At 42.2% G+C, this 144179-nt stretch overlaps 1 protein-coding gene, 1 long non-coding RNA gene and 1 pseudogene across 2 annotated transcripts; all 3 read left to right on the top strand.

Annotated features, from left to right (window-relative positions):
* Positions 1–53039: 53039 nt before the first annotated feature.
* Positions 53040–120056, top strand: LOC121538192 (annotated as a pseudogene).
* An 11120-nt stretch (positions 120057–131176) lies between these two features.
* On the top strand, positions 131177–132369 carry LOC121538182. Its single transcript, XM_041845997.1, has 3 exons — positions 131177–131237; positions 131422–131784; positions 131939–132369. Exons 1-3 carry the CDS (start codon positions 131195–131197, stop codon positions 132367–132369), a joined length of 837 nt encoding a protein of 278 aa, XP_041701931.1. The 5' UTR covers positions 131177–131194.
* Positions 132370–132765: 396 nt separating this feature from the next.
* On the top strand, positions 132766–133804 carry LOC121546207. Its single transcript, XR_005996344.2, has 3 exons — positions 132766–132880; positions 133257–133306; positions 133563–133804. It is a non-coding gene; the product is annotated as an uncharacterized LOC121546207 (long non-coding RNA).
* The last annotated feature ends 10375 nt before the right edge of the window (positions 133805–144179 follow it).

The following is a 144179-nucleotide window of genomic DNA, read 5'->3' as shown; positions in this document are numbered from 1 at the left end:
CCCGGCCCATTCCTGCTCCCCGCACCAAGCCAGTGGTGCGTGTTCCCAGTCCGGCCCGGCCCGTTCCTGCTCCCTGCACCAAGCCAGTGGTGCGTGTTCCCAGTCCGGACCGGCCCGTTCCTGCTCCCCGCACCAATCCAGTGGTGCGTGTTCCCTGTCCGGCCCGGCCCGTTCCTGCTCCCCGCACCAATCCAGTGGTGCGTGTTCCCTGTCCGGCCCGGCCCGTTCCTGCTCACCGCACCAAGCCAGTGGTGCGTGTTCCCAGTCTGGCCCGGCCCGTCCCTGCTCCCCGCACCAAGCCAGTGGTGCGTGTTCCCAGTCCGGCTCGGCCCGGACCGTACCTGCTCCCCGCACTCAGCCAGTTGTGCGTGTTCCCAGTCTGGCCCTGCCCGTTCATGCTCACCGATCCAAGCCAATGGTGCGTGTTCCCAGTCCGGCCCGGCCCGTACCTACTCCTCGCACCAAGCCAGTGGTGCATGTTCCCAGTCCGGCCCGGCCCGTTCCTGCTCCCCGCACCAAGCCAGTGGTGCTTGTCGCCAGCCCGGTACGACCCGTACCTGCTCCCCGCACCAAGCCAGTGGTGCGTGTTCCCAATCTGGCCCGGCCCATTCCTGCTCCCCGCACCAAGCCAGTGGTGCGTGTTCCCAGTCCGGCCCGGCCCGTGCCTGCTCCCCGCACCAAGCCAGTGGTGCGTGTTCCCAGTCTGGCCCGGCCCGTTCCTGCTCCCCGCACCAAGCCAGTGGTGTGTGTCCCCAGTCCGGCCCGGCCCATTCCTGCTCCCCGCAACAAGCCAGTGGTGCGTGTTCCCAGTCCGGCCCGGCCCGTTCCTGCTCCCCGCACCAAGCTAGTGGTGCTTGTTCCCAGTCCGGACCGGCCCGTTCCTGCTCCCTGCACCAATCCAGTGGTGCGTGTCGCCAGCCGGTACGACCCGTTCCTGCTCCCCGCACCAAGCCAGTGGTGCGTGTTCCCAGTCCGGCCCGGCCCGTTCCTGCTCACCGCACCAAGCCAGTACCCACCCGGACCCTTCCCTGTTATGTCAGGTTGGTGCGGTCGGAGTCCGCACCTTTGGGTGGGGGGGTACTGTCACGCCCTGACTCATGGGACTCTTGTATGTTGAGTCACGGTGTGGATATTCTATGTTAGTATTTCTATGTTGCATTCTAGGTTGTGTAGTTCTATGTTTGGCCGGGTGTGATTCCCAATCATAGGCAGCTGTCGCTCGTTGTCTCTGATTGGGGATCATACTTATTGGCATTCATTAGTTGTGGGATCTTGTTCCATGTTAGAGGCTTGTTTTGTGTTCAGCCTTAGGGCTTCACGTTTCGTTGGTTTGTTGTTTTGTTCGTGTGTTTATCAGTGAAATAAACATGTATGCCTTTCACGCTGCGTCTTGGTCTGACCCGTCCTTAAACAAACGTGACAGAAGATCCCACCAAAAATGGACCAAGCAGCGTGCCCAGGAGCAGACATCCTGGACATGAGAGGAGATCCTGGACGGAAAGGGATCCTGGACATGGGAGGAGATTCAGGCTGGAATGGATCGCCGTCCTTGGGAGGAGACAGTGGAGGCCCGGTTTAGAGAGGAGCAACGGCAACACCGAAGGCGCCGGCTGAGGAGGAAGCTCGAGAGACAGCCCCAATACATTTTTTTGGGGAAGCTAAAAGGGTGGTCGGGGATCGATGGAGAAGAGCCCCGACCACTGCACTCGTGAGGGCTCAGGGAGGAGTCCTCACGGGAGGAGGACTGGGCATGGAGAGTGAAAGACTGGTACAGTCGGAGATCTCTAACGTCAGTTCCCAGTCCGGTACATCTCGTGCCTGCGTCTCGCACCAAGACAGTGGTGCGTGTTCCCAGTCCGGCCTGGCCCGTGCCTGCTCCCCGCACCAAGCCAGTGGTGTGTGTCCCCAGTCCGACCCGGCCCATTCCTGCTCCCCGCACTAAGCCAGTGGTGCGTGTTCCTAGTCCGGCCCGGCCCGTTCCTGCTCCCCACACCAAGCCAGTGGTGCGTGTTCCTCGCACCAGACCAGTGGTGCGTGTTCCCAGTACGGTACGGCCCGTGCCTACTCCCCGCACCAAGCAAGTGGTGCGTGTCGCCATTCCGGTCCGGCCCGTTCCTGCTCCCCGCACCAAGCCAGTGGTGCGTGTTCCCAGTCCGGTCCAGCCCGTTCCTGCTCCTCGCACCAGACCAGGGGTGCGTATTCCCAGTCTGGTATGGCCCGTGCCTGACCCCCGCACCAAGCCAGTGGTGCGTGTCGCCAGTCCGGCCCGCCAGTCCGGCCCGGCCCGTACCTGCTCCCCGCACCAAGCCAGTGGTGCGTGTTCCCAGTCCGGCTCGGCCCGTACCTACTCCTCGCACCAGACCAGTGGTGCGTGTGTCCAGTCCGGCACAGCCCGTGCCCGTGCCACCGGTGCCTGGTCCGGCACCGGTCAGCAGCTCCAGTCCGGAGCCAGAGCAGTCCGCTCCACCGGTGCCTGATCCAGCTCCGGTCAGCTGCTCCAGTCAGGAGCCAGAGCAGTCCGCTCCACCGGTGCCCTGTCCAGCTCCGTTCAGCGGCTCCAGTCCAGACCCAGACGTCAGCCCCTCTCCAGGTTCGGGGTCTCCCACACCAGGGTCCAGACAGGGCTTGGTACATCGTGGGAGGAAGGAGAGGGGAAGCAGTGCGCCGAGGTCCAGACCAGACCAGGGGCGTAACGGGGAGGCTGAGAGAATGTGGTCGTCACGCCCGGAGCCAGATCCGCCTCCGAGGCAGAATGCCCACCCGGACCCTTCCCTGTCATGTCAGGTTGGTTCGGTCGGATTCCGCACCTTTGGGGGGGGTACTGTCACGCCCTGACTCATGAGACTCTTGTATGTTGAGTCACGGTGTGGATATTCTATGTTAGTATTTCTATGTTGCATTCTAGGTTATGTAGTTCTATGTTTGGCCGGGTGTGATTCCCAATCAGAGGCAGCTGTCGCTCGTTGTCTCTGATTGGGGATCATACTTAGGCAGCCTATTGGCATTCATTAGTTGTGGGATCTTGTTCCGTGTTAGAGGCTTGTTTTGTGTTTAGCCTTAGGACTTTACGTTTCGTTGGTTTGTTGTTTTGTTTGTTTGAGTTTTTAAACATTGTTTCCATTGAACATGCCATACAAATAAAGGCATTTAAATGAATGATATGAAGAATGTCTTGGGCCTCCTGTCTTTATGAAGGCCTACACCTGTTGTATTCAGCACATGTGACAAATAAAATGTGATTTGATTACTGTCAGGTTAACAGTAGTCATTGTAAAGCAACGTATGTTTGTTGTACACGTAGGACACCACCAGAGGCTCAGTAATGACTAGAGGGATGTGATCTTCACTGCTCTGTCCACATAGATCAAAGACAGAGACAAATGTCTTTACCCCCATCTCATCACCTCCCATCCCATTGATTCCAGTAGTATTCTCGTAAGGGTTGTTGCAGGAAAAATAAATCTGTAACCTTATTACGGAGAATCCCCATGCCACCCAAGGGGCTCAACACACACATAGGGTGCCATTTGGGATGCAGCCTATTTCCTACATAGAGCACTACTTTTGACCAGAGCCCTGTGGTCATACTACATAGATAATAGGGTACCATTTAGGACACAGTATACTCTATTCATTTTCTGGATTAATTACCTCTTTGTTTAGTTGTACATTAATCTCAGGCCCAGTCCCAGACATGCTCCACGGTTGGATGGTGGATATAAATAAATATGTATTTCCCATAAATATGTTCTAGCCTTGGAATGCTTGATTTGTCGGATCTGCTGATTTAAGGAGATTTAGGCCTATACCAGCTGACTGCCTAGTCTGGCTAGTCAGCAGAGCGGCTCACTTCAAGCTTTCATGTCACATACACGACAACTAACATTGATGACATATCTTGGAATGAAGTCCCCCCACCCTCCACCGCCCATGCACACACAAACAGGCACACAATGAAAGACACAATTTCTTTATCTGTTTGAACCCTGAAGTGGGGGGTCCCATATGAGGAGAGCAGTCGTGTGTGTGTGATATGAGTAGGAACTCCATTGTTTGCTCCTCACTTCACCGAGAATGGATGCGATACATTTCTCTCTGCCATTCATTTACTGGGCATCTGTCAAGACTTTCCTAACCGTTTGAAAAACACAGCTGTTTGTATCTCATTCCCAACGGTTGTGTATCAGTTTGAGAACAACATGCTATGTCGACTTGACATGCCATTTTACAACACTATGGTAGCTTTATTAAAGAGACCACAACACAATGCCTCAGCATATTTACCTCTAACCCTACACTCTAAAAAACACCTGAAAAACAGGTGCTGTCGCTGAGGTAATATTTACACTACATCCAAGTGTGAATGCACGCCACCTGAGATCATGTAAACTCAAACTAAGGGTTGAACAGTATGGAAAAAGGATCCGTGCAATTGCATTTCCCGATGTCATGACATCATTAAAATCAACTTGCATGTGTAATTAAAGGAACCATATGTAAGATAGGGCTATGCATTTCAGAAATTAACCAGGGCATGTTATTTAAGGCATGGCGGGCAAAGTGGTGGCGACGGCCGTGATGAATTCTCCCCCTGCCTCCTTATCCCCTCACCTCCCAACTTTTTGTTGTGACATACAGCGGGCTGAGAGTGGAATGTAATTAGTTCCCCTCTTCAGTTTCTCTCTGTCAGGTTCCACTGGAAGGTTGTTGTCAGGAAGGCCATACAGCCGAGGCCACTGTTTCAGAGGCTCTTCGCTTAAACATTTTGTGGATTAATTAAACTTTAATATTAAGTATCTGGAGGGAATAAGCTGTTCGGAGCTGGACTTGAGACCAGATGGTTGCAGATATGAAGCCTTGTAGGGTGACTGCTTTGTTGCCTTCAGCTGAGGAAATGAGAAATACTTTATAATTAAAGGAGCTGCCACTTGGCTTTATGGTGCAGTACCACTTTCAACTATGTATCTTGGTTACACTTTACAATATGGATGATTACTTAAAGCTGGAATCCTTAGTTGCTACATCAATTTTTGGACTTATAAATTAATGATACATACCCATTGATTCTTGAAGAATATAACTAATAAATGCCTCATAAATTAATTAGATTGTCGTAACCCATCAGAACACAAAATATATAGTTGTTATATTCCGGCCCAGATTAGCCCTCAGAAAGAAAAAAGCAATGGAAGTTAAATTAAGGCTGATATTTCAGTAATCAAAAACTGTACCCACTCAGATTTGCATGTAACACAAAATGTCTCACCCTGTATCAAACACGGTTGCTCCTGCGGCTTTGCCACAGACCTTTTTTGACAATGTTTGATCAGTGATACATTGTAACCACTGCATGAAAAACAGCATAGGCAGCAAACTGAGATGACTAGATGGGCTGAGATTAAGACAGATGTGGAGGGGTAATCCATGTCTGTGTTATAATTAATACAAGTATTTGAAAGGACTGTATACAAAATAAAGTTAAATATAGTTCCATGCCACTGCATTTTTTTTTTTTTTTCTCAGCGACAAAACATTTCCCTGATTTTCATTTCCAAAATCTGGTCACCTTACCCTAAAAGTGACTTAAAGGGATATATTCCCGAGATTTCAACAATGTCTTAACCTTCTTCTTACCTCAAAATATGTCCTTGAATGATTAATCATGTCAATCAAATCGTTCAGTTCAGTTCCAACTCTGAGAAATAGTTCACCCAACTACTTACACCGTAAGGAGTCTATGGACAAGGTAATCAATGCTTTGGTTTTGTATACCTGGCCACTGATACCAAATGCTTACTTTTGAGCATTTTTGTCCAAAAACCAATGCAAGTCAATATCCCCAATATTAGCATTTTACACGTTTCATGTCCAAATCATCTTAAAGCAATGTTATTGAGCTACACCAGCATAACCCTACTCCTGGAGATCTACCATCCTGTAGGTTCTCCCCAGCCGCTATTTAGCACATCTGTGAGGTGGGACTACAGTGCCTTCAGAAAGTATTCCAACCCCTTGACTTGTTCCACATTTTGTTTCTACAGCCTGAATTTTAAATTGATTACATTTAGATTTTGTGTCACTGGCGTACAACCAATACCCTATAATTTCAAAGTGGAATTATGTTTTTAGAAATGTTTACAAATTAATTGAAAATGAAAAGCTGAAATGTCTTGAGTCAATAATTATTCAAAGCAGACATTAAATATCCATTTGAAAATGGTGAAGTTAGGAAAAAAGTTTTTGATGCATGCAAGCAAAGCCACTACACAACACAACACAACACTAAACAATACATTAATTGCACTATAACGGTGACAAACGGTGCCCACAAACTGTTATGGCTTACATAAAGCTGTCCTAACAGCAGAGTCTCAACAGCAGTCCCAACACCTTACCACTGCTACACCTGGCTATCAGCGGAGCCTTGTCTGGCAGCGAAACAGTTAATTCAGCCTCATTTAAAGGCACATATGCACTCAATAACTGTAAGTCGCTCTGGATAAGAGCGTCTGCTAAATGACTAAAATGTAAAAATGTACTGCCTTTTAAAAAAACAATAGCTGATATGGCTGATTTACTTAAACAAATGTGGTTTCTACTGACAACTGAGATGTACAGACAATGGCATAAGGAGACGACGAGTGGATAAGAGGCAATCCGTAATTTCGGTTAAGACATTAATGAGCGAGCTAGGACGGACATAGTCAATATACAGTGGGGAAAAAAGGATTTAGTCAGCCACCAATTGTGCAAGTTCTCCCACTTAAAAAGATGAGAGAGGCCTGTATTTTTCATCATAGGTACACGTCAACTATGACAGACAAAATGAGAAAAAAAATTCCAGAAAATCACATTGTAGGATTTTTAATGAATTTATTTGCAAATTATGGTGGAAAATAAGTATTTGGTCAATAACAAAAGTTTTTCAATACTTTGTTATATACCCTTTGTTGGCAATGACACAGGTCAAACGTTTTCTGTAAGTCTTCACAAGGTTTTCACACACTGTTGCTGGTATTTTGGCCCATTCCTCCATGCAGATCTCCTCTAGAGCAGTGATGTTTTGGGGCTGTCGCTGGGCAACACGGACTTTCAACTCCCCTCCAAAGATTTTCTATGGGGTTGAGATCTGGAGACTGGCTAGGCCACTCCAGGACCTTGAAATGCTTCTTACGAAGCCACTCCTTCGTTGCCCGGGCGGTGTGTTTGGGATCATTGTCATGCTGAAAGACCCAGCCACGTTTCATCTTCAATGCCCTTGCTGATGGAAGGAGGTTTTCACTCAAAAATCTCACGATACATGGCCCCATTCATTCTTTCCTTTACACGGATCAGTCGTCCTGGTCCCCTTTGCAGAAAAACAGCCCCAAAGCATGATGTTTCCACCCCCATGCTTCACATTAGGTATGGTGTTCTTTGGATGCAACTCAGCATTCTTTGTCCTCCAAACATGACGAGTTGAGTTTTTACCAAAAAGTTATATTTTGATTTCATCTGACCAAATGACATTCTCCCAATCCTCTTCTGGATCATCCAAATGCACTCTAGCAAACTTCAGACGGGCCTGGACATGTACTGGCTTAAGCAGGGGGACACGTCTGGCACTGCAGGATTTGAGTCCCTGGCGGCGTAGTGTGTTACTGATGGTAGGCTTTGTTACTTTGGTCCCAGCTCTCTGCAGGTCATTCACTAGGTCCCCCGTGTGGTTCTGGGATTTTTGCTCACCGTTCTTGTGATCATTTTGACCCCACGGGGTGAGATCTTGCGTGGAGCCCCAGATCGAGGGGAGATTATCAGTGGTCTTGTATGTCTTCCATTTCCTAATAATTGCTCCCACAGTAGATTTCTTCAAACCAAGCTGCTTACCTATTGCAGATTCAGTCTTCCCAGCCTGGTGCAGGTCTACAATTTTTGTTTCTGGTGTCCTTTGACAGCTCTTTGGTCTTGGCCATAGTGGAGTTTGGAGTGTGACTGTTTGAGGTTGTGGACAGGTGTCTTTTATACTGATAACAAGTTCAAACAGGTGCCATTAATACAGGTAACGAGTGGAGGACAGAGGAGCCTCTTAAAGAAGAAGTTACAGGTCTGTGAGAGCCAGAAATCTTGCTTGTTTGTAGGTGACCAAATACTTATTTTCCACCATAATTTGCATATAAATTCATTAAAAATCCTACAATGTGATTTTCTGGAATTTTGTTTCTCAATTTGTCTGTCATAGCTGACGTGTACCTATGATGAAAATTACAGGCCTCTCTCATCTTTTTAAGTGGGAGAACTTGCACAATTGGTGGCTGACTAAATACTTTTTTTCCCCACTGTAACTACAGCGACAGAATTCAGAACATGGGCCGTTCTTACAGTATTCTCCCTTTACACCAAGTCAGAACCGTAGGATAAATAAAGGGGGCATATATATAGACAATGAAAGCTCTTACAATATTCAATGATGACATTTCTCTTAAACAGGTTATAGGCTACATGTGCACCACCAAGTCAAAACAGTAGGTTAAGTTATGAGGCGAAAAGGGACTAAATTATTAGGATGAGGCACATGGGCTACTAACAGCTTACTACACAACACACACTTAGTAGTACTTTCTTAGCTACAGCATACATATCTCCCTGTCATATTACATCATTTATGCAGCAGCATACAATACATTTTTTGACTCACATTGTTGTGCTGTGCTCACTTGAACAGGAAGGTGGCGCGGTGGTCCTTCATGGTCAAATTTTGTCATCAATGTCTGGCATTCTCTGGATTTATGGTGCTTTCAAGACAACTAGGAACTCGGAAAAAAGCAAGGTCAAATCATGACGTCAGTGATCTTCAGGTCGGAGCACTAGAAAGAGGCCCGAGTTCCCAGCTTGGAATTCCGAGATGGATGACCGTTCAAAACGTATTTTCCCAGTCGGAGCTCGTTTTTTTCCGAGTTACGAGTTGTTTTAAACTCACTTAAACTCGCGGCAGAAGTCATGCTGGATTGACAGCATGGCCAATGTTGAATGTTTATCCTTTTAAGCTTGGAAAAGAGACCCTTAAACCCAGACTTGGGCCACACACCCACTCCACTGAATAGCAGGCTAGTGATTGCTTTGCAATGCTTGCAGTTAGCCACTGATTCCTTCCAAACCAATCATTGTTGGATTTGCGATTTCCAACTTGTTGTGTAATGTTTGTGTCCAATGGCCGATGAGCACGATACGTTTTAGCTGTCATTTCTCTTCATAATTTCTCTTCATATGACAGGATTGAAAAGGATTTGCCAGTAGATTGTTGACGTGATTCATAATGATGACTGCTAGCTTGCTAGCTAAGATTTTGAATGTATGATGTTGACATGTTCAGTCCAATCAAAGCTACGGTAGATATAACGTGATCTGACGTCATTTTATCTGTGGCCAATGACCTTGAGCCTTCTTGGATGGGCACTTCTAATGTAACTCTATGGCAGCACCCAAGGTGCTTGAATTTTCGAGCTCTCCCCGTAGATTTTGCGGTGACGTAGTGTCCCCATGAGTGACAGAACACTGAGCCAACCCCTACGCTCCATATATTCCTCTGGCTGCACCACCACCACAGAAAGCACTGAGCTAGGCTGAAACACCTGCAGTTTGGTGCTGCCTTACTCAAGAAAGTAAAAAAGAGACCATGTTTGTATGCGGCTTTATTAACTCAATGATTTTCATTTTATTTTACATAGTATGCAAACTGATATATGATACGTATTAATGCAGTTAATAGCTAAGAAAGTAACATGCAAAACAGGCAAAAATTATAAAAATATATTATTATTATTATTATTATTTATTCTTTTTTAGCTAAACAGATGGAGCTCATAACAGCTCCACCTGCCCTGAAAGACGGGTCGCCACTGATCCTATTTGCAATAAGGCACTAAAGTAAAACTGCTAAAAATGTGGCAAAGAAATTAACTTTATGTCCTGAATATAAAGCGTTATGTTTGAGGCAAATCCAACATAACACATCACTCTTCATATTTTCAATGGTGGTGGCAGCATCATGTTATGGGTATGCTGGTTAATGGCAATAGTGATTTTTGGGGGGATAAAAAAAAAATGGACTACAGCTAAGCACAAGTCCTAGAGGAAAACCTGGTTCAGTCTGCTTTCAAACAGACACTGGGAGACAAAATCACCTTTCAGCAGGACAATAACATAAAAAGCTAAGACCAAATATACACTGGAGTTGCTTACCAAGACGACAGTGAATGTTCCTGAGTGGTCTAGTTACAGATTTGACTTAAATTGGCATGAAAATCTATTGCAAGACTTGAAAATGGCTGTCTAGCAATGATCAACAACCAACTTGACAAAGCTTGACGAATTGTAAAAAGAATAATGTGCAAATATTGTACAATCAAGGTGTGCAAAGCACTTAGATACTTACCCAGACAGACTCACAACTGTAATCACTGCCAAAAGGTGATTCTGACATGTATTGACTCAAGGGTGTGAATATTTCTGTATTTAATTTTCAATACATTTACAAAAATTCCTAAAAACATGTTTTCACCTTGTAATTTGGGGGGTATTGTGTGTAATCAATGTAATCAATTGAATCAATTTTGAATTCAGACTGTAACACAACAAGGTCAAGGGGTATGGATACTTTCTGAAGACACTGTATTTTGAGTCTTTTTTTTGTGAGAGCCAGGAACACCCATCTGTTGTTGACATACAAGAAGATGGCATCATTCTCATCACTGTGCTTTAGAATATAGCATGATGAGTTTGCTCTTTCAAGAGTTTGAGAAGGAAGCATCACACAGAATATCAAATAACCCAGCTTTGCTTAAATCGAGGGCCATTGTATAAATATTGTATAAAAATCTAAGAAGGAGAGAACTCTCTCCCTGGCTCTCTAGTATTGAGAATATAATTCCTTTGTCTAGAGAGAGAGTTTTGCCGCCAAAACCTTTTTCCCTAAAAAGTTAACATTGAAACATTTATTTCTATCATCTGAATGTAAAGAATGGTCACTACCATAGAAGCTCTACAAAGAAGAAGGACATTGTGACCTCTGGAGGACAATCAGAGCCTTACAAGTGAGCTGAGCGAAGACCCAACCAAAACCTCCTTTCCAAGAGGGCTTGTGTCTACAGAGATAGACGAGCGGCAAACACGTAAATACATTCATTGGTTTCTTACTCCGAACGGGCGGTGGTTAGGGTGCTAAGTATTCTGATTACCGTGAGTTTCCAAATGTATGTACGATAAGTTTGACTCTCTTTGTCCCTCTATCCCTCCTTCTATTGACCCTTCCCTTTTTGATAACCAAGCAGTCATGCTGTTTTTAGTCCGCTAGGGACTTTTCTCATGTATTAAGTATGTATGTATTCTGTATTATTATTTAGTTAGCTAGTAAATAAATGATTACGCCAATTTGTGTATTGGTGACTCATAAGTAAGGTTAGGGTTCTTGCAGATTCAAGGATTATGCAACGTTCAGAATGAGACGGATATGAGGTAATGATTAATAAGTAACTGTTATCGATATATAACATATATATATATATATATATATATATATATATATTCTAAGAGTTTAATTCGGGAGATGGTAACTCGTTAAACAACTTCTCCCGTGGTGCCCCAAAATCCTAATGATTTAATTGTTACATGGTTAATTTAATCGAGTGACAATTAAACATAGTTAGTTGATACGATAAATAACATTCATCAGATTAATGAAAGTCACGTCACGACAATGTTTTTGTTTTAAGTTTCATATTAACTTTTAGGATCTGACTACAGCACAAAAAAGTTCTCATGGAGGACATCAAAAATATGTTATGCACCATTATATGTAATGTTGTCTTTCTTTCTCAAAAATACACAAAAATACACATATTTTGTGTAGGTCTGTTTATTTTATGTGGCAGACTTTTATGAATAAAAGCCGTTGAGTTACCCAACTCATTTGAGTTATTTTCAGGTGTCCAGCTCCTACTTAATCAACAAAATAGAAGTACAGAGAGAGAGAGAGAGAAAGAGAGACAGAGACAGAGACAGAGACAGAGAGAGAGAGAGAGAGAGAGAGAGAGAGAGAGAGAGAGAGAGAGAGAGAGACAGAGTGAGAGAGAGAGAGACAGAGACAGAGAGAGACAGAGAGAGACAGAGAGAGACAGAGAGAGACAGAGAGACAGAGCGATAAATAGATGATATATTTGTATTCAGTCCTTGGGCGAGTTGGAATTTAACCACAACATATTTACAACATTTTCAACCAAGTCTATCCATGCTGTATTTAACATCTATGGGACGGTTGAGCTAACGTGCGCTAATGTGATTAGCATGACTGTTGTAAGTAACAGCAAACTTTCCAAGACATAGACATGTCTTTATGGGCAGAAAGCTTAAATTGTTGTTAATCTAACTGCACTGTCCAATTTACAGTAGATATTACAGTGAAAAAATACCTTGCTATTGTTTGAGGAGTGGACAACAACAAAAAACATATCACGGCAACTGGTTTGATACATTCACCTCTGAAGGTAAATAATGTACTTTGTCATCCTGAGGGTCCCAGAGATAAAATGTAGCATAGTTTTGTTTGATAAAATCAATTTTTATATTCAAATGTAGGAACTGGGTTTTACAGTTTGAACCCTTGCTGTCTCTGGCTCCACACCCACCACGCCCGGCCATGTATGACATTCCTGGGAGTGTGTAAACTTAAATTTTCCATATCATTTTTGTATGTTCTCTGTAGTTATGTACTTGAAAATGTATCAATTGACCAATTCGCCACATTTGGGCTGACTTGATACAAAATAGTCCAGTATTGCAATGCTTCACTGGATCAATCTGAAACTTTGCACACACACTGCTTCCATCTACTGGCCAAAATCTAAATGCGCCTATATTGCAATATTATTTTGTGGCCTTTCTCTTGCATTTCTAAGATGCATTATCTTTTACCAGATCTAATGTGTTATATTGCCCTACATTAATTTCACATTTCCACAAACTTCAAAGTGTTTCCTTTCAAATGGTATCAATAATATACATATCCTTGCTTCAGGTCCTGAGCTACAGGCAGTTAGATTTGGGTATGTCATTTTAGGCGAAAATTGAAAAAAGGATCCTTAAGAGGTTAATGGTCGTCATCCATTGCTTGTCAAATAGTGGCCTAAGGTGTACCTTCAGTGTGTGGCCTATGTACATCAAAGTATAGCCATGAAGAAGGGACATCAATTTGTGCATGGGAGGAAAGATTACCTTCATATAGATCTGACATTAAATTACTGTATTTCACATACCATTATGTTTCCCTCTTTAAAAAATAATTGGCATGAGAGAGATGCCCTTGAGATACATCTATGCCCTTACTTCAAAATACATGTTTTATACTACTGACATTGCATGCATCTACTATGTGGCCATGAGGGGTCAGTGGCTATAGAGAGAATGCCCCCTAATGTGTTACATTTGTAGGATCACAGTCGACCACCAGGCAAGATAGGGGTTCAATCATTAAGGCCTGTAGGTCTTCACGGTGCACTAGTATGTATTTCATTAAAGAGCTATGGAAGCATGGTGCAATCTTTAATGTCCATTTAATTGGGCTGCTATAAGCAGGGTCTCTCAGGTGACAGATCTTTCTTGTAGTGTTGGGGGGGGCAATGATGCGAGCCAAGCATTTAGTTCACTCAATAGCAGTCATGTTCCAAACTGGTCTGTGAAGATACTGTAGGTGGTCCGCAAATTATACTTTTTAAAGCCCTTAGATCGCAATATCTACTAAGCTAACATTTGGAATTGTTTTAAGATGGTCATAAAATGTATAATTTAGCCATTTGATTTAGAATTTTAGTACCCTTGTAGGTATTTAAAAATGTACATACTTTTTTTTATGAAACATTGAATTTGGCCTTTACTGCTATAGCCCATAGAAACGCATTGAATAACACATTCATAAATGACAAAACAGAAAGACAAAAAAAAAAATCATAAGGAGCACGGTTTTGAAGTGTCTGTCCTATAACCGAGAGATATAAAAAAAAACTTAGGAAAAACATATTTTTTTAGACCCATGTTTGGTCACGTTTTGTCATTTTTACAGCCTGGTAGTGGGTTACCTTCAGATGACTCCCCTTAAGCTTGTGTGCAGAACAACTGACACGTGTTCGTGAGAGTCTCCCCTTTCGATATTGGTGACATATTCGTTTGTAGCTCCAACAGTTCGGTCTGGACAGTCAGTTTTGTGAGAAGACCTCTTCGAAATGAGTACGTCCGCGACAGAGTTCAGACGACTGCCATAAAGCTTGTGGATATCGTAGAGCCAGGTTCGTGAGCGTGTCCCCTTTTGATATTGGTGACATGTTCGTTTGTTGCTCACACGTTTCGGGTTTTACAGATGATTTCGTGACGATTTTCTTGTCCGGATCCTCTCATGTGTAGAAAATAGCCGCTTTCACAAGCCCCATGTTATGGCAAGCTTTATATCAGTGGAAAGAGGTGATTGGGCTGCAGTCACTACAAGAGACGGTACGTCTCTAGCATAAACACACGGCGAGCTATTCAATGTTCAATATTCAAAATGATGTCATTGTGTGACGCCCGTGCGACTACAATTAATGCAATTACTTCTGCACAGTTTTATAACAAATTTTTGGAGAGTTGCCTTTCCACAAAAGAACAAAGGTGCATTATTTCACATTGCGTTTTCAACATTATAACTACTGTACTTTGATACAATCTTGTAACACATTCATCTTAATGTTTGTGAAAAGCTCCATAGCAAACATGTAAGTAAGAAAACAAAAAACATTAATCAGTATGTGAAGAAAAACATATTCTATCATTGAAAAAAATCCAGAGGCAGCCTTTAAGGAGAAAGCAAAAGGTCTCCATCTGTCTCTGAGTTGAAATACCCCTGTCACTATAATGTATGGCTGTTTGTTTGGGGGAGATTTGAAACTACTCCAAACTGTCAAATGACCCACATCAGTAAAAATGAAAACAAACGACGAGGTAAATAACTTCAAATATGAAATACTCTGGCCATATATCTTGGGAGTGGGAGCCACATAGCTCAGGTGTGACATTCCGTGGATGCCATGCATGAATAACAGCAAATAGAGGAGAATGTACCCTTGATGTATTTGCAGCTCCGCCTGGTGCAGCCCAGTGCTTTATTGCTTTCACATTTCTGCAGCTTTTGCAGAAAGAGATTTCTGGTGGCAACACAGTCGTGGTGGGGGAACCACAGCTGGGACCTAGGACTGGGGGGAAGGGTGCAGATACACACATAATGATCACACGTATACGATCGGGGGCACACGCACACACACACACACACACACAGGATCACGTGCACACACACTCGCACACCCACGCACCAGTAAACGAGAGAATGCGAGACACACCAACAGGGACACAAAACTCAAGGGACAACATTTACCACACAAGCTGGATAGGCTTACACTCGCACTCCACCCATCCCTATGTCAATGTAACATAGGGAAAGAGAGGCCTGTTCCAAGGTGTGCCTGGTTTATCTGCAAAATCATCTGGCTTTAATAGTTTTTTAATGAGTTTGCGGAATGCACTCTGGCGACAATCTAATAAAGGACGAGCTCTGTTCAGAGACTCTTAAGCTGAATAATGCATAAGGGCAGAGGTACCTTTAATGAAAAGATGATGAGAGGCATTCCTGCGAGAGAGACAGACAGAAAAGAAAGGAGCTCTGAACGTTGAAAGAGGGGTCCAATTAATCTTCATGTGCTTACAGAAGAAATTAAACAAAGGAGCAAAAGAGAGTGAGGGAGAATGCCAGTCAGACTAAATGCAAGGGGACCCTGGAAAGTGGGAGAGGGTCAGGGAATAGGAACCATATTAATTATTCTGTGTGGAGACTGGGTCGGGAAGGAGTGAGGTACAGTAAATCTATTTTTCACTAAAATATTGTTTTCCCTTACACTTTCATCTCTGTGTTCCAAATGAACACCTCCTTAGCATATATTCCAGCTAATACTCCCACATTAACACAAAAAGTGCATCATATCACCAAACATTAATTCAATTCACATGGCTGCACATTCCAGCATCAGACACAATTATGTTATGCCTTTAATTCTATGTGTTCGACACGTCTCAAAGGACTTATCGCTTAACGGGAGCAACACGTATCTAAACATCATCATCTTTGTGTGCTTTTACACATGACAAACCGTGTCTTTCAAAACACAGAGGGGCTGCACCTGAGCACTGTGCACCGTTGAATAATGAAAGCCATTTTGCGATTTGAATATGTGCCGATGTAAAAGACATTTAGGGAATTTGTATTACCGTTGGTCGAGCATCACGCCGCCCCATGTAAATGAAGCCCGGATTGGCCAGTCAGTCAGAAGTAACCTGAACAAACAGACAGAGGCCTCATTAACAGACGAGAGATCAAGGAAATGAAGCAGAGTAGCGGGGGAAATGACTTGGTCCCAGATATGAGGTGGATGGTTTAATTCTCTGCGGATTCCAGTATAAGCAGATTTAGAGCTCTATTCAATCCACATCGTGGAAGTTCAGCTTTACACCGTGATTGAAATTTAAAGGCAGTGTTCCCGCTTTAGTAGAGACTGCATTCATGGTAAACGCTGCATATGTCGGCTCAATCGGAAATTAACTTAAAATGTATAACGCGGAATTGAATAGAGCCTTACTATTTTGTCTTTGCCCTTTGAGCTTTTTGGGATTCAGCTGCTATGGTTTTATAATGTATCACTGGGCAGTTAACCTTACTGGAGTAGTGGCGACTTCATCTGTGGGCTGGAAAACCTGGGTTTGAGACCAACGCTGTTGAGGTTCGCTAAAGTATTTAATAATAAAGCATAACTATTTAATTAATGTGTTGTTAGGAGGCTGAAGAAATTAGGCTTGGCCCCTAAGACCCTCACAAACTTCTACAGATGCACCATTGAGAGCATCCTATTGGGCTGTATCACCGCCTGGTCCGGCAATTGCACCGCCCCGTAACCGCAGGGGTCTCCAGTGGGTGGTGCGGTCAGCCCAATGCATCACACAGCACAAACTGCCTGCCGTCCAGGACATCTACAGCACCCGGTGTCACAGGAAGGCCAAGAAAATCATCAAGGACCTCAGCCACCCGAGCCACAGCCTGTTCACCCTGTTTTCTAGAGACAGAACAGGTGCAGCAAAGCTGGGACCGAGAGACTGAGAAACATCTCCAGGCCATCAGACTGTTAAACAGTCACCACTAGTTGGCCTCCGCCCAGTACCCTGCCCTGAACCTTAGTCACTGTTACTAGCCGGCTACCACCCAATACTCTACCCTGCACCTTACAGACTGCTGCCCTATGTACATAGTCATGGAACACTGGTCACTTTAATAATGTTTACATACTGTTTCACCCACTTTATATGTATATACTGTATTCTAGTCAAGACTCATCCTATATAACTACTGCTGTACAGACCTTTTCTATTCATATACTGCCCATACTGTCTTTACACAACATTATATGTGTATATTTATATTTCGGTCTCTGACATTGCTTGTTCTGATATTTTTTAAGTTCTTTATATTTTTATTTTTCTGGTTTATGTGTGTATAGTTTTTATTGTTAGGTATTACTGCACTGTTGGAGCTAGAAACACAAGCAATTTGCTGTACCTGTGATAAAATCAGCAAATCTTTGTACGTGACCGATAAACTTTGATTTGATTTGCATACTAAATATTTTGATTGTTTTGTTTTGAGATATTGTTTTATAGACATGATAAGAATCTTGTTATATAAATAATATATGGAAACAAAAGCATACCAATCACTATTTCATATAAAGACCTGGCTCTACGTGGAATTAAAGGGATAGTTCACCTAAATTACAAAATGACTATTAGTTGGCATTTGGATACAGTGGCCAGGTAAACAAAGCCAAGGATTACTGTCTTACCTTGTCCATAGACTGCTTAAAAGGTAAGGAAACCAATATGTCATTTTGTAATTTAGGTGAACTATCCCTTTAAGCATAAGGTCACATTAGTCAGAGGCAAGTTATGACCAGGTCAGTCAATAATATACGTACCTAGACACAGTGTTATCAAAACCACCAGGCCTACCATTGTCATCGTAAGTGCCTTTTTATATAATGTATGGTTGTCCGAGCAAGAGAGGCTCCTAATTACAGGTTTCCTGAGATTAAAGTAAAATGAAATTGTGTAATGTAAGGTGAGGGAGGGAGGGAGGGAGGGAGGGAGGGAGGATTAGCACTGAGGTGCACAAAGTGAGGAGGAGAGTGTACTTTTAATTTCCATAAAACAGCATTCTTCCTGCATTGAAGAATGGCTGTTTGGGATATTGTTTGGCTCGTTTACCTTGTGATAAATGAACTGTTCTATATATTGATGTCTAAATTTTACAGTGACCTTATGTTTATTGCATGTCATTGGCTTATCAATTGTGATCCTAATAACAAAAAGCACTTAATGTAATCTAAACTGAAATGTAGTACATCAAGAATCTACCATCAAAAACCCACCTGCATTACACTGAATGTACAAAACATTAAGAACACCTTCCTAATATTTTGCACTCAGAACAGCCTCAATTCCTCGGGGCATGGACTCTACAAGGTGTCGAAAGCATTCCATAGGGAGGCTGGCCAATGTTAACTCCAATGCTTCCCACAGTTGGCTGGATGTCCTTGGCTGGATGTCCTTTGGGTGGTTGACCATTCTTTATACACACGGGGAACTGTTGAGCATGAAAAACCCAGCAGCGCTGCAGTTCTTGACACACTCAAACCGGTGCACCTGGCACCTACTACTGTCTTTTGTCTTGCCCATTCACTCTCTTAATGGCACACATACACAATCCATGTCTCAATTGTCTCAAGGCTTAAAAATCAATCTTTAACCTGTCTCCTCCCCTTCATCTACACTGATGGAAGTGGATTTGATAAGTGACATCAATAAAAGATCATAGCTTTCACCTGGATTCACCTGGTCAGTCAGCTGTCATGGAAAGAGCAGGTGTTCTTAATGTTTTGTAGACTCAGTGATCAATTTCAATGTTTTTAACATAGATCCCAGCCCTTACTGGAAATGCAGATACATTTGGTCTGCTCATCCTCATAGTTATCTTTAAAAACACACAGAATTAGCTGCATCTGCAGAGAGATAACGCTCATGCTAATTTGCTACTTAGCGGGATGTTGTGACCTCCTTCCCACTCCCTGGATTCTGCGAGCTGAGAGAGCTGCAGTTTAGCGTGCATACATTAATAAGGTCAAAGGTCAGAACGGTGCGCTGTGGCTTCCTCAGGTGGGAGGGGGCGTAAATTAATCCACTGGGGGTTATATTGTTATTGTTAATATGGAACTTACTCTCTCCACATCCTGGTTTTGTCTTACTGTCTCCTCATTGGCTGAGGAGGATACAGTGACCCCATAGCCCAGGGGCCTCAGCATGTTTTATTTATGATTCTGATTAAACACGACTCAGGGTCCAGGCGGGATAGAGATCTATAAAAGGCCCTAAAAGAAAAGGGAGAGGGATGTAATTCTAGTTTATTATCTCTGGCTGTACTAAATAAGAATCATCCCATATGCATAATTGAGAATTAAAGCTTGCACAATGCTCCTTGAAATTCCCTGCTTGGCTCAATCAATCAAACTTTTAGGAACCCTTAACGCAGGGCACTGTGTGGCAATGTGTTAGGGGTATAGATCAACACCGTCGGGTGCCTGCAGAAAAGATGTGCAGATCTTGTGCCTTTAGTTACTGACTAATTCAAGGGATAACACATACAGGCTGCATGAGAGCCAACATGAGAGCCTTGCAGAGTACATTAAGACTCCATTAACATGAACCATTGTCAATCTGTGTACTGTAGAAATGCTTCCTCTTTAAACTACCATATGTTTATTTTGTTTATACTTAAGTATGATACAATTAAGAAATTATAATTACATATAACATATCACCCTAATTTGAGCAAAATGTGCTCTGCTCTGCTTAGTGCAGTATTTACCCTTCCCTCTGATTCAAATGCATTACTATAGTCTTTTACATTCCATTACTGTAGTCTAGTCTGTTACATTCCATTACTGGAGTCTAGTCTGTTACATTCCATTACTGGAGTCTTTTACATTCCATTACTGGAGTCTAGTCTGTTACATTCCATTACTGGAGTCTAGTCTGTTACATTCCATTAATGGAGTCTAGTCTTTACATTCCATTACTGGAGTCTAGTCTGTTACATTCCATTACTGGAGTCTTTTACATTCCATTACTGGAGTCTAGTCTGTTACATTCCATTACTGGAGTCTAGTCTGTTACATTCCATTACTGGAGTCTAGTCTGTTACATTCCATTACTGGAGTCTAGTCTGTTACATTCCATTACTGGAGTCTAGTCTGTTACATTCCATTACTGGAGTCTAGTCTGTTACATTCCATTACTGGAGTCTAGTCTGTTACATTCCATTACTGGAGTCTAGTCTGTTACATTCCATTACTGGAGTCTAGTCTGTTACATTCCATTAATGGAGTCTAGTCTGTTACATTCCATTACTGGAGTCTAGTCTGTTACATTCCATTACTGGAGTCTAGTCTGTTACATTCCATTACTGGAGTCTTGTCTGTTACATTTCCAAACACTAAATGTGTACTAGACAGGTTATTTTGTTGTAATTTTCAACCAATTTGTACTGTACATCTGGTGACGATGCGCTCCCAAGCAACAGTGAGGCGGATTGTGGAAATGTTGTGCTAGGTAGTTGGTTGGGCGTAACGTGCAGGTTGGAATTCAGGCATTTGTTTTCTAACCTTACCGTACATTAGAATTAACCTTAACCTTACCTCTCGGTTGCATGATTAAACCTTACTCTAACCCTAACAACCTGCTAACGTGTCACAATAGCGCTCAAAAACTCTAGGCGGCATTCTGCCTTCTCCCTACAGTTTTCAGCCATTACCATTGCCCACGACTACCTCATGTGAACTACAATCCCAACGCTGTGTTTTAACGTTTAGAAATGTCAATCATCGCTTGAGATACAGCTTTCAAAATATATGTTTTTTGTCTTCTTCGGTGAGAAAGAATCCTTCAAATAAAAAAAAACACACTTACTGTAGCAGTTACAGATCCATACAGCTATGGGTGCCTCCATCAGACGAAACTACACTTCCTGAGTTACACTTAGACACAGGTGTTAGGAGCACGCTAGATAACTAACTAGCACAGGTGGCCGCCTCTGCCTTCCATAAACAAGCGATGTAACATGGAGATTTGGCCGTGTGGGAACACTAACCCTAACCCTATCAAGGTGTGTATCATTTTAACCTTTTTTAATTATTATATCTCTCTGATATGAAAGATAAGGTCCAAAAACATACCACAAGCGATCTGTTAATCTGTTAATGTTCAGATTGAGCGCCGGGGCTCTTAACAAAACTTCCTTGTACAGAAGACGCATTCGTCCAATGACTTTCGCCCAACTGAGAGTCATGATCAAGGACTAGTGTCACAAGTGACTGACTCTTACTAAACTACAGACTGACATTCTCTTTATGCCTATCAGCATCTTATTATCTGATATCATGAATATTTATGAGCGCCTTTTTATCACGTGTGCTGTGTGTTTACAATAATTGTCTTCCACTTAATTCCTTACATTCACACGTGTGAAATCGAATTGAATCGCATGGACTATTTTGCTTGCTTGCATGGTGTGCTGTGATTTCACAGATTGGCATGGATTAAAATGACATTGAGACAGCTGTTGCCAATTCCCTGTCACCTCCTCCCTCCCCAAACTACATGCTAAACACAACCCCAGAACTAGAGTTAAAAGGAACTGGAAATTCAGGCGCCATTCGGATCGGGGACCTCTCAACCGGCGGACGTCCACCTAGTTGCTGCTGCTCACTGTTCGCCTGCTGTGGGAAAAATAAAAAATAAATACAATGCTGTCTATAGCACTACCAAAGACGCTACCAGGCAGTCGGGCCGGAGCAGAACGAGGGACAGCAGGCGACCAGCCATCGACTACCGGACCAGCCATCGACTAACGACCCCTGCTCTGGAGGAAGACCTGAACCTTGCTCGGGTAGAGCCGAACTAACGAACGCTGCTCGGAAAGAGCCGAACGAACTAACATTGACCACCGCTCCATGAGGGAATCAACTGTTGTGTTAGTTTGCCCCGGTACTCATAGTTGGCCTATAGCCCTAAATTCCAGCCTTTTAATAAGTTTCTAATCGGGCCTTAGTGTTACTGTGTATTGTCATTTTTGTAAAAGCTGAGTTTATAATAAACAACCTTGGATTGTACTTTGGCCTGTCTCTGTGGTTGTTTGCTGTGCGATTTTACAACTCTGCTTTTGACACATGTATCAGCCATTTTGCGATTCAGAGAATCTGAGCATATCTCAGGCTGTTGGATTTTTTGCCAAATTCAAGCGTTTGTTGTGAGATCAAGTTGGGATAAAACACATACAGTGATATGGAGAAGAAGGAACAGTAACTGATCATGTGTAGATATATCAGCCATCCATACCCTAAGGTAGCATAAAACCCTACGACCTCTTCAGAGGCTGTACATTTGTCTCCACTAGCTCATAGGAAGGGATGTGCATCTGCTGTCATACTTTGGCTTGAAGGAGAAGTTTAACCATGCTGCCACAGAGTGACCATCAATCCCCAAAATGACACTTAAGGGCCCTTCACAAATAACGGTGCATAGTGGGGACACTGACAGCTGTGACAGAGGAATATGGCAATAATGATTTTTATCTACAGCAGTGAAAATAAACCTGTCAAACCTATTAGAATTGAAGAGAGAGAATGCAAAGGGAGAGAGAAACTTTGATGAGAGGGAGGTTATGGTAAGGTAGCAATGGAACTGTATGAAGGTAAACAAAAATGATGAATGTGTGATTGTTTGAGGACGGATGACATTGTACATTTGTGTCCAGGTAAAACATGCGTCATCGCAGACTGTTGTGTTTTTATTCCTGCTGCTCCTTTAGTGTTCATTTAACATCATTTGAATTCAACATACATTTGTGCTTATCCCTTTCCTCACAAAAACGGACTCATTCCACTAGGATAAAATGTTTCAATTAATTTCTCGAAAATCTCCTTACATTACAGGCAATAGCTTTCTAATATACTTTTAATGGTAAACTAATATTTGCTTACTATACCGCAAAATGCATATTTACATGTTTACGTGATTAAAGTTTACACACGCACAATCACACACAACCACACATTTTCTAACACTGAGGCTCACATGTACCTCCAAAACAAATCAGAGCTGAAAATGTATCTTTAAAATGTCTAAATGTGCCCAGAGAGAGGAATGTAGGTGTATGTGTAGGCATGTTCATACTGTATTGAATATATGGAAGTAAGAGGTACACTTTCATTAATACGGTGGTGGATGCTATATGTTTTTAGCTTTTGATGCTTGATGCCGATAACTAATTTACATGTTGGATTGCGAGCAACGGTTATGGGTTGTGGCAGTGTTCAATAAACTGTCTTTAATCTTTATATAAGGGAAATATACTGCTCCTCAGACATTTTAATCAGACCCCATTCTCACTCTTCCTCCCTCTCTCGTCCTCTCTCCCCCCTCACTCGTCATCTCTCCCCCTCTCGCTCGTCCTCTCTCCCCCTCTCTCACCCCCCCTCTCTCCCCCTCTCCCCCTCTCTCTCCTCCTCTATCTCATCCTCTCCCCTCTCTCTCTCGTCCTCTCTCCCCCTCTCTCCCCCCTCTCTCATCCTCTCTCCCCCTCTCTCTTGTCCACTCTTCCCCTCTCCTTCTCTCTCGTCATCTCCCCCCCTCTCTCTCGTCCTCTCTCGCCCTCTCTCTCCCCCTCTCTCGTCCTCTCCCCCTCTCTCCCCCTCTCTCCCCCCTCTCACCCCCATCTCTCTCGCCCTCTCTTCCCCTCTCCTTCTCTCTCGTCATCTCCCCCCTCTCTCTCGTCCTCTCTCGCCCTCTCTCGCCCTCTCTTCCCCTCTCCTTCTCTCTCGTAATCTCCCCCCCCTCTCTCCCCCTCTCTCCCCCTCTCTCTTGTCCTCTCCCCCCTCGTCCTTTCCCCCCTCTCTCTCCCCCTCTCTCTCCCTCTCTCTCGTCCTCTCTTTCCCTCTCCTTCTCTCTCGTCATCTCCCCCTCTCTCCCCATCTCTCTCGCCCTCTCTTCCCCTCCCCCTCTCTCTCGTCCCTCTCCCCCTCGTCCTTTCCCCCCTCTCTCTCCCCCTCTCTCTCCCTCTCTCTCATCCTCTCTTCGCCTCTCTCCCCCTCATTCTCCCCCTCTCTCCCCCTCTCTCTCGTCCTCTCTCCCCTATCTCTCCCCCTCTCTCGTCCTATCTTCCGCTCTCTCTCGTCCTCTCTCCCCCTCTCTTGTCATCTCTCTCCCTCTCTCTCGTTCTCTCTTCCCCTCTCTCCCCCTCTCTCTCGTCCTCTCTCCCCCTCTCTCACCCCCCCTCTATCTCATCCTCTCCCCTCTCTCTCTCGTCCTCTCTCCCCCTCTCTCCCCCCTCTCTCATCCTCTCTCCCCCTCTCTCTTGTCCACTCTTCCCCTCTCCTTCTCTCTCGTCATCTCCCCCCCTCTCTCTCGTCCTCTCTCGCCCTCTCTCTCCCCCTCTCTTGTCCTCTCCCCCTCTCTCCCCCTCTCTCCCCCTCTCACCCCATCTCTCTCGCCCTCTCTTCCCCCTCTCCTTCTCTCTCGTCATCTCCCCCTCTCTCTCGTCCTCTCTCGCCCTCTCTCGCCCTCTCTTCCCCTTCTCCTTCTCTCTCGTAATCTCCCCCCTCTCTCCCCCCTCTCTCCCCCTCTCTCTTGTCCTCTCCCCCTCGTCCTTTCCCCCCTCTCTCCCCCCCTCTCTCTCCCTCTCTCTCGTCCTCTCTTTCCCTCTCCTTCTCTCTCGTCATCTCCCCCCCTCTCTCCCCATCTCTCTCGCCCTCTCTTCCCCTCCCCCTCTCTCTCGTCCTCTCCCCCCTCGTCCTTTCCCCCTCATTCTCCCCCTCTCTCCCCCTCTCTCTCGTCCTCTCTCCCCTATCTCTCCCCCTCTCTCGTCCTATCTTCCGCTCTCTCTCGTCCTCTCTCCCCCTCTCTTGTCATCTCTCTCCCTCTCTCTCGTCCTCTCTTCCCCTCTCTCCCCCTCTCTCTCGTCCTCTCTCCCCCTCTCTCTCCCCCTCTCTCGTCATCTCTCTCCCTCTCTCTCGTCCTCTCTTCCCTTCTCTCTGCCCTCCTGGGAATCTCTCTTTTTGCAATTTGTAATTTGTCGTAAGAGTTGAACACAGGCCGTGATCAGAAGGAAACAATTTAAGATAAGACAAATGCAGAATACAATAATGGGGCGAATGGAAGGTGAACACCATTCCTCTGAAGAAGGCTTGAAGTTTGATTTATCTCTATAAGGGCACGCTGGTGTCATCTGTTGGGTCCTTAAGAAGGGTGGAGAGATAATCTGGGATTGGTCAGGTGTGGGTTGTTGTGTAGCTGAAGCTTTCACTGAGGAGATTCCTATGTCTTATGAAATGGAGGAACTTATCTTGACATGAAATGCTGTTCCTATACCATGATTCATAATGCAGGAAGAAGCAGAGGTAATGAATGTCTGGTATGGCTGTCAAATAAGAGGATTACCTAGTTTACAGCTTTCCAAAAGATAAGTGGTTATTTGACTGGGTGTCTGTGACTTGACCTTACACAAATGGATGATAGTGTAGTCATTGTATCGTACCCCAGCCTCATTCTCAGCCTTATTCTTAAGCAATGCTGGACTTTTCAATGTCCATAGAGATTATACATCAGGAGACCTGATATTTTATCCATGGTCCAGACTCCACACTTCTGAGATGGACACAGAATTCAGAAAACAATACATTGTCATAACCCGTGCTGAAATTCATTCATATGCAAAAAGACACTAATACAACCTTTGCTTTATCAAATCAGCCTGACCGAGATTATCTTTTGAAATCACCTTAACCCTTTTACATTTGTGCAGTGTTTCAATAGAACCAGCTGCCTGGATCTATCTAATCTGTCTAAATGAAATAAAATCCTGCTAGGATGTTGATAATAGGCCCTGAAGATTGTGTGCAAAAATCTGCATTAATAATTAAAATAAGGCTTTCACTATTTATGAGTGGGATTGCGCAGTTTGAGTGTGCAGGAACTCAGATGGTAATGTGGAAGAACAGTTTCTCAGTGCAGATTCATGCAACAATTTATGGCATATTTATAGCATTGTTTTGGTTTAGTTTGTTAAAATGTGTAGTTGTTAGGAAAGCGGTATTCACCTGATTTTATCATCTCTTTTTCAGTCTAGTTCATCCTTGGTTATATGATAGAAAACCTAAATTCAAGGACATACCAACCAGGGTTGGGGTAATTTCTAGTTCAATTCCCATGTTGACTCCTAGAGAAAATTGGAAATGGAAATTCAGTTTACTTCCTGAATTTACTGGATTAAAAAGGAATTGACCCCAACCCTAACAAATCTAAAGAATCAAAATCAATCAATCAATGCTTGACCCCTGTGTGATAACAGACTACCAAATTACTCTCCTTTCATTAAGCTTGTGATTACACACTACAGGCTTATCTGCTATTGTATTATATGAAATTCAGCCCAAACTCCAGAGGATTATGCACTGTCCAGGCATGAGAATGGTGAAGTTATGGAATGGAGTGATTAAAATGATCAAGTTATTGGATTGCTTGGTGTGATTAGAATGGTGAAGTTATGGCTTGGCGTGATTAGAATGGTAAAGTTTTGCGATGGCGTGATTAGAATGGTAAAGTTATGCGATGTTGTGATTAGAATGGTGAAGTTATGGCTTACATGGTTAGAATGATGACGTTATGGGATGGTTTAGCGTGTTTAGAATGGTGAAGTTATGGGATGGCTTGGCGTGATTAGAATTGTGAAGTTATGGGCTTGGCGTTTTATTCCCATGGCAATATCCAAACGTCCTTTTACCATCTAGTAGGTTCTGAGCACCGCGGGTTCAGTCCCAGTGCTAGGAACTCATTTAGTCATTTAACTCTTTCAGTTTGAACAGGGTACCCTAACCTTAACTAGTTGGAATTAATGCCTCAATTTAACCCTAAAGCCTAAACGTAACCAAAGTTTTGAAATAAATGCCTAAAGTTAACGCTGAGGTTAGCCTCGGTTTAACTTTTGCGCAGTTTGACTGACGGCTAACAACCGGCAAAGCCCTCAGAAAATCTACAGACGGCACCACAATCCAATATTATTCGGGCACCACACTCCGTAATCTCTGTTGCCTGCAGTTACGAGTACGACAACTTGCCTAAGAGGTTGGGTAATCATTTTGGTTTCTTAGCAATTCATTGAAACCACCTCCACTATACCAGGTAGGTGCTACTACCACTATACCAGGTAGGTGCCACCACCACTATACCAGGTAGAAACATGACTGTAAAATAAAGTTTTCTGCTGACATAATAACAAAAAGTCCATGGTTTTAAGATTTAAACATACATTCAGACTTCTTGCTTGGTTCAGGTTTTTAAGATTTTACTTTTGAAATTCCATTGGAGACAGATGAATGTGTATGGCTGGTGCCACACAGATTATAAAATAAGGTATTTAAGAGGTTTTAAAAGGAGGCTGTGAGGTGTAATGGTTTAATACATTTCCAGATAACTGTCCATCTATGAAAGTGTACTATCTCATTAAGAGGCCTTTCAACTGAAAGCCACACATTCCATATTCATCCACCAGCAGCCAGGCTCTGAACGTTACAGGGATAACTTTTAATGAGCTTAAACTTGAATTACTCCTCAAGCTGTAGAAAAATAATTTATGTTAAAGAAAACAAAAGCAATACGATAAAAATAAATGTAGCTAAATGGTCAGAAGTAATAATAACTAAATACATGTAATATCTTCTACTAGACAAGCCAAACACACTTTTACTCAACTAGCAGAATAATGTCATTGGTACATTTTTGATGAATCTCCACACACAATTTCATACATGGGTGATACATAAACACATGTCAACATCTCAGTGGCGGTTGGTGCAATTTAAGATTAGGGAGGATGCATATTTTTTTTAATGAGCATGGCCTTATTTCTATTACAGCAAACTGGATGACTCTCAATCATATTCCATTCACCCAGCTCAATGTAACACCGATAGGTTTAGGCTACTACTCTAATTTTCCCTATACCCATCATGAGGTTGCTACAACCTAGCCTATGAATGAAAGTTTACAACGTAGGTGCACAGGTCGAGATAAATATTTGAGTAATCAAGGTGACAGACAGTGCACACTCTTGCCTGAATCTAGCTGATCTAGGGAGTAGATTGTTTATCCCTGTTTTGTTCTGTTTGCTTCCATTCAAGAAATGTTTTTCAACAGAATACACCCCTGATCACATGCAAACACAGTTCACTTTCATAGCAGCCACATACAAACAGCATGATCACTTTGCTCGTTGTATAATTCCTTCTCGCGTCTACGCTCTCTCCTCTTCTTACCTTTTCCCTTCACTTGTGGACTTCAGCACAACACATCAGCTGTCTGTGACTGTAAAATTCATATGTGTCAACATACTTGGTTGCATTCTACCGTCATATCATATTGCGCTATGATTGGTTAAGACCACCCAGGTCGTGAGGTCATTTCAGTTGATCATGGCCGGAGACACATCAACATGCCTGTTATAGCTAGCTAATAAAGAGCTACATTTTATAAAGATCCTGTCGTACTGCATTTTATTATTTTGTACAAAGCATGCAAAACAAGACAGTAACCAGACGAAAAAACCTTTCCAAGCCAAACCTTCATATCATTACTGCTAACCGCTACACACAGCCTACATCGTTGTCATCATATTAGCTAACGCCATAGTCAACATAGCTACTAGAACTAACGCATTAGTAAAGCCGATACAATCATGCAGTACAGTGTACAGTCAGCAAGCAGATTAGCAGTTACACCAGCGGGCCCCAGTGGAAATAAATTAATAAAACCAAAAGCTTACCTTGACTTGGAAGAGTTCATAGCCAGCTAGCTAATATAGCATCCCTCTCTGTTTGAGCTTGGGGTTGAGTAGGCTAAATTAGGTAGCTGCATTCACTAGCTAAGTGATTTTTTAAGAAATGTATTTGTTCAAAACTGTTCAACTATTGTCTTTCTCTCTCTCAGTCAACTACTCACCACATTTCATGCAGTGCCATGCTAGCTATCTGTGACTGTCACGATCGTCGTTAAGAGAGGAGGACCAAGGCGCAGCGTGATGAACGAACATGTTTCTTTATCTATAGTGATAAATACTGACAATGAACAAAACAACAAACGACTCGTAACGTCCTAGGTAACATAGACCAACACGGAACAAGAACCCACAAACACAAAGGGAAAAACAGACAGTTTAAATATGGCTCCCAATCAGAGACAACCAGCCACAGCTGACACTCGTTGCCTCTGATTGGGAGTCACTCCAGCCAACATAGAAATAAACACAACTAGAACTCCCAACATAAAATACAACACATAGAATGAACACACCCTGGCTCAACATATAGAGTCCCAGAGCCAGGGTGTGACAGTACCCCCCCCCCTAAAGGCGCGGACTGCGACCGCACCTCAACTAGAACAAAACAGGGGAGGGCTGGGTGGGCATTCCTCTTCGGCGGCGGTTCTGGCTCCGGGCTAGCCCACCACCCTCCAATAATCCCCCCATAACGCCCCTGGTCCGGTCTGGCCCCGCTGGCTGGAGCTGAACTGGACGTAGTAGGAGCGGATAGCTTCAGCTCCGTTGTGGAGCAGTTGAGCGGTACCTGATTAGGCACCGATGACCCAGGCACGGGTTGTGCCGGACTGACGACGCGCACCCCTGGCTTGGTGCGTGAGGCAGGAACGGACCGGACCGGGCTGACGATGCGCACCCCTGTCTTGGTGCGTGGAGCAGCAACGGGCCGGACCGGGCTGACGATGCGCACCCCTGGCTTGGTGCGTGGAGCCGGAACGGGCTTTACCGGGCTGACGACTCGCACCCCTGGCTTGGTGCATGGAGCAGCAACGGGCTTTACCAGGCTGACGACTCGCACCCCTGGCTTGGTGCGAGTAGCAGGAACGGGCTGGACCAGGCTGACGACTCGCACCCCTGGCTTGGTGCGAGTGGCAGGAACAGGCTGGACCAGGCTGACGACTCGCACCCCTGGCTTGGTGCGAGTGGCAGGAACAGGCCGGGCCGGGCTGGCGACGCAGACCGTAGCTTTGGTGCGAGTGGCAGGAACAGGCCGGGCCGGGCTGGCGACGCACATCGTAGGTTTGGTGCGAGGAGCAGGAACAGGCCGGGCCGGGCTGGCTACGCGCACCGTAGGCTTGGTGCGAGTGGCAAGAACAGGCCGGGCCGGGCTGGCGACGCGCACCGTAGACTTGGTGCGAGTGGCAGGAACAGGCCGGGCCGGGCTGGCGACGCGCACCGTAGACTTGGTGCGAGTGGCAGGAACAGGCCGGGCCGGGCTGGCGACGCACATCGTAGGTTTGGTGCGAGGAGCAGGAACAGGCCGGGCCGGGCTGGCGACGCGCACCGTAGGCTTGGTGCGAGGGGCAGGAACAGGCCGGGCCGGGCTGTGGAGACGGATAGGAGACCTGGAGTGAAGAGCAGCCACAACCCGTCCTGGCTGAATGCCTACCTTCACACACTCTGTGTGAGGCATCCGCACAGGACGTACAGGGCTGTGTACCCGTACTGGCATAACAGCACGTGACACTGGAGCAGGATATCCGGGACCGCGGAGAGGCATTGGAGACCACGAGCGTTGAGCCGGCACACTCCGTCCTGGCTGCATACCCACCTTCGCACGACACGTGCGGGGTGCTCGCACAGGACGTACCGGACTATGGCGGACCACTCGTGGCACAGTACGCCGCTCCGCATACCGCAGAACCTGCCCCGTCCCATGCTGCCATGCCTGAGTACGGGAAGTTGGTTCCGCTCTCCATCCAGGCTCCGCCAACCTGCCTTCTGGCCCCCCAAACCCGGTGGCCTCCTCTCCAAATCGCCCTGTGGCAGCCTCCTGCTGCCCAGTCGCCCATGCCGTGTGCCCCCCCCTAAAAATTTTTTGGGGTTGCCTCTCGTCCGTCCGACGATGACACTGCTGACGCCGCTGCTCCTCTCTCGCCAGGGCCTTAATCCTAGCCCATGGTCCTTTTCCCCCGAGCATGTCCTCCCAGGACCACACTTTGCCCACCTGGGCCATCGCCAACCTCTCCATCTCCTTTCCCGGCGCTTCCTCCCATGTCCAGTCTGCCTGCTCCTGGACACGCTGCTTGGTCCTTGTATGGTGGGTTCTTCTGTCACGATCGTCGTTAAGAGAGGAGGACCAAGGCGCAGCGTGATGAACGAACATGTTTATTTATCTATAGTGATAAATACTGACAATGAACAAAACAACAAACGACTCGTAACGTCCTAGGTAACATAGACCAACACGGAACAAGAACCCACAAACACAAAGGGAAAAACAGACAGTTTAAATATGGCTCCCAATCAGAGACAACCAGCCACAGCTGACACTCGTTGCCTCTGATTGGGAGTCACTCCAGCCAACATAGAAATAAACACAACTAGAACTCCCAACATAAAATACAACACATAGAATGAACACACCCTGGCTCAACATATAGAGTCCCAGAGCCAGGGTGTGACAGTGACTTATGCTTTCAGTACTAGATTCATTCTCTGATCCTTTGATTGGGTGGACAAATGGAAGTTCATGCTGCAAAAGCTCTGATAGGTTGGAGGACATCCTCCGGAAGTTGTCATAATTACTGTGTAAGTCTATGGAAGGGGGTGAGAACCATGAGCCTCCTAGGTTTTGTATTGAAGTCAGTGTACCCAGAGGAGGACAGAAGCTAGCTGTCCTCTGGCTACACCATGTTGCTACCCTACAGAGTGCTGTTGAGGCTACTGTAGACCTTCATTGTAAAACAGTGTGTTTTAATCAATTATTTGGTGACGTGAATATATTTAGTATAGTTTTATCTAAAAAGGATTTCATGTTTAACTGTTTTTATTTTTACGAAATTCACTGAGGAGCATGGTCCTCCCCTTCCTCCTTTGAGGATCCTCCACTGCAACACATATACAGTACATGCCAAACTTATATGGTAAGTTCCATTATGGTAGCCTCATTAGTTTGATTCTAACTGCATTGCAATTGGAACTTTTCTACAAAGTGAAACAGTGCCACAGTGTCCTTGGGTGAGTTTGAAACAACTTCCCAATGCCATAACCCACTTAATGAGCTTGTGTGTTCTTTTTCACCCCTCATTAACAAAAATTGGTAGCATAATATAGGTCCTCACCACTCCTCTGCTTGCTTTTGGCTAGCCCAATGCTGCTTTTAACTTCCAAAGGACACAAATCATCCTGGAGTAGGGAAAATGAAGTAATCTATATGCTAGTTATCTCTTTGTGTGCTGCCTTGAATAAAATGGACAATTTTGGTTCCTTGCTCACATCTCCATTAAATGAGTGTGAATTCAGAGTGTTAAGAACTGCCGTTTGTGTTTATTCACTAACTTAGTGTTATCAACAGGTTTGGATCTAAGGGTCAGTGTTTGTGGTAGGGATTGTTCTCTTCGGGGCACCATGCTAACTGGTCTCTAATCAGATTAAATATTTTTTCTGTGTATATTATTACTGAACGTATCGGTGTTTAACAGGTTCCATACAATTGTTTAAGTGGTGGGGATACTGTGAGATAATATACTGTTTGTGATATACTTTGTGAACCATTCATCTTTTTCATCTTCAAATGCCATTTTGATTACCTAAAATGTGCCCTTCATTCCTTTTGAAGACATGCTGTATTTGGGGCCACAGTCTCTAAAGATGCCAGTCCATAATCCCCAGCTGTGAGTGTCAAATCTGGAGCGGGATAAATAAATAAAATGATGCTGAAATATTTAGGAGATTCAGGGGACTCAGTAGCTTTGTGAACTGCCGTCCAGTGAGCCAGGTATGAGCGACGGGGGATGCGATGTGGAAAGAGAGAAAGGGATCGAGGTGTGAGTTGAAATTCCCTTCAGATTCATTTTGGTTCCTTGGGGAGACAATCCAACTGGAAAAACACTTCAAAGCTCATTCAATGCCTATTCCCTAAACCTAACCCTATTCCGCAGTGATCTCAAAGAAGAGCAATCTCCAACTGTATCTCGGTGTAAACAAACATTTACTGACGTGATAGGTCGTTGGTTTAATCTTGTTTGTCCTTCGTCACGAATATATGATGTTGGGATGATGTACATTATGTTTATCCAAGAGGTAAAGAAAATACTGAAATAAGTAAAAAATTCAAATAAATGTCTGAAATTGGTTAAATTAATTAAATTAATATGCCATTTAGCAGACACTTTTATCCAAAGCGACTTACAGTCATGCGTGCATACATTTTTTGTGTATGGGTGGTCCCGGGGATCGAACCCACTACCTTGGCGTTACAAGCGCCGTGCTCTACCAGCTGAGCTACAGAGGAAATGTGCACAATACCTATACATAACCTATATGTCCTTGGTGCATATCTTTCATGTTCAATGCCGTACCACCATGCCAATCAGATCATAAGGGCTGTAAGATATTCATGGCGTTGGATATAACATTTTCTAGCACAAACTCCATGCTCACACAAGCAGCATGTTGGGCATTTCTAAACCTAAGATCATAAAAACATGAGCAAAATAGAGTACCTGTTTCCTAGCTTTCAGCCAGTGATGAAAGAATAATATCGACAAGACCGCTGTCACTTCTCACAAGACGAGAGGCTTATCTGGAACCAGTACACAGAGAATGGAAGCTTTGATCCCTCTGGTCCTGAAGAATTGTTGACCTCCCGGTCGAGGCTGAGGAAAGGAGCGGATGGAATCAGACATGGGCTAGGAGGAAGGAGAAAATAAGAAGTGAGGATTACTGGATGGCATTGAATGGCTTTGGACAAGGAGTGAGGAATTAAAGATAACAATGGACTGGGTTATTTGGTGTTATCAGCGGGTGAGTGGCGGGTAGACTCACACACTGTACAAAAGAGGCAGCCCCTGTCACTCAGAGAAAGAGAGAGAGCGAGAGAGAGAGAGAGAGAGAGAGAGAGAGAGAGAGAGAGAGAGAGAGAGAGAGAGAGAGAGAGAGAGAGAGAGAGAGAGAGAGAGAGAGAGAGAGAGAGAGAGAGAGAGAGAGAGAGACAGAGACAGAGACAGAGACAGACAGACAGACACACAGAGAGAGAGAGACTGAGAGAGAGAGAGCGAGCGCGCTCTGGGAACACGCTTCCCACAACACCCTTTCATACAATTCCCCTGCAATTTGTTTTGTCTCTGAGGAAGGGTTCCGCCTCAGGAGTGATGCCTGTAGAAAGCAGGCATTCTCAGGAGTGATACCTGTAGAAAGCAGGCATCCTCAGGAGTGATACCTGTAGAAAGCACGCAGTCTCAGGAGTGATACCTGCAGAAAGCAGGCAGAGTGCGTCATTTAAAATGCTATCAGTATGTAGCCAACTACAATGTAATTGTGTTGGACTAAGGATTTGCACAACATTTATCATTCATGAATTTGTTATGAATCATGTATTTGCAGAGACATTCACTAATACTTTTTATAGAACCGTTTAGCTACCATTATTTACTGGCGTCATGCCAAACTGCATCTCTGTCCGTTATGGAAATGAGTACATGAATATGCATTTCCGAGATGAACGTTCTAAAACGGGAGATTTAGTGAATGAGATTAAGTATTAGAACATTTGGCAGATATTGTAAGCTATCCTTTACAAGTAGCAAGCACCACTTACTAGCATCTTGTAATCTTCAAACAGCATACCCACTGGGCAAAAACTGGTTGATTCAATGCTGTTTATGCGTCATTTCAACAAAAATAATCAATGTGATGACGTTGAATCAACATGGAAAACGGATTGGATTTGCAAAAAAATTGATTTCATGTTGAATTCACATTAGTTGAAAACTCAACCAAATGTCAATCAAAACTAGACGTTGAACTGACATCTGTGCCCAGTGGGTAATAAATAATATAACTAAATAATGTGCCATTTAGCAGACGCTTTTATCCAAAGCGACTTACAGTCATGCGTGCATACATTTTTGTGTATGGGTGGTCCCGGGGATCGAACCCACTACCTTGGCGTTACAAGCGCCGTGCTCTACCAGCTGAATGACTGAGATAAATGCAGGCATATGCGTTGTGCTCTGTGGTAGTCTAGTGACAACTCTTTGCACGCTCCATGCTTATAATGGCACTGTATGGCGACCATATTAGGACAGCATCAGACAACATAGCACTATATTGTATCTGACATTAATAAGTACCCTCACCTGACACGCTATATGGAAACACAGTTATACCTTGTAGCATCTATAGGTTGTCTTCGCATATTTTCCCCACTAAAATGCATTTGCAAATGTTATGAATAGATATTCAAAGCAAATGTTTAACATTCATGATGCGCTCCTGCTCATGGTTTAATATTTCCCAGCCGACACAAACATCAGAGGAGGCCATTGTAGTCATCACAGCATGCCTCTGCTTCAGAAGCGGCCATTGTAGTCATCACGGAATGCCTCTGCTTCAGAAGAGGCCATTGTAGTCATCACAGCATGCCTCTGCTTCAGAAGCGGCCATTGTAGTCATCACGGAATGCCTCTGCTTCAGAAGAGGCCATTGTAGTCATCACGGCATGCCTCTGCTTCAGAAGAGGCCATTGTAGTCATCACGGCATGCCTCTGCTTCAGAAGAGGCCATTGTAGTCATCACGGCATGCCTCTGTTTCAGAAGAGGCCATTGTAGTCATCACGGCATGCGTCTGCTTCAGAACTGTAGTGGATCCACTGATACATGTGCATTCCCATTTAGTATTCTTATGCTTCACTGATTTCTGATGAAATGAGAGAAAATCCAAATCGTAGTTCAGATCCCAATGCTCTCAGATTCCTCTGCTTGTACTAATTCACCATGCTACTCTTTAGACTACTCTTTACAGCCCTACAGAATCAGATATCAGTACTAGTATTCAAGGGTCTAAAAAGTTGGACCCGTTACGAAATGGACCAGGGGCTTTCCCATCCGGACCCGATATGCATAAATGCATTTTTTTTATATAGAGACCGGTTTCAAATGGACCCGAGGACAACTAGACCCGTTCCGTATAGACCTGGTGGGATCCAAGTGAGGGAAGCATCAGATAAGTACATTTTAAAGGTATTTTATTAACTGGAGCTGATAAAGTGCGAGGGAGAGGAGGTAGAAAGAGGTGACGCTCTAGCAGGGGCCGTGCTGTGTGTGAAAGCTACTGTGAGTGTGAGCGAGTGACAAGGAACAGGGAGGAGGGAGGGAGAGACGAGAGACAGCAGCCAACCAAGCCAACTCGTGCAATAGTAGACGAATAGCCATAGCTAGGTTATTTATCAATCAATATGATTACATAGTACCTGTCTTGACTGCATCAAACCGGGAGAAGCTAGTTAAGCTAGCTAGCTAGACTAATTGAGGCTGCATGTGCTTTTTCGTCCTAGACAGTTACAAACAACAACAACTCCATTCAGAATAATATGTAGCAGCCTACCTGTCTTTCCTTCTCCTTTAACTTTTAATTCCATCATTTTAATCTTCCATTGATTAGATATCTCCTAGCCTCTGCCCCACACGGAGGCTCTATGACTGTAGCCTATTGCCACTTTGATGACTTATGATTGGCCAAGAACAACAAGCTGCACCCGCCACTCTCTTGAAAAGCAGAGAAGCAGCATAAATTATACAATTTCTCTCTCCTTCTCGCTCTCTCTCTCTCTCCTTCTCGCGCTCTCTCTCTCTCTCCCTACCTCTCTCTCTCTCTCTCTCTCTCTCTCTCTCTCTCTCTCTCTCTCTCTCTCTCTCTCTCTCTCTCTCTCTCTCTCTCTCTCTCTCTCTCTCTCTCTCTACTGCAGCAATCTCTACTGCAGCAGTCACGTTCGGATCTATATGGGTGCTTCCGGACAAGTCAGTTAAAAGTACACAACCCCGAGACCTGTGACAATCATATCATATCCAACCCAGACCCGTAATATTATTTAGCATTCCTGCTCGAGTCCCAGATCGTGTCTCGGGTATTCGGGTACAGGTGGATCCATGAAGATCTCTAATCAGTACTTCTTTGGCTGCACATTGATATTGCTGCCTAGTCCCACGTTTTACTAGAGTTCATATGAGCACATTATGTAGAGAAGCCCAGGTTAAAGCCAAGGTATCATATGCTGGATATTTACGATAGCTATCTGCTCTTTATGATTGTGGAGGGAGGTGAAATTAACCAAAGCATCCCACAGCCCACAGCCCAAGCCTGTGTGCTTTTTCTGGAAGCCTAGACACCCTCAATTGTCTCCCGTCGAGGCCGTAGCACTCTCCACCACCACCACCGCAGCAAATTATTGTGACCAGAGAGCCAGGGAGATGTGAGAGACGGGGGAGAGCTATCGCTCAGTCCCCCAAATCGACGTCACTTCCCAGGAAGGATAATGAGAAGATGAAGGGGTCTGCACGGTGGGAGATGACTACATGAACTGGATCTCGTCTCACAGGGTGGGCACACAACTTCATTCAAGGGCCGCTGGCAGAGTGAGAGGGTATGCAGGGAGATATCAGAGGAAGTCCAGCGTGGGTGAAATAGATGAGATATAACATACATAACACAACTGTGGATAGATGAAGATAAGATACAACCAAGGAGCTGCTCCTACAGTTTTGCTTCGGTGCTGCAGTTTAACTGACGCCCGGACCAGAAAGACAATTTCGATAGACGGTCACATAAAGAAGTCAGATTTGAAAATTCCTAATAAGACCTTTGTGCGCAAAATATCCATTGAGGTTTTCAAATAATTGTCGCTGAGGCCGTTTTTTTTCCCCCATCACTCACAGCCGAAGATATTAACATTTTATATTCATCCAATGTCTACCATGTTTTTGGAAGACGTGATGACGTCGTCGCTGTTCGCGATGCTCCCTGTGCACACTGAGTGCTAGTGCGCATGTGATGTTGGTCCATATAAACCGGATGCAACCCGGATCAAGATGGTCCATGAATCAGTGTATGCGAACGTGAGCAGATTACCTTGAAAACAACTGTCGGACATCTTGGGCGCAGTCTCCAGTTCTTATTATACCTCAGTGGATACAACACATAACCCAACTGTGGATAGATTAAGTGCATGAGATAATATAATACACTGACCGAGCTGAAATAGTTTTTCTGATTTACAATGGAGGATTCCTTTAACAGTAAGTCAGATTTCAGATTTCCCTTGACTAGCTGTAGAGAAGAGAGAGCAATCAGTTGAAAATGCTTTAAGGGTTGTGGTGTAAGGATGCTGACCCTGAGGTAAAGGTAAAACTACAAGCAGCTTCCAAATAAGGGGATGAAAATCTCCCGTAGACACGGGGGTAGCAGGTACACGTCGTGCTACAAATCAGCTCAACAGAGTGATAAAAAAAAGAGGGAGAAATATGCTAAACTCTTCCCATCCATATTCCCACTAAGCCCCATTGTAAGATAAGCTCATCCTTCTCTAAAATGAGTGGAAAGCCACTGTCTTTTTGAAGTCCTGGGTAGTGGAAAGCCACTGTCTTTTTGAAGTCCTGGGTAGTGGAAAGCCACTGTCTTTTTGAAGTCCTGGGTAGTGGAAAGCCACTGTCTTTTTGAAGTCCTTGGTAGTGGAAAGCCACTGTCTTTTTGAAGTCCTGGGTAGTAGAAAGCAATTGTCTTTTCGAAGTCCTTGGTAGTGAAAATGTATAAAGAAGAAGGGGGGGAAAAAATGTAAGAGTTGTTTACGTCATCCATGTGAAAATAAGAGAATAATGGTGGATGAAAAAACCTAATTATGTATTATGCAAAACCAGATCAGGCATTGTTGCTCTTAAGAGAAAGCATTTGGAGGTAAAGAGGATGCCTGGAACAATTAGGATTAGTTGGGAGAGACGAGGTCATAGACATTTTCTAACGAAGGGAGATGAATACTATTGTACATATCCACTGTGTTCAGTTATATCAAGTACAATATTCACACCTTGAGAAGAAAGCTCTTTGGCCTTGTGTTGTCCTCCCGTCATTATTACTATCATAACCTCCTGCAGATAAGTGTCTTTATACTCTGTTATCTCAGCAGAGAGCATGCTAAAGGTCTGACTGATCACATACATTATGGTCCCTCACCCACTCCTTCCTCTCTGTGTTTGTCCGTTTTTTTATGGAAAAAGCAGCAGGGATCCATTTCATTTCTTCCACGTTCGGCTCCAAGTGTTGTGCTTGGCTGCCACCATGTGGATGTCACTTGTCATAATCAATGGATTCCTTTCTCAAACTGTGATAGTAATGGAGGGAGGACGAGTGTGATATGTTGTTGGTCCAATCCATCTATTTACCTTCTGACCTTCGTCTGGACTTCTCCTATCCCTACCTTGACCCAAGCAATAACCTAAGCCAAACGGTATCCCCTCAGTAAGCCTTACAACATAAAGGGTGCTTGAATGGATTCTATCAGTCCCCCAAGCGCTTTCCCCACGTTGCGAGGAACATTAGAATAAGATTCCGGGCTACTTCATTTGTTTTCCCTCCTGCTGTAAACATAAATCACTTTGAGCCTAGCTCAGTCTCATATAAATGTCAAGATAGCCAGGGAAACTCATAAACCCATAATTTGATCTTTATTCATCTGGGACAGCCAATGAATAAAGGCCCACCTAGTAAATCATCATTTCCCCCTTTATGTCAACAGCGTACTGAGAGAGAGAGCGTTCTTCACCGCACGCCCCTGCTTTTTTATCATGAAGCCTCAGCGGTTTTAATGACAGTCATTTAGCATCTCTGCATTTTATCTGCAACATGTCTGTGTTTGGCATTACAGCATTTATTTCTCATTTAGGACATTTACAAATGGCTGTGTTTATACGTGGAGAGAGTGTACATGTATATGTGAAGGAATAAAACAGACAAAATGGGAACCACGGTTTCCATACACATGAGAGGATTGTGGTAATGGAGGATCCAATGCTAATTAAAGATGACTAGAAAGCCATCTCCCAAACTCGATAATGTGTTATTGGAAAGTAGAAACACACAGGATCAAGACATTTAGTGTCCCTAAGTCCAGAGCTGTGGCTTGTGTGTAAAACCGGTCTCTCTCTCTCTCTTCTCGCTCTCTCTCTCTCTCTCTCTCCCTACCTCCTTCTCTCTCTCTCTCTCTCTCTCTCTCTCTCTCTCTCTCTCTCTCGCTCTCTCTCACTCCTTCTCTCTCCTCCTTTTTCTTCTCTCTCTCTCTCTCTCTCTCTCTCTCTCTCACTCCTCTCTCTCTCTCTCTCTCGCTCTCTCTCTCTGGCTCACTATCTCTCTCTCGAACCCCCCTTCCCCCCTGTTCATCCCCTCCTCCAGACTGCATCTACAGACAGTTCTGCTTTTGGGTGTTTTAGAATACCACATTATCATGGATCCCAGAGTGTTTCACCTCTCTGGCAGAACAGACTGGCATTTCCCTTTGGCATTTTTCTGCCCTTCTTGCCAAGCGCTCAAAGGCAATATGATCTGGCCTTAAGGCGGCTTCTCTGAAATGGGGGGGGGGGGGCGAAGCATTCAAACATCAGCAAGTATTTCAGAGCACGGAAATAACAGGATTGTAATGTATACAGGGTACGAAACAGATGTCATAACCAAGATAGAACTCAATTTGCATCTAAAAAGGAAATCATTTTTTGCTTGGGTGGTGGTGGGGGACATTTCTCCTCTCCATGTTAAAACATCCTGTGAATAAGACCCAAATGGAGAGATTTTTTCCCTCCCATTTTTCCAGCTGGAGACCCTAAAGAGATCGCTCATGAATAAGGAGTGGATCTGTGCTCCTCTGCAAAGTGGCATACTTGTAAACAGATGCACCACTTTAGCTGCCTTAGCCGAGGAACAGCCAAGCAAGAAGTAATGTCTCCCCAGGCTTTGAGCCTCTCTCTCTCTATACCCGCCCAACACGGATTCCCAGAATAATACTGAACAGTATGTTTGGGCTGGACTGTTTCCTCAGAGACCCAAAGTTACATCGTTATACTGCCACCTTGCGTCACTAAGAGAACTGTCATAGAAATGGCAGACACAATGTATTTGATGGTGGACTGTATGTTGAAAGGTCATCTTGCTTTCCAGCCATTGTAGAATGTTTTTAATCCTGTTTGAGGTGGAAGTCAATCCTTTAGAAATGCTTTAAGTGTAAATTAGCTCCTAACTGTCCTTCATAATTGTCCTTAAGACTGGTGTGCTCTGTCCACATAAAATACACCCCCAAAACTCTAACAATTAGGATTCTCTACAAGAAAGCATGTCTCTGTTATCCGCCTTATTTTTGCCAGTGAGCATGCAGGCATCCTGGGTGACAGAAATATGGTTCTGACCCCAGTATTTTCTCTGTGCATTTTTTTGTTTTTGAATTACTGCGTATATTGTAGGCATGTCAAAATGACTGTGGGGGTGGAGACTGGTCTTGGATAAAACGTTGTTGTTTTTGAGTAAACAACCTTTCATTGGAAAGCGGTTCCAACCCTCCCTGAGCGTTGCATTTTAATGTCAATTTATTTGCAAATTACTCCAGCTGTGTCAGTGTTTTGCGAACTTAGCACGCATTTTACAAACATTTAAACTGCATTATTTACTGTGGTGTGTGAATTACAGAACACACTATAGCAAAAGTACAAGTCTCTTGGGTTTGTCAGTGCTGGAAGGAAGAAATACTTTTATTCTGGCTGCCTTGTTCATTGTTTTGTATGCAGAGAAAAGGGCTTGTGTAATTGTTGCATGGACAATGTCAGTTGTCAAGAATACTGTGATTTAAGCAGAGCATGAACAAAGAACAAATAATGAAAATAGTGAAATATTTTTTTGGGCACTGTGTATATAAATTGGCTGTTGTTACTCCTGACTTTGCCTGTAAAAAAAGAAAACTGTCTCTAGAGTCTACTTTGATTAACTTGTTGCTACAGTACTTCTAATATAATGTATTGCACATTTACTGTACAACCACTAACTATGTTTTGTTCAGTGTTAATGGAATTTAGACTGATGTAATTAGAAGGCTATAAATGTTGTTGTGTACTTGTATGTGTGAGGTTATGTGTTAATTGCGTGTTTGTGTTATGAGGACTGACTGTCTCTATGGAGGAGCGGTTGTCTCTATGAATGATTGGTTGTCTCCATGGAGGAATGGTTGTCTCTATGGAGGAGTGGTTGTCTCTATGGAGGAGTGGCTGTCTCTATGGAGGAGTGGTTTTCTCTATGGAGAAGTGGTTGTCTTTATGGAGGAGTGGTTGTCTCTATGGAGGAGTGGTTGTCTCTATGGAGGAGTGGTTGTCTCTATGGAGGAGTGGCTGTCTCTATGGAGGAGTGGTTGTCTCTATGGAGGAGTGGTTGTCTCTATGGAGGAGTGGTTGTCTCTATGGAGGAGTGGTTGTCTCTATGGAGGAGTGGTTGTCTCTATGGAGGAGTGGTTGTCTCTATGGAGGAGTGGTTGTCTCTATGGAGGAGTGGCTGTCTCTATGGAGGAGTGGTTGTCTCTATGGAGGAGTGGCTGTCTCTATGGAGGAGTGGTTGATTACTATACTGGATATTTCAAGAGGAAAAAAGAGAACTGCCATCCACCATAGACTTAGCCTACCTCGTCTCACCATTTCCATGGCTAAAAAGACATGAATGTTAAGTTACTATAATGTTCTCTCTTACCAGAGGTATGACAATAGAGTGAATGTTTTATGGTGATTGTCAACCAATCTGTAGGCCTGGTGATGCTGTGGCCTCAAGAGGTGGTGAGGTGAATTTCAAAAGAGGAAATGGTGTTGCTAGGAGGGGTTGCGGACGGATAGGTATAATTTTATTCCATGAGTGGCAGTGGTTAGAATATAATCACCGTTTTGGTTTTAACATGTTGTTTTCCAACATTACCCTAACCCTAACCCTTAACCACTCACAAGCATGCATGCCTGAACTGAACATTACCCAACCACTTAGCCTACTTGATTGTAAATATTGGACGTTTTGTGATTCAGAGCATATGAGAGTTGCTCAGGCTGTTGGAATTCGGCCAATGTGAGCATTTGTGGTGAAATAGTTGTCTAATTTCGCCCGCAGCTGTCTTGAAAAAATATATAACTCTGATATGGATGTAAAGGCAATATACCCATTTCACATTTTGTCTCTCCGGACCACGCCCGGTGTAAAGCCTAAATGTGAGCCATGAGGGCAGATACAAAAGGTGTACATTAAATCTGTCTTGTAGTAAGGCATGAGAATCTGTGGTATATTGTGAGTAAGACATTGCTAAGGGATGGTCTTTATACCCTGTATGTCCCTATAGAGTCAATTAATGATGGCTAAGATAATCTATTTCTTTGTTGATCTACTGGAACAGATGTTTCTCTGGCATCAAGGATGTCTGAAATTTCGAGGTGCACGAGCGAAAAGCAAAGTGTGTCTTTTCCCTGAATGTACATACTGTATGTCATTCAATGTGAAGGACAAGCTGGCAACAAGGAAAGCAGGCAGGGTTGAATTCCATCGCTGCCTCTCTGAGTGTGTCTCTGTGGATTTGGTGTTATGGGTCTCAATCCATCTGCGTTACCGTTTCACCGGGCCCAAATCCCACCGCTGCCACTCCTCATCACAGCACCGAGCTGGGATCAAACAGGACTCATCAGGGTGACACGACCGGCAGACCACAGGGTTACATTCACAAATGCTTTTAAGTGAATGAGGAAAATCAAATGTGAGGTCTGGGGTAGAAGAGAAAGAAGGGAAATTGTTATTTTCTCAGCTCAGCAGTTATAGCAAGGTGTAATGGAAGGATTATAACGGGTAAGAAAGCTTATACTCGTTGTGTCTTCTCCTCTACAATTATATTAGACTCTCTCTGCCGTTTGCTGTGAGGTGCCAACTCTGACACATTGTCCGAGACACAGGATCTATGTAAAGAATGAGGCAGAGGGCTCTGAGGAATGTCCTAAAATGGACACCGTATTATTGCTTACAGTTTAACAAAAAGCACTGAAGTAGTATCTCTAACCTAGCATGTCAGACAGGTCAAAATAATTCCTAACATCAGAGTGCTAGTAAAGCAACCAAAACAAGTCGGTTGCTCTGTTTGTCTGAGTGTTGAGCCGAACTAGTATATCTATTAGAATCCTCAAAAGAGCAATGGCCTGTGTAGTCCAGTGGTTAGTACTGCTGACCAAGGCACACATATGCTGGAGTCTGCATGGGTTGTAATCCGGTCCACTGTCCTCTGGATTCAAATGTCTCCTATATTTCCTCCACTGTCCTACCTGTTCAATAAAGACACACAAAAAAATATGCAAGAAGTGGGACTGTGCCAACTCTTTTAGAAGAAACAAAAATCCTTAAGACAGCACTTCCAAACTTCCAGTATGGAGGAGATTTAAAAACACTCAGTCCTGAACTGAATTATCATCATTTACCATATGTAGTTTGACCGACAGGCATTTGAAATGTATCAGTTACTGCTAGAAACACAATGTCCTTGTCCTCATCCAGCATTAAATGAATGGGAATAAGGCGAGCTGGGAGAGAGAGCTTGGGAGGCGTGCCAAGAATACAGACCAGCTCAGTGGGCCTTACAGTAGTTGGACTCATGCTTGGCATATCCACTCCAAGTCTTCTCCCTGGGCATTCTTACCTTAAAGGCACAGATCTGATGTGCCCTTTAAAGGTTATCCACGCGCTCAGAGAGACGGCCAGTTTGGCAAGTGATCTCTAGAGGTATGTATTAACCAGCGATTTAGAATGGCCAGGACACTGCAGCGCTTGGCGTTAACAGTCCTGAGCTTGCCCTTACACCCTCCACAGCCATCTCAAGGCTTGTAGAACAGAAGGCCAGGCCCATGTCAAGGCATCATGGACTGGGTAGGGGGTACATTACATAGAGGCCTGCCTTTTTGCAAGTACAAAATAACAAGCTTCCATCTGTGGCTGCTGTGGCTGCAGCAACGGACAACACATATAATTAGCTCATGTGTATCCAAGCAACGGGGGTCTATTGGCATAACAACAAAGAGGGGAGGATGGGACATTTCATGTAGCACACTGCTGCTTCTGACTGGTAAGGGGACAATATTGTGTTAATATATATGTGTTCATTTAATAATTTACCTTTGTTTTACCAAGTTTACTGAACACATTGTAATTTACAAAACTCATGTCATATTTGATTGGATTCAAAAATACATCAGACGCGATCTGACTCGCATATTGTAGTTGATGGAGAAAATAAGTGAAATTGTCGTAAGAGACATGGAGATTATTGGAAACAGACCGATTAAGACATACTAAAGTTTGACATTGAGTGTAAAAGCTAACCAGTACATCACAAACATTATACATCATGTTTCCCTAGTATGTGTGGGCTGTGCAAATACATGAACAATACAGAAGTAAAGATCCCTTGTGAATAATACTTTTAATGGGGAAAGGTTGAATTATATATTCTTTCGGAATTGCTCTTTTAGAATTCCATGTTTCATAAGTCTTATAAAGCTTGTTTTTATCAACTTGACATTAAATGATCAACTACATTAAACATTGCAAAAACATTATTTTCCATGAGCAAAATTTAAGTTTGGTAACAGATCAACATATTATGATTCTTTCAAAGTAGTATTTTTCCCACTACCCACCCACCATCATCGGAGGACAACTTTATTTTTAATTGAAGAGCTGTGGTGTCTATAACTAAAGTATTAATGCTGTGCATATTGGGCTCCCGAGTGGCACAGCGGTCTAAGGCACTGCATCTCAGTGCTTGAGGCGTCACTACAGACCCCCTGGTTCGATTCCAGGCTGTATCACAACCGGCCATAATTGGGAGTCCCATAGGGCAGTGCACAATTGGCCCAGCGTTGTCCGAGTTTGGCCGGTGTAGGCCGTCATGATAAAATAGAATTTGTTCTTAACTACATTTTTGTCATTTAGCAGACACTCTTATCCAGAGGGACTTACAGTTAGTGAATACATATTTTTTTATACTGGCCCCCCGTGGGAATCTAACCCACAACCCTGGCGTTGCAAACACCATGCTCTACCAACTGAGCTACATCCCTGCCGGCCATTCCCTCCCCTACCCTGGGCCAACTGTGCGCCAACCATGAGTCTCCCGGTCCCGGCCAGCTGCGACAGAGCCTGGATTCGAACCAGGATCTCTAGTGGCACAGTTAACACTGCAATGCAGTGCCTTAGACCACTGCGCCACTCAGGAGTACAAATGTTCTTAACTGACTTGCCTATTAAAAAAAATAGAAATGTCACATGAGTATAAGTAATCTTCAAGGGGTATTATCTCTTTCTGGTGCTAATATTTGCACTCAGGTACACCTATATGTGGGGGTGTTAAAATATGGCAGGACTTTTTAAAATCTGTTTGATCAGGGTCAAACAAATATTTCCTTTGGTCATCACTATGATCATTTGTGCCAGTAAATCACCTACATTAGTATTTAAAGAGAGGTGAGAGTTGTCCACTACACCACATGGTCTCTGGTTTCTCGCTCTGTCATTTCCTGTTGTTGTTGTTGTTGTTGTTGTACTTCTCTGTTGAAGGGATGTAGCGCATTGGCTTCTGAATTATTTATTTTTATGTTTCAGCCAAGTCACTCAGAGCCTCTGGAATTTATCTGCTGTGGACTGTTGGGGAATGCTTAAAAGGCCCCAATTTCGCTCCTCTACTACACTGTGTTCAACCATGTTTGATACAGTTCATAATTTTCCCAAAAATACAAATGATAGCAAAAAAATTTAGCATTAAAAGACTAATGTTAGCAATCTTGCAGTGTGATTTCTCTGTAAACATTGGGTGATGTGGGCATCAGGAAATATGTTATATTACTTAATTTGATAGATAAGTAGAACAGGTCTTCGCTGATTTCAACTAACCAGTGTTGACCTCTTCTGCAAGACATTTTAGGTGACATAGTGCACTTTCAAATAATTGAGATGGGAATAGCCAAAAGGAAATGGGAATTGAAATTGGCAGGCAATTTAAAACCTAATCCACATGCACTTACAGCTTCATGCTCCAATACAATAACCATGAGACACAACCTCCTACCTGTAGTAAACAGTGCTCTCCTTTCAAACACATTTACCAACGGCTCTTTGCTGTACAACATTTTGACAGCACTTTACGACAAAATATCTAATTGGTTGTCTACATAGAAATGTTAACCCATGCTGCATAATGTAGCACGATGGAAAGCTTTGGATTAAAGGGATAAAGCACACTTTCTGCTGGGCCATTGGTCTGTATCTGACTCTGGCTGCTGGAGACAGTTGCATCTGATACCCATTAGAAAGGATTAAGCAGAGGGAATTCTGCCTGTTTTTAACCATATTAAAGATGTTCACGACCCATACTCCATTGCAGAGATGAATTTATGCAGATCTGACTGAGACGCCGCAGAGTGAGTCTGCCGTTGTGAAGGCTAAAATACCGTCAAAGTAAGGAGTAGGGTCTGTTTCTTACTCCACTTGTAACAAAACTTAACTCTGTTACTATGCAATAACAAAACAATACTAAAATAGCCTTTCAGAATAACAGACAGCAGCACAGCGGTACAGCGGTAGCACAGTGGTAGCAGAGCGGTAGCACGGCGGTAGCACGGCAGTAGCACGGCGGGAGCACAGAGACCATGATGCACTCAAAAGCGTTCGCACTTCAACACGACTGAAGTTTGGCTCAAATTTAGGAAATGTGAATAAATCTGTTTAAGTAAATTGAAGCAATATTATGGCAACGTGGAACAAGTCGCAGGCGAGATTGTAAGACCACTTGTCTTAAAATCTGATTTCCTTGCGCAGGTGATAACATGCATATCAAGTCGGTTCTGTTAGCTACAGTACAAAATCTCCCTGACAGCTTCATTACCATGTACCTCAATTACCAAATGAGACAAAGTGCAAATGGGCTGAGAATACTTTTATTCATTTAATTTCAGAATGCCGTTTTTATTGCATATTTTATTGGAGGTCTCTTTATTAAGCAGGTCAGAGAGAGAGAGAGAGAGAGAGAGAGAGAGAGAGAGAGAGAGAGAGAGAGAGAGAGAGAGAGAGAGAGAGAGAGAGAGAGAGAGAGAGAGGGGTGCCCTCCTATGAGATTTATGCTGAGCCATTATCCAACAGGGTGGCCCATGGGCACCAGAGGCGGAGAGCTCCACTGCATGTCTAAGTGAGCCGGGCTGATGCCCAGCCAGAAGTCCTTATGCAGATGAATTGGGGGCAGTGACACCACTGAATGAACCAGGTGCGCCGTCCAAATCGATCTGCACAGCTCTACAGCTCTCAGCTGAGGGAATTTCTTGTTAAGGGGAAAGCAATAGGAGAGGCCTGGGAGTGGGGCTCAGTGCAAAGACCTATCTCTTACTTTTTCCTCCAGAAGGACCACCATTAGACTTCTCTGAGGATACGGGTGTGTCCACATGTCCATGGTTTAGACTTGTGGTCTAGTGATTCAACAACTGCTAATGTCTATTGTGACATTTAGTTTCATGAAACTGACACGGTCAGGACACAATCCAGCCAAGCAGATGAAGCGTATTCTTAATTCCCTCAGCGCCCTTACACACATTCATTTGACATGTGGCATAATTTTTCATCAATTCCTTTTGTCTTCGATCACACAAAGGTACCAAGATAATGTAACACCTGGTGTTCCAGATGTTTTTCTACTATTCTAGAGCTTCCCAAACCTCTGTATAAAGGGTTCTACATAGAACCCAAAAGGGTTCTACCTGCAACAAAAAAGGGTTCTTCAAAGGGTTCTCCTATGATAGTACCTTTTTTTTTCAAAGAGTGTACTGAAAATGTGTTCAATGTTCTACCTTATGGTTATGCAGTAAAGCCAGATGCCCTGCAAGCCCAACGTTCCCAATAGTTGCCATGGTTTCATATAATATAATAAAGCAACAGTTGCTTTTTACAGCTGGTGGGCCTGCCCTTAAACTTAAGTGACCCAGTGGAACATATTTTGAACTAAAGTTCTCCAGCTATCTGCACACTAAAACATGTACTTATTCATGTAAATAGTCCTCATGGAATGTTGTTGTTCTTTATGGTTGTGAAGTTAAATTGACGGAAAGGTGATGCCGTGTGGATCGTCAATCCTGTTATTATTTGCAGGATTTGGAAACGTAGCCCACTGACCCATACAATTGTGTTTGGAATATATCCTCTAAAATTATTTTAAATATGCATTTATTCACATCTTTCATAGAAAAATACCAGGCCCAAATGAAACCTGACAGACAAAACTCCTTTACCATGAGTAAGCCTGCGTATTTACAACAATCCTCATAAACAACTTAACTGACAGCAACTTAGGTGTCCTCCTGTAGTTTACAAATCCAGAGTGCACTCTTGGCGAGCATTCCTGTCACCGTCTCAGCACAGCATGGTGAAACGATATCCTAATTATCACCACACGGTGAGCTGACAGAAAGACAGAGAGTGAGAAGAGCCAACCTCTTCTCTCCTCCACTCCACGACCGAGACCAATCCACTCTGATCACATCCTACCGGGGGACCACACTCTCAACCGCAAGAACTTAAAGATGTTAAAATATTTTAAAAAACTGGGAAGTGAAAAGGTGGCAGTTGGTAAGACACAAAACACTGTGAAAGCTCCTGGTTATGTTTAATTGTAAATTAGATCCCACATGCATTATCTTAATACAACAGTGTATTAGCACAATCTGGAGGCAATGGATGATGTTTAGATAGGTAAATGCCTGCATTATGTATCGGAAGTAAATACTAGAGAAAGAAACTAGTTTACAGAAAACTTCACCATTGGAAATGTATTGCATTTAACCCTTTCTGGCCACTTATGGGTGATGGGGAAAAGGAATGGAACATAGAATGGAGTGACAGACCTCATCTGCATTCACCATCATTCACTTTGTGCTGTCTTGTTGTCCAGCTGTCTTGTTGTCCAGGTGTCTTGTTGTCCAGCTGTCTTGTTGTCCAGCTGTCTTGTTATCCAGCTTTTGCTGCATCAAACTGTCAACCTCTGGTCATCTGTCTCCCTAGGCGATGGTTGGGAGGAGCGGTTTTAGGAGAGGGCATCAGAGGATACTGTTGAAATGACAACATCCTGTCAATTTTAGCCACTGATTAAATGAGACATACCAAATAGCAACCTCACCCAACACAGTGGCACAATTTAATTTGTCAAGGGGGCAACATGACATGGAAAAAGGGGGATAAAACTGCAGCCACTAGTAGTTTTCCACTACTTGGTATTCAATCTCACTTTGACATTTCAAGGCAGCCATCAAGAACATGCAAATAGGCTCATTTCTATAAATATGGGATTCACCCAATCTCTTCCAGCGTTTGACAAGCAGAACTAATGCCCCATATGCATATGCTCAATGTTCTCTGCTACATTTGTGTTCCTAATACGTTTTTATCCTATTTTTTCACCACTTGGTCACATTTTACTTGTGCACTTACTGTTAAATTAGTCATCTCAGATTAGCGAGGGTTTAGCTACAACCTAAGCATTAGGAGCAACTTCTATGTTACAAAAGTTAAATGATTTGATATATAAAAATGGCGAAAATGTATGTCGTACCTCAGTGGAGTAAAGCAGTTTCGCGGGCCAACCCCCACCCACAAGGTCTGAGCATCTTCATACAATTCAACACATTTTGTGACCATAGAGATCCTATTAAATTACTAGAGGGGCTATGCCATTAATTCTTGAAGTTCAAGAATGGGGTAAAAACGGCAGCCAGGGAGAAATCCAAACCAGTCTAATTGGAATTAATGCATAATCCAGATTTGAGTTATTCAACAAAATAAAAATAATGCATTGGAAAGTATTCAGACCCCTTCACTTTTCCACATTTTGTTTCGTTACAGCCTTATTCTAAAATGTATTAAATTCATTTTTTCCCTCATCAATCTACACATAATACCCCATAATGACAAAGTGAAAAACAAAACTTATTTAGATAAGTATTCAGACACTTTGCTATGAGACTTGAAATTGAGCTCAGGTGCATCCTGTTTCCATTGATCATCCTTGAGATGTTTCTACAACATGATTGGAGTCCACCTGTGGTAAATTCAAAAGGTCCCACAGTTGAAAGTGCATGTCAGAGCAAAAATCAAGCCTTGAGGTCGAAGGAATTGTCCGTAGAGCTCCGAGACAGGATTGTGTTGAGACACAGATCTGGGGAAGGGTACCAAAAAATTTCTGCAGCATTGAAGGTCCCCAAGAACACTGTGGCCTCCATCATTCTTAAATGGAGGAAGATTGGAACCACCAAGACTATTCCTAGAGCTGGCCACCCGGCCAAACTGAGCAATCGTGGGAGAAGGGCCTTGGTCAGGGAGGTGACCAAGAACCCGATGGTTACTCTGCCAGAGCTCCAGAGTTCCTCTGTGGAGATGGGAGAACCTTCCAGAAGGACAACCATCTCTGCAGCACTCCACCAATCAGGCCTTTATGGTAGAGTGGCCAGACGGAAGCCACTCCTCAGTAAAACGCACATGAGAGCCCGCTTGGAGTTTGCCAAAAGGCACCTAAAGGACTCTCAGACCATGAGAAACAAGATTCTCTGGACTGATGAAACCAAGATTGAACTGTTTGGCTTGAATGCCAAGCATCATGTCTGGTGAAGCATGGTGGTGGCAGCATCATGGTTTGGGGATGTTTTTCAGCGGCAGGGACTGGGAGACTAGTCAGGATCGAGGCAAAGATTAACGGAGCAAAGTACAGAGAGATCCTTGATGAAAACCTGCTCCGGCGCGCTCAGGACCTCAGACTTGGGGCGAAGGTTCACCTTCCAACAACCCTAAGCACACAGACAAGACAACGCAGGAGTGGCTTCGGGACAAGTCTCTGAATGTCCTTGAGTTGCACAGCCAGAGCCTAGACTTGAACCTGATCGAACATCTCTGGAGAGACCTGAAAATAGATGTGAAGCGACTCTCCCCATCCAACCTGACAGAGCTTGAGAGGATCTGCAGAGAAGATTGGGAGAAACTCCCTAAATACAGGTGTGCCAAGCATGTAGCGTCATACCCAAGGGACTCAAGGCTGTAATCGCTGCCAAATGTGCTTCAACAAAGTACTGAGTAAAGGGTTTGAACACTTATGTAAATGTCATATCTAGGTTTTAAATTTTTTGCAAAAACATTTGCAAAAATGTCTAAAAACATGTTTTTGTAGATGAATTGTCTAATCTTTGAGTGGGTGTGAATGAGTGCGCAGGCGAGAAGGGGTGCATGCACGCACGCGGTCTTCCCTTTTTCTAGTTAGTCATCAATCATCGTTGAAGCTGACAGCTAGCTTCTCAGATAAATAACCTTGTTGCTTGTTGTTTGATTTAGCTAGCTAGTTAGTTGTCATTACTTTGAGCTGACAGCATGCTCCGAATTACTGCTAATCAAGGATTATTTCACGAATGGTCCCAACAATCACCTGTCTACTCACCAGGGATGGAGAAATGAGCGAGAATCTTCAACGAGGAGCAAGCAAGGTGTGTTAAGATAGCTAGCTAGTTAAGTACACAACACATTAGCTAGGCTTTATAAATGACCAGGCCTTCACTACATGCATCTACTCTGTATTTGTTCAAGGTAGGCTATAGCCAGTGTTGGAGGGACAGTACTATTGAAGTCAAGCTTCTATAGCTAACACTAGCCTAAATGTTTCACTGACTATTTCCCCAGCCATGGTATTTTTCATCCCTGTATCCCACACAACAAGTTAGCTAGCTAATTAATTGAGAGAGAGGGAGCGAGAGCTAGAGATAAGAGGCACAAAGCGGTTTGAAGAGGAAGAGAGACCCTTCTTTGTGTGTGTGTGTGTGTGTTTTAAAACATTTGGGTCTCCATGACAATTTACTTTATTGTGGACCCAAATAAATAAGACTGATAATGCACTGAAAGGGTAAGATCGTGTAGGGAATGGGCAGGCTCATAGAGCTGGTGGCCAGCGATGGATCCAAGGTGGAGCACTCAGCTAAGGTAAGAATGATGACATAGTAGTTTGTGTTTGTGTGTGTTAGAGATCTATTTGTGTTTGTTTGTCAGACAGAGAGTCAAATTCATTAACATAAATATGAATTAAAATCCTTCTTGCTGGGCCTCCCGAGTGGGGCAGCGGTCTAAGGCACTGCATTGCAGTGCTTGCGGCGTCACTACAGACCCGGGTTCAATCCCAGGTTTTGAGTGCCTTCGCATGCCTGAGGTAACATCATCCTCTTCACCGATAGGTAGCATATTTAAAGGATTGGCCTCTTAAGGAGCTTAAACCCCTTAAGAATAATCAACGGCTCTGGTCCCCAGCGGCATAGGGATTCCTCTCTAATTGTGTGTGTGTGTGTGTGTGTGTGCTTGCGTGCGTGTGTGCACGCATGTGTGTGTGTGTAGATGCAGATGAGGGAGCGTGTGTACCCGAAGTTCAATTCTCTCCCACAGCACCAAGAACAACCTTCTGAAGCACGTTTTCCTCCATATGCAGCACATTACTGCACCTCAACAACAACAATGACAGTGACATGACAACAATGAGGTTGTTGTTGATGTTGATAAAACAGATTATGATATTTGTTGTATTTTATCATAGATCATCGTACTAACTTCTTGTAGACAAATACTCAATGGTGTGGGTTTGACACCTGAAGTCATAATTATTCATGACACAGCTGATTTTCCAATTCAGCCAATGAGACCGAGCAATGATCATGAATATTCACAAACTCAATTAGCTTCACTATAACGGAACGTGCCAGGATGATGAAAATGATATATTCTGAATCAAGGGGTGATGGAGAATAGATAGGGTCTGCATACACCAATCCTCACTATAACCTACACTTTGCACAGGCCCTTGCTCCCCATACCAAATTTTTCTCACCCCCTACCCATCAAAGCCCTCTTCAGAGGGATGACTTACAGAAGACTCTGCTGCTAGCTCTCATGCTAGCTCATTAAAGCCTCATCTTCACTCCCCTACTCACTGGTCAAATCACCACCAGAATCGCAAAGGTGTTTTACTCCACAATTTTTTTTCCGATAATTACATATTTGGGGCTGTGGCTGATTTTCATTCATGTTTGTCCCTCAATAGAACAGTGTGGGTGTTTTTTGGCCCAACATTTTGTTTGTTTTTGCTGCCCTTACCTTATTTAGGATGAAAAGGGCAATCAATAATAATTTATGTCAGTGTGTGTACTGCAATAATGTCACTAGAGTCTCTACAGAGGAATGGGCTATGTTCTGTCAAGATGGTTTAGTGATGCTCAACCTATTATCCCTGTCCCAAGGAATAGATGAACAGCAGTTTCTCTCGAAACTAGCATTAGGGGTAGCTCAGCTAGCCGGAACAGTTTTGCATAATAAAGACCCCTTTTACAAGCCCCAAAGTGGGCACCAAGGTTCACTTTGGTTTGTTGTGCTTCCCTCTGAAACAAGTCTAATTGTCACCTTATGGATGCTGTAGCCTTGTTTTAATCCGATGTCTAGAATTTGAGCTAGGTTTGGGCAAAAACTATTTTGACGACCCTAATGCTAATGACCCTGTCAAAATTCCGGTATAGTGGCTCTCGGTAACGGCTGGACAGATCATGACGAGAGGCGGGGAGTGTGTTGTGTACCTCCAATCAAGTTGATTTGTGAATTGTCATTGACATTGGTTTCATATTGGCTTAGATATGAAGATATAATTTAACATTGAGCTTCAACCAATGCATATACTATAGTGGGGGCTATCGCCGCAATAATGTTGGTGTGGGTTAGGTCATTCTGATGGAGACACAAGGCATAGGGCCCAAATATATTCCTTATACCCTACGTCAGGTTGCCCTGACTGGCTAAATCCTCTCTCCTGGCGGTCCCTAGGGAAACTATTATATGGATTCAGTTAAGGCAAACAACATGTCAGGATGTGTTCCAATCTTTGAAGCTCACCATCTAGAGCAAACATTTGAAATGATAATCTCTCTCTGGGGATGGTGTGCAAGGCCTAAACCCACAATGATAAAAAACATTATTTTGTGTAGCTTTTTATGCTTCTTTCACTCCCAATCCTTTTGCATCTCTGTCTTTGTCCTTAGCCTTTGTTATTTTGCCTATAATTCACTATCTAACTGTCTATTGCGAGGCAGAAGATCAACAGAGACAGGAACACAAGAAGGAACAATTCATGTCTGCAGCTATTACTGGTGGCGTTGTCATCAGGGGGAAATGCAAGAACGCTAATGGTTTCTGCAATTAAGGTGGACAGAGCTGTCTTGATGGTTCTCCTATGGGATAATACTGACTTTCGCAGGCCTGCAAGGTTGGTGATGGATGCCATTTTAAAAGATTTCCTGTTTTTTCCTCTCCCTCTCTCTCTCTGAAAACCTTTCATATAGGAAGGCTTTAATGAGACCTCGAGTTCACCATGATAGAAACCCTTTTAAGATATTCATGAAATTTGTTTATTGCCGCTGTACACTGAGATATTGCTTTCTTTTTGTCTTTCTTTTTAGATTTATGTGTGTAAGAATTTCAAAACCACAAACATGAAAATATACAAATCCTGCAGGGGAGTGAATGAAAAAGAAAAATCTAAATTTTCTTTGAGCAGGGATGAAATGAACCCCTTTGGATGTGACCCTTGGATATCCATTAGGCACATCAGAGTGGTGTATAATCACATCTTCTGTGGAGAGCAAAACAAAATGGATTGGCATGGAAGTGTAGTCCCAGTCTGAGCTGTCTTTGATGTTACTTCCCTTCATGTATTGGAAATCACCGTCGACAAAAGCTGCATGATTCATGGCTATTTACCAACCATTAATACTGTAGGTTGGAACAAACCAAACATTGCATCTAAGCCGATGAACCCATCCAATTCTTTGTTTTAACAGTGCGACTAACTGGAACCATTTGGAACCAAACATTGACATTTCCTCCTGGTTGGCTTCTAGCCAGTAGATGTGAGCTGAACTAATGCCTCATTTGCGATAAAGCTTACAGTGCGCTTTACATAGTAGATACATATGTGCATTCTAGAGATTATTATATATTGAGGTTACATCTCTTCATGCCCCCTGCTGAAAATGTACTTTTCAATGTTACATACATACATAACCCATTTCCAATTGCATCATACATTTCTACTACACATGCACTCACTCACGCACACACCCACACAGACATAGACACATATACATTCATGCTATACACACATCGCAACTGCTGCTACCAGACTCTTATTATGATTGCTAAATACTTTACAATGTAAACACTTGCCCCCTGTATTATACTTATGCTAAAATGGTTATTCTATTCTACTGAGCCATTTACTTTCTGTTCGTATTCTTACCTTTTATTATTTCTTATTGTTGTTGCATTGTCCAGAAGGAGCCTTTCAAGTAAGCATTTCGTTGGACGATGTATACCATGCGTATCATGGACATACAGCTAATAAAACTTTAACCTTTAAACTACAAACCAATGTTTCCATCTGGAAATATTATATTGAGTTTCCATCTGTAAGTATTCTAATATGTAATTGGAATTACAAAAACTTGAGAATAAACAAATCAGAAGTGTTTTCCTTCGATATCTGACAAGATAATTGCTTAGTAAACAAAACATGGGCTTTCAGTCCAAATTGTAGCCTATATATTGGTCATTTAGATTTTTCCAAGTTGCCTCAACTGATTATAATGGAAGTGGTAGGGGCAAGCTCCTTCCTGGTCAAAAAAAAATCTTTACAATGTGAGTTTTGAAAATACACAACGGCAGGTCTTCAGAGGTTGTACATCTGGACAGATGTGTTTTATTGTTTATTTGCAAATAATGATAAATAATGACAGCATTTGGATTTGTGACAGGATAACTTTCTAACTTCTCTTGCTACATGAAACTGTAGTATCGTTGACCAGTGAGCTGGATTGCTATAAGGGGGAAAAGCCCTTACACCACAGCAATATAACGGAACACTCACTGGTCCACTCAATATGGCTGAATGGGACAATCCTCTAGTATTCTAACTCTCTGGTCAATATGGCTGAATGGGAAGATCATCTCTAGTATTCTAACTCTCTGGTCAATATGGCTGGGAAATACAGAGAAGGGCAGCACAGAATGGGCTGTTGCCAGGGGATGTTTAGGATGTGTATCACTAGACCAATATTATTCCAGCACTAAATTAACTGTTCAAGATTAAAGGTACAATCTGTGATTTGAAAAATAATAAACCACTCTCAACATAATAGACGGAACTATGATTTTTTTTGTCACATACACCAGATAGGTGCAGTGAAATGTGTTGTTTTACAGGATCAGCCATAGTAGCAAATTAGGGTTAAGTGCCTTGCTCAAGGGCACATTGACAGATTCTATTGGAATGGTTGCCACCCAAGTGGACTGATCTTCCGTTATAAGCAAAAAAGGTTTATTAGGAGGCTAGCTACTTCTCCTTTGCTAGCTAACACACAATTACATCAAGCAGATGAAAATATTTTAATTGGTTTTAAATATGTTTCTATTGCCATTTCTTTGGATATATCCATTATAATGATCCTGATAAATGAATTTGCCTGCCTCAGAGAAGCTGTCAGTCTCGTCCGGACAGGTTCATTCTCTATGGCACTGCAGAGATCGCAAAACAAAATCAACATTGTTGCACAGGTCGGAGAGGCAGGCAGCAAAGTGTAGACAAACCCCAAGTGTTGCAAATGAATTGCTTGGCTAGAAGCATGGAGAAATAATGTCTAGATGCTTTTTTCAAAGGAGGGGGAAGAAATGTATGAATTCCCTGGCTGGGCTGTGGGACAGTGCATTGATAATTAAAATGGAACTGTTAACAGGCATTACTCAGGGAGTGTGGTGAATAACTCCCTGCTATCAACCAATCAACATCCAGGATAAAACAACAAGTTATATTCTTCAAGAATCCAAAGTCCAAAAATGTTTATAGCAATCCTGGACTTCCCAATAGCTGTTGGCATCAACTAGTGTTTATCTACAGGTTTACTTGGTTTTACAGTTCTCTGTCTAAGGCAAAGTAGAAGCAAAGAGCAGGCAATGATTATGAATTGCTTATGAAGCGAATACTTGTATTCAATCAACTATGGATATCAGTATGTCTGAATAGCATTTTCATAACTGAGTTTGATTGGTACAGCAGCTTGTCTTTAATAGAGGGAGTTGACATTTGATTTAGATGTCTTAAGTCAGGTGATGTGTTGGCCATCATGGGTCAAGAGTCACCCCGCAGAACTGTCGCTTTATAAATTAACAGTCAACTCTCTCCATCCAACTCAGAGCTGTCTGGAATGCTAATATATGGCATTGATTGAATATTGGCCATAAAGTCAACTAACACTTACAATCTCAATCACAACAACCCAATTCACATACACTGGGTCCCGTAAGTATTGCCATAACATTAATATAACTTGAAATATGACTACTAAGGTTGGCATCACACTTGATGTGAGATCTCTCCTGATTGACAGTTATTTTGAAAAGATTTGACTGGTAATAGTTAGCTAATTCAAACCCTTTTCTCCCACTACAATGTTGCAACACAGGTGCCAGGGGTCACCAAATCAAAGTTCATGACAGCGTATATATATATATGTAAGTTGAGAATCAAGTTAGAGTTGCTCACTTCACAGTCGCGACACTCAAACAGGTAAGATGTAATTGCCTGTCACGGAGACCGCCGAGGCTGCTCCTCCTCCTTGCTCAGGCAGGCTTCGGCGTTCGTCGTCCCCGGAGTACTAGCTACTACCGCTTGATGTTTTCGATGTTTGTTTGGTTTTGTCTAGTTGATGCACCTGTCTTGTATTCTGTCTTGATTATGTCTCCTATAAGTTCCCCTTTGTTAGGTTGAATTTTGTGTGTTATTGTCCACCTGTCTAGCGTGTTAGGTTCTGTGTCCTTACCGTGTTATGGTATTTGCGCACTTGCGTATTTGTTCTCACCTCTTGTGTTTTGGGAGGTTGTTATTTTTTGTGTATACCTTACTTTATTTTTGAGTAAAGTATTTGTGACTATACTTCTGTGTCCTGCGCCTGACTCCACCACCGCACCCACTACAGAACCCTTGACAGAATAACACACCATCTATGGAGTCAGCAGGAGCAGCAGCGGCGGTGACCGAGTCACTAGAGGAGCGGGTCAGCAGCCAGAACACCATGATCCAGCAACTCGGCGCCGCCATGCAAGAGGTCATGGGGGAAGGGGAAGAGGAGTGCACAAGAGTTCGCCCTGTACTTCCGGACTCTAGCGGCGGATGCGGGGTGGAATGAGAGGGCCCTCATCGACCACTATCGGTGCAGCCTGCGAGAGGACGTTGGCCTGCAGGGACACCAATTTAACCTTCGACCAGCTGGTGGACATGTCAATCCGTCTGGATACCCTGCTGGCCACCCGCGGACGTCCGGAGTTGGGGCCGTCCATTCCATCCCCCAGCACCTCCGAGCCGAGCCCTATGGAGCTCGGGGGTGCTGGCGCTAGAGAGAGGAGGAGAGAGATCTGGAGGGAGGCTGTCCCCTGCACCAACTGTGGCCGTAGAGGACACACTGCGGTTAGGTGCTGGGGAGGGTCTCCAGGGGATCGAGGCAACAGGTCACTCACTGGGGAGTCATTTCAGGTGAGTAGGCGCCCAACTCACCCAGAGCTCTCTGTTGGTCACATGTGTATACCTGTAGTATTCCCCCAGGTTACATCTCATTCCCAGCATAAGGCGCTAGTCGATTCAGGCGCAGCTGGGAATTTTATTGATCGTAAATTTTGTGTTAGTTTAGGGATTCCCCTCCGACCAGTAGAGGTGCCTTTCCAGATTCATGCCTTAGATAGCCGTCCGTTGAGATCTGGGTGGATTAGGGAGGTCACAGCGCCACTAAAGATGAATGCGCAGGGGGGTCATGAGGAGATAATTCAGTTATATCTGATTGACTCTCCTGCGGATCCCGTGGTGCTGGGGCTTCCTTGGTTAATCGCCCATGACCCCACCATTTCATGGCAACAGAGGGCTCTTAAGGAGTGGTCTGCCCAGTGTGTTGGGTGATGTCTAGGTGTTTCCGTAGGGGCGACCACGGTGGAGAGTCCGAACCAATTGCCCGCACTGCACATTCCTCCTGAGTATTATGATTTGGCAATAGTGTTCAGCAAGACTAGGGCGACGCGATTGCCACCTCATCGACAGGGGGATTGTGCGATAGACCTCCTGGCAGGTGCTGCACTTCCACGTAGTCATGTGTATCCTCTGTCTCAAGAGGAGAAGGTGACTATGGAGATATACATAGCCGAGTCTCTGAGACAGGGATACATACGGCCCTCCACTTCCCCTGCGTCCTCTAGTTTATTTTTTGTGAAGAAGAAGGATGGAGGGTTGTGCCCGTGTATTGATTACCGTAGTCTCAATCAGATCACTGTGAAATACAGTTATCCACTCCCTCTGATTGCGAGTATGACGGAGTCATTACACGGAGCGCGTTTCTTCACAAAACTGGATCTCAGGAGCGCCTACAACTTGGTGCGTATTCGGGAGGGAGATGAATGGAAGACAGCATTTAGTACCACCTCGGGTCACTACGAGTATCTCGTCATGCCATACGGGTTAATGAATGCTCCTTCAGTCTTCCAATCCTTTGTGGACGAGATCTTCCGGGATTTGCATGGGCAGGGTGTAGTAGTGTATATTGACGACATTCTAGTTTACTCTTCTACACGAGCCGAGCATGTAGCCCTGGTGCGTCGAGTGTTGGGTAGGCTGTTGGAGCATGACTTGTATGTCAAGGCAGAAAAATGTCTGTTTTTCCAGGAGTCCATCTCCTTCCTGGGCCATCGATTGTCCGCGTCAGGGGTGAAGATGGAGATTGACCGCGTTTCAGCCGTGCGTAATTGGCAGACTCCAACCACGGTTAAGGAAGTGCAGCCTTTTTTTGGGTTTTGCCAATTACTACCGGAGGTTTATCCGGGGTTTTGGACAGGTAGCAGCTCCCATCACCTCCCTGCTGAAGGGAGGCCCGGTGCGTTTGCAGTGGTCAGCTGAGGCGGACAGGGCGTTTAGTAAACTGAAGGACCTGTTCACCTCTGCTCCTGTGCTGGCACATCTGGATCCCGCTTTAGCGTTCCAGGTGGAGGTGGACGCGTCAGAGGCCGGTATTGGGGCTGTACTGTCTCAACGTTCAGGCACCCCCCCCTAAACTACGGCCCTGCACTTTTTACTCTAAGAAGCTCAGTCCGGCAGAACGTAATTATGACGTGGGGGATAGGGAGCTGCTCGCCGTGGTTCAAGCCCTAAAGGTGTGGAGGCATTGGCTTGAGGGGGCAACACCCTTTTCTCATTCTGACTGACCATCATAACCTGGAGTACATCCGGGCAGCTAGGAGACTGAACCCTCGTCAGGCTAGGTGGAACATGTTCCTGGCCTGGTTTGTGTTTAAGCTCACGTACATCCCCGGGTCCCAGAACGGTAAGGCAGACGCCCTGTCCCGGCGATATGATGTGGAGGAGAGGTCCATTGAGCCCACGCCCATACTGCCGGAGTCTTGTCTGGTGGCACCGGTGGTGTGGGAGGTCGATGCGGAGATCGAGCGGGCGTTACGCACCGACCCTACTCCTCCAGAGTGTCCTGTGGGGCGGACGTACGTTCCGCTCGAGATCCGTGATCGTCTCATATACTCGGCTAATACGTCACCCTCCTCTGGACATCCTGGTATCGGCCGGACGGTGCGCTGCCTTAGTGACAAGTACTGGTGGCCAACTTTGGCTAGGGACGTGAGGGTTTATGTTTCCTCCTGCTCGGTGTGCGCTCAGTGTAAGGCACCTAGACACCTGCCCAGGGGGAAGTTACAACCCCTACCCGTTCCACAACGGCAGTGGTCTCACCTCTCGGTAGACTTTGTCACGGACCTTCCCCCCTCCCAGGGGAATACCACCATTCTGGTCGTTGTGGATCGGTTCTCTAAAGCCTGTCGTCTCATCCCAATGCCGGGTCTCCCTACTTCTGGCACTACGGGGTACCCGAGGATATAATGTCTGATCGGGGTCCCCAATTCACCTCTAGAGTCTGGAGGGCGTTCATGGAACGCTTGGGGGCTTCGGTTAGCCTTACCTCGGGTTTCCACCCTGAGAGTAATGGGCAGGTGGAGAGAGTGAACCAGGATGTGGGTAGGTTTCTGAGATCATATTGCCAGGACTGGCAGGGGGAGTGGTCGGGATATATTCCCTGGGCAGAGATAGCCCAAAACTCCCTCCGTCATTCTTCTACTAACCTGACACCTTTCCAGTGTGTGTTAGGTTACCAGCCAGTTCTGGCACCTTGGCATCAGAGCCAGATCGAGGCCCCTGCGGTGGACGAGTGGTTTCGGCGCTCGGAGGAGATGTGGAATGCTGCGCACGTTCATTTGCAGCGTGCCATCAGGCGGCAAAAGGCGAGCGCCGATCGCCACCGCAGTGAGGCTCCGGTGTATGCACCAGGAGACCGGGTCTGGCTCTCGACTCGGAACCTGCCCCTTCGCCTGCCCTGCCGGAAGCTGGGTCGGCGGTTTGTAGGGCCATTTAAAGTCCTGAGGAGATTGAACGAGGTTTGTTACAGGTTACAATTGCCTAATGATTATCGTATTAACCCCTCGTTCCATGTGTCTCTCCTCAGGCCGGTGGTAGCTGGTCCACTGCAGGACAGTGAGATACAGGAGACCCCTCCGCCCCCACTGGACATCGAGGGGGCTCCGGCGTACTCAGTCCGGTCCATCGTAGATTCGAGACGTCGGATGGGGGGTCTGCAGTATCTCGTGGAGTGGGAGGGGTACGGACCGGAGGAACGGTGCTGGGTTCCTAGGAGGGACATTTTAGATCCCTCCCTCCTGACGGAGTTCCACCGGAGTCATCCTACGCGCCCTGCTCCGCGTCCTCCTGGCCGTCCCCGAGGCCATCCCCGAGGGGGGGGTACTGTCACGGAGACCACCAAGGCTGCTCCTCCTCCTTGCTCGGGCAGGCTTCGGCGTTCGTCGTCCCCGGAGTACTAGCTACTACCGCTTGATGTTTTCGATGTTTGTTTGGTTTTGTCTAGTTGATGCACCTGTCTTGTATTCTGTCTTGATTATGTCTCCTATACGTTCCCCTTTGTTAGGTTGCATTTTGTGTGTTATTGTCCGCCTGTCTAGCGTGTTAGGTTCTGTGTCCTTACCGTGTTCTGGTATTTGCGCACTTGCGTATTTGTTCTCACCTCTTGTGTTTTGGGAGGTTGTTATTTTTTGTGTATACCTTACTTTATTTTTGAGTAAAGTATTCGTGACTATACTTCTGTGTCCTGCGCCTGACTCCACCACCGCATCCACTACAGAACCCTTGACATTGCCTCAGCATTACAGTACTAGAACATAAAATAATAACTCTGAATCTGAAGATTGTTGTCTTTGGTTAATGCTTTATTGTATCTGTAAATATATGAGAGGACAAAATACAACTAATCAGTTTCCAGAGGTAAGTGCTTTCTCTCTCAAGTAAAATACTGCCACTTTTTCCAAACCAAAATATGATTTCAATGATATAATGTAGTTTATGTTTGTGTAACTTCTATATAATTTGGAGTATGATGACTCTACTTACTTTACCTTACGTTCTAACTTTTTTTATCAGACATTTGACAAGCTTTGATGTAGAAAGCTGTTAATATCCTGTCTTGTTTCTGGTATATTAATCAATAGATTATTTGAGACACACGGCAGTGTTATCTTCCCCATACTGCATTTAGTGAAAGATGGTAATTACAGTAATATACTGTATAGTAATTAATAGTAATAGTAATATATTAGTAATAGTCTGACTTACCCTGCCTGTTTCTCCATTTAGGTGAAGTCATGGGGTTCCAGAGGGCTTTCCTGCTCCTGGTGTTGCTGTGTGCCACAGTGATGGTACACGGTCAACCGGCCGACATTAGCCCTCGTTATCAACACTTTCTCCTACAGCACGTCAAGGGGGATATGACGATCCAGAAGTGTCAGGGTGTGATGGGCTACTTGGAGTTGGTCGAGCCTAGAACAACAAACTGTAAAGTGAAAAACACCTTCATTGCAGCCACATCAAGTCAGGTCCATCTGTGATGGTGGTGGCAGACCTAGTGGCGGCGGTCTGGTTAAAAGCACCAAAAGCTTCCCTGTAGTCGTATGTAAACACCAAGGTGGGGATCGTCATCCCCACTGTAGATATAGGGGTTCTTCGTCCACCAGGAACGTCGTCATTTCTTGTGAAGAAGGATGGCCAGTGCACTATGGGACAATATTATTATTGTCTAATTAAGATGATTGATATGAAGTGGCTCTTTAAAATAAAATCATTAATTTACCACCTGAATAACTGTCTACTGTTTTGTTCTTCAATATCAAGTAGTTAGATGATAAGCACACATTACTCTGGATTTTGGACAAATCGTCCTATTTAATTAGTTGATTAGTATCCATTGATCTCAGAAAGAATGACTAAATATTTATCTAGCCTCTAATCATGCCTTCACTGTGCTCAAAGTAACTATGAGATGTTGAATAGACAGAAGAACACAAAGTGAGGGTTTGATTGAATTTTTGTCCATATCAGTCTTTGAAGGGGGCCACCATGATTGTTTTGATATGTCTGTCAAGGCTAGGCTTCATTTATATGTCCCTTGTGAGATTAGATTCAGTTCATTCTGTAACCACATGATGGCAGTGATGTTCTGCTAGTGAGGAATAAGTCACTGACTTGATTTCAGCCAAAATGTGTGGCAATTCAATCTTGAATTTACAGTATGTAAGATCTTGTTTAGCTGTTTAATTACTTGATAATATACCTTGGAAAACAACAGAAAACCCAACAACTAAACTGTGGTAAGATACTGTGTGTCTTTTGCTGTATAAAACATTGATTTCACTGCCTCTTGAGTTACAATGAACTTAAATCAAAAAGCTTATTTCTTCTAAATCTGTCATACTAAACAAGGGTTTGTTTGATTTGACAAGTCCACAAGCTTACCACGAGCTTACCCTGTATGCAAAATGGTTCCAGTTTCTACTGAAAACCAATCAGCTTTTAACTTAAAAACAACAACAGTGGTTCACACACATCTACCTGAACTTTGAAGAGAGAGTCTTGTTTTTTACCTGCTGTCTGCGTCCTGATAAACCAAGTTACTGCTGTCTGTGTCCTGATAAACAAAGTTGCTGCTGTCTGTGTCCTGATAAACAAAGTTGCTGCTGTCTGTGTCCTGATAAACAAAGTTGCTGCTGTCTGTGTCCTGATAAACCAAGTTGCTGCTGTCTGTGTCCTGATAAACCAAGTTGCTGCTGTCTGTGTCCTGATAAACCAAGTTGCTGCTGTCTGTGTCCTGATAAACCAAGTTGCTGCTGTCTGTATCCTGAGGGGACCCCGTGTTGAGGGTCAGCGTGGTGGATGTGTTGTTGCCTACCTTCACCACCTGAGAGTGGCCCGTCAGGAAGTCCAGGATCCAGTTGCAGAGGGAGGTGTTCCTTAGCTTAGTGATGAGCTTGGAGGGCACTATGGTGTTTAACTTTGAGCTGTAGTCAATGAACAGCATTCTCACATAGGCGTTCCTCTTGTCCAGGGTTGTGGGTTCGATTCCCACGGGGGGGCAGTATGATTTTGTATTTTTTTTATGAATGCACTCACTAACTGTAAATTGCTCTGGATAAAAGCGTCTGCTAAATGACTAAAATGTGGTGGACCATTCATTCTTGATACACATGGGAAACTGTTGAGTGTGAAAAACCCAGCAGCGTTGTAGTTCTTAACACAAACCGGTGCGCCTGGCACCTACTACCATATCCCGTTAAAAATCCTTCTTTAACATGTCTCCCTTCATCTACACTGAATTAAGTGGATTTAACAAGTGACATCAATAAGGGATCAATGCTTTCACCTGGATTCACTTGGTCAGTCTGTGTCATGTAAAGCGCAGGTGTTCTTAATGTTTTGTATAGTCAGTGTATATCCTCTTCCTAACATGTCTAAAGTATTAAACCACAACATCAAAGAGATGGGTCTATGTTGACTGTGGAGACATAAACATCCAACTGAAAGACAATACTCCTATTACTCTCATGTCCACAACTCATATTTAAGAATGTACTTTTTTATTGTACATTTTTCTTTACTTGACTGTGTTTCTGAATGTAAATGCCTTCCTAGAATAATTACTGACCATAGCCCATTGTCCTTCACGTTAAATCTCAAACCTCCTATGCCAATAGCAAAGACATGGTGAGTCAACACAATATTACTTGAAGATAAGTTTACCTCATATTTCCACTATATGTAGTCATGTTTTTGGAAATAAATGTAGATAATGAAGTATGCCCAACTGTTAAAGCATATATGAGAGTTGTATCATGTCTTACTCTTCACATAAGAAAAATAAGACCCTTAAATAGATAGAAAGCTAGAAAAGAAAATCCACGTCCAAGAAAGAAATGCTAACACCCTTCAACAGTTGAACACTTTGAAGCTTGAATATAACACAATAAACACCCGATTTGCAGAGATTGCTGCGATGAAATCAGACAACAATATGTTGAGCAAGGTGAAAGTCTAGGGAAAATGCTTTCTTGGAAAATTAAGAAAGAGGAAAAGGAGCATACCATCCATAGCATTCAAATCCCAGATAGTAGCAACAGATCCTTTGAAATCAACTCAGTCTTTAAAAAAATTTATCACAAAATTTATCAATCCGAAAACAAAAGTTCAAAGGAGGATATAGACCATTTCCTTAACGATGCACTATGCAGAAATCACTCTGCCATTTCCTGGTTGCTAACATTCTAAAAGTTTGCCTAATTTCAGTTTATGTGAAAAAAACAAGCAAATATGGTATAGAGAATCATGGTACCATCTAAACCACTGTGAAATATGTTTTGAATTACCAAAAATATTGTATTTTCAGCTGTTTGAAGCTGGTGTACAAAACCAAAGTAAAAGATGCAAAAACTAAACTTAAGAAAGATTAGAAATAGCCAGTGGCGATTTTAGCATGTAAATCTTGGTGGGGCAAACTCCCCCAATTTTGTTTTAGATGCATGCCAGCAAAGCCACTACACAACAAAACAAACACTAAACAATACATTATTTCCACTATAACTGTGACAAACAGTGCCCACAAACTTTTAGGGCGTACACAATGCTGTCCCAACAGCAGAGCTTTCTTTTCAGCACCATGGAGTGAATCCTTACCACTGCTACACCTGGCTATCAGCAGAGTCTTGCCTGGCAGTGAAACAATTCATTCAGCCTCATTTACTGCCATTTTAAAAAACATGATATGGCTGACTTGCTTAAACAAATGTGGTTTCTACTGACAATTGAGATGTACAAACTATGGCATAAGGGGACGACGAGCGGAGAAGAGGCAATCCGTAATGTCAATTAAAACATTAATGAGCGAGCTAAGACGGAAGTAGTCAATATAACTATTTGTTCAGCACTTTTGAAATGTACAGCGATAGAATTCAGAACATGGGCCGTTCTTACAGTATTCTCCCTGTACAGCAAGTCAGAACCGTAGTATAAATAAAGGGGGCATATAAGCAGACAATGAAAGCTCTTACAATATTCTATGATGACATTACTCTAAAACAGGCTATATGTTGAATGTGCACCACCAAGTCAGAACAGTAAGCTAAGATATGAGGGGGAAAGGGGCCAAATTATTAGGGTGAGGAAAATGGGCTACTAACAGCTTAGTACACAACATACACTTGGTATTACTTTCTTAGGTACATTATACATATCCCCCTGGCATATTACATCATTTATGCAACAGCATACAATACATTTTTGGAATCACAGTTGTGCTGTGCTCACTTGAATTTGGCGCGGCGGTCCTTCTTGTGAGGAAATTTTGTCATCAAAGTCTGGCATTCTCTGGATTTATGGTGCTTTCAAGACAACTGGGAACTGTGAAAAAAACAAGGTTGAATCCTGACGTCAGTGATCTTCAGGTCGGAGCTCTAGAAAGAGGCCAGAGTTCCCGACTTGCAATTCCGAGTTGGATGACCATTCAAAGCGTATTTTCCCAGTCAGAGCACATTTTTTTGTGAGTTCCCAGTTGTCTTGAACTCACTGAAGTCTGAGATTTCCCAGTTCTGAGTTTCCAGTAGGTTTGAACACGGCAGAAGTCATGCTGGCTTGACAGCATGGCCAATGTATTCAACATTTTCTGGCCCATGGTGTTGCATGTTAATGTTTATCCTTTTTTAGCTTGGAAAAGAGACCCTTAAATCCAGACTTGGACCACACACCCTCTCCACCAAATAGCAGGCAGGGGAAGCAAAATAGGGATTGTTTTTCAACGCTCGCAGTTTGCCACTGATTCCTTCCAAATCACTCATTGTTGAATTTATCTTCATATGACAAGGCTTGAAAAGGATTGAACAGGATTTGCCAGTAGATTGAGGACGTTATTCATGATGATGACTGCTTGTCTAGCTTGCTAGCTAAGATTTTGAAAGTATGATGGTGACATGATCAGTCCAATCAAAGCTACGGTAGATATAACGGGATTTGACAACATTTTATCCGTGGCCAATGACCTTGAGCCTTCTTGGATGGGCACTTCTAATGTAAATCTATGGCAGCACACAAGGGGCTTGAACTTTTATGCTCTCCCTGTAGATTTTGTGGTAACGTTGTGTCCAAATGAGAGACAGAACACTGAGCCAATCAAGGCGCAACTAGAGAAGATTACCAACCCCTACGCTCTGTATTTTCCACTGGCTGCCTCTCCACCACAGAAAGCACTGAGCTAGGCTGAAACACCTACATTTTGGAGCTGCCTTGAAAGTGCTTGATGGATACTCACACAACAGAGGACAAAACAGAAAAAAAAATGTCTGATAAAACTGCAGTTCCTCACAATAAAATGACGGCTTTATTAACTCAATATAATTTTTTTTACATTGTTTGCAAACTGATACGTGACAGATGTACTAATGCCAAAATAACATGCAAAACAGGCACATATTTTGTTTATATACACTACCAGTCAAAAGTTTGGACACACCTACTCATTCAAGGGTTTTTCTTAGTTTTTACTATTTTTTACATAGTAGAATAGTAGTGAAGACATAAAAACTATAAAATAACACATATGGAATCATGTAGTAACGAAGAAAGTGTTAAACAAATCTAAATATATTTTATATTTCAGATTCTTCAAATAGCCACCCTTTGCCTTGATGACAGCTTTGCACACTCTTGGAATTCTCTCAACCAGTTTCATGAGGTGGTCACCTGGAATGCATTTCAATTAACAGGTGTACCTTCTTAAAAGTTAATATGTGAAATTTCTTTCCTTTTTAAATGGTTTGAGCCAATCAGTTGTGTTGTGACAAGGTAGGGGGGTATACAGAAGATAGCCCTATTTGGTAAAAGATCAAGTCCATATTATGGCAAGAACAGCTCAAATAAGCAAAGAGAAACAACAGTCCATCATTACTTTAAGACATGAAGGTCAGTCAGTACGGAAAATGTCAAGAACTTTGAAAGTTTCTTCAAGTGCAGTCGCAAAATCATCAAGCGCTATGATGAAACTGGCTTTCATGAGGACCGCCACAGGAAAGGAAGACCTAGAGTTACCTCTGCTGCAGAGGATAAGTTCATTAGAGTTAACAGACTCAGAAATTGCAGCCCAAATAAATGCTTCAAAGAGTTCAAGTCACAGACACATCTCAACATCAACTGTTCAGAGGGGACTGTGTGAATCAGGCCTTCATGGTCAAATTGCTGCAAAGAAACCACTACTAAAGGACACCAATAAGACGAAGAGACCTGCTTGGGCCAAGAAACACGAGCAATGGACATTAGACCGGTGGAAATTTGTCCTTTGGTCTGGAGTCCAAATTGGAGATTTTTAGTTCCAACCGCTGTGTCTTTGTGAGACGCGGAGTGGGTGAACAGATTATCTCTGCATGTGTATTTCCCACCGTAAAGCATGGGGGAGGAAGTGTTATGGTGTGGGGCACACTTAACCAGCATGGCTACCACAGTATTCTGCAGCGATACGCCATCCCATCTGGTTTGGGCTTAATGGGACTATAATTTGTTTTTCAACAGGACAATGACCCAACACACCTCCAGGCTCCAGCAGGAGAGTGATGGAGTGCTGCATCAGATGATCTGGCCTCCGCAATCCCCCGGCATCAACCTAATTGAGATGGTTTAGGATGAGTCGGACCGCAGAGTGAAGGAAAAGCAGCCAACAAGTGCTCAGCATATGTGGGGACTCCTTCAAGACTGTTGGAAAAGCATTCCAGGTGAAGCTGGTTGAGAGAATGCCAAGAGTGTGCAAAGCTGTCATCAAGGCAAAGGCTGACTATTTGAAGAATCTCAAATATAAGATATATTTTGATTTATTTAACACTTTTTTGGTTACTACATGATTCCATATGTGTTATTTCATAGTTTTGATGTCTTCACTATTATTCTACAATGTAAAAGAAAATAAAAATAAAGAAAAACCCTTGAATGAGTAGGCGTGTCCAAACTTTTGACTGGTAGTGTATATGTTATTATTTTATATTAATTTTTTAGCTAAACATGTGGGGCTCAAAACAGGTTGGGCACACATAGAACAAATCTACCAACACTTAAACTTGCTTTCAATGAGAATGACAGATCTATTTCTATGTGAATTTGGTCGGGTCACCTAAAAAGTTACATATTGCAGCATTAATAGGGCCATTTTACCAATTATAAGTGAACCAGAGAAAATGAATATGGATAGAAACAATACCCCAGGTGAATTGTTGGAGGACATCAATAATCTACAAAATGGGAAATCTCCTGGTAATGATGGATTCCCAGTGGAACTTTATAGACACTTTCGTCCCAAATTACTAAAGCCTATGTTACTTATGCCCACAGCAGCTCTAGAGAAAAATGAACTTCCCCAGTCACTATGTTTGGCTACAATCACCCTACTTAAAAACAAATATTTCGTATAGAAACAGTAACACAAAAGTTGATTCACTCAGATCAAACAGGGTTTATACGGAACAGGATGTCTTCAAAACAATCTCCTCAATTTTTTCAATATAATTAATCATACCAAAAGTGGCAGTATCAATAGATGCTGGAAAAGCATTCGATACGGTAGAACAAGCATATTTGGTGGTGTCATGCCCTGACTCAGGGGACTCGTATATGTTGAGTCAGGGTGTGTAGTTTCTATGTTGTGTATATCTATGTTGTAGTTTCTATTATGTCTAGATCTATGTTGGCTTGTGTGGTTCCCAATCAGAGGCAGCTGTCGCTCGTTGTCTCTGATTGGGGACCATACTTAGGCAGCCTATTGGCACTAGTGGGTTGTGGGATCTTGTTCCGTGTAAGGTATGTTGTTTGTGTGCTACCTAGGACTTCACGTATCGTTTGTTTATTGTTTTGTCGTTGTGTTTATTCGTTAATAAACATGTATGCATATCACGCTGCGCCTTGGTCCGTCCCGTCGATAAACGATCGTGACAGGTGGCTGTCTTAAAAAAGTTTGGTTTTGGTTCCGTATTTATTTCCTGGATTGAGCTACTGTACAAATCCCCCAAAGCATCTATATGAACAAATGGACAGATCTCTGAATCATCAAATCAAGTCAAATCAAATCAAATTGTATTTGTCACATACACGTGTTTAGCAGATGTTATTGTGGGTGTAGCGAAATGCTTGTGCTTCTAGCTCCGACAGTGCAGTAATATCTAACAAGTAATATCTAACAATTTCACAACATATACCCAATACACACAAAACTAGTAAGGAATGGGATTTAAGAATATATACATATATGGACAAGCAATGACAGAGCGGCAGAGATACAGTAGAATATTATAGCATAGAATGCAGTATATACATATGAGATGAGTAGTGCAAGATATGTAAACATTATTAAAGTGACTAGTGTTCCATTTCTTAAAGTGGCCAGTGATTTCAATAGGCAGCAGCAGCCTCTAATGTGCTAGTGATGGCTATTTAACAGTCTGATGGCCTTGAGATAGAAGCTGTTATTCATTCTCTCGGTCCCAGCTTTGATGCACCTGTACTGACCTCGCCTTCTGGATGATAGCGGGGTGAACAGGCAGTGGCTCGGATGGTTGATGTCCTTGATGATCTTTTTGGCCTTCCTGTGACATCGGGTGCTGTATATGTCTTGGAAGGCGGGTAGTTTGCCCCCGGTAATGGGTTCGGCAGACCGCACCACCCTCTGGACAGCCTGACAGGATGCTCTCAATTGTGCATCTGTAAAAGTTTGTGAGGGTTTTAGGTGCTAAGCCGAATTTCTTCAGCCGCTTGAGGTTAAAGAGGCTCTGTTGCGCCTTCTTCACCACACTGTCTGCGTGAGTGGACCATTTCAGTTTGTCGGTGATGTGTATGCCAAGGAACTTGAAGCTTTCCACCTTCTCCACTGCGGTCCCGTTGATGTGGATAGAGGGGTGCACCCTCTGCTGTTTCCTGAAATCCAAGATCATCTCCTTTGTTTTGTTGATGTTGAGTGAGAGGTTATTTTCCTGGCACCACATTCCCAGAGCCCTCACCTCCTCCCTGTAGGCGGTCTCATCATTGTTGGTAATCAAGCCTACTACTGTTGTGTCATCTACAAACTTGATGATTGAGTTGGAGACGTGCTTGGCCACGCAGTCATGGGTGAACAGGGAGAACAGGAGGGGGCTGAGCATGCACCCTTGTGGGGCCCCAGTGTTGATGATCAGCGAAGTGGAGATGTTGTTTCCTACCTTCACCACCTGGGGGCGGCCCGTCAGGAAGACCCAGTTGCACAAGGTGGGGTTCAGACTCAGGGCCTCGAGCTTAATGATGAGCTTGGAGGGTACTATGTTGTTGAATGCTGAGCTATAGTCAATGAACAGCATTCTTACATAGGTATTCCTCTTGTCCAGATGGGATAGGGCAGTGTGCAGTGTGATGGCGATTGAATCGTCTGTGGATCTATTGGGGCGGTAAGCAAATTGAAGTGGGTCTAGGGTGACAGGTAAGGCAGAGGCAATATGATCCTTGACTAGTCTCTCAAAGCACTTCATGATGACAGCGGTGAGTGCTACAGGGCGATAGTCATTTAGTTCAGTTACCTTTGCTTTCTTGGGTACAGGAACAATGGTGGCCATCTTGAAGCATGTGGGAACAGCAGACTGGAAAGGGAGAGATTGAATATGTCCATAAACACACGCATGCTCTGAGGGCGCGGCTAGGGATGGCGTCTGGGCCGGCAGCCTTGAGGGGGTTAACATGCTTAAATGTCTTAATCACGTCGGCCATGGAGAAGGTGAGGCCACAGTCCTTGGTAGTGGGCCTCGTCAGTGACACTGTGTTATCCTCAAAGTGGGCGAAGAAGGTGTTTAGCTTGTCTGGAAGCAAGATGTCGGTGTCGGCGACGTGGCTGGTTTTCCTTTTGTAGTCCGTGAGTGTCTGTAGACCCTGCCACATACGTCTCGTGTCTGAGCCGTTGAATTGCGACTCCACTTTGTCTCTATACTGATGTTTTGCCAGTTTAATTGCCTTGCGGAGTGAGTAGCTACACTGTTTGTATTCTGCCATATATTCCCAGTCACCTTGCCATGGTTGAATATGGTGGTTCGCGCTTTCAGATTTGCGCGAATGCTGCCATCTATCCACGGTTTCTGGTTAGAGTAGGTTTTAATAGTCACAGTGGGCACAACATCACCTATACACTTCCTGATAAACTCAGTCACCATTTCAGTGTATTCGTCTAAATTATTTTCGGAAGCTACCCGGAACATATCCCAGTCTGCGTGATCAAAACAATCTTGAAGCGTGGATTCCAATTGGTCAGACCAGCGTTGAATAGTCCTTAGCACGGGTACTTCCTGTTTGAGTTTCTGCCTATAGGAAGGGAGAAGCAAAATGGAGTCGTGGTCAGATTTGCCGAAAGGAGGGCAGGGGAGGGCCTTATAACCATCCCGGAAGTTCAAATAGCAATGGTCGAGGATTTTGGCAGCGCGAGTACAACAGTCGATATGTTGATAGAACTTTGGCAGCCTAGTCCTCAAATTTGCTTTGTTAATATCCCTGGCTACAATAAATGCAGCCTCAGGATATGTCGTTTCAAGTTTGCATAAGGTCCAGTGAAGTTCATTGAGGGCCATTGTGGTATCAGCTTGAGGGGGGATATACACGGTCGTGACTATAACCGAATAAAATTATCTTTGGAGATAATACGGTTGCCATTTGATTGTGAGATATTCGAGGTCGAGTGAACAGAAGGACTCAAGTTCCTGTATGTTACTACAATTACACCATGAGTCGTTAATCATGAAACACACACCTTCGCCCTTCTGCTTCCCGGAGAGATATTTATTCCTGTCTGCGCGATGAATTGAGAACCCATCTGGCTGGACCGATTTCGACAGAATATCCCAAGAGAGCAATGTTTCCGTGAAACAGAGTATGTTACAGGCCTTGATGTCTCTCTGGAAAGAAATCCTTGCTCGTAGATCGTTGACTCTGTTAACCAAAGACTGGACATTAGTGAGTAGTATACTTGGAAGTGGTGGGTGGTGTGCACACCTCCTAAATCAAACCAGCAGGCCGTTCCGAGTGCCTCTCCTCCGCCAGCGATGTTTTGGGTCAGCCGCTGGAGTCAGTTCAGTTGCCCTGGGGAGAGCAAACAAAGGATCTGCTTCGGGAAAGTCGTATTCCTGGTCGTAATGCTGGTGAGTTACCGCCGCTCTGATATCCAATAGTTTTTCCCGGCTGTATGGAATGATGCAAAACACTTTCTGAGCTAATAATGTAAAAAAAATACATCAAAAAAACAAAATACTGCAAAGTTTCCTAAGAGCTAGTGCGAGGCCGCCATCTTCATCGGCGCCAGGAGTACTATAATTTTTTATTTAACCTTTATTTAACCAGGTAAGCCAGTTGAGAACAAGTTCTCATTTACAACTGTGACCTGGCCAAGATAAAGCAAAGCAGTGCGATAAAAACAACAACACAGAGTTACATATGGGGTAAAACAAAACATAAAGTCATAAATACAACAGAAGATATATATACAGTGTGTGCAAATGTAGCAAGTTATGGAGGTAAGTCAATAAATAGGCCATAGTGCAAAATAATTACAATTAGTATTAACACTGGAATAATAGATGTGCAAGAGATGATGTGCAAATAGAGATACTGGGGTGCAAATTAGCAAAATAAATAACAATATGGGGATGAGGTAGTTGGGTGGGCTAATTTCAGAAGGGCTGTGTACAGGTGCAGTGATCGGTAAGGCGCTCTGACAACTGATGCTTAAAGTTAGTGAGGGAGATAAAAGTCTCCAGCTTCAGAAATGTTTGCAGTTCGTTCCAGTCATTGGCAGCAGAGAACTGGAAGGAATGGCGGCCAAAGGAGGTGTTGGCTTTGGGGATGAACAGTGAGATATACCTGCTGGAGCGCATACTACTAGTGGGTGTTGCTATGGTGACCAATGAGCTAAGATAAGGCGGAGATTTGCCTAGCAGTGATTTATAGATGGCCTGGAGCCAGTGGGTTTGGCAACGAATATGTAGTGAGGACCAGCCAACAAGAGCGTACAGGTCACAGTGGTTGGTAGTATATGGGGCTTTGGTGACAAAACGGATGGCACTGTGATAGACTACATCCAATTTGCTGAGTAGAGTGTTGGAGGCTATTTTGTAAATGACATCGCCGAAGTCAAGGATCGGTAGGATAGTCAGTTTTACGAGGGCATGTTTGGCAGCATGAGTGAAGGAGGTTTGGGCAAATTGCAGCGGAGGGTGCAGAGCTTGTGGCCGGGGTAGTTGTAGCCAGGTGGAAAGCATGGCCAGCCGTAGCAAAATGCTTGTTGAAATTCTCGATCATTGTAGATTTATTGGTGGTTATAGTTTTTCATAGCCTCAGTGCAGTGGGCAGCTGGGAGGAGGTGCTCTTATTAGGAGTTAGTGCTACAGGATGCACATTTCTGTTTGAAAAAGCTAGCCTTTGCTTTCCTAACTGCTTGTGTATATTGGTTCCTAACTTCCCTGAAAAGTAGCATATCGCGGGGGCTTTTCGATGCTAATGGAGTACGCCACAGGATGTTTTTGTGCTGATCAAGGGCAGTCAAGTCTGAGGAGAACCAGAGGCTATATCTGTTCATAGTTCTGAATTTTTTAATGGGGCATGCTTATTTAAGATTGAGTGGAAAGCACTTTTAAAGAACAACCAGGCATCCTCTACTGACGGAATGAGATCGATATCCATCCAGGATACCTGGGCCAGGTCAATTAGGAAGGCCTGCTCGCTAAAGTGTTTTAGTGAGCGTTTGACAGTGATGAGGGGTGGTTGTTTGACCGCGGACCCGTTACGGACGCAGGCAATAAGGCAGTGATCGCTGAGATCCTGTTGAAGACAGCGGAGGTGTATTTAGAGGGTAAGTTAGTCAGGATGATATCTATGAGGGTGCCCATGTTTACGGATTTAGGGTTTTACCTGGTAGGTTCCTTAATAATTTGTGTGAGATTGAGGGCATCTAGTTTGGATTGTAGGATGGCCGGGGTGTTAAGCATATCCCAATTTAGGTCACCAAGCAGTACGAACTCTGAGGATAGATGGGGGGCAATCAATTCACATATGGTGTCCAGGGCACAGCTGGGGGCTGACGGGGGTCTGTAGCAAGCGGCAACAGTGAGAGACTTATTTCTGGAAAGGTGGATTTTTAGAAGTAGGAGCTCAAACTGTTTGGGAACAGACCTGGATAGTGTGATAGAGCTCTGCAGGCTATCTCTACAGTAGATTGCAACTCCAACCCCTTTGGCAGTTCGATCTAGACGGAAAATGTTGTAGTTGGGGATGGACATTTCTGAATTTTTGGTGGCCTTCCTAAGCCAGGATTCAGACCCTGCTAGAACATCAGGGTTGGTGCAGTGTGCTAACGCAGTGAATAACTCAAACTTAGGAAGGAGGCTTCTGATGTTAACATGCAGAAAACCTAGGCTTTTACGGTTACAGAAGTCAACAAATGATAGCTCCTGGGGAGTAGGAGTGATACTGTGGGATGCAGGGCCTGGGTTAGCCTCTACATCACCAGAGGAACAGAGGAGGACTAGAATAAGGATATGGCTAAAGGCTTTAAGAACTGGTCTTCTAGTGCGTTGGGTACAGAGAATAAAGGGGTCAGATTTCCGGGTGTTGTAGAATAGATTCAGGGCATTATGTACAGACAAGGATATGGAAGGATATGAGTACAGTGGAGGTAAACCTAAGCGTTGGGTAACAATGAAAATGATAGCATCACTGGAGGCACCGATTGAGCCGGTCTCGGCGTGTATGGGGGGTGGAACAAAGGAGCTATTTGAGGCAGTTAGAGAATGACTTGGGGTTCTATATTGAAATTGTATAATAAGAACTAACTGGAATAGCAATAGGCAAGGCATATTGACATGGGAGAGAGGCATAAAGCAATCACAGGTGTTATTAGAGAGAGCTAAGACAACAACTGGTAATGGCGATGAAAGTTTGGGCTAAGGCTAAACAGATAAACAGGACAGGGTACCGTGTATAGGAACAGTCCAGCAGGCATCAGCTGTGCAGCTGAGTGATCATAAGGTCCAGTGAACAGCAATATGTGGGTCCGAGAACAGTTTGAATTGGTGCTACAGCACAGCGAGCAGGAAGCACGGCTGTTGTTTGCGTGTGCTAGCGGGCCGGGGCTAGCAGATGGATCTTCGTGGTCATCGCAACGGGAAGCCTGTTGAAACCACAGACGATTACGTCGGCAGACCAGTCGTGATGGATCGGCGGGGGCTCCGTGTCGACTCTAGGAGGTCCCGTCCGGTTGACAGAGCGATAGATAGCCGGGAGATGTGCCTGACTCGAGGCTAGCTCAAGGCTGATTAGCCAACAACAACATACATTTGGTTGCAGCTAGCTAGTTGCGATGATCCGGTGTTAAAGGTCCAGTGATTTAGTGATTCCGGCAGAAAATCTGATATGTTCTGGGTCGATAACGCGCTGTGCAGACAATGTAGACTGGCCGATAATAGTCCAAGCTAGAGCTGGCTGGTAGGTAGTGCAGGCCACGGACTATGGTGAAAAAACGCTAACGGTGGCTAATAGCAAGTAGCTATGTTAGCTGGCTACTCCCGTCCGGCAGACAAATAGGTAGATAGCCGGGATATGAGTCTGACTCAAGGCTAGCTCAAGGCTAACTGGTGCTTGCTTCGGGGGCAGTGGTGATTAGCCTACAGCAACATCCATGCGGTTGCGGCTAGCTAGTTGCGATCCGGTGTTAAGGTCCAGTGATTCAGTTATTCCGGCAGAAAATCCGATGTTCTGGGTGAAAACCGCTAATGGTGGCTAATAGCAAGTAGCTAGTTAGCTGGCTAGCTAGTTTCAACTGGATATTCTAGATAAAGGTGAGTAAATAATAGAATCCGTTCCACATTGAGTGAGGCGAGTTGCAGGAAAGTATATTTGGTAGAAGGATGAAAAGTGTGATAGGGAAATATATACGTAAAATACAAAATAAATACAAAAAACAGGCTATTTACATGGACACAAAAGAGAACACGACCGCACTGCTACGCCATCTTGGATACTAAGTTATCAAAAGGGACAAGACAGGCATGACCCTAGCATCAATAGTTAGAACTCATGGCTCAATCCGGGGCATAGAGATTGGTGGAGATCAACATGTGATATTGTATGCAGAAGACATTTTAATTTATTTATCGGAACCAGAACATTCTCTGTCATTTCTGTTACTACTGTTGGACACATATGGTGCTTTAGCAGGATTCAAAGTAAATTGAGAAAAAACAGAAATAATGACAATTTCTAATTGGAATGCACTTTTAAGTGGAAATGGACAAAGACACATTAAAATCCTGGGTGTACTGATAGCATGAAATCTGGAGGAGGCATATAAAAAATATTATTTTCCTTTAATAGATAAGATTAAATCTGATGTTTTGAGATGGAGATCCCTCCCTATTTCTATGTAAGGTAGGATCAACATAATCAAAATTAATATATTACCAAGTTTGATGTATTTATTCCAGGCCCTACCAGTTTCAATTCCATCCAACATTTTATATCAAATAAATAACCTACTCTAACTTTATTTGGAATGGAAAGACTTCAAGAGTCAAATTACCCTATAAAGCTGGAGGTCTTGGACAACAGCATTCACTTAAACAATGGACAGCAGACTGTCCTTGTGCATGGAGGAGTATCAAAGCCATAAATATTGAATCTAAAATATATTCACTACTTCGGGTGTTAAAGGTGTTGGAAGAAAAAAACGGACAATCCAATGATTCTCAATTCCATTCGTATTTGGGAAAATTTACAGAAATTCATGAGGTGGAAAGAACCAATATCGCCAGGGACCCCTATTTGGAATAAACCCACCTTACCTCCAGTGTTTAATGACAACACCTTTAAGTCCTGGTTCCAAAGTGGCAGCATTAATCTTTTACATGTGTACTATGATGGATCTGTACTGTCATTCAATCCATTACAAGAAAGATGTATCCAAGGCAGAAGTTCTTACAAATCAGAAATGTTATTTAATTGCTTCAACAGCATCTGGATTAACCTAAATACTGAAAGAAGCTGCTATGCCAAAAAAGTTGATTGCCAAGTTACATCTTGGGTTGATTGAAACACTACCTGATGGTTAAGGACCTATAAGGAAGACATTAAGGAGAACCATTGGTCACAGATATGTGAAAATGTTCATACCTGCTCCTACAATTTAAGACATACTGCATTTTAAGGTAATTCATAGCACTCCTGCCAGAATGAATGTAATGCAACCAGCAATGTCACATCTCTGTCGGAGATGCAAAAAGCACAAAGGAACCCTATTATACAGTGAGGGAAAAAAGTATTTGATCCCCTGCTGATTTTGTATGTTTGCTCACTGACAAAGAAATGATCAGTCTATAATTTTAATGGTAGGTTTATTTGAACAGTGAGAGACAGAATAACAACCAAAAAATCCAGAAAAACGCATGTCAAAAATGTTATGAATTGATTTGCATTTTAATGAGGGAAATAAGTATTTGACCCCCTCTCAATCAGAAAGATTTCTGGCTCCCAGGTGTCTTTTATACCGGTAACGAGCTGAGATTAGGAGCACACTCTTAAAGGGAGTGCTCCTAATCTCAGTTTGTTACCTGTATAAAAGACACCTGTCCACAGAAGCAATCAATCAATCAGATTCCAAACTCTCCACCATGGCCAAGACCAAAGAGCTCTCCAAGGATATCAGGGACAAGATTGTAGACCTACACAAGGCTGGAATGGGCTACAAGACCATCGCTAAGCAGCTTGGTGAGAAGGTGACAACAGTTGGTGCGATTATTCGCAAATGGAAGAAACACAAAATAACTGTCAATCTCCCTCGGCCTGGGGCTCCATGCAAGATCTCACCTTGTGGAGTTGCAATGATCATGAGAACGGTGAGGAATCAGCCCAGAACTACACGGGAGGATCTTGTCAATGATCGCAAGGCAGCTGGGACCATAGTCACCAAGAAAACAATTGGTAACACACCACGCTGTGAAGGACTGAAATCCTGCAGCGCCCGCAAGGTCCCCCTGCTCAAGAAAGCACATATACAGGCCCGTCTGAAGTTTGCCAATGAACATCTGAATGATTCAGAGGAGAACTGGGTGAAAGTGTTGTGGTCAGATGAGACCAAAATCGAGCTCTTTGGCATCAACTCAACTCGCCGTGTTTGGAGGAGGAGGAATGCTGCCTATGACCCCAAGAACACCATCCCCACCGTCAAACATGGAGGTGGAAACATTATGCTTTGGGGATGGCCTAGCCAGTCTCCAGAACTTAATCCCATAGAAAATCTGTGGAGGGAGCTGAAGGTTCGAGTTGCCAAACGTCAGCCTCGAAACCTTAATGACTTGGAGAAGATCTGCAAAGAGGAGTGGGACAAAATCCCTCCTGAGATGTGTGCAAACCTGGTGGCCAACTACAAGAAACGTCTGTCCTCTGTGATTTCCAACAAGGGTTTTGCCACCAAGTACTAAGGCATGTTTTGCAGAGGGGTCATATACTTATTTCCCTCATTAACATGCAAATCAATTTATAACATTTTTGACATGCGTTTTTCTGGATTTCTTTGTTGTTATTCTGTCTCTCAATGTTCAAATAAACCTACCATTAAAATTATAGACTGATTATGTCTTTGTCAGTGGACAAACTTATAAAATCAGCAGGGGATCAAATACTTTTTCTCTCTCACTGTATATGCTGTGGTCCTGTTGTAAACTGACACAATTTTGGGATAATGTATGACCCATCATTTCATTGTGTCTAGGAATTTATATCCACCCATCTCCATGATTATGTCTGTTGGGAAATGTAGATATTGGTGATTAATATCAGAGAACATTTTGTAATCTAGGTCTAATTGCTGCAAAAAAAATCTATAGCCATCAATTGGAAAGCCTCATATTCACCCTCAATAACAAACTGGAGGACTGAACTATCTACAGCTACATACCAATTAAACAAAAAACAGAAGTATTCGACTAAATTTGGAAACCATATATTGATCACCACGGGGAATGTGTTGTATAGTGGGCATTTTTTTTATGTGTTGTATTATTTGTGGGGTGCTGTGAATATACAGTATGTGAGATTATGTGAGACACAAAACATGTTATCTTTACAGCAATATATTTTACCATTTTGAAGAAAAATATCCAGTATCATATTTTGAGGCAAGACAATACATTTGCTATGAAATGATGCAGGTAAACATACTGCATTTAGTGAAAGATATAGCAGTAATATACACGACGTGGCCAAAGGTATGTGGACACCGCTTGTCAAAAATCTCATCCCAAAATCATGGGCATTAATATGGAGTCCCTTTGCTGCTATAACAGCATCCACTCTTCTGGGAAGACTTTCCACTAGATGTTGGAACATTGCTGCGGGAACTTGCTTCCATTCAGCCACAAGAGCATTAATGAGGTCGGGAACTGATGTTGGGGGAGTAGGCCTGGCACACTGTCGGCATTCCAATTCATCCCAAAGGTGTTTGATGGGGTTAAGGTAAGGGCTCTGTGCAGGCCAGTCAATTTTCTTCCACACCGATCTCGACAAACCATTTGTGTATAGATCTCACTTTGTGCACGGGGGCATTGTCATGCTGAAACAGGAAAGGGCCTTCCCCAAACTGTTGCCACCAAGTTTGAACCATAGAATTGTCTAGAATGTCATTGCAAGCTGTAGCGTTAAGATTTCCCTTCACTGGAACTAAGGGGCCTGGCCTGAACAATGAAAAACAGCCTCAGACCATTATTCCTCCTCCACCAAACTTTACAGTTGGCACTATGCATTTGAGCAGGTAGCGTTCTCCTGGCATCCGCTTAAACACAGATTCGTCCCTCAGACTGCCAGATGGTGAAGCGTGACTCATCACTCCAGATCCAATGGCGGCGAGCTTTACGATTGACGATTGGCATTGTGCATTGTGATCTTACGCTTGTGTGTGGCTGCTCGGCCATGGAAACCCATTTCATGAAGCTCCCGACAAACAGTTATTGTGCTGACGTTGCTTCCAAAGGCAGATTGGAACTCGGTAGTGAGTGTTTTTACACACTACACGCTTCAGGCTGAGCCGTTGATGCTCCTAGATGTTTCCACTTCACAATAACAGCACTTACAGTTGACTGGGGCAGCTCTAGCAGGGCAGAAATTTGACAAACTAACTTGTTGGAAAGGTGGCATCCTATGACAGTGCCACGTTGAAAATCACTGAGCTCTTTTGTACGGGCCATTCTACTGCCAATGTTTGTCTATGGAGATTGCATGGCTGTGTGCTCGATTTTATACACCTGTCAGCAACTGGTGTGGCTGAAATAGCCGAATCCACTAACTTGAAGGGGTGTCTACGTACTTCCTGGATCAAGTCCCATACTGTTTATGAATGGGCTTCAAGATTTTATCATCAAATTCATGAAAACGTGGTCATTTACGTTATATGTAAAATTATATTCATTTTTGTGGATTAATATATAACCATCTTATTATCAAATGTCTCTGACTGATACTTTGACCATCTAATAAAAGCCTACCCTGACAGTGCTTAAAGGTCCAATGCAGCCGTTTTTATCTCAATATCAAATTATTTCTGGTTAACAAGTATCTTACTGTGATTGTTTTTCAATCAAAATGATCAAAAAGAAACAAAAAATATCTTCTTCGCAAAGGGCAATTTCTCAAGCAAGAATTTAGCTAGGACTGTCTGGGAGTACTACTTCTACTGTACTACTTCTACTACTACTACTGCTACTACTGCTACTACTACTACTGCTACTGCTACTACTACTACTGCTGCTACTACTACTGCTACTACTGCTACTACTGCTACTACTACTGCTACTACTACTACTACTACTACTACTACTACTACTACTACTACTACTACTACTACTACTACTACTACTACTACTACTACTACTACTACTACTACTACTACTACTACTACTTTGCTACTATTTATAGGCTGAATGCTCTTTACTGTCATTTTAAACTGGACAGTAAACAAACATGGATTAATTCCGAACAAAAGTACAACTGTGTTAGGCCTACCTTACTGCAAACTGAACTTCCACGTTACAATTAGCTTTATGCTTGATTGAAAAAGGTTTTCCTCCAAAATAGTTTGAAATTAATTTCCTCAACAACAAAAAACTCTTGCACTTAAAATATTTTACAATTTCTTATTTTTATAAACTTAAGTCAAAAGCATAAGACAACATTGTTATGACTGTAAGTCACTCTGGATAAGAGCGTCTGGTAAATGACTAAAATGTAAAATGTTATCATCCAAAAAATTTAACCAAACAGTTCAACCACTTCAACCACTACAACCAGAGGAAATCCAATTATTTACATGTAGATTTGTGTTGTTTTTATAGAGGTTTGGTGTGGTGGCCCTACCATGACCTCATCCTCAAACTCTTGTTCTTTTGATTAATTTTTACCGCATTTTTCTTCCCTTATAGTGGTTGCTTCGATTGCAGGAAAATATAACTTCTGCTGTACTTGATTCCCTTTTCTGGGTCGTCAGTAGTTACCACAGCCAGAAAGTCACCAACTATTTCTACAAGTTATCTTCTTAAGGTCTGATTTTAAACCTAACCTTGACCCTAACCTTAACCACACTGCTAACCTTATACCTAACGCTAATCTTAAATTAAGACCAAAAAGCTCATTTTAGTTTTCATGCATTTTTACAAAGTCACTGCTCAGCTGGTAGAGCACGGCGCTTGTAACGCCAAGGTAGTGGGTTCGATCCCCGGGACCACCCATACACACAAAAAAAATGTATGCACGCATGACTGTAAGTCGCTTTGGATAAAAGCGTCTGCTAAATGGCATATTATTTACAATATAGCCAAATTTGACTTTGTGGTTGTGGTAACTAGTGATAACTGTTCTGCTAGTGAGGAATAAATCATTGTTCTCATCTTTAAAACAAAGTCACTGACGACTTCTGACCCAGAATGTGCAGCAATGCCAGCATTCAGACCCCTTGACTTTTTCCACATTTTGTTACGTTACTGCCTTATTCTAAAATGGATTAAACTATTTTTTTCCCTCATCAATACCCATAAAGACAAAGCAAAAATAGTATCACAAAAATAATATCACATTTACATAAGTATTCAGACCCTTTACTCAGTACTTTGTTGAAGCACCTTTGGCAGTGATTACAGCCTCGAATCATCTTGGGTATGACGCTACAAGCTTGGCAAAACTGTATTTGGGGAGTTTCTCCCAATCTTCTCTGCAGATCCTCTCATGCTCTGTCAGCTTGGATGGGGTTCAAGTCTGAGCTCTGCTGAGACATTCAATGACATTCAGAGACATGTCCCGAAGCCACTCCTGCGTTGTCTTGGCTGTGTGCTTACGGTCGTTGGCCTGTTGGAAGGTGAACCTTCACCCCAGTCTGAGGTCCTGAGCGCTCTGGAGCAGATTTTCCTCAAGGATCTCTCTGTACTTTGCTCCGTTCATCTTTCCCTCGAACCTGACTAGTCTCCCAGTCCCTTCCGCTAAAAACATCCCAACAGCATGATGCTGCAACCACAATGCTTCACCGTAGGGATGGTGCCAGGTTTCCTCCAGACGTGACGTGACATTCAGGCCAAAGAGTTCAATCTTGGTTTCATCAGACCAAAGAATCTTGTTTCTCATGATCTGAGAGTCCTTTAGGTGCCTTTTGGCAAACTCCAAGCGGGCTCTCAATTGCCTTTTACTGAGGATTGGCTTCCGTCTGGTCATTCTACCATAAAGGCATGATTGGTGGAGTGTTGCAGAGATGATTGTCCTTCTGGTAGGTTCTCCCATCTCCACAGAGGAACTCTAGAGCTCTGTCAGAATGACCATCGGGTTCTTGGTTACCTCCATGACCAAGGCCCTTCTCCCCCGATTGCTCAGTTTGGCCGGGTGGCCAGCTCTAAGAAGAGTCTTGGTGGTTCCAAACTTCTTCCATTTAAAAATGATGGACCCCACTGTGTTCTTGGGGACCTTCAAAGCTGCAGAATTTTTTGGGTACCCTTCCCTAGATTTGTGCCTCGACACAACCTGTCTCGGAGCTCTACGGACAATTACTTCGACCTCATGGCTTGGTTTTGCTCTGTCATCTGTGGGACCTTATATAGACAGGTGTATGCCTTTCCAAATCATGTCCAATCAATTTAATTTACCACAGCTGGACTCCAATCAAGTTGTAGAAACATCTCAAGGATGATCAATGGAAAGAGGATGCACCTGAGCTCAATTTCGAGTCTCATAGCAAAGGGTCTGAATACTTGTGTGAATAATATATTTCTGTTCTTTATTTTGTATACATTTGCAAAAATGTCTAAAAAACCTATCTTTGCTTTGTCATTATGGGGCATTGTGTGTAGATTGATGAGGATTTGTATTTATTTAATCAATTTTAGAATAAGGCTGTAACGTAACACATAACGTCAAGGCGTCTGAATACTTTCCAAATGCACTGCATATTAGATCCTGTGTAGATGTTTAATTACCTTTTAATCTACCTGTGAACACAACAGTCAGTGCAGCTATTTTAAGATATGTATTTTGCTGTTTAAAACATTTATTTCACACAGGCTCTTCAGTTAAATTAAAAAATGTATTTCTAAAATATGTGTTACCCTGATCGCAAAATGGTTTCAGTTTCTTCTGAGAAGCAAAACAAGATTTTAACTGCAAAATGTCAACATCAATGGTTGTGTGAAGTTGCACACATTTATCTGAACGTTGAAGTTAGGGTGTCTCCCTTTATAGCTGCTGTCTGTGGTCTGGTAAACCTTCCCTCCACATATCTGACTCCATCTCTAAACACACAACCACATTGTATATTTATACTACAAAAAAAAACAGCTCGGACAAGATGACAAAAAGTCTCCTGAATCTAAATAGAAAATATTGAACCTGCAGTGAACCCTAGAACTATAAATGTTAGTCATGGGATGGTCCTTTAGTTGTTAGACGTTAGTGACAATAATGACTATGTGAATGTGACATACTGTAGTTGCTAATGAAATTAAATTGCTGGCATAGAGGTTTGCTCACAAAATAAGACTGACTAAAATGTTCTGTACCTAGCATCAATTGTAGCTCTGCATTGCTCCTTCTCTGTCATGTTTTAAGTTTTTCATGGATTGTTCTCTTCACTAACCATAAACTGGGCCTATAAAAGGTCCAAACATATGACAGAAATGTGTTTGCTTCATATCAACCAACTTGCAAAACATTTCTGAGCCCCATGTAGCAATCTGTCTTACATGTGACGTTGGTCTTTCACAGACCATCTAACCTGACACAACCAATCAAAACGGCGAATACGTTTGGCCCACTTCTCCTTAGTACAGCAAAACTATTCTCATGGGGGTTTCTTTACTAGTCTGAAGCTGCAGAGGTGACCCAGTCCTGTGTATTGGTTTCTTTAGTAGTCAGAAGCTGTAAAGATGATCCAACCCTGTGTAATTCTCCTCTTTGTCAATACAGTCTGTAAGTATGTCTCAATTCTTCATTATCATTGATCATGCTCATTATTGGTGGGTTAATAAATAACTAATCCATTTTCAGTTTAGTTGAACATGTGTAGTATTTTTTAAAGTTTCTTCTACATATTCTGTCGCTGACCATCTCCAAACAGTGACCGTTAAGCTTGTGGAGCATTTGACCCTTGAATGTGTCCAACCAACTGAAAAGTTGCTATCCATCTTCTGGTTTAAACATGTCATTGGAATATACAATTCATGTTCAAGTAATGTGACATACAAGGAGGGGTTAACAGATCCTAAGCATATCAGTGTAATACATGAGTGAAAATTGTTCAACTTGCTCATTTCAGAGGAAAAGATAATTGATTCAGCTATATAGAATTGTGCAGCCATGTACACAGATAAAGTGACATTTGGAAATCAGTGGTGGAAAAAGAACCCAATTGTCATACTTGAGTAAATGTAAAGATACCTTAATAAAAAATGACTCAAGTAAAAGTCACCCAGTAAAATGCTACTTGAGTAAAAGTCTACAACTATTTGGTTTTAAATATACTTAAGGATCAAAAGTAAATGTAATTGCTAAAATACACTTCAGTATCAAAAGTAAAAGTAAAATAATTTCAAATTTCTTATATTAAGTAAACCAGATGGCACCATTTTCTAGTTTTTTAAATTTACGGATAGGCAGGGCCACGCTCCAACAGTCAGACATCATTTACAAACAAAGCTTGTGCTAGACCAGAGGCAGTAGAGATGACCAGGGATGTTCTCTTGATAAGTGTGTGAATTAGCCAATTTCCTTGTCCAGCTAAGCATTCAAAATGTAAAGAGTACTTTTGTGTGTCAGGGAAAATTTACGGAGTAAAAAGTACATCATTTTCTTTAGGAATGTAGTGAAGTAAAAGTAAAATTTGTCAAAAATATAAATAGTAAAGTAAAGTATAGATACCCCCAAGTATTTTTACTTAAGTACTTTACACCACTGTTGGAAATGCATCACTTGTTAACGTCCACGGTAATTGTGAATTCTCCTTTCACTAGTTAAGAACCGCTAGTTACCTAATTTGATTGTATGACTTCAACTTGTGTTCTTTAAGTATTCTTAAGCACGCAGTAAGACTCTTCAGTGCTGTCTATTTAAGTGATAATGCCTGAGAAGCCGGTGTTTGGAGGATATATTGGCACGGGTGTTGTTTGGCCCGAGATGAAGACAGACATTAAGATGTATACAATGTGAGATAATGTCTAAATGCCTTTTATAGTGGAGATCAGGTTCATAAATTGCTTGGCTGGGATGATGAGACAGTGGATTGCGCAGTCAGATGGAAAAGAGTAAATAGGTATTTTAACATCATACATTGACTTGCAAAAGTATTCATCCCCCTTGGCATTTTTCCTATTTTATAGCATTACAACCTGTAATTTAAATCGATTTTTATTTGGATTTCATGTAATGGACATACAAATTGGTGAAGTGAAATGAAAAAAATTACTCGTTTCAAAAAACTATAAAAAACAAATGGCGGAAAAGTGATGCGTACATATGTATTCACCCCCTTAGCTATGAAGCCCCTAAATAAGATCTGGTGGAACCAATTACCTTCAGAAGTCACATACAGTGGGGAGAACAAGTATTTGATACACTGCCGATTTTGCATGTGTTCCTACTTACAAAGCATGTAGAGGTCTGTAATTTTTATCATAGGTACACTTCAACTGTGAGAGACGGAATCTAAAACAAAAATCCAGAAAATCACATTGTATGATTTTTAAGTAGTTATTTTGCATTTTATTGCATGACATACATTTTTGATCACCTACCAACCAGTAAGAATTCCGGCTCTCACAGACCTGTTAGTTTTTCTTTAAGAAGCCCTCATGTTTTCCATTCATTACCTGTATTAACTGCACCTGTTTGAACTCGTTACCTGTATAAAAGACACCTGTCCACACACTCAATCAAACAGACTCCAACCTCTCCACAATGGCCAAGACCAGAGAGCTGTGTAAGGACATCAGGGATAAAATTGTAGACCTGCACAAGGCTGGGATGGGCTACATGACAATAGGCAAGCAGCTTGGTGAGAAGGCAACAACTGTTGGTGCAATTATTAGAAAATGGAAGAAGTTCAAGATGACGGTCAATCACTCTCGGTCTGGGGCTCCATGCAAGATCTCACCTTGTGGGGCATCAATGATCATGAGGAAGGTGAGGGATCAGCCCAGAACTACACGGCAGGACCTGGTCAATGACCTGAAGAGAGCTGGGACCACAGTCTCAAAGAAAACCATTAGTAACACACTACGCCGTCATGGATTAAAATCCTGCAGCGCAGGCAAGGTCCCCCTGCTCAAGCCAGCGCAGGTCCAGGCCCGTCTGAAGTTTGCCAATGACCATCTGGATGATCCAGAGGAGGAATGGGAGAAGGTCATGTGGTCTGATGAGACAAAAATAGAGCTTTTTGGTCTAAACTCCACTCACCGTGTTTGGAGGAAGAAGAAGGATGAGTACAACCCCAAGAACACCATCCCAACCGTGAAGCATGGAGGTGGAAACATCATTCTTTGGGGATGTTTTTCTGCAAAGGGGACAGGACGACTGCACCGTATTGAGAGGAGGATGGATGGGGCCATGTATCACGAGATCTTGGCCAACAACCTCCTTCCCTCAGTAAGAGCATTGAAGATGGGTCGTGGCTGGGTCTTCCAGCATGACAACGACCCGAAACACACAGCCAGGGCAACTAATGAGTGGCTCCGTAAGAAGCATCTCAAGGTCCTGGAGTGGCCTAGCCAGTCTCCAGACCTGAAGCCAATAGAACTTCTTTGGAGGGAGCTGAAAGTCCGTATTGCCCAGCGACAGCCCCGAAACCTGAAGTATCTGGAGAAGGTCTGTATGGAGGAGTGGGCCAAAATCCCTGCTGCAGTGTGTGCAAACCTGGTCAAGACCTACAGGAAACATATGATCTCTGTAATTGCAAACAAAGGTTTCTGTACCAAATATTAAGTTCTGCTTTTCTGATGTATCAAATACTTATGTCATGCAATAAAATGCAAATTAATTACTTAAAAATCTTACAATGTCATTTTCTGGATTTTTGTTTTTAGATTCCGTCTCTCACAGTTGAAGTGTACCTATGATAAAAATTACAGACCTCTACATGCTTTGTAAGTAGGAAAACCTGCAAAATCTGCAGTGTATCAAATACTTGTTCTCCCCACTGTAATTTGTTAAATAAAGTCCACCTGTGTGCAATCTAAGTGTCACATGATCTCAGTATACATACACCTGTTCTGAAAGGCCCCAGACTCTGCAACACCACTAAGCAAGGGGCACCACCAATCAAGCGGCACCATGAAGATCACGGAGCTCTCCAAACAGGTCAGGGACAAAGTTGTGGAGAAGTACAGATCAGGGTTTGGTTATAAAAAAAGATCAGAAACTTTGAACATCCCACGGAGCACCATTAAATCCATTATTAAAAAATTGAAAGAATATGGCACCACAACAAACCTGCCAAGAGAGGGCTGCCCACCAAAACTCACGGACCAGGCAAGGAGGGCATTAATCAGAGACAAAGAGACCAAAGAGACCAAAGATAACCCTGAAGGAGCTGCAAAGCTCCACAATGGAGACTGGTTTATCTATCAATAGGACCACTTTAAGCCGTGCACTCCACAGAGCTGGGCTTTATGGAAGAGTGGCCAGAAAAAAAGCCATTGCTTAAAGAAAAAAACAAACCAACACGTTTGGTGTTCGCCAAAAGGCATGTGGGAAACTCCCCAAACATATGGAAGAAGGTACTCTGGTCAGATGAGACTAAAATTGAGCTTTTTGGCCATCAAGGAAAACACTATGTCTGGTGCAAACAGAACACCTCTCATCACCCCGCGAACACCATCCCCACGTTGAAGCACAGTGGTGGCAGCATCATGCTGTGGGGCTGTTTTTTATCGGCAGGAACTGGGAAACTGGTCAGAATTGAAGGAATGATGGATGATGCTAAATACAGGGAAATTCTTGAGAAAACCTGTTTCAGTCTTCCAGAGATTTGAGACTGGGACAGAGGTTCACCTTCCAGCAGGACAATGACCCTAAGCATACTGCTAAAGCAACACTCGAGTGGTTTAAGGGGAAACATTTAAATGTTTTGGCATGGCCTAGTCAAAGCCCAGACCTCAATCCAATGTTTTGTCTTATTTCTTGTTTGTTTCACAATAAAACATATTTTGCATCTTGAAAATGGTAGGCATGTTGTGTAAATCAAATGATACAAGATTTAGCCGGTGCTAACTTGTGGAATAGACACCGGCTGGAATGCGGTTTTAACCAATCAGCCTTCAGGATTACACCCACCCGTTGTATAAAATAGCAATAATTCAAACTAATGCGGTTGTACGTTTGTCCTTTTTAAAAGTATCTTTGTTGCTTTTTCCCCATGTCATAAAAAACATAGTTGATAGGAAGAGATTAGGTTGTAATACTGTTACATTTTGAATAAATGAAAAAAAACGATTGTCTTTGGTAGGCTCACAGTCCAATTCCAAGACTGTGGAGCAACATCCAGGAGACTCTGTGACTCTGCAGTGTACAGTACTCTCTGAGACCTGTACAGGAGAACACAGTGTGTACTGGTTCAGAGCCGGATCAAGTGAATCCCATCCAGGAGTCATTTACACCCCTGGGAACAGGAGTGATGAGTGTAAGAAGAGCCCTGAGACTCCCTCTCCTACAAAGAGCTGTGTCTACAGCCTCTCCAAGAACAACCTCAGTCTCTCTGATGCTGGGACTTACTACTGTGCTGTGGCCACATGTGAGAAGATCCTATTTGGCGACATAACAAAATTGGATATTGGTAGGTTATGAAGGGTAACTGATATATACTGTTGATTTACATTATGACATTATTGTGAAGAATTCTCGATTTTCAGTATTTCTGATTATGCATTCCATATGAAAAGGGAATTTACTTCTGATTGCTTTCTTGTCTTCCATGTCAACAGAAACCCCCAGAATGAATGTGCTGATTCCAGTAACATTCATCCTCGGGGAAGCACTGTTAATGTGTATTGTTCTGATCATATACCTCATATACACAAGGAAGAATAAAAAGATCTGTGACTGTTGTAATGGTAAGTCAATTGTGATTATGATGATTTTATCTTGGAAGCATTTGGTTTATTTGTATATGTGTTTTAGATTTTAGTTTGCTTTTAAATAATCGTATTCATGGCTGTAAGTATTTGGACATCCCCATGGGTAATATATATATTGTGTTTCCAGTAATTTGTCATATGATTAAACTGCATACTTCTGTAGTTATTTTCTGTATGTTTTGTTCACCCTGCCTTAATTAAGACAAATACTTGCTTGTTTGATCATAAATGGTAATGAACTGATCAAAGGTAGTAATTTGGTGTATTCTTACTGAAGCAGGCACAATCCCACTTCAATCTGATGGTGAGGTTCCCAGTTCCGATCAGCAAAGTGATCAGGTATGAAATTATTTTATCTGAATTGTAATTAACTATTGGCCATGCACTCATCACAACTATTCAACAGACATTATTACATTTTGGCAGTAGCTAAGACCAAGATCATTTGTTTTGGTTCTGTCCATTTGTAGCTTGTTTTTGGACACAGGTCCAGGAATGGCTAAAGGATTGCAATATTTACCTGGAGCTAACCTTGCAGATAGCATTACTGGGTGATCTGAAAAGTCATAGTCAATCAATCAATAATATAATAATACTTTTAGCAAAAATGTTTATTTTAAATTCACAATCTGTAGAAGCAATGAGAATAGAAAGGTTCAGAACTTTTGTAAAACATCACAGTACGGTTGAAATATATATGGCAAATAGAAATCCTATATGGATGGTGTTAAGATATAGATGGGAGGTATTGAATAGAGTTGAAGGATGGGACTAATAACAAATAACAACAAATAATAACAAAGATAGCTAATAATGTAAGCATACTGTGTCCATAATAAGTATATAGGTTGTATGTTCTGAGCTTTTGGGAAAGAGCACAGTTAGAAAGATATGGCATATAGAAGCAAACCGGATGGACATCATGAAAATGATCGGAGAGGTTGAGAGTAGAAGAAGTTCAGGAGCAATTGTTTTATTTATTTTTTAAATAAATAATAAAAAATAAAAATAAAAAAAATATATATATATATATATATATATATATATATATATATATATATATATATATAATAAAATTATTGTAAAATTAACTCTGTCCATAAGGTGTAGATAGTAAGTATAGACCGGAAGTAGAGGCCTGGGCATTGTTGTTCACTAATTTACTCCAAGTAGGGAAATGATCGTGGGGTTGAAAAGTAATAAAGGGGAGTATATATATATATATATATATAAAAACATGGGGGATTGGAAGTGATGCAGACAATGACATTGATAGAAGATACAATCTATCTGCAATATTAAGCTGATCCATTCCCCCCCAAAAAAAAAAAAAAAATTTTAAGTAGCTAAGACCAAGGAATAAGTATGGATCATTAATCAGAAATATTCAATAATCAATCATGTGCAGGATAAAGTATAAATCAGAGAAATCTTAGATTTAACGTAGATGTTCAAATCAAATAAAATAAAATAAAATTTTATTGGCCACATGCGCCGAATACAACAGGTGCAGACATTACAGTGAAATGCTTACTTACAGCCCTTAACCAACAGTGCATTTATTTTTAATAAAAAAAGTACAATAAAACAACAACAAAAAAGTGTTGAGAAAAAAAGAGCAAAAGTAAAATTAAATAACAGTAGGGAGGCTATATATACAGGGGGGTACCGGTGCAGAGTCAATGTGCGGGGGCACCGGCTAGTTGAGGTAGTTGAAGTAATATGTACATGTTGGTAGAGTTAAAGTGACTATGCATAAATAATTAACAGAGTAGCAGCAGCGTAAAAAGATGAGGTGGGGGGGCAGTGCAAATAGTCCGGGTAGCCATGATTAGCTGTTCAGGAGTCTTATGGCTTGGGGGTAGAAGCTGTTGAGAAGTCTTTTGGATCTAGACTTGGCACTCCGGTACCGCTTGCCGTGCGGTAGCAGAGAGAACAGTCTATGACTAGGGTGGCTGGAGTCTTTGACAATTTTGAGTGCCTTCCTCTGACACCGCCTGGTATAGAGGTCCTGGATGGCAGGAAGCTTGGCCCCAGGGATGTACTGGGCCGTACGCACTACCCTCTGTAGTGCCTTGCGGTTGTTTGTCTCAGTAATGTGTTATTTTCCTTCTCAGGGAAACGGTGAGGACATGCTACAGTACTCTGCTCTGTCTTTCCCTCAAAACACAACTCCAGCCAAGACCAAGAGCGATGCGATGGGGGGAAATATTGTCTACTCTGATGTGAAAAGCTTAGGATGGGAATGAAATTGACTAATTCAATGCTAATAATCCAGCAATCAGATTAATTATATTTACATCTTACATTTTGTTGCCATTGTTTCTACAATTATGTTTCTGTCAGCATAGTGTGATTTATGTGTGACATAGTTATTTGCTGTTGCTCGTAACTGTTGCTTGTTACAATAGGCAATAACTAGTGCTAAAATTGTTGTTTCATTAGGATTATGCTGAAATAGATTTGATTTTTTTTCTCAAATAAATTGGTAATGTACTCATTATCATATGGTATTGATATCAACATCAAACTCTTGTAACACTCTTTCTGTTCCAGTCTGAATATTATCAATTAACAATTTCCTCTTCCTAATGTTATGTCTCCACTTACCAAGAGATGGCAGTAGTGTAAAAGATTGAGAACCATAGCAGTCAGAGTTAGTGTTGCCTTCGCTCCCAGTTCTTCATATACAGTGTTGCCTTCGCTCCCAGTTCCTAATATACAGCATAGATCACATTATTGTGGGAATATCTCTGTTTTAAGCTGTTCGAGAAGGTTTGAATCCTAAGCAAACTGTCTACATGTGAATTTCCTTCTATTTTCTGACTTTGTCTTTGTGTTTAATTTCCATGTTTTTCAAATCCAAAGGTGATTATGCAACATTATAAACTGGGTGGTTCTAGTCCTGAATGCTGATTGGCTGTAAGCCATGGTATATCAGATAATATACCTTGGGTATGACCAAATATTTATTTGTAATTATGTTGGTAACATTTTTACATTTTACATTTTAGTCATTTAGCAGACGCTCTTCTCCAGAGCGACTTACAGTTAGTGAGTGCATACATATTCATACTGGCCCCCAGTGGGAAACGAACCCATAACCCTGGCGTTGCAAGCGCCATGTTCTACCAACTGAGCTAAAGGGGCAATAATGCACTTTGGTGGGGTGTGGTATATGACCAATATACCACACCCCCTCGGTCCTTATTGATGTATAATACACAACATTTTCATATGCTAAATGTATCTAAAAATAAATTGGCGCTTCAAATAAAGTGATATTGTTTTTTCTTACATTACTATTTATATTAATGCAAACCATATGGATTTAGAGAGAGGTGATGGGGGGATGGTTTTAAATAACAACAGCTGATCTACACTAAGTCCATTACATTTCCTGTCTACAGATACATTTATCAAAGTACTTATTTTGCTGAGCACTCCCCTGGCACTCCCCTGGCACTCCCTGGCACTCCCTGGCACACCCCTGGCACTCCCCTGGCTACATTTTACATGTGGATGGGTACTTGAGGATTTTTGGGAACACTGATAATAAACTTGGCTCTGTTGATCAGTCAACACAAATTTGTAGTAATGGCAAGATAAAAAAATTAGAGTAGTACATTTATCCATCATGATGGGAATTTCTGTTGGATGTTAATCTATTTCTGTGTTAGAAGCAACACAAGTACACTATACATTGAGGGAAAAAAGTATTTGATCCCCTGCTGATTTTGTAAGTTTGCCCACTGACAAAGACATGATCAGTCTATAATTTTAATGGTAGGTTTATTTGAACAGTGAGAGAAAGAATAACAAACAAAAAATCCAGAAAAACGCATGTCGAAAATGTTATAAATTGATTTGCATTTTAATGAGGGAAATAAGTATTTGACCCCTCTGCAAAACATGACTTAGTACTTGGTGGCAAAACCCTTGTTGGCAATCACAGAGGTCAGACGTTTCTTGTAGTTGGCCACCAGGTTTACTCACATCTCAGGAGGGATTTTGTCCCACTCCTCTGTGCAGATCTTCTCCAAGTCATTAAGGTTTCGAGGCTGATGTTTGGCAACTCGAATCTTCAGCTCCCTTCACAAATGTTCTATGGGATTAAGGTCTGGAGACTGGCTAGGCCACTCCAGGACCTTAATGTGCTTCTTCTTGAGCCACTCCTTTGTTGCCTTGGCCGTGTGTTTTGGGTCATTGTCATGCTGGAATACCCATCCACGACCCATTTTCAATAACCTGGCTGAGGGAAGGAGGTTCTCATCCAAGATTTGACGGTACATGGCCCCGTCCATCGTCCCTTTGATGCGGTGAAGTTGTCCTGTCCCCTTAGCAGAAAAACACCTCCAAAGCATAATGTTTCCACCTCCATGTTTGACGGTGAGGATGGTGTTCTTGGGGTCATAGGCAGCATTCTGTCTCTCACTGTTCAAATAAACCAACCATTAAAATTTTAGACTGATCATGTTTTGTCATTGGGCAAACATACAAAATCAGCAGGGGATCAAATACTTTTTTCCCTCACTGTATATACAAAGTATGTAGACACCCATTCAAATTAGTGGATTCGGCTATTTCAGCCACAATTGTTGCTGACAGGTGTATAATATCGGGCACACAGCCATGCAATCTCCATAGACAAACATTGGCAGTATAATGGCCTTACTGAAGAACGCAGTTACTTTCATCGTGGCACTGTCATAGGATGCCACCTTTTCAACAAGTCAGTGTGTCAAATGTCTGCCCTGCTAGAGCTGCCACAATCAAATGTAAGTGCTGTTATTGTGAAGCGGAAACGTCTAAGAGCAACAACGGCTCAGCCGCAAAGTGGTAGGCTACACAAGCTCACAGAACATCTGTCCTCGGTTGCAACACTCACTACCTAGTTCCAAACTGTCTCTGGAAGCAACATCAGCAAAATAACTGTTCGTCGGGAGCTTCATGAAATGGGTTTCCAGGGCCGAGCAGCCGCACACAAGCCTAAGTTCGCCATGTTCAATGGCAAGCGTCGGCTGGAGTGATGTAAAACCTGCCGCCATTGGACTCTGGAGCAGTGGAAACATGTTCTCTGGAGTGATGAATCACGCTTCACCATCTGGCAGTCTGACGGATGAATCTGGGTTTGGCGGATGCCAGGAGAACGCTACCCGCCCTAATGTATAGTGCCAAATGTAAAGTTTGGTGCAGGAGGAATAATGTTCTGGGGCTGTTTTCATCGTTAGGGCTAGGCCCCTTAGTTCCAGTGAAGGGAAATGTAATGCTACAGCATAAAATGACATTATTGACTATTCTGTGCTTCCAACTTTGTGGCAACTGTTTGGGGAAGGCAAGGTCCATACAGAAATGGTTTGTCGAGATTGGTGTGGAAGAACTTGACTGGCCTGCACAGAGCCCTGACCTCAACCCCATCGAACACCTTTGGGATGAATAGGAACGCCGACTGTGCGCTAGGCCTAATCGCCCAACATCAGTGCCTGACCTCACTAATGCTCTTGTGGCTGAATGGAAGCAAGTCCCCGCAGCAATGTTCCAACATCTAGTGGAAAGCTTTCCTGGAAAAGTGGAGGCTGTTATAGCAGCAAAGGGGGGACCAACTCCATATTAATGCCCAGGATTTTGGGATGAGATGTTTGAGGAGCATGTGTCCACATACTTTTGGCCATGTAGTGTATTTGAAAGGACTATAGCATAATTGATAGTTAAATATAGATCCATGCCTTTAAAAAAGAAAGAAAGTGCAGCTACGAGTGTGTATATGTGTCATAGGCCCTAGCTGCATCACACCATCTGTTTGTGGAGTAGTTTACCACAGAGCCTACATAGAGGCTGACAAGGGGTGTGCCGTTATAAATGGCTCCAGACCTGTCTTCCTGACTTGTCCCCCTTGATCGGACAACTGATTAATAAAATAAAATAAACTGTATAATAAATACATTTGACTGGTCAATTGTGTGTCAGGGGCTGGGCCTAAGCCCACATGGGACCCAAGAGGCAACCCCCCCCCCCGCCCCCCAAAAAAAACATTACATTATTGTTGGTATACTTTTTTTTAAATCCAACCACAGGAGCCGCTCTCAATGTTCAAAATACACCAGAGAGCATAGTTTAGCCACAGAGGATCAATAGTAAAAAAATACAGTGGATAACGTTTTATCACAAGCGCATACAGGTAACTGCCAAAATAAAGGAAACACCAACGTACAGTGTGGTGTTTATCCAACACGAGCTGCCAGAACAGCTTCAATATGCTTTGGCATAGATTCTACAAGTGGAGCTAAACCGTGCCAGGAAAATGCACCCCACGCCATGACATGTTATTTGTAGCCCTCATTTACTCAAGTGTTTCCTTTATTTTGGCAGTTACCGGTTGCCTACAGTCGGGAAGGCGCATTTTGGCCAGCATGCGCGCCAAATATACAGCTCGTTGCATTGTGTCCATAGACATATAATTCATATTAAACTGATGGGTACACTAGCAGTGGCTGCCAGTCCTGACTTGAATGGGAACTGCCTGTTTGCCTTTTGCAAATTTCAATATACAATTGCGGGAAAAACATACAGTTTGGAAAGCAAATGCCTACTGCTGAAAAGAGAACACTAATCTGTCTGTAGAACCAATAGAACTCCCAATTTCTAGTGAACAGCAGCACTGTTTTTCAAAGTCGCTCATCTTGAGATAGGCTATTGCCACGACGCGCCTATGGCATCTTCATCATTAGGTGAGTGCGTCAGTCAGTGTGCCCCTGTAAATTGCATTTAGTAGCCTACTGTAGGCTATTATACAATAGCCCAGTCCAATGAATATATATATATTGCCTCCTAATACTGTACAATTTAAGTGTCGCTTCATTGGCCTGGGCTATTGTTTGAATTCAAGACCAGATTGATCTCAGTTTGTCAGTGTCAGAGTAGCCACTCATTTCGGTCATTAGTGTGGTATAAAAAATAGAATTGCATGAAATGAGTTTTTAAAAGGCAAATGTTTTTGCGGAACCTGCAAACAAATATTCCCCATGTGTGGAAATCGCAAAAATGCCTCTGCTCAACAGTAATGAACACATATTTAAGGGTTAAACAAAAAGACACAAATGCAAACTTCATGGAGTAGGCCATTCAAGGAGTTGGTCTGATGGTTCCCTCTGATGTCATCAGCCTCCCCCCTTGCTTTAGGAACAATAGAGGAGCAATAGAGAACAAAATAGGAAAAGCCCACCCCCCCACTTGTGCCATGTCATGAGGACACCTGGACCACCTATTGAGATGTGCATTTTGTTAAGTAAATCAGGTGGTAAATGAGGTGAAAAGAAGACTGGAGTGTGACTTTAAGTTGGATACAGTCCCTACACCAAAACGAGGGCATTGCGTTCATCCACCTCTGGCCTGCTGGCTCCCCTTCCTCTGCGGAAGCATAGTTCCCGCTCAGCCCAGTCAAAACTGTTCGCTGCTCTGGCACCCCAATGGTGGAACAAGCTCCCTCACGACGCCAGGACAGCGGAGTCACTCACCACCTTCCGGAGACATTTGAAACCCCACCTCTTTAAGGAACACCTGGGATAGGATAAAGTAATCCTTCTACCACCCCCCACACCCCCCCCCCCCAAAAAAAATAAATAAAATAAAAAGTATAATTGTAAAGTGGTTATCCCACTGGCTATAGGGTGAATGCACCAATTTGTAGTCGCTCTGGATAAGAGCGTCTGCTAAATGACGTAAATGTGCCCTTGAGCAAGGCACTTAACCCTAATTGCTCCTGTAAGTCGCTCTGGATAAGAGCGTCTGCTAAATGACTAAAATGTAAAAAAATGTAAAATGTAAATGTCATCTAGACTTATTTTGTTTTCAAATCGTCTTTGAGATTCTTTAAGTAATGAAAAGCGCTATATAAATTCAATCTGTTATTATTTTTTTATTTGTATAATTGTGTAATTATTATTATTACTATTATTATTATTACTATTATTATTATTACTATTATTATTATTATTATTACTATTATTATTATTACTATTATTATTATTATTATTATTATTATTATTATTACTATTATTACTATTATTACTATTATTATTATTATTATATAGGGATTGGGTGTCAGGCTGCTTGTCTGACTCCCTGATACTCACAGTCTATGAGAATTGATGTTCCCAACCTGACAAAACAACCCCAAACTGTTTGTGTGTGTGTGTGTGTGTGTGTGTGTGTTATCAGAGATACTGTATGTAATGATGAGATGGTCTTGTCTCCCCCCTAACAATGGAAGTCGTGTTCAGATTTTGACTGGAGTGGACCATCTCGCTTGGCCTCTTCCTACCTGGTGTTGTGCAAGGTAGAACATTTTAATGGCTGATCTTTACAGCCTAGTCACACACATAATACTGGGTCCAGTAGGAGGAGCAGACAAAAATAATTGGCTTAAGTCAACATTTTACACAATTTGTGACCTGACCTCTACATTTATGGAATTCCAGCAAAACCAGCTGGGATATGTGGTAGGCATGCCTTTAAAAAGAGTGGCCAGGGCTCTTAGCCAAAGCAAATCATGTGCCATTTGCAATGCTTTGTGACGCCGCAGTGAAACACCTCACTTGGGACATTCTGTGTGAGGGGCTCCTTTGTCAGGGAATCTAAAATCAGCACCAAGTTTAAACAAATGAGATTCTAAGAGATCAGAAAGGTTTTCTTCCATCAATTGCTCTCAGCTTCAAGGACCATCTCTGTAGTGTACCCAGGGCCGGCTCTAGCCTTTTAGGGGCCCTAGGCAAGATTTGGTTGCCCACCACCCCCCTATTTTATAATACATTTCATGCAATTCTACTCATGTTGCTAATTTCTTACTTCTATCCGTTTTGCCATGGAATGGAGAGGGATTTGTGCAGTTTTAAGGCTAATTTCCTGCAATTCTACACATTTTGCCATGACTTTTGCCATGTTAATATGATATCTGTGTGAAAATGACATAATCAATGGGGCCCACCCTGGAGGTCAGGGTCCTGGGCACGTGCCCTGCTTGCTCGATCGGTATTCGGCCATGATCACTACAAGTTTTGATAGCTGGCTAGACTAACTACCAATCAAAACATTTTTAGCTGACATGGCTAATTGAGTGACTGTCAGTGATTGACATAACAAGAGAAAAACTGCTGAATTATGTACTGTTCAACCAAATTTCAAAATTGCACATGGTGTATTCTACTATTCTTACTCTTAATAGTAAGTTGAGACCCTGACCGAGTTCGTAAAAAAAGTATATATATATTTTGTGGGGCTGGGGTCCCCCTAGCGGCCAGGGGCCTTAAGCAACCGCTAATGTCACTTATGCCTGGAGTTGGCCATGAGTGTACCCACTGGGCAAAAACTGGTTGAATCAACGTTGTTTCCAAGTCATTTCAACAACAAAAAATGCAATGTGATGACTGATTGTACTTGCAAAAAATAATCAACGTAAGGGAATTTTGGCTTTTTTTCACCCGACTTTTAACCTAAATCCAATAAGACAGTAACATTTTTGATTTCACATGGAATTCACGTTAGTTGACAAATGTATATCAAAACTAGTCGTTGAACTGACATCTGTGCCCAGTAGGCTGTGACTGGTTAAAATTCAATGGACTGGTTCAAAGTCAACATATGGCAATGGCATCAATGATCAATACATCAAGCCAACAAATCACACTATAGTTAAAGGTGTAATTTAAAGTGATACCATCTCCAGACCCTTGTTGGTGGAAAACCATCTACAGGAAGTGTTGCAAAACCAATCAGGTCATTCTTACATGGCACCAAGCAAAATGAATAGTTCTACTCCTTTTGTCACATCAGTCACTACATGGACAGAAGACAAACTCTTGTCACAACAATAGCAACATAGCAAGATGATCAGAACCAACTTTGTTTTGGTACATCTCACTCAACTTTGTAAGTGCATGCCTAACCAATTGTCTTACTGAACTGCAGAATTTTTAAACTGAATGTGTAATCTACGTCTTAGTCTATTGGAAAGTAGTGCAGTAGTGCAGAAAGAGGATGACATACTGTAGCTATATCAATGTAGTTGTGACAGCTCTGACAGGAAATATCAACATATCAGTATGTTTTCCATGGTTTTAAGGACATTGGTTAGGCTTTCTCCTAGCCCATTTCTAGATAGCTCTGACCGTTTTGGTAATTATTCTACAAATTGATGTCTGAATTGGCAACATTAATATATTTACAAAACTTCTTTCAAATCTATTGCAGTCCTGATTCAAAATGAAGAAGTTCATCAGCCAGTTCCACTGACCACTGTGCAGCTCGGAGACTCTATATCTCTATCATGCCTATTCGCTGATATCAAAAATGTTCAAGTCCTGTACTGGTACAAGCAAACTATTGGTCACATGCCCCACGTTGTGGCAGCCATTACTGATTCTTCAAAACCTGTTATTTCTGGGAAGTTTAATAACCCACGTTTTAAAGTGGACAAAGCTGAAGACGTCTCTCATCTCGTTATCAGCAATATCAGCACATCAGATGAGGCAACCTACTACTGTGCATTTGGAACAAAGTATCAAATGGATCATAGAAATTGAACATTTTTGGCTACAAATGGTAATTTCATTCGAATTGTATATTTAATTTTTCATCAGTATATTATTATCTGTGTACAGTATAGTCATCAGTGGATATTATAATTTCACCTTGGTGCATTGTTCTAGATGCACAATGTCTCAAAGATGTGCTATTAATGCTACAGATCCTGCTTCATTTAAACTTGAGAATGTCCTTCATCCAACAAAATGCACAATTTAGGTGACAGTGGAAAGAGGTTTACCAACATAACTGTGGAGCAACAGCCAGTCTCTGACCCAGTCCATCCAGGAGACTCTGTGACTCTACAGTGTACAGTACTCTCTGAGACCTGTACAGGAGAACACAGTGTGTGCTGAAACCCATGAAACAAACAATAAGATAGCAAAACAATTTATCATTAAACGTTGTCTGACTCATCACATTATTTACAATGGAGCTTTTAATAATGGTACAAAGGGTGGTTTACACAACTGTCATCAAAGGTCAACTCTTTGAAATTGACTACAAATTAAACATACTGCACATGTATTCACACTTGATTTCTGAAATAATCAAAGAAACAAAAAAGCACAAGCCAGAAACTGGACTGTATATGTAGGACTGGTTAATAACTCTGAGAATTACACTCCTTTTGATTTCCATAATAAATTATTTAGTTTCAGTCAGGTTTCAACTTCCAATGGTGGACCGACTGGATGTTCCCCTTTTCTTTCATGTCTTTCTCCTGGTTCCAGTTGTCTTGTTGGTAAAGGTCACCACAGTGTATTGTAGCCAGCCACCACTGAATCCCTGAGAAGAAACAAGGAGACAAGACCTAATATTTCTAATATATGTGAATTAGAATTGATTAGAATAGTACAGTGGCATAGCAGGCCACTCAAATGGCTGGTCTCAGTAAAAAGTTAAATTAAATCATTCAAAGCATTCATTTTTTTTTATAGCACAAGTTATTAAAGTATAGCTCATGTTATTAAATTATAGAATTAGTTATTAAATTATAGCACCAGTTATTCAATTATTCAAATATCAATGCTCCACACAGACCATTAGCAACTGGAAGCAGGGCATTACAGTACATCCCAACTACAAACACATGGGGTAACATAATAACAATGAACTAATAACAGCTTTGTATGATTGTGGGATAACAGATTCACTGAAGAACAACAGACTACTCTCATTTATCTGTCCCTGTTAAAATGCTAAGTCAATTTAAATAAAATAAAAATACTTTGTGATATGCTTATATTGTGAAATTATTCATCTGTGATATTGAGCTTTTTTTCAATGTGTAACAAATCATTTAATGTCCACAGTTTTTCTCCAAATACATGCGTAATGCCTTTAAAACATGAAATTAGTATTATGAACAAAAAATCACTACACTCTTAGAAAAAAAGGTTCCAACGGGGTTTTTCGGCTGTCCCCATAGGACAACCCTTTTTGGTTACAGGTAGAACCCTTTTGGGTTACACGTAGAAACCTCTGTGGAAAGGGTTCTATCTGGAACCAAAAATGGTTCTTTAAAGGGTTATTCTATGGGGACAGCCGAAGAACCCTATTTAGGTTCTAGATAGCACTTTTTTTCTAAGAGTGTACTACATGACTTAGTCATCTTAGTGTTTAGTAAGTCAAGGTTGAAATTTCACTTACACTTCAAACTGAGAAGTACCACAATCACTCCAATTCTGATCATCTTGGTGAATTGCTCAAACTTCCTATGCAGATTTCCTCTACCCATGAAATGCAAAATTGGATTGGCAGAGGCCCACCTGTTTTGAGCCCTACCTGTTTGTCTGTTTTGCATGTTATTTTGGCATTAATACGTGTCACATATCAGTTTGCAAACAATGTAAAACATAAAATCATTGAGTTAATAAAGCTGCTTACAAACATGCTCTCTTTTTTGCTTTCTTGAGTATGGAAGCTCCAAAATGCAGGTGTTTCAGCCTAGCTCAGCGCTTTCTGTGGTGGTGGGGCAGCCAGCAGAAAATATAGAGCGTAGGGGTTGGTAATGTTCCCTAGTTGCACCATGATTGGCTCAGTGTTCTGTCACTCATGGGGACACTACGTCACCGCAAAATCTACGGGGAGAGTTTCGAAAATGCAAGCCCCTTGGGTGCTGCCATAGAGTTACATTAGAAATGTCCATCCAAGATGGCTCAAGGTCATTGGCCACAGATAAAATGACGTCAAATCACGTTATATCTACTGTAGCTTTGATTGGACTGATCATGTCAACATCATACTTTCAAAATCTTAGCTAGCAAGCTAGCAGTCATCATCATGAATCAAGTCGACAATGTACTGGCAAATCCTTCTCAATCCTTGTCATATGAAGAGAAATTATGAAGAGAATTATAGATAAAACATATCGGTGCTCATCGGCCATTGGACATGAACATTACACAACAAGTTTTAAATCGCAAATTCAACAATGAGTGGTTTGGAAGGAATCAGTGGCTAACTGTAAGCATTGCAAAGCAATCACTAGCCTGCTATTCAGTGAAGTGGGTGTGTGGTCCAAGTCTGGGTTTAAGGGTCTCTTTTTAAAGCTTAAATGGATAAGCATTAAACATTCACCATGCTGTCAATCCAGCATGACGTCTGACGCGTTCAAAACATCTGGTAACTCGGAAATCTGAGATTTCAGTGAGTTGAAGACAACTCGGAACTCTGAAAAAAACGAGCTCAGACTGGGAAAATACGTTTTGAACGGTCATCCAACTCAGAACTCCAAGTCGGGAACTCGGGCCTCTTTCTAGAGCTCCGACCTGAAGATCACTGACGTCATGATTCTACCTTGTTTTTTTCAGAGTTCCCAGTTGTCTTGAAAGCACCATAGATCCAGAGAATGCCATAATTTGATGTCAAGATTTGCCCACGAAGGACCGCTGCGCCAACTTCCTGTTCAAGTGAGCACAGCACAACAAGGTGAGTCAAAGAATGTATTGTATGCTGCTGCATAAATGATATAATATGCCAGGGAGATATGTATACTGTAGCTAAGAAAGTAATACTAAGTGTATGTTGTGTAGTAAGATATTAGTAGCCCATGTGCCTCATCCTAATAATTTGGTCCCTTTTTCCCGCATAATTTAGCCTACTGTTCTGACTTGGTGGTGCACATGTAGCCTTTAGCCCGTTTTAGAGAAACGTCATCATCAAATAGTGTAAGAGCTTTCATTGTCTGTTTATATGACCCCTTTATTTATCTTATGGTTCTGACTTGGTGTACAGGGAGAATACTGTAAGAACGGCCCATGCTCTTAATTCTGTCGCTGTACATATCAAAAGTGCTGAACAAATAGTTATGTTGACTACGTTCGTCCTAGCTCGCTCATTAATGTCTTAACCGAAATTACGGATTGCCTCTTATCCGCTCGTCGTCCCCTTATGCCATAGTTTGTACATCTCAATTGTCAGTAGAAACCACATTTGTTTAAGTAAGTCAGCCATATCAGCTATGTATTTTTTTAAGGCAGTAAATGAGGCTGAATAAGCTGTTTCGCTGCCAGACAAGGCTCCGCTGATAGCCAGGTGTAGCAGTGGTAAGGTGTTGGGACTGCTGTTGGGAATCTGTTGTTGGGACATGTTTATGTAGGCCCTAACAGTTTGTGGGCACTGCTTGTCACAGTTATGGTGCAATTATTGTATTGTTTAGTGTTGTGTTGTGTAGTGGCTTTGCTGTCATGCATCAAAAACCTTTTTTTAAGTTTGCCCCACCGAGATTTACATGCTAAAAATTGCCACTGAATAGGATGCATGTTTCGGACTATTTTTATTCTGTACAGGCTTTCTTCTTTTCACTCTGTCATTTAGGTTAGTATTGTGGAGTAACTACGATGTTGTTGATCCATCCTCAGTTTTCTCCTATCACAGCCATTCAACTATGTAAATGTTTTAAAGTCACCATTGGTGAAATCTCTGAGCGGTTTCCATCTTCTCCGGCAACTGAGTTAGAAAGGACACCTGTATCGTTGTATTGAGTGGGTGTATTGATACACCCTCCATAGTGTAATTCATAACTTCACCATGTTCAAATGGATATTCAATGTCTGCTTTGAATAATTATTGACTCAAGACATTTCAGCTTTTCATTTTCAATTAAGTTGTAAACATTTCTAAAAACATAATTCCACTTTGACATTATAGGGTATTGTGTGTAGGCCAGTGACACAAAATCTAAATGTAATCAATTTAAAATTCAGGCTGTAAAAACAAAATGTGGAACAAGTCAAGGGGTTGGAATACTTTCTGAAGGCACTGTAGTCCCACCTCACAGATGTGCTAAATAGCGGCTGGGGAGAACCTACAGGATGGTAGATCTCCAGGAGTAGGGTTTTGCAGCGCTGGTGTAGCTCAATAACATTGCTTTAAGATGATTTGGACATGAAACGTGTAAAATGCTAATATTGGGGATATTGACTTGCATTGGTTTTTGAACAAAGTAAGTATTTGGTATCAGTGGCCAGGTATACAAAACCAAAGCACTGATTACCTTGTCCATAGACTCCTTACATTGTTAGGAGGTGGGTGAACTATTTCTCAGAGTTGGAACTGAACTGAACGATTTGATTGATGTGATTAATCATTCAAGGACATATTTTGAGGTATTGTTGAAATCTCAGGAAAATATTCCTTTAAGTCACTTTTAGGGTAACGTGACCAGATTTTGGAAGCAAAAATAAATACAAAAAATGCATGGAACTATATTTAACTTTTCATACAGTCCTTTCAAATACTTGTATTAATTATAACACAGACATGGATTACCCCTCCACATCTGTCTTAATCTCAGCCCATCTAGTCATTTCAGTTTGGTAGCCTATGCTGTTGGATAGGTTTTCTGGTTATGTTTTTTCATGCAGTGGTTGCAATGTCTCATTGATCAAACATTGTCAAAAAAGGTCTGTGGCAAAGCCGCAGGAGCAACCGTGTTTCATACAGGGTGAGACATTTTGTGTTACATGCAAATCTGATTGGGTATAGTTTTTGATTACTGAAATATCAGCCTTAATTTAACTTCCGTTGTTTTTTTCTTTCTGAGGGCTAATCTGGGCCGGAATATAACAAGCATATATTTTGTGTTCTGATGGGGTACGACAATCTAATTAACTTATGAGGCTTGTATTACTTATATTCTTCAAGAATCAATGGGTATGTATCATTAATTTATAAGTCCAAAAATGTATGTAGCAACTAAGGATTCCAGCTTTAAGTAATCATCCATAAGTGTAACCAAGATACATAGTTGAAAGTGGTACTGCACCATAAAGCCATGTTCAACTAAACTAAAAATGGGTTATTAACTAACCCACCAATAATGAAAATGATCAATGATAGTGAAGCTTTGGGACATACTTATTGACAAAAAGGAGATATACACTGGGTTGGATCATCTTTACAGCTTCAGATCACTAAAGAAACCAATACACAGGACTGGATCACCTCTGCAGCTTCAGACTAGTAAAGAAACCAATACACAGGACTGGGTCACCTCTGCAGCTTCAGACTAGTAAAGAAACCCCCATGATAATTGTTTTGCTGTACTAAGGAGAAGTGGGCTAAACTTATTAGCCGTTTTGATTGGTTGTCTCAGGTTAGATGGTCTGTGAAAAGCCAACGTCATCTGCAAGACAGATTGCTACATGGGGCTCAGAAATGTTATGCAAGTTGGTTGATATGAAGCAAACACATTTTTGTCATATGTTTGGACCTTTTATAGGCCCAGTTTAAGGTTAGTGAAGAGAACAATCCATGGAAAACTTAAAACATGACAGAGAAGGAGCCATGCAGAGCTACAAATGATGCTAGGTACAGAACATTTTTGTCTGTCTTATTTTGTGAGCAAACCTCTATGCCAGTGATTTAATTTCATTTTCAACTACAGTATGTCACATTCACATAGTCATTATTGTCACTAACATCTAAAGGACAATCCCATGACTAACATTTATAGTTCTAGGGTTCACTGCAGATTCAATATTTTCTATTTAGATTCAGGAGACTTTTTGTAATCTTGTCCGAGCTGTTGTTTTTAGAGTATAAATATACAATGTGGTTGTGTGTTTAGAGATGGAGTCAGATATGTGGAGGGCAGGTTTACCAGACGACAGACAGCAGCTACAAAGGGAGACACTCTAACTTCAATGTTCAGATAAATTCACACAACCATTGTTGTTGACATTTTGCAGGTAAACTCTTGTTTTGCTTCTCAGAAGAAAATGAAACCATTTTATGAACAGGGTAACCTTGAGCATGACAAATATTTTAGAAATGATATGTTTAATTTATCGGAAGAGCCTGTGTGAAATAAATGTTTTATTCAGCAAAATACATATCTTACAATAGCTGCATTGTCTGTTGTGTTCACAGGTAGATCAAAAGGTAATTAAACATCTACACAGGATCTAATATACAGTGCATTCGGAAAGTATTCAGACACCTTCCCCTTTTCCACATTTTGTTACGTTACAGCCTTATTCTAATTTTGATAAAATGATTTTGTTTCCTCAGCAATCTACACACAATATCCCATAATGACAAAGCAAAAACAGGTTTTTAGATTTTTTTGCAAATGTATAAAAAATAAAAAACAGAAATAACATATTTACATTTGCATTCAAACACTTTGCTATAAGACTCGAAATTGAGCTCACGTGCATCCTGTTTCCATTGATCATCCTTGAGATGTTTCGACAACTTGATTTGAGTCCACCTGTGGTAAATTAAATTGATTGGACATGATTTGGAAAGGCACACACCTGTCTATATAAGGTCCCACAGTTGACAGTGCATGTCAGAGCAAAAAAAAAGCCATGAGGAAGAAGGAATTGTCCGTAGAGCTCCGAAACAGGATTGTGTCGAGGCACACATCTGGGGAAGGGTACCAAAACATTTCTGCATCATTGAAGGTCCCCAAGAATACAGTTGACTCCATCATTCTTAAATGGAAAAAATAATTTTCCTGGAGCTGGCCTCCTGGCCAAACTGAGCAATCGGAGGAGAAGGGCCTTGGTCAGGCAGGTGACCAAGAACCCGATGGTCACTCTGACAGAGCTCTTGAGTTACTCTGTAGAAATGGGAGAACCTTCCAGAAAGACAACCATCTCTGCAGAACTCCACCAATCAGGCCTGGGACTGGGAGACTAGTCAGGATCGAGGGAAAGATGAACGGAGCAAAGCACAGAGAGATCCTTGATGAAAACCTGCTCCAGAGCGTTCAGGACCTCAGACTGGGGGTGAAGGTTCACCTTCCAACAGGACAACGACCCTAAGCACACAGCCAAGACAACGCAGGAGTGGCTTTGGGACAAGTCTCTTAATGTCATTGAGTGGCCCAGCCAGAGCCTGGACTTGAACCCTATCGAACATCTCTGGAGAGACCTGAAAATAGCATTGTAGTGACGCTCCCCATCCAACCTGACAGAGCTTGAGAGGATCTGCAGAGACGAATGGGAGAAACTCCCCAAATACAGGTGTACCAAGCTTGTAGCATCATACCCAAGAAGACTCAATGCTGTAATCGCTGCCAAAGGTGCTTCAACAAATTATTGATTAAAGGGTCTTAATACTTATGTAAATGTGATATTTCAGTTTATTTATTTTTTGTCCATTTGCAAAAATTAGCAAAAACCTGTTTTAGCTTTGTCATTATGGGGTATTGTGTGTAGATCGATGAGAAAAACAAAACAATTTAATCCATTTTAGAATAAGGCTGTAACAAAAAGTAAAGGGATCTTAATACTTTTCAAATGCACAGTGTATATATATATATATTTAGAAAAAATATATATGGGGGATTGGAAATGATGCAGACAATTACATTAATTGAAGCTACAATATATCTGCAATATTGAAGTTGATCTACCCCCTAAAAGAATATATAAAAAATAAAAAAAAGATGCATGGTAGTTGTCAATTCTTTGTGGGTAGCTAGCTACCAATTCTTCGTGGCTTGCTAGCTAACAGTAGTAGCTAGCCCTATTGACTTACTATGGGCTTGCATTCTACACTTACTACAGTGGGTATTGAGGCAGGTAAACATGCCAAAAGTAACACAATGTATTTATTAACGTTGTCAAGGTACAATATTGTAGTCAGGCAACATATGAGATGTGAATGGGCAACATTTCATTCCGAAGTCGGAGTATATTTTCTCTCGCTTCAGCTAATATGATGTCTGCCATTGATTTCAATACATTTGGTGTCGTTTTTTACGTGGTTGCGTTATACATCTGTCCATATTTTTCTTTTAAGCTTGCATCGATGCATGCTTCGAAATGTGTACAAGTGGAGTACGCATTTGAGAAGTGCCCTCCGTGCTCCGTTTCGCATACTTTGATTTGGACTCATGCTCCGACCCTCCCGTGCTCCAGAGTGCATGCTCGGAGCACGGTAGTAAGCATAATGAGAAACACCCACAGTGTTTTCTTTAGGCTAATATTCATTATCATGCTACGCAGGGCTGGGGTCAATTAGAATTGAAGGCAGTCAATTAAGGAAGTAAACTTAAATAACAATTAAAAATGACGTTCAATAAACTGAGGATGGGTGTGTCTCTTTGTTAACAATAGCTGGTTCAAAAAGTCTAGAGTTTTTGCTCGTCTGAGTTAGAATACCTCATGATAAGCTGCAGCGCATACTATTTACCAAGAGACTTTTCATCTTAATTCTTCGTAGCTGTCTATTTACCAACACAAACTGATGCTGAAACTAAGACCACACTCAAGGAGCTGTATATGGCCATAAGCAAACAAGAAAATGCACATTCAGAGGCGGCGTTTCTCGTGGTTGGTGATTTTAATGCAGGGAACCTGATATCCAGTTTAACTCATTTTTACCAGCATGTCACCTGTGCAACTAGAGCCAACAAAACTATAGATCACCTTTACTCCACACACAGAAATGCATACAAGGCCCTATCTCGCTCTCCCTTTGTCAAATCAGACCATAACTCTATCCTCCTGCTTCCTGCGTTCAAGCAAAAACTCAAACAGGAAGTACCAGTGCAATACGGAAGAGGTCTGATGAAGCGGATGCTAAGCTTCAGGACTGTTTTGCTAGCACAGACTGGAATATGTTTGGGGATTCATCCGATCACATCAGTCACTGGCTTCATTAATAAGTGCCTCGACAACGTCGTCCCCACAGTGACCGTACGTACAGTACATACCCCAACCAGAAGCAATGGATTACAGGCAAAATCCGCACTGAGCTAAAGGCTAGAGCTGCCGCTTTTAAGGAGCGGGACAATAAGAAGAAGAAATCCCGCTACGATCTCAGACGAGCCATCAAATAGGCAAAGCGTCAATACAGCACTAAGATCAAATGCTATTAAGCAGGCTCTGACGCTCGATGGATGTGGCAAGGCTTGCAAACTATCATGGATTACAAAGGGAAACCCAGCTACGAGCTGCCCAATGACACGAGTCTACCAGATGAGCTAAATCCTTTCTATGCTCGCTTCGAGGCAAGCAACACTGACCCATGCATGAGAGCACCAGCTTCTCTCCATAACTGATGTAAGACCTTTAAAGAGGTTAACTTTCACAAGGCCGTGGGGCCAGACTGATCACCACTACACAGAGCATACACTGACCAGCAGGGAAGTGTCTTCACTGATATTTTCAACCTATCCCTGACTCAGTCTGTAATACCAACTTGTTTCAAGCAGACCACCAAAGTCCCTGTGCCCAAGAACACCAAGGTAACCTGCCTAAATGACTATCGCCCGGTATCACTCACATCTACAGCCATGAAATGCTTTGAAAAGCTGGTCATGGCTCACATCAACACCATCATCCCAGACACCCTGGCACTCCACACTGGCCCCACCCACCTGGACAAAATGAATACCTATTTAAGAATGCTGTTCATTGACTACAGCTCAGCATTCAACACCATAGTCCCCACCAAGCTCAGCACCAAGCTCAGGACACTGAGACTGAAAACCTCCCTCTGCAACTGGATCCTGGATTTCATGATGGGCCGCCCCCAGGCAGTAAAGGTAGGCAACAACGCATCCGCCACGCTGACCATCAACACAGGGGCCCCTCAAGGGTGTGTGCTTAGTCCCCTCCTGTACTCCCTGTTCACCCACAACTGCATGGCCACGCACGACTCCAACACCATCAAGTTTGCTGATGACACAGTGGTGGTTGGACTGATCACCGACGACGATGAGGCAGCCTATAGGGAGCAGGTTAGAGACCTGGCAGTGTGGTGCCAGGACAACAACCTCTCCCTCAACGTCAGTAAGACAAAGAAGCTGATCATGGACTACAGGAAACGATGGGGCAAGCATGCCCCCATCCACATCGATGGGGCTGTATTGAAACGGGATGAGAGCTTCAAGTTCCTCGGTGTCCACATCACTAAGGACTAAACATGGTCCACACACACAGACTTGTGAAGAGGGCACGACAGCGCCTCTTCCCCCTTGGTACGGCAACTGCAAGGCACCCGACCACAAGGCGCTACAGAGGGTGGTGAGTACGGCCCTCTATATATAGAGGACCTCTATACCAGGAGGTTTAAGAGGAAGGTCCAAAAAATGGTCAAAGACGTCACACATACTTACACTGACACCTCAACACACACACATACACACCCCAACACACACACACACCCCAACACACACATACACTTTTTTGCACTAACTCTCCTGCACTGACACTATGCACACATACTGGACCCACACACCCACACATAGTTACACTGACAAACCAACACACACACAGACACACACACATACACACACACTACATACGTCCACACACATAACATGCGCACACATGCATACTGAAGCAACACACATACATTCACACACACACACACATTCACCACATACACTGTTGATACTCTCTTATCTATCCTCTTGCCTAGTCACTTTAACCCTACTATACAGAAATGTACCAATCAAAATAATCATTATTCTGTGACTTACTCAGAAAATGTAATGCAGAAATATCTACCAAATAATTGTGCATCTAGCTTGGTAGTGTATTGGCCATTGCCATATGTGACTAGTTTCAGAAAACTATGCATATGTCGCGCGTCACTACTTCACAGGAGCACAATTTATTTTAGCCATGGAAAAAGACAGCAACCTTCCCGCTAGCCATGATTGGCTGAGATAACGAGTGGGCTGGACATGCCGAGAGATGAGTTTGGATTGGTCTGCCATGTAGCGCGCTTCTGTCTATAATATGAGCTGGTCAGTATGTGTAGGTAATCCTTTTTTGAAAGATATCACATAGTAGAACTCCATTAGTGTTGCTCTCCACTTTCTGGAGGACCGAGTTTTGAAATCAGTGGAATAAGAGTATGATAGTTAAGGAGATGGAGAAAATGCAGACGTTTGAATGCAAATATGCAGACAGAGTCGAAAAGAGAACACACAGAAGGCTCCGGATTACATCTTCAAACTAAAGCAACCATGGCATCCGTGACAGAGAGGGAGAAGCATCCATCCATGTGTACAGGTAAGAGAGTCTAGCTAGCTACATTTTCAGATATTACACGTTTCTAATTTTGTCAGAAAGTCATTTTCATTTCAAGTTAAAGTGTAATGTTAGCTAGCTAACGTTTCGTGTATGATCTGTGTAGTAATATTATAAGTATCTCAGAGCCATTTGTATTTCTAGTTATAGCCTAATGTTAGCTGGCTAACATTGAACCTGGTTAGTTAGCTACCGGCAGATTCATGCAGGGTAGTAACGTTATTAGCTGGGATTATGGTTCATTGTTTTGCTAGCTAGCTAAATGTCTAAACAAAAGACTCCACTATGCAAATAACTAATTAAATAGAATGTTTATGATGTCACTGCGACAACTGTCGATAGACGTAGCTGGTAAATTCGCTCCGGCTATCTACTCCGATTTCAGAGCACTCTCGTCTGAGTGTGCCAGAGCGCAGAATAACTGACAAATTTATGAACGCTCAACACCCGTTGAATATGACCGGTGTCAGTAAATGTTGCCAAAAAAAGCACAGTGGCAGTCACCAACGCTCTGGATAACATAAAAACATCATAACCAGCTCAGCTAGGGCGAGTAAAATGGTCAGAGTGAGCTATTCTCTTATTTGTGTCTGGAAGTAGCTAGCAAGCTAGCCAACGTTAGCCAGTTAGCTTGGGTGCTTGACTGCTGTTGTTAGGTCAGAACGCTCGGATCAACCTTACTTTTCGGCCAGAGCGTCCAGTTTGCGCTCTGAGAGCGAAACGCTCTGAATTTACGAACAGGCAATCTGACAACGCTCTGAGTTTACGAATGCCCAGAGCACACTCTGGCACTGCATTCCAGATTACATTTCACGAACACACCCGTAATATAAACCAGCCTTTAGTCTTGGAATCTTTGGTTGTTTAGTACATAGCGTCACAAGTGAATCCTTAAAGAGATGGGTGGGGCTAAAGCTTAAAAGGGTGTGAATGATGCTGAATGGGTGTAGACAAAGAAGAGCTCTCCAATAGGTACCAAAATATACACGAGACATTTTCTAAAAAGTGAGGTGACAAGTTTATAAACTTTCAAAGCAGAATTACTTTTCCATTGTTCCTCAAGTAGTCTCCTATTCTCTCTATACACCAAGTCAATTGGCTCTGTCATATCCTCACATGGTCTCTCCTATCATTGCTACGCAGATGACACACAATTCATTTTCTCCTTTCCCCCTTCTGATAACCAGGTGGCGAATCGCATCTCTGCATGTCTGGCAGACATATCAGTGTGGATGTCGGATCACCACCTCAAGCTGAACCTTGGCAAGACGGAGCTGCTCTTCCTCCCGGGGAAGGACTGTCCGCTCCATGATCTCGCCATCACGGTTGACAACTCCATTGTGTCCTCCTCCCGGAGTGCAAAGAACCTTGGCGTGACCCTGGACAACACCCTGTCGTTCTCCGCTAACATCAAAGCGGTGACCCGATCCTGCAGGTTCATGCTCTACAACATTCGCAGAGTACGACCTTACCTTACACAGAAAGCGGCACAGGTCCTAATCCAGGGACTTGTCATCTCCCGTCTGGATTATTGCAACTCGCTGTTGGCTGGGCTCCCTGCCTGTGCCATTAAACCCCTACAAATTATCCAGAACGCCGCAGCCCATCTGGTGTTCGACCTTCCCAAGTTCTCTCATGTCACCACCCTCCTCCGCACACTCCACTGGCTTCCAGTTAAGGCTCGCATCTACTACAAGACCATGGTGCTTGCATACGGAGCTGTGACGGGAACGGCACCTCCTTACCTTCAGGCTCTGATCAGACCCTACACCCAAACGAGGGCACTACGTTCATCCACCTCTGGCCTGCTAGCTCCCCTACCTCTACGGAAGCACAGTTCCCGCTCAGCCCAGTCAAAGCTATTCGCTGATCTGGTACCCCAATGGTGGAACAAGCTCCCCCATGATGCCAGGACAGCGGAGTCACTGACCACCTTCCGGAGACACTTGAAACCCTACCTCTTTAAGGAATACCTGGAATAGTATAAAGTAATCCTTCTACCCCCCCCATAAAAAAAAGAAGAAAAAGTGGTTGTCCCACTGGCTATCATATGGTGAATGCACCATTTTGTAAGTCGCTCTGGATAAGAGCGTCTGCTAAATGATGTAAATGTAAATGTGTATGATATACCATTTTCTAGAGTCTCTTCTTTTATCCAATGTAAACAACACCATTTCAAAAAAAAAAATCATAAGACCGGTCGGTCACATATTGTCAAATACCTCAGTAAACATTTAGGCCATGTAACCTACATAATTTATATATTGACAAGTACAGTTGATTTATCACAATAAAAAATATTGGCCTAAAGGAAACACTGTGTGTTTAGGTAACCAACAAGGTTGTTGGTTGGAACATTTTACAGGAAGTGTTGCATGATTCTTTTCTCCGGCCTATCAAATAGGTCTGTGAGTTTAGACCTGCCTATATACAGTACCAGTCAAAAGTTTGCACACACCAACTCATTCAAGGGTTTTTCTTTATTTGTGCTATTTTCTACATTGTAGAATAATAGGGAAGACATCAAAACTATGAAATAGCACATATGGAATCACGTAGTAACCAAAAAAGTGTTAAACAAATCAAAATATATTTTATATTTGAGATTCTTCAAATAGCCACCCTTTGCCTTGATGACAGCTTTGCACACTCTTGGCATTTTCTCAACCAGCTTCATGAGTTAGTCACCTGGAATGCATTTTAATTAACAGGTGTGCCTTGTTAAAAGTTAATTTGTGGAATTGCTTTCCTTCTTAATGTGTTTGAGCCAATCAGTTGTGTTGTGACAAGGTAGGGGTGGCATACAGAAGATAGCCCTATTTGGTAAAAGACCAAGTCCATATTATGGCAAGAAAATCTCAAATAAGCAAAGAGAAAGAAAGACATGAAGGTCAGTCAATACATTACATTTCAAGAACTTTTAAAGTTTCTTGACGTGCAGTCGCAAAAACCATCAAGCGCTATGATGAAACTGGCTCTCATGAGGACTGCCACAGGATAAGTTCATTAGAGTTACCAGCCTCAGAAATCGGCAATTAACTGCACCTCAGATTGCAGAACAAATTAATGCTTCACAGAGTTCAAGTAACATACACATCTCTTGTATTACATCCTACCTGGCAGGCCGCTCCTACCAGGTGACATGGAGAGACTCTGTGTCTGCATCACGCACTCTCAATACTGGTGTCCCGCAGGGCTCAGTTTTAGGCCCTCTCTTCTTCTATACACCAAGTCACTTGACCGTCATATCTTCACATGGTCTCTCCTATCATTGCTATGCAGATGACACTCAACTACTTTTTTTCCTTCCCCCCTTCTGACACCCAGGTGGTGACACGCATCTCTGCGTGCCTGGCAGATATCTCAGTTTGGATGTCGGCCCACCACCTAAAGCTCAACCTAGACAAGACGGAGCTGCTCTTCATCCCGGGGTAGGCCTACCCGCTCAAAGACCTCTCCATCACGGTTGACATCTCCACAGTGTCGCCCTCCAAGAGTGCAAAGAACCTTGACAACACCCTGTAATTCTCTGCAAACAATTCTCTGCAACCACTGCAAGAGCATGGTCTCCTGGCCCTCCCACCCCCACAAGAGGACAGCTACCGCTCAGCCCAGTCCAAGCTCTTCTCTGTCCTGGCCCAATGGTAGAACCAGGTTCAACCCTGAAGCTAGGACAGCAGAGTCCCTGCCCATCTACCGACGGAACCTGAAACCCTACCTCTATCTTAAATAATCCCCCTCCTCACCTCGACCCCTCACCTCGCCCCCCCCAAAATAAATAAATAAATAAAACAATTAAACGTTCCTGAATCCCCCCTTTCTAGCACTGACTTTGCTGATAACTACTTTATTGTGGAAAAGTGTACTTATTATGCCTGTGATAAGTGGTTGTCCCACCTGGCTATCTTAAAATGAATACACTAACTCTAAGTCGCTCTGGATAAGTGTGTCAGCTAAATGACTAAAATGGAAATGTATATGTTCTGGTACAAACAAATGGCAAAAGCCTCAAGGTATTGTTACAATGACATAAGATGATAGGCCTGTATGGTACAAGGAATCAACCATTCACGTTTCAATGTGGAGAAAGTTGATGCTGACAGGATGTATCGACTTGCTTTTACAAACATGGACCCAACGGAAGAAGCTGTGTACTATTGTGCAGTTAGGACAGTCTATGAAGTCAACTTTATCAATGGTACTCTTTTACTATTCAAAGGTAATCATAGTACCTAAATACTATTAACATTAGTACATTTCCATGTTATTCACACAGCTCCCTTTGTACTCACTGTCTTGTGTTGATTGTTTGAATGCCAATAGTAGCATACACATATGTGTTATTACAAAAGAAAAACCCTTAGTAATGTAAACATTTAGCTGACAAAACTTAACGCTTAAAATCTTTGTGAAGCATGTGATACATTAGAGAATGAAAACTTTTAAGAGGTCACACTACCACACTGTGGTGCAGAGGCCAGTGAGAGAGAGAAAAACAATAGTTGAACAATTTTGAACAAATTAATTTCTTCCAAAATTAAGGAGAAGCGAGAGAGAAGGAGAGAGAGAGAGATAGAGCTATGTTTCGTTGTATGTATTTTTACCACTTTCTCTATCACTTACTTAGCTAGCGTCAAATGCAGCGAGCTAGTTTAGCCTACTCAAACACCCAGCTCAAACAGAGGGATGCTATGTTAGCTAGCTGGCTATGGCTATCCAACACTGGAACTCTTCCAAGTCAAGGTAAGCTTTTGGTTTTATAAATGTATTGCCACCGGGGCCCGCCGGTTTAACTGCTAAACTGCTTGCTGCTGACTACTAACGTGTTAGTTCTAGTAGCTATGTTGACTATGACGTGACAAAGATGTAGGCTCTGTGTAGCGGTTAGCGGTCATGATATGGAGGTTTGGCTTGGAAAGGTTTTTTCAACTGGTCACAGACAGCTGATGTGTTGTGCATTGAAGTCCACAAGTGAAGGAAAAGGTGAGAAGAGGAGAGCGTGTAGATAGATGCGAGAAGGAATTATATATACAACGAGCTGTTTGTATGTGGCTGCTATAAAAGTGAACTGTGTTTGCATGTGATCAGGAGTGTATTCATTGCGCCGATTCTGTTGAAAATAAATTCTTAAACGGAAGCAAACCGATCGAAACGGGGATAAACATACCTGAATTTGTCCAATAGAAACTCTCGTTTCCAACTATTGGACTAATTCTTACACCCTAGATCAGCTAGATGCATGCAAGAGTGTGCAAGGCAGTATCGAATGTGCCACTGTCTGTCACCTTGATTACTCAAAATGTTCTCGACTTGTGCACCTACGTTGTAAACTTTCATTAACAGGCTAGGTTGTAGCAACCTCATGATGGGTACAGGGAAAATACAATATGATGTAAAAGAAATAAGGCCATGTTCATAAAAATGTAAAAATCATCCTCCCTCATCTGAAATGGCACCGACCGCCACTGGTGTGTACTGGTTCAGAGCCAGATCAGGAGAATCCCATCCAGGAGTAATTTACACCCATGGGAACAGGAGTGATGAGTGTGAGAAGAGCCCTGAGATTCCATCTCCTACAAAGAGCTGTGTCTACAGCCTCTCCAAAAACAACCTCAGCCCCTCTGATGTGGGGAGATCCTGTCGGGCAACGGACAAACCTGAATATTGGTAGGTAGTATGTATGTACATATCTATAATCTAAAACATTCTTAACAACTGAAGCCATCATTAAAGGTTGAATATCATCAGTTCTTGAGGTTGTACACTTAAAAAAACATATACAGTGCATTCGGAAAGTATTCAGACCCCTTGACTTTTTCCACATTTTGTCATTCTAAAGCCTTATTCTAAAATTGATTAAATTGTTTTTTTTCCCCCTCATCAATACACACAATACCCCATAATGACAAAGCAAAAACAGGTTTTTAGAAATTATTGCAGATTTCTAAAAATGTAAGAACTGAAATATCATTTACATAAGTATTCAGACCCTTTATTCAGTACTTTGTTGAAAAACCTTTGGCAGTGATTACAGCATTGAGTCTTCTTGGGTATGATGCTACAAGCTTGGCACACGTGTATTTGGGGAGTTTCTCCCATTCTTCTCTGCAGATCCTCTCAAGCTCTGTCAGGTTGGATGGGGAGCGTCACTGCACAGCCATTTTCAGGTCTCTCCAGAGATGTTCGATCGGGTTCAAGTCCGGGCTCTGGCTGGGTCACTCAAGGACATTCAGAGACTTGTCCTGAAGCCACTCCTGTGTTGTCTTGACTGTGTGCTTAGGGTCGTTGTCCTGTAGAACCTTCGCCCCAGTCTGAGGTCCTGAGTGCTCTGGAGCAGGTTTTTATCAAGGATCTCTCTGTACTTTACTCCTTTCATCTTTCCCTCGATCCTGACTATTCTCCCAGTCCCTGGCGCTGAAAAATATCCCCACAGCATGATGCTCCCACCACCATGCTTCACCATAGAGATGGTGCCAGGATTCCTCCAGACATTACGCTTGGCATTTAGGCCAAAGAGTTCAATCTTGGTTTCATCAGACCAGAGAATCTTGTTTCTCATGGTCTGAGAGTCCTTTAGGTGCCTTTTGTCGAACTCCAAGCGGGCTGTCATGTGCCTTTTACTGAGGAGTGGCTTCCGTCTGACCACTCTACCATAAAGGCCTGATTGGTGGAGTGCTGCAGAGATGGTTGTCCTTCTGGAAGGTTCTCCTATCTCCACAGAGGAACTCTGGAGCTTTGTCAGAGTGACCATCGGGTTCTTGGTCACCTCCCTGACCAAGGCCCCTCTCCCCCGATTGCTCAGTTTGGCCGGGCGGCCAGTTCTCGGAGGAGTCTTGGTGGCTCCAAACTTCTTCCATTTAAGAATGATGGAGGCGACTGTGTTCTTGGGGACCTTCAATGCTGTGGAAATGTTTTGGTACCCTTCCCTAGATCTGTGCCTCGACACAATCCTGTCTTGGAGCTCTACGGACAATTCCTTCAACCTCATGGCTTGGTTTTTGCTCTGACATGCACTGTCAACAGTGGGACCTCATATAGACAGGTGTGTGCCTTTCCAAATCATGTCCAATCAATTGTATTTACCAAAGGTGTACTCCAATCAAGTTGTAGAAACATCTAAAGGATGATCAATGGAAACAGGATGTACCTGAGCTTAGCAAAGGGTCTGAATATTTATGTCAATAAGGTATTTCTGTTTTTTATTTTTAATACATGTCTAAAAACCAGTTTTTGCTTCGTCATTATGGGGTATTTTGTGTAGATTGATGAGGATTTTTTATTTATTTAATCCATTTTAGAATAAGGCTGTACCATAACAAAATGTGGAAAAAGTCAAGCGGTCTGAATACTTTCCGAATGAACAGAATATAACTTTATTTTACATAAGTATGCCAAAACTATGATCTTGTTTTTTTCCTTTCCCGAAAAAGCAACAGAGCCTGTAATCATTGCTCTGGGTGTGACCTCGGCTGTCTGTGTGATTGGGATCATTATCCTCATCTGCACCAGACATACTAGACCAGTTTGTGAACATTGTAAAGGTGAGCTGTTCAACTTAGCAAATTGTAGAGAAGTATCTAAAATTGTTAGGCTAATATCCTTTTGGGAGTTTTTAGTAATTTTTATGCTTTGTTTTTATCCATGGAAACAGTGGGTGCTTCTCAGCATATCGGACATGATAACTCAACTAGAGAATCAAGAAGCCAGGTAAACACAGCAAAGTTGTCTAATCAATATTGTCCAGAAATGTAACACAGCATTTTTTTTGTAATGAGATATTTCCTACATTGATTACTACTCTATCTCGTGCTATTTTTTTAGGACTATGTATCCCGTTATGGTTTAATATTGTATAACCGTTTGATGAAAATATGATTATTCACATGATCAAGATGCAGATATGTTGAATTATGCTGCATTGAATTTCTCTGAGAGGAAAACTAAAAGAGGAGGAAAGAAGAGAGAGTCACCACAGGAGAGTGTGTACTCTGATGTCAGATGTTCAGACTGGGACTGAACTTTGTTTCACTAAAGAGTAATGAATTTTGGCCCAAAATCTATTTTTGAATAGCTAGTGTATAACTGTCAATACCCGAGCAAACATACAGATATAGGATCTTAATTTGACCAGTATTGCCATGGCAAATTAATCATGCACCAACAGGATTTGAGCGTTTAGTCCATAATGTTGCTTGATAGGCTATTAGCTGGACAAAATAGGCTACATGAAAAGTGCAATACTTTTAACATAACCGTGTGTTAGTGTGGGTTTTTAGTGAATGTATGTAAATCACAAAGCGTAGCAGGAAAATTCTGAGCAACAAAAGAGTGATCAAATTAAGATCCTACATCTGTAACAACATGTTTTGCCTCACAAAGTCCTGTGTAGCTCAGTTGGTAGAGCATGGTGCTTGCAACGCCAGAGTTGTGGGTTCGTTTCCCACGAGGGACCAGTGTGAAAATGTATGCACTCACTAACTGTAAGTCGCTCTGGATAAGAGCGTCTGCTAAATGACTAAAATGTTAAATGTTATATTTAAATCAACATAGTTCATAGGCTACTTATGTTTTATACTGATTTATAGTTGTATCATAGGGTAAGAGCAGTGTTTTCCTAACTATCTAAGACTATGTCAAACCGTTACTATACTCTATTTGCATTCATATATTATTTTATCACTTTTTTTTTCTTTTTTTTAAAGTGTCAAGTACAAATATTTGTTGTTTTAGGAGACAATGTTAAATGAAGCAAACTTAGTTATTTGTTTAATACAACAGCATTTCTTGAGTTCAAATTGTAGCTTAGCAATCTGTTTATTTACAGTATATTTTGCTTCATAAGGTACTGTATTAAAACACATTTCAGCAATAAATGATTGTTCCCAAGTGGCATGAAAAAAACAAAAATATCATGTCATAATCATATCACGAAAGACAACCATATCCCATATGCAGTATCTTACCATCAGTGATCAAAGGACCCTAATACATGAAGTACATACTACATACTGTACATCCACATGATGTAATCTCCATTCAAGAACCTTACAACACTCAATCATACAATCCATGCAACCCAGATTTAGGCCCCTTTTCAGTAAATTGCAGATATAGGGAACCCATACTGCTGGTTTACTGTGACCGTATTCACCCTACTGAGCCAAGCTTTACTACACTGGCAGGGTTGCCTGGACAGCATAGTTGATTAAACTATGTTGTAAAGTTATTGAAAGCGCAATGGATAAATAAAACATTCTAGCCCACAGTAGGGTTCAGGTCGGAATGATAATGTGAAAAGGGTGTTAGAATGTTTACCCTATTTAACCCCATTAAAACCACAAGCTGTTCCTCTTACAGACATTGAGAATGCAGGCAATGAGCCTCAAAATTCTTATCTGGCCCTAAGAAAAATAAAGATGTATTGAATTTAATTTAATTGAAATGTTTGATTGAATGTAATTGTAAACAAAGAATGTATAGCCTCAAAACATTGTTAAACTATTATTTTGATCTCATGGATGGTCAGTCCTTGCATCCATAGCTCTGTCTATGAATCTGAAAGTGGTTGCATTTCTCCAGCCCCATCCCTCATCTGTTTACCAAAACAAGTGATGGGGTGGTCAGTTTGTTGTTTTTTCCAGACTGCAGCTTTAACCTTTATTTATGTGCTTCCATTATATGTGTAATTTATGACAACATATTATATTATTGTTGGAGTTACAGTGGGGGAAAAAAGTATTTAGTCAGCCACCAATTGTGCAAGTTCTCCCACTTAAAAAGATGAGAGAGGCCTGTAATTTTCATCATAGGTACATGTCAACTATGACAGACAAATGGAGAAAAAAAAATCCAGAAAATCACATTGTAGGATTTTTAATTAATTTATTTGCAAATTATGGTGGAAAATAAGTATTTGTTCACCTACAAACAAGCAAGATTTCTGGCTCTCACAGACCTGTAACTTCTTCTTTAAGAGGCTCCTCTGTCCTCCACTCGTTACCTGTGTTAATGACACCTGTTTGAACTTGTTATCAGTATAAAAGACACCTGTCCACAACCTCAAACAGTCACACTCCAAACTCCACTATGGCCAAGACCAAAGAGCTGTCAAAGGACACCAGAAACAAAATTGTAGACCTACACCAGGCTGGGAAGACTGAATCTGCAATAGGTAAGCAGCTTGGTTTGAAGAAATCAACTGTGGGAGCAATTATTAGGAAATGGAAGACATACAAGACCACTGATAATCTCCCTCGATCTGGGGCTCCACGCAAGAACTCAACCCGTGGGGTCAAAATGATCACAAGAACGGTGAGCAAAAATCCCAGAACCACACGGGGGGACCTAGTGAATGACCTGCAGAGAGCTGGGACCAAAGTAACAAAGCCTACCATCAGAAACACACTATGCCGCCAGGGACTCAAATCCTGCAGTGCCAGACGTGTCCCCCTGCTTAAGCCAGTACATGTCTAGGCCCGTCTGAAGTTTGCTAGAGTGCATTTGGATGATCCAGAAGAGGATTGGGAGAATGTCATATGGTCAGATGAAACCAAAATAGAACTTTTTGGTAAAAACTCAACTCGTCGTGTTTGGAGGACAAAGAATGCTGAGTTGCATCCAAAGAACACCATACCTACTGTGAAGCATGGGGGTGGAAACATCATGCTTTGGGGCTGTTTTTCTGCAAAGGGACCAGGACGACTGATCCGTGTAAAGGAAAGAATGAATTGGGCCATGTATCGTGAGATTTTGAGTGAAAACCTCCTTCCATCAGCAAGGGCATTGAAGATGAAACGTGGCTGGGTCTTTCAGCATGACAATGATCCCAAACACACAGCCAGGGCAACGAAGGAGTGGCTTCGTAAGAATCATTTCAAGGTCCTGGAGTGGCCTAGCCAGTCTCCAGACCTGAACCCAATAGAAAATCTTTGGAGGGAGCTGAAAGTCCGTATTGCCCAGCAACAGCCCCGAAAACTGAAGGATCTGGAGAAGGTCTGTATGGAGGAGTGGGCCAAAATCCCTGCTGCAGTGTGTGCAAACCTGGTCAAGACCTACAGGAAACGTATGATCTCTGTAATTGCAAACAAAGGTTTCTGTACCAAATATTAAGTTCTGCTTTTCTGATGTATCAAATACTTATGTCATGCAATAAAATGCTAATTATTTACTTAAAAAACAGTTGAAGTGTACCTATGATAAAAATCGGCAGTGTATTAAATACTTTTTATTTTCTATTGATAATGTAAAATTAACAGCCATACAGAAAGCCTCATGTGAAGGTGAAATTACAGAGGAGGAACTTCTGGATGCAATTAAAGACTTTAAGTCCGGGAAAACTCCAGGGTTGGATGGCATACCAGTCGAGGTATGCTAAACCTTTTTTGTTATACTCAGAGGAACGTTATTAGCATGTTTTAACCACTCCTATGTAAATGCTAGATTATCAGACACTCAATTAGTAGGTCTGATTTCATTATTACTGAAACAGGATACAAGTGGAAAACATAAAGATCCAGTCCATTAAATAAATTGGAGGCCCCTTTCCACTTCAGTGTTGTGATGCAAAAATTCTAGCAAAATGTATAGCGCATAGAATTAAAAAGGTATTGTCGGACATTATTCATTCTAATCAGACAGGTTTTTTACATGGGCGATACATTGGAGATAATATAAGGCAAGTACTGGAAACAATAGAACACTATGAAAAATCTGGGAAACCAGGCCTACTATTCATAGCAGACTTCGAAAAGGCATTTGATAAAGTTCGACTTGGTGTTTATATATAAATGCCTGGAGCATTTCAATTTTGGACAATCTCTTATAAATTGGGTTAAAATCATGTATAGTAACCCTAGGTGTAAAATAGTAAATAATGGCTATTTCTCTGAAAGTTTTAAACTCTCAAGAGGAGTGAAACAAGGTTGTCCACTATCGGCATATCTATTTATTATTGCCATCGAGATGTTAGCTATTAAAATCAGATCCAGCAATAATATAAAGGGATTAGAAATCCAGGGCTTTAAAACAAAGGTGTCATTGTACGCTGATGATTCATGTTTTCTTTTAAATCCACAACTTGAATCCCTCCACAGCCTCATAGAGGATCTAGATACATTTTCTAACCTCTCTGGATTACAACCAAATTATGATAAATGTACTATATTACGTATTGGATCACTAAAAAATACAATTTTTACATTACCATGTAGTTTACCAATAAAATGGTCTGATGGTGATGTGGATATACTCGGAATACATATCCCAAATGAAATAAATGATCTCACTCCAATACATTTTAATAGAAAGTTAGCAAACATAGATAAGATATTGCTACAATGGAAAGGTCAATTTGTGGAAAAATCACCCTGATTAACTCTTTAGTATTATCCCAGTTTACCTATTTGCTTATGGTCTTGCCTACGCCTAGCGAACAGTTTTTTAAATTATATGCGAAAAAAATATTCTATTTTATTTGGAACGGCAAGCCAGACAAAATTAAATGGACCTATTTATATAATGAATATGAATTCGGAGGACAGAAATTATAAAATATTAAAGCATTAGACCTATCACTAAAAGCTTCAGTCATACAAAAGTTATACTTAAATCCAAACTGGTTCTCTAGCAAATTAGTAAGATTCTCTCACCCAATGTTCAAGAATGGCCTTCTTCCCTTAATTCAGATTACAACCTCTCACTTTAAGTTAAATATCTCCCAAATATCACTTTTTCTAAAACAAGCCATAGAAAGTTGGTTGCAATTTCAATTGAATCCTCCAGAAACGACAGAACAAATAAAGCAACAAATTTTGTGGTTAAACTGAAATATACTAATTGATTAAAAAAACTTTTTTTTTGACAACATTATTTTATTTTTTTATAATCTTCGTAAATGATAATATAGGTAGGACTGGTGGAGTTATGTCTCACATGCAGCTAAGAAAAACATATGGAAATGTCTGCTCTACACAAAATTACAACCAAATAATTGTAGCATTACCGCAAAAATGGAAAAGGAAAGTGGAAGGGGGAAAAAGTAACGAACTTGTCTGTCGGCCTTGCATTAAAGAATATAATTGGTTAAAGAAAATTGGGATAAATAAAAAAGTATACCAGTTTCATTTAAGGACCAAAGGATTGACAGACTTTCTATATAGATTGCAAAATACAGTGAGGGAAAAAAGTATTTGATCCCCTGCTGATTTTGTAAGTTTGCCCACTGACAAATATATGATCAGTCTATAATTTTAATGGTAGGTTTATTTGAACAGTGAGAGACAGAATAACAACAAAAAAATCCAGAAAAACGTATGTCAAAAATAATATAAATTGATTTGCATTTTAATGAGGGAAATAAGTATTTGACCCCTCTGCAAAACATGACTTAGTACTTGGTGGCAAAACCCTTGTTGGCAATCACAGAAGTCAGACGTTTCTTGTAGTTTGCCATCCGGTTTGCACACATCTCAGGAGGGATTTTGTTCCACTCCTCTTTGCAGATCTTCTCCAAGTCATTAAGGTTTCGAGGCTAACGTTTGGCAACTCGAACCTTCAGCTCCCTCCAAAGATTTTCTATGGGATTAAGGTCTGGAGACTGGCTAGGCCACTCAAGGACCTTAATGTGATTCTTCTTTAGCCACTCCTTTGTTGCCGTGGCTGTGTGTTTTGGGTCATTGTCATGCTGGAATACCCATCCACGACCCATTTTCAATGCCCTGGCTGAGGGAAGGAGGTTCTCACCAAAGATTTGACGGTACATGGCCCCGTCCATCGTCCCTTTGATGCGGTGAAGTTGTCCTGTGCCCTTAGCAGAAAAACACCCCCAAAGCATAATGTTTCCACCTCCATGTTTGACTGTGGGGATGGTGTTCTTGGGGTCATAGGCAGCATTCCTCCTCCTCCAAACACGGCGAGTTGAGTTGATGCCAAAGAGCTCCATTTTGGTCTCATCTGACCACAACACTTTCACCCAGTTCTCCTCTGAATCATTCAGATGTTCATTGGCAAACTTCAGACGGCCCTGTATATGTGCTTTCTTGAGCAGGGGGACCTTGCGGGCGCTGCAGGATTTCAGTCCTTCACGGCATAGTGTGTTACCAATTGTTTTCTTGGTGACTATGGTCCCAGCTGCCTTGAGATCATTGACAAGATCCTCCCGTGTAGTTCTGGGCTGATTCCTCACCGTTGTCATGATCATTGCAACTCCACGAGGTGAGATCTTGCATGGAGTCCCAGGCCGAGGGAGATTAACAGTTATTTTGTGTTTCTTCCATTTGCAAATAATCGCACCAACTGTTGTCACCTTCTCACCAAGCTGCTTGGCGATGGTCTTGTAGCCCATTCCAGCCTTGTGTAGGTCTACAATCTTGTCCCTGATATCCTTGGAGAGCTCTTTGGTCTTGGCCATGGTGGAGAGTTTGGAATCTGATTGATTGATTGCTTCTGTGGACAGGTGTCTTTTATACAGGTAACAAGGTGAGATTAGGAGCACTCCCTTTAAGAGTGTGCTCCTAATCTCAGCTCGTTACCTGTATAAAAGTCACCTGGGAGCCAGAAATTGATTGAGAGGGGGTCAAATACTTACTTCCCTCATTAAAATGCAAATCAATTTATAAAATTTTTGACATGTGTTTTTCTGGATTTTTTTGTTGTTATTCTGTCTCTCACTGTTCAAATAAACCTACCATTAAAATTATAGACTGATCATTTCTTTGTCAGTGGGCAAACGTACAAAATCAGCAGGGGATCAAATACTTTTTTCCCTCACTGTATATATATATATATTTGCGAGAAAAAAAACATATGTGTGATTGGAAGTGATGCAGACAACAAATTGATGGAAGTTACAATCAATCTGAAATATTAAAGCTGATCTACCCCCTAAAAAAAAAAAAAAAAAAAAAAAGAGACCAAAGATAATCCTGAATGTGCTACAAAGCTCCACAGCGGAGATTGGAGTATCTGTCCATAGGACCACTTTAAGCAGTACACTCCACAGAGCTGGGCTTTACGGAAGAGTGGCCAAAAAAAGCCATTGCTTAAAGAAAAAAATAAGCAAACACCTTTGGTGTTCACCAAAAGGCATGTGGGAGACTCCCCAAATATATGAAAGAAGGAACTCTGGTCAGATGAGACTAAAATTGAGCTTTTTGGCCATCAAGGAAAACACTATGTCTGGCGCAAACCCAACACCTCTCATCACCCCGAGAACACCATCCCCAGAGTGAAGTTTGGTGGTGGCAGCATCATGCTGTGGGGAAGTTTTTCATCGGCAGGGACTGGGAAGCTTGTCAGAATTGAAGGAATGATGGATGGCGCTAAATACAGGGAAATTCTTGAGGGAAACCTGTTTCAGTCTTCCAGAGATTTGAGACTGGGACGGAGGTTCACCTTCCAGCAGGGCAATGACCCTAAGCATACTGCTAAAGCAATACTCGAGTGGTTTAAGGGGAAATGTTTAAATGTATTGGAATGGCCTAGTCAAAGCCCAGACCTCAATCCATTTGAGAATCTGTGGTATGACTTAAAAATTGCTGTACACCAGCGGAACCCATCCAACTTGAAGGAGCTGGAGCAGTTTTGCCTTGAAGAATGGGTAGAAATCCCAGTGGCTAGATGTGCCAAGCTTATAGAGACATACCCCAAGAGACTTGCATCTGTAATTGCTGCAAAAGGTGGCTCTACAAAATATTGACTTTGGGGAGGGTGAATAGTTATGCACACTCAAGTTTCTTGTTTTTTTGTCATATTTCTTCTTTGTTTCACAATAAAAAATATTTTGCATCTTCAAAGTGGTAGGCATGTTGTGTAAATCAAATGATACAAACCAGGTTGTAAGGCAACAAAATAGGAAAAATGCCAAGGGGGGTGAATACTTTCACAAGCCACTGTACATACTGTATATCCACATGGTACCGTCTCCATTCAAGGACTTGACAACACTCCCTCTTGCAATTCATGCAAGATAACCACACTGCAGTTTCACTTATACCCTGTTCACACTGCTAAACTGAGCTTTACTGCACCGCCCTGGTTGCCTGGCAAGCATACAGATGTAGGATCTTAATTTGATCACCCTGTTGCAGGAGAACTTTCCTGCAATGTAGGATATGTTTTACTTGTAGTGTATTTGAGATTTAAAAAGGCTTCTGAAGTTTGTAATTTCTATTTACAAATGTCAGACTTAATTTTCCCTTACAAAATAATTATCAACGCCTAAAGAAATCTCCATTAATTATAATCCACATACTAATTCAAATGTACTGTTGCTGCAGGATTTTTTTGGTAGACAATTACCTTTAACTAGGTGTAATTTCTGACAAAAGATAACACTAGGGTTGTTGTTGTGCCATCATGGTTATTATATTACCTGGACAATAAAGGGACAATGAGCTCACAAAGTTGAGAACTTTTGGTTGGCTATTCCCCTTCACAAAACTATTGGCAGTGCCTACCTTTGGCATAACATTATCTGAAAGCTGTACAAATAGCAGTGAAGCCCATTTGACATTACCCTCTTGTAAAGCACTTCAGGAAAGAGTGGCAGGCCTCTATATAATAGATACATTGAGAAGTTGCAGCAAATTTAGCAAATACCAGAATAGTGGCCTAAATGAAACACTGTAGGTGTTTGGGTAACCAAAAACACTGTTGCAAGTTGGAAAATGTAACAGGAAGTATTGTGTTTGATTTTTTGCAACAGCCTATCAGGTAGGTCTTTGACATCAGACCTGCTTATTGGTCCATACTTATTTCAAGCATTTATCCACCAGTCAGAGGACTAACCTGAAGTTGGAGCTACACACCACGATGATCAGAATCAGGGTTGTTGTGGTACTTTTCAGTACAATATGTAAGTTTTGCAATTCCTACCTTGACTTATCTATCCATATTGTGATTATGTTCAGTTCACAATGTAAGAAATTGAGGGGGAAATTGTCTTTATAGGTTTTCTGATACTGTTGAGCTTTCTTCAGTCCTTCAGTCCTAGTTCTTCTCATTAACCTAAACTTTTAAATTGTTTTTTGCATTTTTAGATGTGACACAATGCAACAATGTTCAGCGGCATGTTCAAGTTCAGGGGGTTCAAATTGGTGACCCAGTGACTCTCTACTGTGTTTTCTCGAAGCAAGTATTCAATGAGGGAAACATGTTCTGGTTCAAGCACGTAACAGGGGAAATTCCTCAGGTTGTTGCAAGGATGCAGAAAAATCAGTCAAGGCCTGATCTGCACAAGGAATTGAACAATTCACATCTTAGTGTGGAGAAGGCTCAAGCTGACGGGATATATCGTCTCACGATCTCAAAGATGGAACCAACGGATCAAGCCATTTACTATTGTGTCCATAGGATAGACTATGAAGTCAACTTTATCAATGGGACTGTTTTAGTATTAAAAGGTAATGAGAAGATATTAATGCCCTTTATTTTTTGTTCAGTGTTCTTACATCTTCATATGTTTTCTATGTGTCTGTGTGGTTTTATACATTCATGTGCATTTTAGAAAGTGTTGGTTCAGATTGATATACATGAAACTATAAATGTATCATTTAGGTAAGAATCACCAGAGGTCTGATTACAAGACCGTGGTACAGCGGCCAATGTCTGACCCATTCTACCCAGGAGAAAATGTGACTCTGCAGTGTACAGTGCTCTCTGAGACCTGTACAGGAGAACACAGTGTGTACTGGTTCAGAGCCAGATCAGGAGAATCCCATCCAGGAGTCATTTACACCCTTGGGAACAGGAGAGATGAGTGTGAGAAGAGCCCTGAGACTCCCTCTCCTACAAAGAGCTGTGTCTACAACCTCTCCAAGAACAACCTCAGCCCCTTGGATGCTGGGACTTACTACTGTGCTGTGGCCACATGTGGGGAGATCCTGTTTGGCAACGGAACAAAACTGGACCTGGCCATTAACACGGAATGGAATGAGTCAGGTAGAATCAGGTTAATTGAAGTGTACAGGCGTAGGATCTTAATTTGAGCCAGTTTGGTACATGAGGAAAATTATCCTGCAGCAACAGGAAATGTGAATTATTATGTGGATTATAATTAATGGACATTTTAGTAGGGATTAGTACATTTTTTGTTAGGGCAAATGAAGTCTGAAATTTCAAATTGGAAATTACAAACTTTACAAGCCTTTTTAAAACTCCAATACAACACAAGTTTGCATTTCCTGCTGTGCAGGAAAGTTATCAGCAACAAAAAACGTATCTAATTAAGATCCTACATCTGTAGTCCTAATGTTTTATAGTGCATCATTCTGTTATAGTGCCAATATATGAACATAAATCTGGCTATCAATTTTTATCTATTTTTCTTGAGTAAAAATGATGATAGATACTTTGTGACATTCATTTTTATGTTTGTTTCAGAAAAGGCTCTGGTAGTGGTTGTTGTAGGTTTGGCAGTGGCGTTGGTGTTGTGTGGGATTGGGATCATCTTCCTTGCCTGCACCAGAAGTAAAGAGCAAGTCTGTGAAAATTGCAAAGGTAAGCAATATGACTATGAAAATATGCTAGATATCTTTTGCTATGCTGAAGTTACAGTAGTTTTCAATTGCTATGGACAATTATCTTGACTTTTAGTCACTTCTGATGAAAACCTTGTAACTCAATTTTTGCCCGTTTTCATTTATTTATTTTTTAATTTATTGAATGCAGTACCTCAATGTACTCTGAACATTTCATGACTCTAGGACCATGACAATGTATTTAAAAAAGCTTCTGAAATTTCATAATTGTATGTTCTTTAATGGGAAAATCTGGTAATTTTTTCAATTTCCTGTAAAGTTTCTGTTTTGGAGATAAGATTTTTTCATCAGACAGCAACGCTTTATTTGATTTTCTTTTTCTTTTTCTATTGAAGCAGTAGGTGCCTCTCAGGTTGGCAGACAAGACAGATTACAGGGAGAACAGGTATATTTATATTGTGAAATGGTTCAATTCCAATTTTGGCTAAAATTCCTCAATAGCTCATGATAACCCTTGAAAACGACTCTATGTGATGAATAATGAGCCAGTAATCATATTTTCCAACCAATATGTGGCCTACTGTCTCATAGAAACGTTTTGTATTTCTGTGAACATAACCTTTAATGGGTTGAAAATGTAATATGAACAACAAGTAACTGACAAGTATTTATCTATATTTCTAAAATATGTTCCTCCTTAGGATCAAGATGGAGTTACATTGAATTATGCTGCATTGAATTTCTCTGAGAGGAAAACTAAAAGAGGAAGAAAGAAGAGAGAGACACCACAGGAGAGTGTGTACTCTGATGTCAGGTACTCAGACTGGGAGTGAACTTAGCTTAATCATTCTAAAATGTAATGTTAATAATACTTTTATTCTTGTAAATGTGTTAGTCAGTGCCCCTTCTACAAAGATACTTAGAAAATATATGACAAATGTAATGCATTTTTGATACAAATCATGATGAATCAGAAAACAACTGATTTTCTTAAAGCAATAGTTTTTCTTAAAGGGATATGTTTCTCAAAAAAACATATTTTAGTATTTTGTCTATTAGTCCATTGTTGATACAGTCCCAAACAATTTTGCATGTAAGAAGTTAACAAAATAGAGCATTTTCAGTAAACATCTAATATTGAGTGGCGCAGTGGTCTAAGGCACTGCATCGCAGTGCTAACTGTGCCACTAGAGATCCTGGTTCGAATCCAGGCTCTGTCGCAGCCGGCCGCGACCGGGAGACTCATGGGTGGCGCACAATTGGTCCAGGGTAGGGGAGGGAATGGCCGGCAGGGATGTAGCTCAGTTGATAGAGCATGGTGTTTGCAACGGCAGGGTTGTGGGTTTGATTCCCACGGGGGGCCAGTATAAAATAAAAAAAATGTATTCACTAACTGTAAGGCGCTCTGGATAAGAGTGTCTGCTAAATGACTAAAAATGTTATTTTTTTTTAAATGTAATGATCTTGTGTTTTGAATAATACGCACTTTGAATCATCAACATCATCACATTTTTAGCTTTATACTGAAAGTCCTCTACTCTTGTCAAACTCATGATTTAAGACTAGAGACAGGTACCCTGGGATCCAGCGCACATGGTACAAGGCAAGCGTATTGTGTTCTGCTGAAGCTCTTTTTTTTATTCTTGCTGTTTGGATTAGAAAATAAATGGTTGTAAAGCTAAGGGGCGATGCTCTAGGGCTGTGTGGGTGTTTGAGAAAACAGACATGGAGGAGAAGCAACCAGTGTAATAACACAGCCCACTCAATATTGATAATAATAATATGCCATTTAGCAGACACTTTTATCCAAAGCAACTTACAGTCATGCGTGTATACATTTTTGTGTATGGGTGGTCCCGGGGATCGAACCCACTACCTTGGCGTTACAAGCGCCGTGCTCTACCAGCTGAGCTACAGAGGACCACAAGGTCCGTCCATGCAGGTTGATGCATCCTGTTAACAACATCAAAAGTGCCTCCCCAGATGCATAGGTTCTGCCTGGTCTCATAGACTAGACATAACATAGTAAAAGTAAATCCGGGGCACTGAAATTAGTATGATATGTTACGTTTAGTATGGTTACATAAGAGAAAATGTTACTTTAGGCAAAAATGCAGGCGTATAAAGTGAATGTCTAGCAACCCAAAAGTTGCATGTTAAATTCTCATCACGGAACACTTCAGCATTTTAAACTACTTACCACTTTTTAGCTACTTTGCAACTATATAGCATGTTAGCTACCCTTCCCCTAACCCTAACCTTAACTCTTTAACATAACTCCAAACCTTAACCCTAACACCTAACCCTAACCCATAGCCTAGCTAACGTTAGCCAGCTAGCTAACATTAGCGTTAGCCAGCTACCCACCTAGCTAACGTTAGCCACAACAAATTGGAATTCGTAACATGTCATAACTTTTGTAAATTCATAACATATCATACAAATTGTAATTCGTAACATATCAATCAAAATAGATGATGGACATCCACAAATTAATTCATACAAAATGTATTTACTTACAGAATAATACAAAATGCTCTGAGACCAGGTTGACATATTAGACTGATTGTCACGACCTCCTCCGAAGCTGCCTCCTCTCCTTGTTCGGGCAGGCTTCGGCATTCGTCGTCACAGGCCTTCTAGCCACTGCCGCTCCTCATCTCATCATTCCATTTGTTTTGTCTTGTTTTTACACACACCTGGTTAATATCCCCTCATCAGTCCCTGTATAAGTATTCCCTCTGCCCCCCATGTCTTTGTATGTGATTGTTTCATGTGGAGGTGTCGATAGCTCGGTGGAGCTTTATGTACTGTGTCGCCGGGATATTCACCCTTGTGTTTTGTTTTCTCCAGTGCGCCGTTATTACCGCACTGTAGTTGTTTTACGCATTGCTGCCTACCGCTGTATTTGCCGAATAAACCATTTATTCTGTGATTTACCCCTCCTGCACCTGACTCCGTCCAAATCACACGCTACACTGATGCTGTATCAAACCGATTCCCTTTTCACGCTATGAGCCAAGCTGTACTGGGCTGGCCTGCGTACACATCCACCATTGTTTCTAAAACTGTGCTGGAAAGGACAATGTGAAAATAATTGATTTGAGCCTGCCCATTATGTTCAGCATGTATGGATGTGGTTAGAGTGTTAGCTAACTGATTCTGAACACTCCAAAATGAAACACAAAATAAACCCAACATTTATAAAAGAGGAGGTCCAAAGAGGGCAATATGACAATATATTTACATATTTATCAAAACATACAATATTGCAAGCGGTCACAAACTGAGTGAGTGAGTCCTGACCCACCCCTAAACGAGGTGTAGCAATGTGTTATAGCATTTAGCTCCGCGCATCAGGGGTAGGTTCCACTTAAATTCCAAACTAGTTTAGCAAATAAATAACTAGTCAGTCAGTCGTCTGCCGTACAGAGAAATTATTCTTTGGTTTCATCTGAATATAATTTCTTAATTTGCATAGGCATAAAAAATGTGAATAGCTATTACATACAATGGTTTGTTCTACTCAATAGAACAAGTAGTAGAAGTCCTAACTTGATGGAGTGGGTGTTTGTTACTAGCTATTGTAACACTCTTCTCCTATAATTCAGAGTCCTTTTGGAAATTTAGTATTTGCCCCAAAGATAGCAAATATGCCTAGTACATACCTGGTAATGCATACAGCTAGCCCACAATGTTGAGTAAAGAACAATTCAAGTGTGAATAAGTTGTTTAAAATGATGCACCGGCGTGTCAATCTTAGAAACATAATACAAAAATACTTAAAATCTGTCAGTTTAAGCTAGAGATATCTGTTTTTCTGCAAGGGCTGAGTCTCAATCCACCATATTGGCCTATGTCGCCCTTCCACATCTGCGGTGGAAAATGGCAGAGCTAAACCGCTGTTTGTCAGACCAGGAGGCATTATGAAATCGGTCTATGCCCTATATATAACTAGGTGGTACCATATGCCCTGTATATTACTAGGTGGTACCGTATGCCCTGTATATACAGTGAGGGAAAAAAGTATTTGATCCCCTGCTGATTTTGTACGTTTGCCCACTGACAAAGAAATTATCAGTCTATAATTTTAATGGTAGGTTAATTTGAACAGTGAGAGACAGAATAACAACAAAAAAATCCAGAAAAACGCATGTCAAAAATGTTATACATTTATTTGCATTTTAATGAGGGAAATAAGTATTTGAACCCTCTGCAAAACATGACTTAGTACTTGGTGGCAAAACCCTTGTTGGCAATCACAGAGGTCAGACGTTTCTTGTAGTTGGCCACCAGGTTTGCACACATCTCAGGAGGGATTTTGTCCCACTCCTCTTTGCAGATCTTCTCCAAGTCATTAAGGTTTTGAGGCTGACGTTTGGCAACTCAAACCTTCAGCTCCCTCCACAGATTTTCTATGGGATTAAGGTCTGGGGATGGTGTTCTTGGGGTCATAGGCAGCATTCCTCCTCCTCCAAACACGGCGAGTTGAGTTGATGCCAAAGAGCTCCATTTTGGTCTCATCTGACCACAACACTTTCACCCAGTTCTCCTCTGAATCATTCAGATGTTCATTGGCAAACTTCAGATGTCCCTGTATATGTGCTTTCTTGAGCAGGGGGACCTTGCGGGCGCTGCAGGATTTCAGTCCTTCACGGCATAGTGTGTTACCAATTGTTTTCTTGGTGACTATGGTCCCAGCTGCCTTGAGATCATTGACAAGATCCTCCCGTGTAGTTCTGGGCTGATTCCTCACCGTTCTCATAATCATTGCAACTCCACGAGGTGAGATCTTGCATGGAGTCCCAGGCCGAGGGAGATTGACAGGTATTTTGTGTTTCTTCCATTTGCGAATAATCGCACCAACTGTTGTCACCTTCTCACCAAGCTGCTTGGCGATGGTCTTGTAGCCCATTCCAGCCTTGTGTAGGTCTGCAATCTTGTCCCTGACATCCTTGGAGAGCTCTTTGGTCTTGGCCATGGTGGAGAGTTTGGAATCTGATTGATTGATTGCTTCTGTGCTCCTAATCTCAGCTCGTTACCTGTATAAAAGACACCTGGGAGCCAGAAATATTTCTGATTGAGAGGGGGTCAAATACTTACTTCCCTCATTAAAATGCAAATCAATTTATAAAATTTTTGACATGTGTTTTTCTGGATTTTATTGTTGTTATTCTGTCTCTCACTGTTCAAATAAACCTACCATTAAAATTATAGACTGATCATTTCTTTGTCAGTGGGCAAACATACAAAATCAGCAGGGGATCAAATACTTTTTTCCCTCACTGTACATTAACTAAGTGGTACCGTATGCCCTGTATATAACTATGTGGTACCGTATTCCCTGTACATAAATTTGCTACGTGGTACCGTATGCCCTGTTTATACACGAACTAGGTGGTACCGTATGCCCTGTTTATACATTCACTAGGTGGTACCGTATTCCCTGTATATACATTTACTACGTGGTACCGTATGCCTTGTTTATACACTAACTAGGTGGTAATGTATGCCGTGTATATAACTAGGTGGTACCGTATGTCCTGTATATAAATCAACTAGTTGGTACCGTATGCCCTGTATATAACTAGGTGGTACCGTATGCCCTGTATATATATATTAACTGGGTGGTACCCCATGCCCTGTTTATAACTAGGTGGTACCATATGTCCTGTATATAACTAGGTGGTAGCGTATGTCCTGTATATAACTAGGTGGTACCGTATGACCTGTATATAACTAGGTAGTACCGTATGCACTGTATATAACTAGGTGGTACCATATGCCCTGTATTTACATTAACTAGTTGGTACCGTATGCCCTGTATATAACTAGGTGGTACTGTATGTCCTGTATATAACTAAGTGATGCCATATCCCCTGTACATACATTAACTAGGTGGTACCGTATGCCCTGTTTATAACTAGGTGGTACCATATGCCCTGTATATACATTAACTAAGTGGAACCGTATGCCCTGTATATAACTAGGTGGTACCGTATTCCCTGTATATACATTTACTACGTGGTACCGTATGCCCTGTTTATACACTAACTAGGTGGTACCGTATGCCCTGTTTATACACTAACTAGGTGGTACCGTATGCCCTGTTTATACACTAACTAGGTGGTACCATCTGCCCTGTATATAACTAGGTGGTACCGTATTCCCTGTATATACATTTACTACGTGGTACCGTATGCCCTGTTTATACACTAACTAGGTGGTACCGTATGCCCTGTTTATACACTAACTAGGTGGTACCGTATGCCCTGTTTATACACTAACTAGGTGGTACCGTATGCCCTGTTTATACACTAACTAGGTGGTACCGTATGCCCTGTATATAACTAGGTGGTACTGTATGCCCTGTATATACATTAACTAGGTGGTACTGTATGCCCTGTATATAACTAGGTGGTAATGTATGCCCTGTATATACATTAACTAGGTGGTACCGTATGCCCTGTATATAACTAGGTGGTATTGTATGCCCTGTATATAACTAGGTGGTACCGTATGCCCTGTTTACACACTAACTAGGTGGTACCATATGCCATGTATATAACTAGGTGGTACCGTATTCCCTGTATATACATTTACTACGTGGTACCGTATGCCCTGTTTATACACTAACTAGGTGGTACCGTATGCCCTGTTTATACACTAAGTAGGTGGTACCGTATGCCCTGTTTATACACTAACTAGGTGGTACCATATGCCATGTATATAACTAGGTGGTACTGTATGCCCTGTTTATACACTAACTAGGTGGTACCGTATGCCCTGTTTATACACTAACTAGGTGGTACCGTATGCCCTGTTTATACACTAACTAGATGGTACCGTATGCCCTGTATTTAACTAGGTGGTACTGTATGCCCTGTATATACATTATCTAGGTGGTACTGTATGCCCTGTATATAACTAGGTGGTACTGTATGCCCTGTATATACATTAACTAGGTGGTACCATATGCCCTGTATATAACTAGGTGGTACCGTATGCCCTGTATATAACTAGGTGGTACTGTATGCCCTGTATATAACTAGGTGGTACTGTATGCCCTGTATATAACTAGGTGGTACTGTATGCCCTGTATATAACTAGGTGGTACTGTATGCCCTGTATATACATTAACTAGGTGGTACTGTATGCCCTGTATATACATTAACTAGGTGGTACTGTATGCCCTGTATATACATTAACTAGGTGGTACCGTATGTCCTGTATATAACTAAGTGATACCAAATCCTCTGTATTTACATTAACTAGGTGGTACCGAATGTCCGGTATATAACTAAGTGGTACCATATGCCCTGTATATACATTTACTAGGTGGTAAAGTATGCCCTGTATATACATTTGCTAGGTGGTACCATATGCCCTGTATTTACATTAACTCATTGGTGCCGTATGTCCTGTATATAACTAAGTGATACCATATCCCCTGTATATACATTAACTAGGTGGTACTGTATGACCTGCGTGTAACTAGGTGGTACCGTGTGCCCTTTATATACATGAACTAGGTGTTACAGTATGTCCTGTATATAACTAGGTGGTACCGTATGCCCTGTATATAACTAGGTGGTACTGTATGCCCTGTATATAAATAGGTGGTACCGTATGCCCTGTAAGTAACTAGGTGGTTCGGTATTCCATGTGCAGTTGAAGTTGGAAGTTTACATACACTTAGGTTGGAGTCATTAAAACTTGTTTTTCAACCACTCCACACATTTTTTGTTAACAAACTATAGTTTTGGAAAGTCGTTTAGGACATCTACTTTGTGCATGACACAAGTATTTTTTCCAACAATTGTTTACAGACATATAATTTCACTTATAATTCACTGTATCACAATTCCAGTGGGTCAGAAGTTCACATAAACTAAGTTGACTGTGCCTTTAAACAGCTTGGAAAATTCCAGAAAATGATGTCATGGCTTTAGAAGCTTCTGATAGGCTAATTTACATCATTTGAGTCAATTGGAGGTGTACCTGTGGATGTATTTCAAGGCCTACCTTCAAACTCAGTGCCTCTTTGCTTGACATCATGGGAAAATCAAAAGAAAGCAGCAAAGACCTCAGAAAAAAATGGTAGACCTCCACAAGTCTGGTTCATCCTTGGGAGCAATTTCCAAATGCCTGAAGGTACCACGTTCATCTGTACAAACAATAGTATGCAAGTATAAACACCATGAGACCACGCATCCATCATACCGCTCAGGAAGGAGACGCGTTCTGTCTCCTAGAGATGAACGTACTTTGGTGCGAAAAGTGCAAATCAATCCCAGAACAACAGCAAAGGACCTTGTGAAGATGCTGGAGGAAAGAGGTACAAAAGTGTCTATATCCACAGTAAAACGAGTCCTATAAATCGACATAACCTGAAAGGCCGCTCAGCAAGGAAGAAGCCACTGTTCCAAAACCGCCATAAAAAAGCCAGACTAGGGTTTGCAACTGCACATGGGGACAAAGTTTGTACTTTTTGGAGAAATGTCCTCTGGTCTGATGAAACAGAAATAGAACTGTTTGGCCATAATGACCATCGTTATCTTTGGAGGAAAAAGGGGGCTGCTTGCAAGCCGAAGAACACCATCCCAACCATGAAGCACGGGGGTGGCAGCATCATGCTGTGGGGGTGCTTTGCTGGAGGAGGGTCTGGTGCACTTCACAAAATAGATGGCATCATGAGGAAGGAAAAGTCTGTGGATATATTGAAGCAACATCTAAAGACATCAGTCAGGAAGTTAAAGCTTGGTCGCAAATGGGTCTTCCAAATGGACAATGACACCAAGCATACTTCCAAAGTTGTGGCAAAATAGCTTAAGGACAACAAAGTTAAGGTATTGGAGTGGCCATCACAAAGCCCTGACCTCAAACCTACAGAACATTTGTGGGCAGAACTGAAAAAGCGTGTTCGAGCAAGGAGGCCTACAAACCTGATTCAGTAACACCAGCTCTGTCAGGAGGAATGGGCCAAAATTCACCCAGCTTATTGTGGGAAGCTTGTGGAAGGCTACCCAAAATGTTTGACCCAAGTTAAACAATTTAAAGGCAATGCTACCAAATACTAATTGAGTGTATGTAAACTTCTGACCCACTGGGAATGTGATGAAAGAAATAAAAGCTGAAATAAATAATTATTTCTACTATTATTCTGACATTCCACATTCTTAAAATAAAGTGGTGGTCCTAACTGACCTAAGACAGGGAATTTTTACTAGGATTAAATGTCAGGAATTGTGAAAAACTGAGTTTAAATGTATTTGGCCAAGGTGTATGTAAACTTCTGACTTCAACTGTATATACATTTCCTAGGTGGAACCGTATGCCCTGTTTATAACTAGGTGGTACCGTATGTCTTGTATATACTGTAACTAGGTGGTACCATATGCCCTTTATATAAATAGGTGCTACTGTATGCCCTGTATATAACTAGGTGTTACCATATCTCCTGTATATACATTAACTAGGTGGTACCGTATGACCTGTATATAACTAGGTGGTACCGTATGCCCTGTATATAACTATGTGGTACCGTATGCCCTGTATGTATGTTAACTAGGTGGTACCATATGCCCTATATATAACTAGGTGGTACTGTATGCCCTGTATATAACTAGGTGATACCGTATGTCCTGTATATACATTAACTAGGTGGTACTGTATGCCCTGTATATACATTAACTAGGTGGTACCATATGCCCTGTATATAACTAGGTGGTAATGTATATCCTGTATATACATTAACTAGGTGGTACCATATGCCTTGTATATAACTAGGTGGTACCGTATGCCCTGTATATAACTAGGCGGCACCATATGCCCTATATTTTAGTAGGTGGTACCGCATGTCCTGTATATAACTAGGTGGTACCGTATGCCCTGTATTTAACTAGGTGGTTCCATATGATACCGTAGGGGAGGACTTCTAATAATAATTGCTGGAACGGAGCAAATGGAACAGCATCAAACACTTGGAAACTTGGAACCATGTGTTTGATGTATTTGATACCATTCCACTATTCCGCTCCAGCCATTACCACGAGCCCTTCCTCCCCAATTAAGTAGCCTCCAACCTCCTGTGGTACCGTATGCCCTGTACATACATTCATTAGGTGTATCAATACATGCTGACTGCTCACAGTTTCTAGGAGGATGATGGCAATATCACCACTACACTACAATAACTGAAAGGTTCCATTTATATTTTTGTTTATATTTTAGTCATTTAGCAGACGCTCTTATCCAGAGCGACTTACAGTTAGTGAGTGCATACATTATTATTTTTTTATACTGGCCCCCCGTGATGTCGATACAGTATATATCACCCTTGAACTAGTAAATATTGACTAGTGTGTTAAACTGATTATCCTAATTAGCATGTCATGTCAGTACCTTCAATGACACCACTGCAGCACCACTAGCTTCAGTTTACCATATAAGGTCAATGTTCATTTGTAGAGGTAAGTGGTTGCTGTTTGTTTGTGACTTTCTTCCTTGTACCAGTTTCGTGTGTGACGATAATCAGCCTGTAATTTTCCACCCCGGTTTCGAGCGAGCAAGAGAGCAAGACCCACACAGCATGATTAACCTGCAGTTGAGGTCTCACACATAAACACATTGGCAAACACGTGCATTGACAAGACAAACCCTCCACTCTGAGCCTGCAGAGGGACTTACCACTTCTAAGCAAAGGTGTGAACTCCTAGGCAAGGCCAGTCAAGGTGTGAAAATGTAACTTGTTTTGATGCATATAGAACCCTGTCGACAAATTTCCCAGTTCTCATAAATTATTCTACATTATCCCACTCCGCTTAGTAATTAAATTATCCTTAATTAACAAAGCCTAACTAACGTAGGCTTAGTTTAACCAAAAGCTTGATTAACAGAAGTTATTAATTATTAAAATCAGTAATATTGTTTTGTAATCCTTGGTCACCTGATGACATTATCAGAAATGTGAAAGTGTGGCTAGTTATTCAAAAGTTTACAGAACTCCTTTAATTAAATGTCTTTACATTCTTTAGGTAATATGCCACCATAACCCTGATATAAATAAGTCAACTTTGCATAAAAAACACTGCTATTTGATATAATGTTGAAGAGCAGCGGATCTATTAACCAGGCCTGTTTGACCTCCACACTAGAGAGCAGCAGACCTCACAATCATGTCACTGTCATGTGTCAGGCTGTTTGTGAGACTGTGTATGGGAGTAAGTGATTGAGTGTGCAGGATGGAAATAAGTGGTTGTGTGTGTACCCATATGCTGGTACAGTATATTTGTGTAAGTAGGTACACATTGGTGTGA

The sequence above is a fragment of the Coregonus clupeaformis genome, chromosome 3, assembly GCF_020615455.1.
Source record: "Coregonus clupeaformis isolate EN_2021a chromosome 3, ASM2061545v1, whole genome shotgun sequence".
Taxonomy (NCBI): domain Eukaryota; kingdom Metazoa; phylum Chordata; class Actinopteri; order Salmoniformes; family Salmonidae; genus Coregonus; species Coregonus clupeaformis.
The sequence above is the reverse complement of the archived record's forward strand: the minus strand, read 5'-3'. Positions and strand labels throughout refer to the sequence as shown.

Excerpts from the sequence above, each read along its gene's own strand:
- LOC121538182 (XM_041845997.1), top strand. The coding sequence starts at position 131,195 with ATGATCAGAATCAGGGTTGTTGTGGTACTTTTCAGTACAATAT. Across the intron at positions 131,238-131,421 it reads GGTACTTTTCAGTACAATAT|ATGTGACACAATGCAACAAT; the intron begins GTAAGTTTTGCA and ends TTGCATTTTTAG. Across the intron at positions 131,785-131,938 it reads GACTGTTTTAGTATTAAAAG|GTAAGAATCACCAGAGGTCT; the intron begins GTAATGAGAAGA and ends TGTATCATTTAG.